We start from the raw sequence: 144,179 nt of genomic DNA, 5'->3' as shown, positions 1-144,179 counted from the left end.
AAAACTCATTCCAGGAAACGACTAATGAAAACAATGCAGATGCCCTCAACAAGGGAAAGCATAGGACTTGAAAATGACATGTATTAAGCAATTTGACAGAAAAGTTGATGGAAATCAATATCTAGGTATACTATCATGATTTTTTTTTCTTTACTTTATTTCTCAGAGAAATTTAATCCTCATTAGGGGGAAAAACAAAAACAAAAACAAAAACAAAAAAAAAAAAAAAAAAACAAAAACAAACCTCGGTTCCAGCTATGATTCTACCAATGAGTGGATGTCAGCTATGATTGTACCATTGAGTGGATGTGCAGCACAAGTAGTAACACCTTTAGATAACGGAATGAATTTGTTAAGCACTCTTTGATTCTCGTCCTCAAAAATGCTCTGAGTTTCATCACTGAAGAAACAAAGAGAACAATCAACATGGAAAAAAAATCCAAGTTAACAACAACACTGTTCAAAGATATTTTCTTTTACACAAACACACAGATGCCCAAAATAAATAAATAAATAAACTGTACCCTCATAGCAAATTAAATTTCTCAAGTAACTCAAATATTCAGAAACAATAAGTTGTACTATCTTCCACAACTAAAAGAAAACTGATCACTTACAGCCAGCTATATGCTAACTTAGTATGCAGCTCCATCTTTCCTACTAATGAGTCACATGTGGGACAAGGATGCAAATGGCAGGCCCCATCATGAAAGTCACCTAAAGCAAAAATCAGTTGATCCACTCACCAAGTGGGTCACGCCATAAAAACAGATGGATAAGCGATGTTCTGACTCAACATACAGGTGTGGCCCATCTAATGAGTGGATCGTCCTAATTTTCAAAACGTGATCTTCATGGTGGGATCAATTGCTTGTATAACTTCATAACTGTAGATAACTAGGTTTGGATATTGGTAACTTGAATTGTCACAATTGTTTTTCAGTGTATTTCTCATTAATTATTTACAGAGGTATTATATATATTTATAGAGAGATTTGTTACACTATTCTTAGCTATACAGATTACGCTATACATATTTTCAAGACTAGAATCATGGTTGATGGTTTATGGCTTATTCATAAAATCTCTTTAATTTGATTTATTCCTATAATCTCGTAATTGACAACTCATGTCAACACTCCCCCTCAAGTGGAAGCATTCAAATCTTCAATGAACAACTTGTCTAGTGAGTTGTAAAACTCTTTGCTTGATATGGTCTTTGTAAGAATATCCACCAGTTGATCTTCGGACTTTACAAATGGAAACCAAATTATTTTAGCTTCGAGATTTTCTTTAATAAAATGTCTGTCAATCTCCATGTGTTTAGTGTGACCATGCTGGATAGGATTGTGAGCAATAGTGATTATTTTACCGACCTGCCATTGGGAGTTGTGTCCGAGCAATGAAACCAAGCTCCATTCCTTAGTAGAATATAAACGGAATCAGGGATGACCATCCACTTCATCTTACCATACCCGGCAGGGGTTCTCCGAGAGTAGTGGCTTGGAGTCTTGCCTCGTGCAAGGTCGTACCTCGGGGGACCTCGCCAAGAGATACTTCGAGTAGTAGCTCGGAAATGGATGAGACCGTGAAAGGGCTCGACATCTGATAGAAGTGTAGATACTTTATTTTCTGATGGCCGAGCTCGAGAAGTAGACTCTTTCCCCAGCAGTGGATTACTGCTTTCTGGCCGTTGAGGAACTCCTTAGTTGTGATTGGCGTTGACAAATCACACGACGAGCACATATGTCCGAGCTGACCTCTCTTCCTTAGCTAACCCATTTTTACCCATGGCAAACCATACCATGGGAAACAATAGTGATTGAATGCTCACTATTAAAAACTTTTTAGGACCCACCTTAATGCCTACCATAATGTTTATTTGTCATCCAACCTATGATAAGGTCACACTGATCTACATGAAAAGAAAAGGAAAAAAAAAAATCAGCTTAATCCAAAACTTTTGTAGCCCATGAGAAGATTTTAATGGTCATTTGCCACTATTTTATATAAGTGTGGTCCACCTGATATTTGGATCATGCATCAAAGGAGCAGAAAACAAATACACAGCGTGGATATAGACAATAACTATCTCAAGTGGCCCCATGATAAGGGCCGCACCATGTTGGGTGAAGCCGCCGCCGCCCCGAATCCGCTCCTTGTATTCATTGTACACGTGCATCCCATCTAATGAGCTGGCCTTCTAGATTCTGGGACCAGTTTCATTGTCACCTGGCACGAAACTCGCACGTGTGCCACAATGGCACGCATGCTGCGAGTTTTCTCTCACGCTCGCTCTTCCTTCCACGAATCGTTAATCTGCCTCTCTCGAAATGTTTCAAACTTTAAAAAGCCAGACGAAAGCCTCTGCCTCGCTCCCAAAAAACCCAAAACAGATGGCTTGAGCGAAAAAAGATCCTTTTTTTTTGTTTTCTTCTTCTTCTTCTTCTTCTTCTTGCGTTTCAACAAAAAAAAAAAAAAAGGCCCTGGAATGCCAGAAAGCGTCTCTTCTCATCTTCATATCTGAAATTTCAGGAAAAGAAAAGGAAGAGAATGTACGTCCCTATAATCGGTGAGTGTTGAATCTTTCAGTTCCTCCTTCCCTTTCCACAACCACCACCACCATTACCATTACCACCATAATCACCACCACCACCACCACCATCATCATCATGACTATAATGTTGGGTGGGATGTGGATGGAAGATCCATTACAGGGAGATTTCCCAGAGTGATAGAGGAATATCTGCAGCATGGCATCACCAAATGCGTCTCCTTCAATCGCCGTGGCACTCTCCTCGCCGGTATCATTTCTCTTTTTGCATCATCATCGTCATCTTCGTCTTCGCTATTGTTGTTGCTGTAGTTGTTGATGTTTCTGTAGAGGTAGACTACAATGTGTGCCTGCCCCAGATCACTAAATTGTGGAAGCTCTTCAACTGTATGTGTGGATTACATGCACATGTGAATCAGGACCATCCAAATTGTGCACCACAATGTAAATGGATCTTGTGGCAAATGTTGCACTTATTGGACAATCTTGACCCTCTGATTTCTCCTGTTGAGTTTGGATTGCTGACGACTTCCTTCCTAAAATGTCCATTTGATGGTCAGTGATCAGGTGGTTGGGGATATTCGGTCATTGGAGGTTTCAAGCTATGCTCCATTGGTTATGGACCATGGTTTGGACAGTTTGGATTGGGCTACTTGTATGTGTATAGTGCGTGTGTTGCCACAAATTCTCATTGTAGTCTATCTGGGTTGTAATTTGAAGATGAGATCATTAGGATTTATATAATAATCTGGCAGAGTATGGTGGATCATACTAATGGAAACATTAACTACAAAACTACACACACATGTATGCACTAAACGCAGAAACTCCAAATTGTGGACCACACTAAGGATAGTGCTTCTTGAGAAGCACATTTATCAGATGATCCTAGCCATTTCATCAGTGTGTTCAAGTAGATGATTGGAGAGGAAATGGTTGATGGTCCAATTCAAGAAGAAAATGTGCACTGTTCAAGACAAGATTGTCTAGTCAATGTGACTTTTGGGATCTGTCCCATCCATATTAGGACCCATGATTTGGATTGTGAATATTGATTTACATGTATTCAGTGTGGATGAGTGCATGAGTGTGATCAACCATACTCTGCAGAGTACCAGATAATTTCTCTTAGAAGAAAATATAGACGATATGGGGATTGAAATGGCTGGACATTTTTGGTTAGACCTATTTCTTTAAGGACCAATGCAAACCAGGATTAAAAAGAAAGAAGAGCTAGTTGCAGATAAGAAGATCAATGTACCAGATTTGCCGTAGAAGTTTACCACTCAAACCATTGACAACCACATGTAGGACCTCCTGAAAAGAAAAGAAAAAGAAAGATAATCTCCCTTTCCTTCTATTGCTACCATTTGAAGAAGAGCTTCTTTGGCAACTCTATTCTCGTTTTTAAAAAATCATCAATAGGTGTTCCATGCATGTCAAAGCCATATTTATAGAGAACCATATATAGGTCCTTTCACAACTCAAGTACTTGCTAAAATCGTAGCAGAATCTGGAATTCTAAAAAAGATTGAGTAACAACTAGAGAAAGAGTCCAAAAATTACCAAATTGCTAAAATAGATCCTATAAAATAGGAAATAGCGCAACTATACGTAAAATACCATGTGTAAGACTCCATTATGTATACATAAGCGTATGTCCCAAGAGCCATGTGGTTGGTGTACTTTATGCTAAAAAACCACGCGGGATGCATGGTCACGTGTGGATAGATGGGCACATTTTGGGTTCAGCTCAAATGTATGATTGGACTTTGACTCTATCAAGGACTATCACTTTGGTGTTCAGAACTTTGTAATAAGAATTAGATTTAGGATTCTTGTGAGTAGAAGCATTATTCAGTGTAAAAGCAACTGATATCATCAATTGGCATTGTAGCAGGTACTAATAGTGGTTCTCAACTAATACAAACTGTACCTAGGATTGATGACTTCACAAAATTGTATACACCATTCGGTAGATTAACAACTACTCGAAGGATGAGAGTGGGAAACGAATAGAGGAGGATTATCTAGTTTGAAAATTCTCTACACCGTTGTTGATAAAATATATATCAAGAAATTTTTCGGTGACTGCAAAGATGACCTCTAAATGGAATCTGTGAGTTCTGTTCTCTTTTTACCATTAAAAAAAAAAATAATTATAATAATAAAAGATAGCTGTCAAATATTTGATCTTTATTTGTACGGTGAATCCAGAGGTTTGAAAAGTGTGATACTCTCATTGTGCTCTCATTCATTTTGGGTGTGTTTGGATGCACTATTTAATTAAATTGCAATTATTAATTTCACAAAGTTGAATTAACCAAATCTCTTTCTGAAAAAAAAAAAAAAAGAAAAGAAAAGAAAAGAAAAAGAAAAAGAAAAAAGGGGAAAAAGTTAATGTTCCTTCAGTAGCATTCATATTGAGGGCTCCAAGTTGCTATTATGGTACTCGAAAGGAACATAATTGCAATTCGAGAGCTACTTCCATTATGAATATACTCACATTGTGCTCTCATTTATTTTGGGTGTGTTCGGATGCACTATTTAATTAAATTGAAATTATTAATTTCACAAAGTTGAATTAACGAAATCTCTCTCCATAAAATAAAATTTTTTTTTTTTAAAAAAAAAAAAAACCTAGAGAGAAGAAAGTAAAAAGACAAAAAAGTTGAATTAACCAAAATGTTCCTTCAATAGCATTCATATTGATGGCTTGGGCTCCAAGTTACTATTATGATTCTTGAAAACTGCAATTTGAGAGCTACTTCCATTATGAATACTAGGAAAAGCCGTTGAATTTTGCCATTTCTTCTTGTTTGAACAGAACATTTGCAATTCAATCTAGACAAAGCCTGAGTGTTTGCAATTCCAGGAAGATCCTACAATACCCGTGGTTGAAGAAGACAGGATACATAATATTGAAACCTGTGCCATTTTATGTTGGACATTTTTTGGATCATTCAAAAATTATTGATTTGCTCGTTTCATGTTCCCGAAAATTTGAGGTTTTTGTAGAAAATCAATTGTGTTCATATTGCAGTCTTCAGTGAGTTGATGACTATACACTCTGATCTGAATATATCAAACACAAGCCATTCTGGATGGTTGTTTTACTATAATATTAATTGAAATACTAGTAAAAGAGCTTCTGTTAAAAATAACAAAAAAAAGTAGAAAAAAGAGCAAAGTAGAAAAACCCTGAAATGGGAGAGCGGGGGACACTTATACCCATATCCTAATGGCTGTGTATGTCTATCAAGAGACAACTAGCCAAAGTTGACCATCTGATCCATTATGATATTTGACTTTTTTTGGGAAACTAGTATGCAAAATATTGTAGAGGGCAGAGGAAAGAAATATGATAAGTCCAATTGAGTCGCTACGAGGAGGATAGAAGGAAAGATGTCTGAATGGACCACATTAAAGGAGTAACTTGGGTTCGAGGACTACGTTGAGCTTTCTCTCTAAGTTTATTGTTCTGGAAGCTGGTCGGAGACTAGTATATTGGCAATTCGGTATACTAATTCTCTCATTTCAACTTAAAATGATTTGAATGACGTGCCAATATAATGATGTTGGCATCAAGGTTCATGACCGCAAAATGGGTGAATGCATGATGCCTTTTTGAGTGCTTTATAATTCATGATATGGTTTGTATTCCAATATTTTAAACTTGTTTCACCCCATACATCTCTACAAATATGCCCATTGTGGATGGGGCATGCACCCAAAATTTGCCAGATGGAAACATTCTAACTTGTCATACTGTGGTCTATGAATAAGTGGTTAATATGTACACCACAAGAAAGTGGGCCATTGCCGGCACTTTTTTTTGCCGATGATCAACGCGAACTGCCAGCAAATGTAAGAATCATTAATTACGGAACTCTTTGCAGCGCTAGTTAAAAGCAGCCGCTAGCAAAAGGTGCGGAAAAAGCTTTTTTTAAAAACAGAACCCTCGTTCTTATATTCTCTCTCCTCTGTTTCCCTCTCTCGCCCTCCACCCCCGTTCCCTCTCTCTCTCTCTCTCTCTCTCTCTCTCTCTCTCTCTCTCTCTCTCACTCCCAGCGCCATGTTCCCCTATTCCCTTTCCCTCTCTCTCCCTACAACTTGGAGCAGATCTACTTTGGATTTCCTTTTGCCTTTCCCACTTCACTAGTTTTTAGGGAGCTCTCTTCTTTTGCGATTTTCCAGTGCATAAACGAGGATTTCAAAAATCTCTAATCTCTCTTCTTCTGCAATTTTTCGGTGCGTAAACGGGGATTTCAAATCCCTTTTATTGTCTTTTCCAAACCCTATACAGGAGTTTGACGATTCCTGTTTGCGATCAAGGGCGACTGCCTTGAGCATGAACTCCTCACCATCGTCAAAGGTGATATTTCTCCAACAGGTGGTTCAGGCTCTCATTGCCATCTACTTTTTCGCCGATTGGAATGGCAGATCAGTGTCATCATTTGGCGAAAGGGGGGTTTTTGAAACCCTAGCATTCTAGGAAGCGTGGAAGCAGCGTACGCTCGATCGAGCAGGGGTGGAAGTCGAGGCTGGGAGCAACCATAGAAGATGGTGGTCGAAGGTCTGGATCGAGGATTTGAGTAAGCCACGTCATAGGATGACGGATTTAATGCTGCCTGAGGTGCATGGGTCATTGATTTCTGAGGGTTGGTGGATTTAATGGAGGATCAAAGATGAAAGCCAGCGAAGAAGAAGGCCCTGTGATTTTGCCATCTGCGACGGTGGTGGACTGACAATCGGAGCAGAGCTCTGCTCTTTGTTATTGTAGGTGCGGGTGAAGGCACTGTACTTGCACCAACTCAGGAAGACTTGTTGAGTTGACTCGATGCGGTCCATTTGCTAGCTGTGACAACAGTAAGTCCTTTGATTGTGATTCTTGCCTTTCCTATTATCTAAACATGCTTGTTCTGTTTATCTCGTTGCTGAAAATAAATCAATTCCTCCATTTGCACTGATCCATTCTTATGTGTGGGGAGGGTCTGCTGCCGGATTTTTCTCTATTCAGTTAGATGTTTATTTCATTTATCAATGGTTTTACTAAGTTTATATGGAAATATTTGATGAGCAGCATAAATGAAGTCCCATAAAGAATGGAGATATGTGATTCTCAAAATTCTTATTACTGATGGATGCAAAACTGAATATGTACTGCAACAGTGCCACTGGCACTCTCCTGAACTGAATATGTACTGCAACAGTGCCACTGGCACTTTCCTCAGAGGACACCATCAATGGGAAGAGGTATGGTGCTACCTATATCTAGAAGGAAATAGATAATATCTTCATTTCTGGATGTCCTGATTTCGTAGCATAATTAGGACTTATTTTTGTGTCTTGGGTGAAAAACTGCCAACATTGAGGTCTCTCGCAAGGTTATTATTGAAGGCCATTTGAGAAACAGTATGGCTTCAGTGAATTCTAGCTGTGGGTATGTAACACATGCGTACAATGAGTTTTGGAGTATTGCCTCTAGGCTAAACTTTTTTTTTTTTTTGCCCATGTTGGATGAGAAACAAATATTATTGCCATGGTATGTATGGCTGTGGGCATAGCTGAGCTCCTTCTATTGGGAACTCATTCCCTTTTATCTATATCTGTTGACTGTTGTGTTTGACACCTTAACAGACAAGCAAGTGGAGGCCTTTGGCTCTGTCTGGAAATGGATCGCTAACCTCCCAGAAATTCCTTTAGCCTACAGGAAAAAGGAAACGAAAACTATCGAGAAGCGGAATTGTACAATACTCAGACAGATTCAACATCCACACATCCACAGTGCTGAACAAGGCATAATTGCAGTTTGGGGGCTACTTCCTCATACAAATACTAATGGAGGTTGTTGCAATTTGATTACCTCACTATTGAAATCCAATTTAGTTGTGTGTACAACCACATCTTAGGTTCTTGAATGTTCTTTCATTAAATAGTTATTATTTGAAGATGCTGGTTGGCTTCTCCTTCTATTTGCACTTGTTTTTATGATAAATAGATGGCATGAATTTCAACTTTGACATACAATGTTCATCTACTGCAGAAGCTCAACCTGGTCAACAGTGTGCTATTTACTGGTGGATGGGCTAAAACTGGTTTATACTATGAGACTGTGCAGGAGATTTTCAAGGTGTTTAACTGTTTTTGTGATTTACTATGAGAAAAAAAGTGCCTTTTGTGAATTATGATTATTGGGAGCTACACATGACACACATGGACTATGGAAATCAATCCAGATTGTCCTAGTCATGGGCCCTTTTAAGATGGAGCATAGCAAAAGAAACCACACTAATTGGATTACTAGACCATCTGTTTTTCTTTTTCTCCATGAATTTCAGTTCCTCCTAAATCTAGGGTCCTAGACTAATGTCCCAAGGAATTCCTGGAAAAAATCAGCAGGTACACCCAAAGTTTTCATTAGTTTAATGTGTGATTACTCATTATATCTGTTTGTCATTGTCTGTGACATTCTTCTTTTGGTCTTAAATAATTTAGCAAGATTAGGAATTTGGCCTGAGTTTCTTATTACTTCTGCTAGTCAACGGAGGGTTTTTGCTGTTCAAGTCTTCGAGTTGCATAGATTGATAAATATGTTTGGATGGCATGCTTGCTTCTACTGTAAAGCCTTCTTCCTTCAAGCCCATACCTGCTGTCTTTTCTTTTTCTGCGTTAACTTTTCTTCCTAGCTTCATTTTAGAACTCATTTAACTTTTCTTCCTAGGTTCATATTTACGATTCACGGTCTTTCATTGGTGGAAAAGTGGGCTCATTTGTAGATAAGGGTGAGAATCACATCGAGATGGGACTTCATGTCTTCTTCGGTTGCTACAGAAACCTTTTTCACCTGATGAAAAAGGTGAAATCCCCATCCTTTGTCATAAGACTCATAATCTCTAGACGCAGAAATGTGAACCATCTCCAGTGAGTTGAGGCATATCTTCATCACTCAGTTTTGATTTATGAAAGCTGGGGCAGATTATTCCTCGAAGGAATGACTGTTTGTGATATTAGAATTGATGTATGGTCAATAGTCCCAAACCAAATTGTACTTAACCGAAAAATTTCTACGGTGAGATGGATAGTATAATTAGGAGTTAGTTCTATCCGTTTGATCCCCTTTCTATTGTTTTGTGCATTGATTTGCTTTGGATTTGCTCACAACTCTATTTGGATTTTTTTGCTTAGGATTGGATCCTGAGATATTGATGGGTTAGTTGACATTGGAGTGATTATTTCAATGCAATTTGTAGCTAGGTTCTACTTGGCTTGTTGATTTTGTGGAATAAGTTCTTTTCATCTGACAGAAATTTGACATATTTGTGATGTGGAGACCTCAATTATCTAGTTTTAGAGAATCAGCTGATTGCCAACCTAAAGGCTTTAGCCTCAATTTTTAACATTTTTAGCCACGGTTTTGAACTGAGGCTAAAGGCCTTTTTCTTTGTAGTGGGTACAGGAGATTTTCTGAGTTTCTGTCCAGTTCCACCTCTTTCATAAAATGAAAATCAAACCCATCGATGATGATTGTAAGGTTATGCTGTCTAGTTAATTTGCTGCCAAAAGATAAAAAGAGATGTAGTCATGTGACCAAAACGGTTCCATGGAGTATGATATCTAATGCAAACTCACTGGAATATTGGACCTTTGCTCCAAAGGTTTGTTTTTATATGGCATAAATGGGATGGAAAAGTTCATCTATGATGTGTGTGTCTTCTTCTCATGATGTTCCAAGTAAAGTTAAACAAACAAATTGGACAGTCTAAAGTGATGAACTAACCGCAGACATGTTTGGTTTCAAACTCCATAAATGGATTGAATCAGTTACTATTCCTGAATCTCGGAAAAGATCCTGGGTTTCAAACAGGAGGCGTACACCATGCTAATGTGCTTTAGAACTTATTCTTCTGAAGTTGGTCTATTTCCCTTTTTCGGTCCATTTCCCTTACTCATTTGGATGAGTAGGCTCCTTTGGCATTCGTTTCCTTGCATCTTTGGTGCACAATGATCAGATCACACTGAATTTTATCAATAGATTGAAGAAAAAATTACATAAAAGAGGGGGACATCAACCTGAGCTCCACAAAAGGAAACCCAAGTAAACATCAATATCTAATATTTGGTAATCCATGAATTCATGTAATCTAAATACACAATGAAAAGAAGTTACATCACTTTTCAGGACGCCCCTCAATTACCAGCGGCCTTAGCAGAATAATCAACAAATGGTCATTGGTAAGTAATGATGTGTTTTCTATGTAGAAATGTTGTTGATGGTTGCCAGCAGTACTGTGAACTTAGACTGGTCTTTCCGTTGACTGTAGCTTTTCATGGTTGGTGTTGTTTTGGCATTTAAAGGTGCTGATTCTGATTTAGTTCTTGTGCTGACCATCCTTCCATCTTGGACAGAGAAGAAACTCAGAGCTTGTTCAGGTACAAGAATTATGTCTATGCTGCCCATATTCTTTTTAATCTTTCTAATTTTTGTTGGATCTTTGGCCATTTTTTATTTCAGTATGCTGCAAATTCATTTCCTGATTACCACAATTATTTTGACACCTGCTGATTGTAGGATGTGCATTTCCAATATATTAACTGTAAGTTGCAGCTATCTTTGTTATCTACTTAAAATTTTCAGTAAAATGATTCTTATTCAATGTATAGAATGTGATATTTCAAACAAAAAACAATTGAGGATCCATATTGTTGAGACGGCGTTTGATGGAAGCAAAGTTGGAATTGAGCCATTCGCTGTTGAGGTCTCACCGAGCGGCGACCTTCTGGTGTTGGACCCTGCTAACAGTAACATGTACAGGATATCACCGCCGCTGTCACGATGTACGTTGTTGTTTCCTTCATCGACTGGTTTTTGTTATAATCTTAGATTGATTTGTCTGCTTCTGATAAAACCCAGATGTAATTTTCTGAAATTTGTGGTCTGGATTGGTTTTTTGTTGGGTTTCTGCAAAACCCAAGTGTCTGATTTTCTGCAAATTGCTGTTGGGAGCTGATATTTGCAAGCATTGTTTATGATACATGAGCGCCATTTCCTTTTTGGTTTCCTACATTCGGGTGCGTTTGGTTTCCTACTCTTCTGCCTCCATTATGGTTACTTACAGTGTTCTCATTATGACATGTGGCGGATTTTGTCAGTGACTGTGAGAGTTCAAATCACTTCAGCCTTTTGATGCCACTTGTGCTAGGAGTAGACCATACAGAAGATTTGTTTTTATTTATTTATATTCAAGACCATTTTCAATTTATTGTAATAAATATTATATATATTTTTTTATTGTGTAGTAATATAAATTTTGTTTAATATTCAGTTTTATTTGTATTGCATCATTTTTATGTTTCAAATATTTAAAAAATACAGGTTTTGATTGAATTATATATAATAAAAAAAATTGCTGGCATACTAGGGCCTTTCAAATCCATACAAAGGCTCTTACCGGCGCTTGCATAGAAATCTTACAGCGCTTTTCTGTGAGAAAAAGCTCCTCATTGATCAAGTGAGTTTATTTCTTATACTGCATATTTTGAGGTTATCATAAAATCAATTTCATTCAGCCAACGTCTGTTGCTTGTTGGAATTGGCTAATTGTTTTCATTTTCATTGAGAAGGAAGGTTGTCAAACTTTTGACTTCTGGAGGGAACATGCTGGAGTTGTGTCATGAGCTACGCTTACCCTTTGTTAATTGGGTTATAACAAACCAGGTATATCTCTTGAATTTTTATTCGAGAAACTCAAATCTTTTGAATTGCTGATATTAAGGTTGTCAAAATGGTGTGTTAGACACTCTTCTTGTGCACTTCCCTTTACTAATTTGCACAATAGTTTTTTCTTTGTTAGACACTCTTGTTAACATTTGCTTATTTTCTTAATATGTTAACATTTAAACCAGTGGAACTCTATATTCACATATATTGCTTTGGTATTTGGGTGCAAGTGAAGTTGTGGAGAAGTTTGCCCTTTTATCTTTCTACTGTTTTAATGTTCTGCAATGATGATTTTGCATTCTTATATACCTAGTTCTTCATTTTTGTTCGCCTTTTTCTGCAATGTCATTTGTTGGTCTTTGCGGCAATGTGGAACTAATTTGTGCATGTGGTAGCTTCTTCTTTTTTTTATTTTTTATTTTTTATTTTTTATTTAAGTGATGCTATGGGGTAACTAAATTCTCATCAAAGAAGGTATTTGGTTTCTTTTTCGCAGGAAGACTTTGACAGGGAACAGAAATTTGGGGGTGAAGCAACCAGTAGTATGGTGCCTGATAGTGTAAACATCCACCTCTAACACTCATGGTTTCTTTCTTCTGCAAGATATTCTAATTGACAAAAATAGATGCATGAACATGGATCTATCTGATGTATAATGTTTTCTATCAGAGTTTTGGTCACTTGATGGATGCTTGGTTTCATGTTGTTATTCCTAATATGCTACCTAACTTGACATGCCTAATTAATGCAGAATTTCCAACATGTCTGTGCTAGATTATGGATGTTGTATCTATCAGGGAATGCTCAAAATAAAATGCTAGATTATGGTTTTTTTTTTCCCTTTTTAACTCATTTTTCTTTTCTTGTTTTGTTGGTGGCTGTGTTTCAGGATTCAAGCATTTGAAATGATGGCAATTGCTATGGTACGGAACAACCTCATATGTTTATACTAATATGGAATGGTTTATTGGGTTTTGTTTATGTTGATTAAATAATAATATTCTGATTTTTAGTAGCAAAGATCAAAGTGTGAAAGAACTCTCAAGATAGAGAGCTAACATTTCTGAATTTTGCAAGAAGGAGATCATCACTACAAGAAATCGGCCCTTAGCCGACTGATGGGCCAACCCTTTGCCGGCGGCCAGTTTTATGATTAAGGGCCTATTTGGATATCGTCAAATAAGTTACTTTTTCTATTTACAGCAGTAGATAAGTAACTTATTTCAGATAAGTAAGTTTTGTTTATGATCAGTTATAAGTAACTTTTTTACTTACAAGTACTTAATCAATTCATTTATGTGGATCCATCATGATGTATTTGTTTCATCCATGCTGTCCATCCATTTTTTCAAATCATTTTAGTTATATCCTGATTTGTTTGACCATTCACTAGCATTTTTCTGTTCCAATAACTTGGGTAATTAATTTCTTAGCTTAATTGGTTGCTGATATTTTGTCCAATCAAACGACTATCCTGTTTTTTGGTTGGTAGGTGGGTCTGTGAGGCAAGTTACTGTGCTCAATTTTCTCGTACTTTTTCTTGGCAGATTTCTAAATAAGCTTTGATTTAGGCTCAATTGTCGAAAGAAGAAAATTGTACATGATGAGTAACGCCAGGGTTGTTCGTTAGTTGTTATTGGCCCCTCTTTGGGATCTGCTCTTAAGATGACGTGGCCCAAAAATCAATCATGACCAATCATCAGGCGGTTGCCAATCCGACATGTGGCCTTCATGGTGATGCTGGTTTTTTGAATTGGCCACTTGGATTCTGATTCACCCTAAGTAGAGTAGCAGACCTCCTTAAGTAGTAAACCTAGATGATGGTGATGCTGGTTCTAATTGAAAATAAGTTGGTCCATTTGTTCCACTTAAACATCTTTCTTTGGTAGTCCAGCAGACTATGAAACTGAACCTTGTCCGGGTCAAACGATTTGAGCTTGTTTTAGTTGTTTCCATTTAAGCAGGAGCAAGTTTGATTGGATCTTGCTTGCAGCCAGACCAATGCATAATATTTCTCAATTGGTTTTGATTGAATTATTGTTTGGTTTTATCTGAATTTTGCTGGATCTGAATTGGCATCAACCAATTCTTATTTTACCTTTGATTTGTTGTAGGAAAAATCAATGAACTGGAATTATCAAATAATAATGCTGAGAGTTCGACGGATTTTTGTTCCGTAGACTCGGACTGGTCTTCTCCTGATAAGAGATCCATTTCATCAACCAATGGGTATAAGGTGAACTCTCAAGGAAGCTCAACAAGAACTCCAAATTCTGAGTTGTCTACAAAGTGGAGGCATACCCGCAATTTCTTACCTGCTGCAAGCCAGTTAACACCCTACAAGGTGGAGAATCTCTTACAGCCTGTTTGAAGGCAAGTAGAGTGAACCTCAATGGCAGCTACACAACTCACCAAAGATCGACAGAAGAAACCAGTCCCTTGGAAACAATGGCAATCATTGGCAACAAGGAGATCATTGACATTAACCAAGGTATGTTAGCTGCTTAGACTGGTGTAAAAAAATAATTAAAAAAAAAAAACTAGGATACATGTGGGTCACCTTTTCTTTTCTTTCTTTTTTTTTTTTTTTTTTAACGTTTTGATAAGAAACCTATAGCTACGGATTGTCGATGTACATAATCCCTATAGCTACGAATTTAATTCGTAGCAAATGTTAAAAGAACTATGATACCAATGGCTACGGTTGTACTGTGGGCTAGTCCAATTTAGCTACAGATATTATCCGTAGCTTTTGACAAATTTTCTGGTAGTGTAACAAAAAAACTGACAATTTAGCGGCGGCCAGCACAACCGTCAATAAAGGTCCTGACCGCCGGTAAGCCTTTACCGACCAAGGCTTTACCGGCTGTTAGCAGACCGCGGGCAAAGGATTTTCCAGCGGTTTTATGGGTCTTTACTGGCGGTTTTAACCGCCGGTAAAGTCTAGTTTTCTTGTAGTGGTAATAGAGTAGTACTCATTTAATGAGAAAGGAGCAAATATTGAGGATTAGGAACTTCCAATCTGGAATATCTTTGGAGAATCCTCCATCCATGGCAGGACTTGTCCAATATGTATTCTTGATCACAAAACAATTAAAACTGGTAAGAAACATCTTTGTGGTAAACATTGATGGAAAAATATAACCTACAAGCTGGATATAGACATTACCATAAAAAAAAAAAGTTGTTAGGAATATGCAATTCTGTAGATAAGCACAGGGAAATTGCTGCCGGCACTCGATCAAAAATTCTATATACAAATTTACCCTTCGTGTATTAAAACAAAGTTTCCATAAACCAGTACATTATAACATTCAAATAAACTAAAGAAAGGTAAGTCCACTTCATCATTTCAACCATTCGAGACCCTTGGTATCGTTTGCCTTCTTCATTTCTGCATGCTCAGGAGTTAGGCTTCTATGCGGGTCTATATATACTGTAAGAGGATCAACGTCGTGAGCATGGTCGGTATGGGGTGTTGTGTAGGAAGAGGTGAGATATGTCAATGGGTGAACATTGTGTTTCGGCCACCCATCACCAGCCTCCTCTACGGGGAGGGGGTTGGGTCACGAATGATGACACCTCAACAACGACAATAGGAGTAGTATATACCTCATCTCATCCACGTTCGCAGGTTGGCCACCCACCTTGCTCGTGTTCGCGGGCTTGCCACCCGCCTTGTCCATTTCCGTGGCCTGCCCACCCGCCTCATCCATGTCCATGGGCTGGCCACCTAACTCATCCATGTTCGCGAGCTGGCCACCTCCCTCATCCATATCTCCAGGCTGGGCCCCCGCATCATCCATAGGACACAAAAGATCCCCGACCTCACCTTGAGTTGCTCGGCTATCAACCTATATATTTATCACATGTTGGAGATGCAATATCATAATGCGGTGTCACACAACAAACCAAACGCAATTTCACACTACCTTAATAGCCTGAAACTCCTCCCTCAAGACATTCATCTCTTCGCGTAATGTTGCATTCTCTCCCCTTAGCAGCTTCATCTATTCCCTTAACTGCTTCACTTCTTCACGCATCTTATTCTCTTCCCTCAACTCCTTAACATCTAGTGTGATGTTCCCGACACTATTGGAAACCTTCTTTAGTGTGAAGTTGGTACTACCAATGTGACTAAATACTTTATTCGCTAATTCCTCAACCGAAGCTCTGTACTCTACTTCTAAATCCCCTGTTCCACTTTCTCTTTCCATTCTTCTATTTTATGCTTCACCAACTCCTCCATCTCTTTCTTCCTCATTTCCTTCTACTCCACCTCCTTCCCCATCTCTTTCTTTGACATGTCCTTCGTAATCACCTCCTTCTTCCATGCTTCCTTCCCCAACTCCACATTCTTCTTCTCCATATCTTTCCCATCTACATGCTTCTTCCCCACCTCTTTCCCCAAATCCTCCCTCTCACCCTTTTGCTCAGCCTTCTCCTTCATTAAGTAATATTTTCTTTCATCAGTCTCTTCCTCATCTTTAGTGGGTGTGAGCTCCCTGGTCATCTTCATGTGCAAATGCAAGTAAATTTTTTTAGGTGAAACTGTAATGTCTCGGAAAAATCCGTACAAAGACCCGAGTACCACCTCAGGCAGAAATCACCCAAGACCAAATCCTTTAGAAATTAGGCTAGTATTAGCAAGTGCTAAACTAGAGTACTTATAAAATTAGCACTAATCACTTTAAATATGACCTGCAAGACCTAAAACGTGCAAAATCATTGACGCTATATTACCCTGAAATCTAGAATCCACCTCTAATCCCGGTTGCTCTCGGGAGCACCTTGAAACTCCGTATCGGATCTAGATCGCACGTCGAAAGTCTGATTATCCCGAAACCATATGGCTATGACCGCATTACTGGACTTGACAACTCCCTCGGAAATCAAGTCCTAATAGTGTCCAGAAACGCACAACTTGAACCCAGAGTGAAGTGTGTGAGAAACATGAATATATTTAGAAATAAAATCCGAATTTAAGTAAACTAAGTTGTGTTGCTTATGGGCCAAATATAAGGATTCAAACCCAAATACACCCTCGGATCAGGAGAAATGTCTCACACATGTCGGTGTACTTGTGGCCCTGATCGAGTGCCGGTGACCGTTAAACTGAAACTGGTCCGCCACGGCTGATCTGTAAACCCGATCAGAATGAAAACTCAACCTGACCTAAATCCAATGTCAGGGAGCTAAAGTCCGACTGCACGCAGAAAGGGGGACTCCAGAAGTGCTTCGTTGGACCGGAACAGTCCGTATTTGGATATAACCTAAGTATACCATGGCCCTGGGGCCATTCCCATCAGTTCTGGGCCTATATAAGGGCCTTAAACTCTCTCTCTCTCATATTCCATACGAATTCTAAAACCCTAAGAAAGAGAGTAGAGGAAAAGGAAAGGAAAGAGAGAGAAAGTGAGAGAGTGAGTTGAAGATTCCTCCTGGGATTCGATCCCATTGCTCCTCGGGTTTAACTACCGCTTCTACATCGCTATTCCGGCGATTTCGACTCCGTACTTGGGTAAGAAAACCTAACCCTAACTAGTTTTAGAGTTTTCGACTAGTGTAATAGATAAATTAGCTAACTTATTCCCTGTTATAGGTTATTATGGTGCCATAGACAAAGACTTAGCTTTTAAACTGAGTTCGTTACAAGTCTACCGGCGAAAGGTGTGGACTATAAACGTATAGGTTATGGTTTTCAAGGCTTTCAATGTCGCTTAATAGTTTATTATTGATGTGGGTGCTATTTCACATGCCAAATGCGATATTTGTTTCGCGTTTCAGATATATATGAACTATATTGAGTTTAGTGTATTCCATGTATTTATAGAAAGGATCATATACGTATGGAATTTGAAAGTGTGTTTGTCATAATTAATTGTTGTGTGTTTATACTAGTTATATGTGTAACAACTCCTTGGCGAAAGGATTTGGCCCAGTATATGTTATGGCCAACATACGTTGTGTATATTAGAAAGGTGGTCTAAGTGTTCGTAAAAATGTCTCAATGAGGAAGTACTTGGCATTAGGTACTTTATATGAGTGTTGAGATAAGATTCTCAACTATCTAGACTATGTGTATGATTTCCTCCATGCAACTTATATTATATTGTCTGTTTTACTTATGAAATGTGCATGTGTGAAATCCTATGTATGTTGTACTTCGTAACATGCTTAAATGGTTGTAGGATTGGAATTGTGTATTTATTACTGCTTGACTATTTCATACGAATACTTGTTGGAATTGGATATGTTTGAAACTACGATATAGTCCAGGCAATCGGTAACAGGCCCTGATTTGGTGGTTGAGGTTATTTTCGCCCCACAGGACGTGTTCAATGAGTCCGAGCCGTACTTCAATTGTCGATAGTGGTTAAGACACACGGAGTGCTCGTGCACTTCATGTCGGTCAATTTGATGTGCGCTCGTACCAGTCAAGCTCGTCAAGTAACCCGATTGACCCGATGTATGTTCACTATGTATGGACGCTACTGCTTGAATCTAAGGTACTAAACTCACCAGTGAAAACCCCTTTAACTTTGGTACCTCGATCCGCTAAGACTTATGAGCCGGGCATGGTGGTATGGGACACTGTGGTCGAGCTATCGGCTTACGCTAGGGTGATGAGCCTCCCCGTAGTGTCAAGTGAGCAACAAGAGTATAAACTAAGCCTACACTGATAAGGTGATGAGCTCTTTGTAGTGACCTAGAACCGTATCATCGTATGAGATTTACGAAGACTGACGACCCTAGAATGGATCATCGTTTGGGAACTAATATAAGGGAGGTACCTTAGCTTCCCAATCCTACTCTATGAAAAGGACTAATAAGAATTTAGTAATCACGTTCATGCACCGCATTGCATGTGCCATTTGGCGTTGAGTAAAGAGCACGAGGAAGTGACTGACATGCGTGACCGTTAGATGAAGATCGCAGAAGGAGTACAGGCGAGGGCATGCATCATTTATGTAAACCATTCTTGCAATAATCAGAGTACTTAGGGATGTTTGATTGTGTTGTTTTATCATTACTGTTTGACTGAATTGATAACATGTTAACCTTTGCTTTATTATTCCACTGAGTCGATCACTCACTCCCACGTTACGGGACGGTGTTTTAAACACCAACCAGACTCTGTCTTAGTTGTAGATGGAGACCCGACTGATGAGGTAGAGACGGGCTTCGAAGACGAGGAAGATGCTTTCTCGTATATGCAGTATTTAGGCGGGTTCATATAAACCGTTCTGATCGATGGGGCTTCAGGGTTATACTTGTAGTGGCCTCTCATATTTTTGACATTTTGTATTTTGAAACAATATTTGTAATATTTCACCTGAGAGATGTTTATACTCTGGAGACATGCGACAACTTACATGTTTTATATCCATCTATTACAGTCTTTCGCTTGCATAATTTAACTATCTCTGGGGTATGATACGCTGTTTTGGTATAATCCTACTCATGTTTAATGCACTAATACGAACAACATTTAATCATCATTTTCTATGTTGCATAAGTGATGCATTCGAACTCGGGAATCGAGTTTGTGCTCGACCCCCAATTTTCAAGACGTTACAAGTTGGTATCAGAGCACGATTTGGATTAAACTGGACCTGGGTTATGGTCACATGATGTACGCTGACACAAATTCAACGTAGGAGGGTGCGAGAAAACATAGAAACAAACTTAGGATTTCCCATTTCGCCAAACGGCAAAATTGACCGAAACGGACTATAGGAATCAGACTCGTAGGCTTTCCTGACGGCGTGAAATGATCCCAACACCATTCTAAACCATCAATTGACTAGTTTAGATGAAACTTTCATAGGTCCCGCACTAAACAAATTGAAATTATGTGAATATACGCGAGTGGGAACCCGAAATGACTCAAAACAGAGTCGGGGCCAAATCGGCGCAATTCGAGGGGATCCACAGTGGACCCTGTACACCATCAGCACCCCGGGAGGGGGGTGACCACCACCGCACCACGGCGGCACCGCGCCAGGTCCACAGGACTGCGACGGCGCCACGCCTACCACGGTGGACCGCGGTCGGGTTCGGCCGGGCCACTGCGGGCCGGCGTCGGGCCGACCCCTAGACACGTGTGGGGCCCACCAAATCACGTAGGGACCCCCTTTTCCTGCCCATTTACCCCCCCTCTTCCCTCACACACCCTTCCAAGCTCTCCTTTTCTCTCCAAAGACTCCATTTCTTCTCTCAAACCCCACTCCATTCACTCATTTTCTCCTATTCCTTCAAGGCTTACACCCCTCCACCGTTTTTATCAAACCCCATCTTCTATCCCTCTCATTTCCTACGATTTGAGGGCACAAAACCTATTTTTCGTGGCTTAACATCTCCCAACTCAACAATCCGCCTTAATCCCACACTTTACTCCACTCCAATGGCCCTTTTCGAACTTGTGGTAGCCATCTTCTCCATTTTCACCTTTCTTTCTCTCATGGGAAGGAAGCGGGCTCCTACGGATGAAGCCAGGCCTAGTCGTCCAACCCGTCCAAGGAGGAGAGCGGGTGCAGAAGCAAGCACAAGCGCCTCCCGTGAGTAGAGGTCGAAGCGGGACCTAGATCCCCAAATCCCAATCGAGAGAGCGCTACCAATAGGCTTCAATTACGGTCGGTTTGGTGGCCTAAGGGTTGTACTTGAAGCTCACATAGATGAGAGGTTGTTTAGGCTACACCCGATTATGGACCGCTTGGTGGACGTTGAGTGGGGTCCCATGTTTGAAGGTAAGTCTCACGCATGTGAGAATACGGTTCGTGCTTTCTACGCCCATATCTGAGACCTAACACTGGAGCCTCTCCAGTTCACTATTTCTGTAGGGAGGTGGGAGCACACAATCAATGTGGATCTGGTAGCCCGAATTATGGGGATTCCACGTGGTGAGGTACACGCCAATGAGAATTTTTTAAGAGTGTGTGAGAAAGAGATCGTCGGACGTGATACCTTTATGGCCGACTGGCTCCCTGGACGTGAGGCAATTGCCTCCCATCGACAAGATTGACAGATGACTTTCGTTTGCTTCACCACATTTTCACGTACAATGTGTATCCATGGTGGGGCAATCGCACTGAATGCACTTGTTTGATGATAAACTTCTTGTACAGGGTTGGACACGGGGATAAGTTGTGCCTGCCCACGTTCGCCCTACTCCAGATAATTCAGACCGTACTCTCTGTCAAGAATAATGTCTCACTCCCGTTCGGCCGGCTGGTATGTAAGATTGCTCGAGAGGTCGGCTATAGACTTAACATGGATGCTATTGCGCCGATCCGGTTCATAAACGATGCTACGCTTAACAACATGGGGATCGGCCCTTGATAACGTCAAGCCTAACTCGACGAGTATGGGGGAAGAGTCCGATAGTGAGGGGGAAGAAAGTATTGATCTAGAGGAAGAAAGTGAGGGAGGAAGTGGTGAAGAGATAGAGGAGGAACAGGAAGAAGAAGAGGAGGCTCAGGACATGGAGGAGAGCTCCCCTCCTACGGCACTGGGGCATGACACTGATTGGGCTACTAGGGAAGCCTGCTTAGCTCGACTTGAGGAGGGTCAGGCTGCCCTGCGACAGGAGATTATCAATGTCCGGGCCCTCGTGAAGCACAAGTTTAAGAAGGTGACCCGCACCTTGAAAACTATCATGTGTTGCCTGCAGGATAAGGGCGCCCCTCCTCCGTCGCCAGACTCGGATGTCTAGTCACCCATGTTGTCGCCCTGTAGTTTATTTTGTTACTGTTTTAGAATGTTTGCGTTTTAATGTTGATGGGCCTAGTAGTATAGTAGGTAGGGAGTGCGTTTGTGTTTGGTAGTTTGTTCTACCATTTACAACCTTGCTTGTAATAGCTCATATGCGTTTCCTGTCATGATTCATGTAATGTGTATTTCATGTATTGTGACAATTTTGGTAAATGAAATGCATGAAGTTTCTTTAAACTGTGTATAAATGCTGTGTGGTTAAGTTTGTGGGCATGCTGAATCTGACCTATGTTGCACCCTATGTTGTATATAGGGAATGCCACCTAAGGCCACACGGAGTACGGCACGGCTCACTCTTGACGATTCATCTGATGGGGCACCTTCTAAGACCCGTGTCCTAATCCGTACCATTTCATTAGCTTTCGCGGTCCTTTCGGTCAAATTCCGGCAACCTTCGCACCGTATTCGGTGTTTGCGCACGATCCTAAGCCAGGTCCCGCGCACCGACGTCGGCTCGATCCGAAACTTATGTCTTGGCGATCGCGTCGTCGCCGCGGTTCCAACGCCGTGACTTGCGCACCGAACCGATACCCAGGTAAGAAGATGCCGATCAGCGTTTATTCCGAAGAAACACCGCGCGTTGCGGATTTCGAGGGAATCTCTACACAATTAGTCCCACTAATTAACCATAAATGCAACCATACCTCAAAGTACTTCACCCATTCCCTCTTTTTCCAAAAGTCTACCATCTTTCCACCTCACCATTCCTCTTTTTCTCATTTTCAACCTCAACCATCCCTCTTCTCCACCAATTTCAAACTAAACCATACCCCTCATCACTTCTTTCTTACAACCATCACTCCACCCATCCCTCCACCCATTATTTCTATCTCTCCCTCTCATTCTCTAGCAAATTTTCCAAATCCCATGAGAAATTTCACTCATCCAACACTCCCTCTCAACTTCAAGTGTGGCCCACCCTCTCATCTCCAATCTCAACCATTCATCCTTCATCAATCTCCATTAAAAGTGAAGGTAAGGAGCTAAGGAGTCCAAGGGAGCTAGGAGAAGGAAGATAAGGTGGGTGATTTTCCATTTTTTTAAATTTTAGGGCCCACTTGTTGGTGGGACCCATTTGGATGTATGTGATCTAATCAAGAGGGCCCATAGTGGCGGGGTTCCTCTATCTCACCGTATATCTCCCTTTATCTCTCTCTTTCTCTCTTTGTAATGGTGTGGATCCCACCAATATGTGTTACATCTTCCCCGTCCATCTACATCAGACGGTGTGGCCCACTCTATTATAGGTGATGATCCGCACCATCCACTGTTTGGATGGGCCCAATACATCTTTATATATATATATATATATATATATATATATATATATACACACACACATATATGTTATATTTTATATAATACATGTATATAATATATAATATAATATGTATTTATATACATATATAATATAAGGTATATATCATATATATATATATATATATATATATATATATATATATATATATATTTATTTATATTGGTGGGCCACGTCCACGTGGGGCCCACCACAATGAAGTGATTGTGAAGTCATCCAGCGTCCAGGGACGCTGGACGTTGCAACAATGTGCTTTTAAAAAAAAAAAAAAAAAAGAAGAAAGGAGTGGTGGGCCACTCATGCAGGCCCCACCTTGATGTATATGTAAGATCCGAGCCGTCCATGTTGTTCCTCAACTCATTTTAGGCGTTGAGCCGAAAAAAATGAAGTTGATCCCATTTTCTGGCGGACCGTACCATAGGAAACAGTGTCCCTACCTTTGATTTGCTCCCTGATGCTCCTGTACATCTGGAAAAGCTCAATATTGGACTCTATGGGTTGGTATCAAGCCACAGAGACCAATGGATGGAGTGGATCGTACTGAAACGGGCCCCACCTAGGAAAAACCGCAAAAAAAACTGTTTTTTCAAAAAAAAAAAAAAACAAGAAATGAAGCTGCTGCTGCTGCTACCGTCAGCGCTGGCCGCGGCTGACGGACGGACGGTCGGGACCCCACATTGGTTCCTTTCGACCATCAGCACCGTGCATTTGACGGGTCCCCTCAGTCTACACGTCCACCCCGAAAATCAGCCTTATACAGAACTCAGGGGGCCACACCATCTAAAATCATATGAAGACATGTCTAAACATATAAAAGCACTTGGTGGGGCCTACGTGAAATTTGGATGCGTGAAACTTGGCCTGAACCCTCGGTCAAGTGGGACACACATAATGGACGTGGATTGTGAATCACATCTCGGTGGGCCCCAAAACAAAAAAAAATAAAAATAAAAAATAAAAAATTTAAAATTTAAAGCGTAACTTATTAAAATGTCCATCAAGTGGATGCCGAGGCGAGACCCACGGCTCCATCCGTGGGCCCCACCATGATGTATATTTTGTATCCACGCCGCCCATTTGGTGGGCCACTATTTGACATGGACCCCCCTCAAAAATCAGGCCAATCCAGCGCTCGGACGGCCCACATCACAAGAAACAGTGTGAATTGAACTCTACCATTAAAACCCCTTTAGGTTATAGAAGTTTTGGATCCAGCTGAAAATTGTTGTTCCCCTCCTCCACTGGCCCGTGTGACCTTATGAATAAGTTGGATTTCAAATGAACATTTCAGTGGGCCTTACCCAAGGTTCAAGTGACCTTATGAATAGGTTGGATTTCAAATAAATATTATGGTGGGCCCTAGGTCCATGTGATGGAGCCATATTGATGTATTTCTGGCCGTTGGGGAGGCCCACCTTGATATATATATATAAGGCCCATGAGGTTAGGCCCATTCGACGTATTGGTGGCCCGTTGTCGAGGCCCACTCTGATATATATAAGGGCCATGTTACGAGACCCATTGTGATGTTTTCAAAGGCTCATGGAGTATGACCCATTGCAATGTACATAAGGCCCACTAATGCGGCCCACTTGATTTATATAAGGCCCATATGAGATGGCCCATTTGATGTATCTGAGAACTATGGGTCGAGGCCCAATGAGATGTATATTAGTCCATTGCAATGTGTGATTTCCTATGGTTGTGTAATGGTACTTTATGGCGGGCTATGCCTTGGGAACAATGTTGGTTTGACGTCCACATTGTAAGGACAATGTTGGTTAAATGTCCGCATTGTCACACTCCTTAAGGCCACTGATAGGTCCATACTTATACTCTGCATCTTGCATCGCATGGCCGTGTTATGGCCGATAGCATTCATATCTTGCACCGCATAGCCTTGGTACGGCTGATTGCATTCATGTGCTCATCATCATGATTCCGCATCACTCTGACCTTACATTTTGAGCACGTCTATATTGCGCACACACTTACACCACCCTCTAAGCTTTCTATAAGCTTATGCACGATTGATGCGTGCAGGTGACGCCAGGACGCAGTCGCAGCCATAGTCTGGCCATAGTTGGAGCGTGCAGCCGAGCTTCTGGAGTTTTGTTTCTTTTGTTGCATTGTATTTCCCCTTTCTGCCGCATTGTACTCAAAAGTTTTTTATCATAGTGGATTTTGTGGTGGTGTTCTTGTGGTTATTGTTTGTGGGTTATGCTTTTGTTATGCTCATTATGAATCAGACTGATGACTTGAAATCCTCCTTGTAGTATTCCAGGATCGAAACCTGGTGAATGGGTGCCGGGATCCGAAAATGGGGTTCTACGGAGGCTGTCAGCGCCGGATTCGGCGATCGGGAATTTTGTGAGCCCGGTTTCCGAGTTCGGGGCGTGACACACCTCCCCTAAGCGATAGCCATACGGACCCCAGTTCGAGCCCATCTCCTCTTCGACGCCATCTGTACCTCAGTCGGCTCCCCCTATTGATAGGTTAGAGCAGATGATGTATGATGCAGCAGCAGCAGGTACGGCAGCAGCAGTTTTTGACCACCATGGCGGGAATTTTTACCCAGAGCATGGGTGTGGCTCCGCCTGCTCCATTTATGCCCCTGCTGGGAATGCAGGTGCCAGCGGCCACTTTGAGCAATTCCATCGCTTACGGCCCCCTACCTTTGCGGGTACTCACAGACCTGAGGAGGCCGACTATTGGCTTGACTGCATCTCTAAAATGCTAAAGCCGCTACACTACATAAAGCCTGAGAAGGTGGAGTTGGTCACCTTCATGTTCGAGAAGGAGGCCAGCTTAAGGTGGGATAGTGTCCTCCGTACTATTGTGGTCGGACATATATGGACGTGGGCAGCCTTTGAGACCCGCTTCTACTAGAAATATTATCCCATCACCTATCGCCACGAGAATGAGAGTGAGTTCCTTCGCCTCCGACAGGGAGGGATGACACTGGCAGAGTATGAGAACGGATTTACGGAGTTGGGCAAGTACGCCCCGTTGATTCTGGTAGATGAGCCGATGCGTATGCGGCATTTTTCTAAGGGCATGCGACCAGATATTCGCTCGAAGATGTGCTGCACTAGCATACCTAGCTATGCTGACCTAGTGAGCATGTCCATGAGAGCTAAGCAGGACGGGGACAAGTAATCCCGTATGCGAACACCGATGGCTCCTAGGCCGCAACCAGAGATTTCAAGCAGACCATTCCTCGGGAAGAGGCCGCGGGCAGACTCACCGCAGGGGTTGATGGCTTCACCTGCCCTAGTGAGGCAACCTGATGTGTGGTGTGCCTACTGCAAGAGGCCAGGCCACACGGAGGTGAACTGCTTCACCAGGATAAGGGATAGCGGCTTCTCACCGCCCCAGACGATCAACCGCCAGCTTCCCCAGGTTATATCAGCACCACTTCTACACTCGGCACCAGCTCATCCATCATTCCGGCCACTTGTACCTTGATTTAAGCTGCCTCAACGACCTATGGCTCCTTAGTCCAACCGATATCAGCAGGCACGCATCCATGCACTTATAGCGGAAGCGCCTGATTCTACAGCTACTGTACCTTTGGACTTCGAGCTCACCGCCCACATTGAAGGTACCCCTATATTTCTATTGGTGGATACAGGATCCACTATATCCGTGATGTCATGTTCTACAGTCCAGCGCTTAGGGCTAAAGACGACTCCGATGGTTGGGGTGCGAGTTATCGCAGCACCAGGGACTTTTACAGATGTCACAAAAATGTGTAAGGGTTGCTTGATAGATCTAGGGAGCAGGACGATATGCATTAACCTTATTGTCACTACGATATACCATTTCGACGTCATCCTTGGTATGGATTGGCTAACTGAAGTGAGGGCCGAGATTGACTGCGAGACCCGACTAGTGACAGCTCACGGGCTTGAGGGCACGCCCTTTACGTTTCCCGTGTAGGTCAGTTGCCCTTTTCGAGTTCTTTGTTATGCTTCCTTACTGAAGAATGTTGAAAGCCCGGCACTTAAAAACACACTAGTGGTTCGAGAGTTTGAGGACTTGTTCAGTAAGATACTTGGACTACCTCCTCGGCGCGAGATCGACTTACTATCGACCTTGTGTCCAGTGCGACACCAATATCTCTTCCGACTTATCGCATGGCTCCATGTGAGATGGAAGAACGAAGGAAACAGATCGATAATTTGTTAGATGCTGGCTTCATACGGCCGAGTGTGTCTCCTTAGGGAGCACCCGTGTTATTTGTGAAGAAGAATGACGGTTCACTGCAATTGTGTATTGATTATCGCAGGTTGAACCAAGTTACGGTGAAGAACAATATCCCTTGCCCAAGATAGATGATCTATTTGATCAGTTGAAAGGGGCGCAGTATTTTTCGAAGATCGATCTACAGTTAGGGTATCATCAGTCGCGCGTCAGGGATGAGGACATGCAGAAGACGGCTTTCAGGACCAATTTTGGGCACTATGAGTTTTTTGTGATGTCGTTCGGCCTTACAAACGCTCCGGCTGTGTTCACGGACTTGATGAACAGGGTATTTCGGCCGTTTCTTTACCGATTCGTCATTGTATTTATGGATGACATCCTAATATACTCCAAGAGTCGGGAAGATCACGAGGAGCACCTGCGGGCAATCTTCGATACGCTCAGGAAGAACCAGTTGTTTACACAGTATAAGAAGTACGACTTCTGGAAAGAAGAAGTCAAGTTCGTGGGACATGTGGTGTCCAAGGAAGGGATAGCTATGGACCTTGCCAAGGTAGCCGTAGTTCAAGACTGGGAGCAGCTCGGTTCGGTTATTGAGGTGAGGAGTTTTCTTGGTCTGGCAAGTTACTATCGACGATTCATTCGGGACTTGTCGAAGATAGCCAGACCTTTGTCTCAGTTGACATGGAAAGATCTGAAGTTTGCCTAGAATGAAAAGATAGAAGCAGCTTTTTAGGAGCTGAAGGATAGGTTGACGTCCGCCCCTGTGCTAGTATTGCCAGAGCAAGGGGTTAGATATACTATATACACCGATCCGTCTCACGTTGGTCTAGGTTGTGTCCTTATGCAGAAGGACAAGGTAATGGCATATGCCTCGAGACAGTTGAGGAAACACGAGGAGAATTACCTGACGCACGACCTGGAGTTAGCAGCTGTCATCTTCACACTAAAGCTCTAGAGACATTACTTCTACGGTGAGGAGTTTGAGCTCTTTTGCGACCACAAGAGCCTTAGGTACATATTCACATAGAGATATTTGAATATGAGGCAGCAACGGTGGATGGAGACCCTGAAGGACTTCAAGTTCGAAGTCTCTTACCATCCTGACAAGGCTAACCTTGTGGCAGACACGTTGAGCCGCAAGAAGGTATTAGCATTTGCGGCTTCGCTAATGATAGCAGCATGGGACATGGTAGAGTTTGTGCAAGACTTTGAGCAGAAACTCACGGTGGAGGAGCCATATGAGGGCATCGCACATATTCGGGTACGGTCCCTCATTGATGACAGGATTATCGTGGCTCAGGCAGACTATGAGCTATTGGCGAAAATGAGAGAACATGCTAACAGCGATGAGGACGCCAAATAGAGAGTTGGTACGAATGGAGGCTTACGTTACCGTGGCCGCCTATGCGTCCCGAACCTCCCTGACTTGAGGAAGGAAGTTCTTGAGGCTGCTCACAATTCAAGGATGGCAATGCATCCAAGCAGTACGAAGATGTATTGCGACGTAAAAAGGTCGTACTGGTGAGACAACATGAAGGCCCACATAGCAGATTATGTATCACGTTGCCTCACGTGCCAGCAGGTCAAGGCAGAACATCGCCGACCCCCTAGTTTGCTTCAACCCATACCCATAGCTGAATGGAAGTGGGACTTCATCTCTATGGATTTCATCTTGGGCCTACCGAAGACGAGGAAGGGTTATGACTCTATTTGGGTGATCATGGACCGGTTGACGAAATCAACCCATTTCCTCCCGATTAAAGTCTCAAACTCCACAGATGAGTTGGCTAAGCTATATATCAAGGAGATCATACGTCTGCATGGGGTTCCTTTGGAGATCGTATCAGACCAGGACACGCGATTTACATCATTTTCTGGACTCGCATCCAGGAAGCGATGGGTGTAAAGTTGAAGTTCAGTACCGCGTTCCACCCACAGACTGACGGGCAGACAGAACAGGTAAACCAAGTGTTGAAGGATATGCTGCGAGCTTGTGTACTTGATTTTAAGGACAGTTGGGATGACCGTCTTCCTTATGCAGAGTTCACTTACAATAACAGTTTTCAAGCGAGCATTGGCATGGCTCCCTATGAGGCCTCGTATGGGCGCTTATGTAGAGCACCGCATTGCTGGGCAGAGGTTGGCGAGAAGAGTTTGATTGGCCCAGAGTTAGTACAGGCGACCTCAGAGAAGATAGACATTATCAGGCATTGACTTCTAGCAGCATAGAGCAGACAGAAGAGCTACACCGATATGAGACGGCGACCGCTAGAGTTCGAGGTCGAAGACCATGTATTCCTCAGAGTTTTCCCTATGAAGGGAATCCTTCAGTTTGGCAAAAAGGGAAAGCTTACGCCGAGATTCATTGGCCCATTCCAGATACTTGATCGAGTGGGTGTGGTGGCGTACCACCTTACATTGCCCACACCACTTGCGGGTGTGCATAACGTGTTTCATGTATCTATGCTAAATAAATACGTTCCCAATCCTTCCCACATTATCAAATGGGAGCAGGTGCAGTTGAGCGAGGACGCTACATATATATTGCGATCGACACGTATCCTATATAAGAAGGAGCAGGTATTGCGTAACAAAGTTATTCCACTTGTAAAAGTATTGTGGACACATCACACGGAAGAAGAGGCTACTTGGGAGACAGAAGTCAAGGTTTGAAAGAATTACCCTCAGATTCTCGAGGAGTACGAAAAGGTACTAATTTCGAGGGTGAAATTTTTCTTTAAGAGGGGTAGATTGTAACGTCTCAAAAAAATCCGTACAAAGACCCGAGTACCACCTCTGGCAGAAATCACTCAAGGCCAAATCCTTTAGAAATTAGGCTAGTATTAGCAAGTGCTAAACTAGAGTACTTGTGAAATTAGCACTAATTACTTTAAATATGACCTGCAAGACCTAAAACGTGCAGAATCATTGATGCTACATTACCCTGAAATCTAGAATTCACCTCTAATCCCGGTTGCTCTCGGGAGCACCTTGAAACTTCATATCGGATCTGAACCGCACGTCGAAAGTCCGATCACCCCGAAACCATACGGCTATCACCGCATTACTGGACTTGACAACCCCCTCGGAAATCAAGTACTAATAATGTCAAGAAACATACAACTTGAACCCGGAGCGAAGTGTGTGAGAAACGTGAATATATTTAGAAATAAAATTTAAATTTAAATAAACTAAGTCATGTCGCTTACGGGCTAAATATAAGGATTCAGACCGTTAAATTCAGACTCAAATACACCCTTAGATCAGGAGAAATGTTCCACACATGTCGGTATACTTGTGGCCCTGATCGAGTGCAGGTGACCGTTAAACTGAAACTGGTCCGCCACGGCTGATCTGTAAACCCGATCGGAATGAAAACTTAGCCTGACCTAGATCCAATGTCAGGGAGCTTAAGTCCAACTGCACGCAGAAAGGGGGACTCCAGAAGTGCTCCGTTGGACCGGAACAATCCGTATTTGGATATAACCTAAGTATATCATGGCCCTGGGGCCATTCCCATCAGTTCTGGGCCTATATAAGGGCCTTAAACTCTCTCTCTCATATTTCATACTTATTCTAAAACCCTAAGAAAGAGAGTAGAAGAAAAGGAAAGGAAAGAGAGTGAAAGTGAGAGAGTGAGTTGGAGATTCCTCTTGGGATTCGATCACATTGCTCCTCGGGTTTAACTACCGCTTCTACATCGCTATTCCGGCGATTTCGACTCCGTACTTGGGTAAGAAAACATAACCCTAACTTATTTTAGGATTTTTGACTTGTGTAATAAATAAATTAGCTAACCCATTCCCTTTTATAGGTTATTGTGGTGCCGTAGACAAAGACTTAGCTTTTAAACTGAGTTCGTTACGAGTCTACCGGCAAAAGGTGCAGACTATAAACGTATAGGTTATGGTTTTCAAGGCTTTCAATGTCGGTTAATGGTTTATTACCGATGTGGGTGCTATTTCACATGGCAAATGCAATGTTTGTTTCGCGTTTCAGATATATATATATATGAACTATATTGAGTTTAGTGTATTCCATGTATTTGTAAAAAGAATCATATACGTATGAAATTTGAAAGTGTGTTTACCATGATTAATTGTCGTGTGTTTATGCTAGTTATATGTGTAACAACTCCTTGGCGAAAGGATTTGGCCCAGTATATGTTATGGCTAACATACGTTGTGTATGTTAAAAAGGTGGTCTAAGTGTTTGTAAAAATATATGAATGAGGAAGTACTTGGCATCAGGTACTTTATATAAGTGTTGAGATAAGATTCTCATCTACCTAGACTATGTGTATGATTTCTTCCATGCAACTTATATTATATTGTCTGTTTTACTTATGAAATGCGCATATGTGAAATCCTATGTATGTTGTACTTCATATCATGCTTAAATGGTTGTAGGATTATAATTGTGTATTTATTACTGTTTGACTATTTCATACGAATACTTGTTGGAATTGGATATGTTTGGGACTACGATATAGTCCAGGCAATCGGTAACAGGCCCTGATTTGGTGGCTGAGGTTGTTTTCACCCCACAGGACGTGTTCGATGAGTCCGAACCGTACTTCAGTTGTCGACAGTGGTTAGGCCACACAGAGTGCTCGTGCAATTCATGTCGGTCAATTCGATGTGCGCTCGTACTAATTAAGCTCATCAAGCAACCCGATTGACCCGATGTATGTTCACCATGTATGGACGCTACTGCTTGAATCTAAGGTACCCAACTCACCAGTGAAAACTCCTTTAACTTTGGTACCTCGATCCACTAAGACTTATGAGCCGGGCATGGTGGTATGGGACACCGTGGTTGAGCTGTCGGCCTACGCTGGGGTGATGAGCCTCCCCGTAGTGTCCAGTGAGCAACATAGCTTCGTGAGCCAAATACGGTGATATGAGGCACTGTATTCGAGCTGTCGGCCTAGACTAATAAGATGACGAGCCCTTTGTAGTGACCTCGAGCGTACCCTAAGACTGCGTAGAAGCGACAAGCCTTTCCGTAGCAACAAGAGTATAAACTAAGCCTACACTGATAAGGTGATGAGCCCTTTGTAGCGACCTAGAATCGTATCATCGTATGAGATTTACTAGGACTGACGACTCTAGAATAGATCATCGTTTGGGAACTGATATAAGGGAGGTACCTTAGCTTCCCAATCCTGCTCTATGAAAAGGACTAATAAGAACTTGGTAATCACGTTCATGCACCGCACTGCATTGCTGTTTGGCGTTGAGTAGAGAGCACAAGGAAGTGACTGACATGCGCGACCGTTAGATGAAGATCGCAGAGGGAGTGCAGGCGAGGGCATGCATCATTTATACATACCATTCTTGCATTAATCAGAGTACTTAGAGATTTTTGATTGTATTATTTTATCATTACTGCTTGACTGAATTGATAACATGTTAACCTTTGCTTTATTGTTCCACTGAGTTGATCACTCACTCCCACGTTACGAGACGATGTTTTAAACACCAACCAGACTCTGTCTTAGTTGCAGATGGAGACCTGACTGATGAGGCAGAGACGGGCTTCGAAGACGAGGAAGATGCTTTCTCGTATATGCAGTATTCAGGCGGGTTCATATATACCATTCTGATCGACGGAGCTTCAGGGTTATACTTGTAGTAGCCTCTCATATTTTTGACATTTTGTATTTTGAAACAATATTTGTAATATTTCACCTAGGAGATGTTTATACTCTGGAGACGTGCCACAACTTACATATTTTATATCCATCTATTACAATCTTCCGCTTGTGTAATTTAACTGTCTCTGGGGTATGATACGTTATTTTGGTATAATCTCACTCATGTTTAGTGCACTAATACGGACAACATTTAATCATCATTTTCTATGTTGCATAAGTGATGTATTAGAACTCGGGAATCAAGTTTATGCTCGACCCCTGATTTTCACGGCGTTATAAGAACCATAACCATAATGCACCTCAGTCAAACAACAAGATCCAAGGTGACTTATTGACACGTTATTAAATACCTTCGATACTATTTTGCACATTGTTACTCTGTACGGTACCTAGTTAAGGAATCTTGGAATTTGAAGGTGAGCTTTTCTCACGGCCCAACCACTACTATTGGATAGCTTGAGGAATCGCTTGTATGCCCATATTTGTTGCACCAATGAAAGATGCATTACATATTAGTTAGGACATGTAAGGAATATTATAACAGAAATAAAGCCTCTCAATGAATTAATGCAATAATAAATTACCTGTAATGCATATGCATAATCACATAAGTTGTAGGTGTTAGTGCACTCATTTTTGCACCCTAGTTTGTTAATCAAGTGAGTCGTTGTGTCCGTAGTCAGTTGAGCCTTTGGAAAGTGAAGACCGAAGGCACAAGCGAAGTAGAAGCATCATGGAGCATTAACAGGTAAAAGAGATGCCTTGGTGACCCTAACCCTTGATCTATAACCTCTAGATGATCTTGTCTTAATTAGGAATATTAATTTAATCACCCCTTAGCTTTAGGAGACCAAGAAAAACATAATAAAGAAGGCTAGAAGACGTGCGAATCTGTTGTATAGAAAATAGCCCAAAACAGCAAATTCCAGGCCATGTTCGATCGAGTTGCCGTCGAACAGTCTTCGATGGCATCGAGCTGCCATTGAAGTCTTTGATGACATCGAAGATCTAGCCAATGTAATCGATCGAGAGTCAAGGATGTCCAGTAACCAAACTAGATTTTCAATTGGAAATCTCGATGGCATTGATGACACTTCGATGACATTGAAACTTATGTTTCGATGACATTAAAGACCCCTCAATGGCATCGATTTGAGATCCAGATTGTCCAGCAAGGTTTTTGGATTTTCATTTAATTCTCTCGATGGCATTGAAGCCACTTCGATGGCATCGAAGCCACTTCGATGGTATCGAAGTATGACTTTTTATGTAATCGAAGATAATATCGATGCGATCGAAATGGGTCCAGAATTGTCCAACAAGCAAACATGATTTTTAGTTGGAAATCTCGATGGCATCGGGGAGCCTTTCGATGGAATCGAAGGAATACTCAATCGCATTGAAGACCTTTCGATGGTATCAATAGAGCCATTTTCTCTCTGTTTTTTTACTATTGGAGCTCGAATTTTTTATAAAGGGTATTCGACTCTTGAGCTTTTCAAAGGAGTTTTTGGAGCAACTAGAGGCAGTGTTCGAAATATCGGTATCACATTCTTGGGATACGGATATGTATCGGTTATCGCATAGGATATATCAATTGTATCATGTAATGTATTGTTGTTGTTGGAAACATAAGGAAATGTTGGGAAATTGGTTGAATTTTTCAATGAAACTTCGGTGATTGTTAAAAAAGATATCAATACACACTTATAAATCAAAACATTATAAAAAACAAGTACACATAATAGGTTTTCTTTGTATGGGGTCCTAATCTTTGCGTTGTCTAACTGAATTGATGCAAGTATATTTAATATCTATTCATATAATTTATAAATATAAGAAGACATGTGGAAACACAAGCAATATATTCAAAAGAAAAAGAAGAATCACTAGATTAGGTTACATGCATGTTTGATTTGATGTTTGGACACAAAGATTGCAAACGATTTGGGAGAAATTGGATTTTTTTTTTAAATTTTCGCAACTTGGCCCATCTCCTCCAAATCTTGAAATTAAAGCTCCCAATCCATGATTTTTCATGTTTTATATGAAAAATCATGGATTTATAATAATTTGATACTAATTTAACATGATTTATAGAAAATAAAATGATCGAAATTAGAAAATGTTAACTACATTGAGCATGTGGGATATATCACACTACTTGTGCGTTTCGTGTCGCACTGGTGGGATACAATATATATTGTGGGATATATCAGCCAATATTGTTGATATTTAAAACACTAACTAGAGGTAGGGTGATTTCATATGCATATCCCCCATTCGTAGCCTCTACTCGATTGAGTTTCAAGCATTTCCCTCAAGATTTCAACTCTAATGAGGATTCCAACCTCACCATTGGAGATGTGCTTGAACTCTTCCATTTCCTAGAGATTGGACTTAAGCATCTTGGTATATCATTGTCCAAGTCTTCTAAGAGACCCATCTAGTTGAATTTCCTATGTTAAACTCCCCATTAGTTGTAGAAGATTCAACCCACTCCCATCACCTTGGTCACTTCAATGAAGAACAACATGGAAGGTGATTGACCTTGCAGCTGGAGCCGTGGCGAAGCATCAACAACATGATCAGGGGAGCATCGGGGAGCTGATCGAAGCACGAAAGAGCGGAGATTAAGTGACCTAAGACGGTGCGACAAGCGGGGCTCAATTAGACAAGTGAGTTGTCAATTTTTAGAGTCCAAAGGTTGCAATCCTTCCTTGTGTAGGTTGGAGTGCTAGAGTTTCCTTAACCAAACTCGATTTAGGTTCTTATGTAAGACCTTGGCCTGTGTGGCCTAAACCATTAGGTTCTTGTGTAAGACCTTAGCTTATGTGGCCTAAACACTCAGGTTCTTGTGTAGGACCTTGGCCTGTGTGGTCTAAATTGTTGGGTGCTTGTGTAGGATCCTTGCTCTTATGTAGGGCATAAACTCTTGGGTGCTTGTGTAGGACCCTTGTTCTTGTGTAGGGCATAAACTTTAGAGTCCTTGTGTGTGGCTGTAAAAGTTTGAGGTAAACCTGATTTAAAACCTCCGATAGTGAAATCCGGTACACTCTAGGAGAGAGTGCGTCCGTTGAGAGTGGAGTAGGCACGTAGCCGAATCACTATACATTACTGTGTTTAGGATTGTCATTTTAGTAATTTTTTAATTGTGCTTATGTGTTTAAATGCTTAATTGAATGCATGATTAGATGATTGTTTAGGATTGATAGGTATCATATCCCACACACACATGTACACTATCCTATAGGCTAGTTGGTTTATTTGCATTTCCTTTGTAGTCTATGTGATTAGACCCTCTATTAGCTTGAAAGCCTTTAGAGTTACATTGTCTTACTTAGTTTAATTTTTAATTAGTTTAAGTTAGGTAATAAGTTGTTTTTAAATAGACATATTTTTAAATAGGCCCTAATCACCACTCTAGGACTTAGACATCATTTTTATAACTCCGTCAAGCTTCCGCACTTAGACGTATTGCAGCCCTATTACCTCAATATCAGTAGGTGTTAGTGTACTAACTCTTAATTGCACAATTAACCCCTTCTTTCAAATAGCAATACCCTATAGAGCCCCAATGGTGCCTATTAAACTCATCTAAGTTATTGACTAACTATATATACTGATCTACACGACCATTCTTACTAGAAGATAGTACTATCAAAATCTCGACGCACATCAATAGTGTCAGCTTTGTCACATGGAGTGATTGAAAAACTGCTTTCAAATGGTCCTTCCTCACACATGCCTTCCGCAAATCTCTCCCTAATTCCCCTTCCTTTCCGACCCACTTCAGGCTCTTTCGGGATATAGCGCCCATACTTCAAACCTATAATCAAGTCAAGGTCCATCTCCATGAAGGTCATAATGGTGCCCTATACATCAAAAGTTAGGTCACCAATATGCCTCTGCATAAGATAGTGGAGTACTTAACCATGGGCTCGCCATAACGAGACATCAAAATCCATCAACTGTCCAAAACATGACTTCCTAAACATCTCTCTTCGAGTAGAACACTTGCCAAAATCATCTTTAAGCTACTTTATAAATTGAATGGGGCTCTTGCATGATACTGCTGCATTTTCATCATCCAAGCAGGTAGTCATTGATGATTCCGGAGCTGTAATGCATTACAGACAAGGTATTAACATTTAAAATAAAAATAAATAAAAAAACAAAAAAACAAAACAAAACAAAACAAAAACAAAAACTAATAGCAAAGGAAAGTAAAAGTAATTAAAACACTAAGGGTCGAAGTCGTCATGTGTTAAGGGTCGAGGTTATCATCTGTTAAGGGTTGAGGTCACCATGTGTTAAGAGTCAAGGTTGTGATGTGTTAAAGGTCGAGGTCGTCATGTGTTAAGGGTTGAGGCCGTCATGTGTTAATGGTCGTGATTGTTAGGTGTTAAGGGTCAAGATTATCATGTGTTACGGGTCGAGGTTGTTTTACAAGTGTTTTACCAAGCCAATACATCAAAAGCTACCTTTGATCTCCTTCATTGTCTTTAACATGACAACCCCGGTTTGAGGTCACCATGTATTAAGGGTCGAGGTTGTGATATGTTAAGGGTTAAGGCCGTCATGTGTTAATGGTCGTGGTTGTTATGTGTTAAAGGTCAAGATTATCATGTGTTACGGGTCGAGGTTGTTTTACAAGTGTTTAACCAAGCCAATACATCAAAAACTACCTTTAATCTCCTTCATTGTCTTTAACATGACAACCCCGGCTGCCTCTTATCATATCAATCCCCTATAGATGTCCCTTCTCCCAACAACAACAACAAAAAAAAATGTATCCATTTAGCCTTCCCTTCTACCCACAACTAAACTGGATTGTAAAAAATTTTTAAAAAAAAAAAAAAAAAAAAACATGAAAAACATTAAAAAAAACTATTAAAATATCTTTGCCTTACTAGTGGCCTTCATATTTAGGAAGTGTGATCGTGTAGGAGTGTGAAACCGTCGTTTATTCGTGTCGAAGCGAAACGGAGGGTCGTACACTGGAGAATTAGATGCTGGTGACTGGAGTTTTCGAAATATCGGTACTGCATTATGTATCTTACCCTTGGGATGTTGATATGTATTAGTTATTGCACGAGTCATATCGTTTGTATTGGGTAATTTATCGCACTTTTTGGGAAACAGGGGAAACATTGGATAATTGATTAAATTTTTCAATGAAACATCAAGGATCGTTAAAAATGACCTTAATACACACTTGTAAATCATAACATCTAAATAAAAAAGTGCACATAATAGGTTTCCTTTGTATAGGTTCCTAAGTTATGCGTTGTTTGACTGAACTAATGCAAGTACATTCAAATTAAATTCATAACATTTATAAATGTAAGAAGACGTATGAAAACACAACCAATGTATTCAAAACCAAAAGAGGATTATGTTTTTTTTTTTTTTAAGGCAAGATACTATATCTAAAATAAATTTTGAAAACATTAAATTTGAAACCCCATTAATTTTTTTTTCCGAAAATTGAAAAAAAAAAAAAAAAAAAAAAAAACCCCAATAAATCAGCCAATCAACCCTCATAAATGTTTGGTATCATGTTTGAAGTGCAACATTGCAAGTAATTAAGAAGAAATTGAGAAAATTTCGAATTTCCCCCAAAATTTTCAAATTAGGCCATGTGCACTCAAAATTTGAAATTAGAGCATATGTATTATCGTTTCATCAAACACTCCTATATACCTTAAAATTAGTCTCATTTGGCAACTGATTGAAGTTTTTTAACAAAAATTAATATTTTAATATTTTTATTAATTTTTAATTAAAAAATAAAATTTATTTTCTAAAATTTCAAAAAAAGCCTCATACATGCTTGATTTCATGTTTGGAGTCCAACATTGCAACCAATTTTGGACAAATTGGGAAATTTTTGATTTTTTTTCCAATTTTCCCACATCGGGCCACCTGAACTTGAATTTTGAAATTAGAGTACATGTAATGATCATATCATCAAATACTCGTAAATACTTTGAAATTAGTCTCACTTGACAGCTGGTTGGAAGGAAATTTTGAAAAAAAAAACATTTTTAAATAATTTTTATTAATTTTCATTAAAAAAATAAATTTTATTTTTCAAATTTTAAAAAAAAAAAAGTTAACATATCAATAGATCAGGCCTCATACATGCTTTATTTCATGGTTGGAGTGTAACCTTACAAGCAATTTGGGAGAAAATGGGGAAATTTCGAATTTTCAAATTGGGCCATTTACACTCAAATCTCGAAATCGAAGGTTGAAAACCTTGATTTTTTATTTTTTTTTTGCCTTTATATGCAAAAGAGGAAGATTCAAGGATTTTTTTTTTTCCAAATGATTTCACAACCATTTTATATGATTTAAACAAAAACAAAATGATTAAAGTGAAAAATTACTCACCGAATGAGAAACGGCCCAAAATGCAAGAAAATTTTGATTTTGATTTCAAGTGTGGGGTTTTCTCCCAAATTCAAGCAAATGATGGACCGAAAACCATCCATTAAGAGGTTAAACGAGAGAAATCTAAAGAAAGAGGGGAAAAAAAAAAAAATCGGTTTTTAGAGTTTTTGGTAAGAGTGACGTGCGTTTCCTGTGAGGTATCGACAGTATCTGTCGATATTCACAGATATCGTCGATACATTGTAAAAGGTTTTAGAAAAAAAAAATGTCGATATCGTGTGATATATCACGATACTGCCTATACTTTGCGATATCTTGCGATACCGAGGAAACTAGGTTTTTTTTTTTTGTTTGTTTTGGCTATTACCCACCGATTTCGTATCACTGACATGCAATATTGACAATATTGGCCAATATTATTGATCTTGCGAACACTGTGCGACTGTACGCTGGAAAATAAAGTCGGTCGGAGAGTAACGGTGGGTTCGATGGTGGAAGGTTCGAAAGGAAGAAGAAAACCTGTTAAAAAAAAAAAAAAAATTTAAAATTTAAAAAGAAAAAATAAAAAATGGGGTCCTCAAACCGACTTGGCCCCTAGTTACAGGGTCTTCGGGCATCGTCTATGGGGCCCACCATCAGGTATCTGTCAAATCCACTCCATCCATTGGAGTTATAATTTCATAAAAGGTTATGGGCCGAATAATGAGTCACATCCATAGATAAGGGGGACTGCACCATGAGGAAACAGTTGGGAGTGAAGTAGTGAACGGCTTATCAATTTTATGATAGTGGACTATGAGATCAAACCATGCTGAAATTTGTGCTTTCCCGTTGAGATGGTGGGCTATGAAGAGAGTGAACGGATTGGATCTCCCTTCCAGTGGGCCCAATCACCAAATGTTGGGCCACGTCATGCATCATGATTGAGGCCCTGAAGGTGGTCCCGCATTCAACCGTTGTACGGGCGCAAGACTCGATGAAGGGCATTTTTGTCCTTTGCAATTTCAAAAAACTGCCAGGAGGCTAAAAAAACAGAAATGGAAATGGAGGCTAAACACGTGCAACGGCCACACCTCAGGGCCATTTTTGTAAAAATACATATAATAATACATGAGTCATACAATTCTGCACTGACTATCGTGGGATTAAATTTATGTGCCATGCTATGGAACTATGGGAGAAAATGATTGAGCAAAGTCTTAAGCCACGGGGTGAATGTATCAGAAAATTAGTTTAGTTTCATGCCTAAGATCTATACTGAAGCTGTTTACTACTTGGACAATTGATAGAGAAACGTAGGGAGAACCGGAGAGGAGGAAGGATTTCCTAATAATGGCACAGATCTGGCATATGGCACGTGCCATGTCTGTATGTGTGCTGTGAGGAAGGAGAGTGCTTCAAACAAGGATCCAGCAATAAGTAGTAACTAATACGTCTCCACAAATCTATGAATGTACAAAAATATCCCTGCCACTTTACAAAAAGTTCCATTAAAACAAAGTTATCAAGCAAAGTTTGTTAAATGATATTGTTGTATTAGGGCTTGTTTGGGTGACTCCCTATTCAACAGCATTGAATGGCATTTTCTGCAGGAGTGTGCATTTTTAAAGTGTTTGGTTGACGCCTTTATGGAAACTATGTTTTTAGAAATAGTGTTTTCGACTTTTTCTCCATTCGTGCGGAACAAGGTGTGAGGCTGTTTTTCCCCTTTCTAAAGCTACCGATTTTGGATAAGCATTTGATACCGTAGGAGAGTACAACGGTTGTTACGCTTGCATTTAAAGTAGTGCACATAGGGGTCTTGCCCAAAGCATAAATATAGGTGGAGGTTTGATCACCACACACATGCACCTCTCAACTGCACGCATGCAGTGCCAATGTGGAACCTGTAGGATGTCTGACACATGCGTAAGGTGAGCCCCGCCAGGAAGGTCACCTGACAATCAGGTCAGTCCACTCATCAGGTGGGCCGCCTTGATATGAAAGCACGTAGTCTTATTCAGAAAAACTTGTCTGAAAAAAAAAAAAAAAAAAAAGTAAAAAACATTCACTATCATCTGAACAGCATTTTCAGATGAGATGAGTTTTCTGGAACACCTAATCAAAATCGTATGATCGAAATTTTGAATTGCATTGTATACAAGCTGATATAGATCGTGGCCGCAAGTGCAAAAATGCAACAATTGTATGATTTTCATATCAAATCGTATGATAATTGCAGACTGCATAAATGGGCCCAAATTTTCACAAAAATCAACGTGTTTTTATTTTTATTTTTTTTCATTTCTTCTTCTTCTTCTTCTTCTTCTTCTTCTATTGCTTACGTTTTTTTTTTTTTTTTTTTTTTTTTGGCTTTTAAAGGCCCTCTTCTATTAAAAAACACATGAGACCGAGAGAGAATTTGGGGATTTTGATATTCAGAAATCCAAAACAAAGAAATAATTTCTTTTTCATTGATCAACAGAATCTGAATCGAATGTCCCTTTTCCACGTGATTTGGCACTTATGAAAGGTAAAAAAGAACATAAGTTATTTAGGCCATGTTTGAATACTAGGGATCCCATGCCAAACAAAGGAAAAGGAAAAGGGCTTTCTTTTGATGTGCCAATTTTTGTTGTTTGGACAGAGAAGGAAAGGATGGATTCCACTAAGAAATCATCACGCTTTAGCATGATGTGAATTCTTGGCACAAGAAACTAGGTGTCTGTCGTGAGAGGAATATGATATATCCACTTGCAATTTGCGCAAGAATTCTAAAATTGGAATCCTTGTTTCAATAGTTCTCATGGAAATCATTATTAGATTATTATTATTCTTTTTCTTTCTTTTCCTTGGATTTGACATATCCAAAGATGCCCAGTAAATTTCTTGAAAGAAAAAAAGAAAATGAAAGTCAAGAATCTCTTAACACTATCAAGATATGTATTGCTTTTGTTGTTGCCTATTGATGGGAAATGGATGATTGATGAGTTTTTAATTTCTTCTGTTTTATTTATATCCTTCAGATTTTTTTTCCTGCAATTATTAAAGAAAATTATAGAAATCGTAAGATTTATGACACGATTTGTGATACCATATGATTCAACTGCTATTATGATTGCGATACAATAACAATTTCAACCCCTATTATGATTGTGATACGAAAACAATTTTGACAAATATTGTTCAGAAAACGGAAACTGCATTTCTACAGTGGAGTTTTCAGTAACCAAGTTCCAGGTTTTTGCCCAAACAAGTCCTTAGTGTCATAAATAAAGGGTTTATGTTTAAATTTAAAATGCATTTCTTAGTTCTTGATTTTAAGATGTATGAAATTAATATTATGTATTCCAAATTCCTTTCTCTTTGTTTTTCTCTCATACTTTAAAGTTTTTGTGATTCATCTGTTTTTTGTCACAGTTCATCCCACTAAGATCTTCATCAGAAGAAGATTTTTGTTGTTGATCTGTTTTAGTGTTCTGTATTTACTCCCAATCATTGCAATTCACTGATTGATCCTGGTTTGGTTATTTTGGTCAGCTGGGTGCCATGATGGGAGCTGTGTTATCTGGGATTTTGAGACCAGGGGTATTGCTAAGGTGCTCCGCTACAAAGATTGTGCGGCATCCATAACGAGCATCTGTTGGTCCAAGTATGGCCACCACGTTCTTGTTTCTGCCAGTGACAAGTCCTTAACACTATGGAATGTAGTCAGTGGGGGGAAGATTGCACGTGCTACTCTGCAACAAACCACGCTACATGCCCGCCTCCATCCTGGTTCAGACAATCGATTCACCTGTTTGGCCTGTCCACTCTCATCGGCACCTATCCTCGTTGACTTGAACACTGGAGATACAACCATATTGCCAGTTTCAGTGTCAAATGCAGGCCCCATCACAGTCCCTCAGCCACGCAACAAACTCACATATGCTTCTCCACTTTCCACTCCTACTGTGGCATGTTTTAACAAGTATGGGGATTTAATATATGTAGGGAACTCCAAAGGGGACATACTTATAATTGATTTCAAGAGCATTCATGTGCATGCAATAGTTTCCATCTGTGGTTGTCCTGTCATCAAGAACATCGCTTTCAGTAGGGACGGACGCTACCTACTTACAAATTCAAATGATCGGACTATTTGGGTCTATGAGAATTGTCTACCTCAGAAAGATGGACCTGGGACTCTTGATCAACTGACTAGTAGTGTGGATGAGCAGCCGCATGGCATCGAGAAACTGAAAGCAGTTGGGACTAAGTGCTTGGTGCTCTTTCAGGAATTTCAAGATTCCGTCAATCAGATCTATTGGAAAGCGCCATGTTTTGGTGGTGATGGTGAGTGGGTGGTTGGTGCTTCTACTAGGAAAGGAGACCACAAGATATACATATGGGACAGAGCTGGACATCTTTTAAAGATGCTAGAAGGTCCAAAAGAAGCCTTGACAGATGTGGTGTGGCATCCTGTCTGCCCGATTGTTGTCTCCGTTTCCTTTATTGGCATAGTCTATATATGGGCTAAAGATTATACAGAGAACTGGAGTGCATTCACTCCTGATTTTAAAGAACTTGAGGAAAATGAAGAATATGTAGAGAAAGAAGATGAATTCGATTTGATGCCCGAAACCGAGAAGGTTAAAAAGAAAGCTTCCATTAGTTATCATTTCTCCTTGAGTAATGCTATTTTCAGCCACACATCTACAGACATCAATCCAAGTTCACCATGTGTTCTAACGTGGCATGTGTGGGAGATCCAAGCTGTTAATCAGTCGGGTCACATGGTGCTTGTATCCTAGCCTAAAAATGATTTTGGTCTACTGACCTGGTGGGCAACAGATGCACATTGCACATGTACATTGAATGCAGACACTCAGTTATCCTTTTCCTGTACAAGCATTACCCACCTTATGAGTAGACTGGCGAGGTTTGGGGCCAAGATTTCACCCACATATATTGCACAAAGCCTAAAGTTGTACTCGTTCCCGATCCCCACTATAATGGTGAAATCTTGGCCCCATTATAGTTTCTTCTGAGGAATGGTAGGATATACAACTTTAGGCTTTGTGCAATATATGTGGGTTTTCAATTCTGTGGTGCCAGTGCTTCAACTATGCAGATCATTGTTCAGTCATGTCCCATAGTCTATTTATTGGGTGTTGTTCGTGGATGATACCAGAAGGTTACTATTGTTGTCATCAACGTCGTCGTGGAAACCTTATCCCAACTAATTGGGGTCCCCTACATTTCCCCATTCCACTATTAAGGACCATATCCTCAGTTAAGCCATAGACACTCAAAATCTTTTCTTACTACTTCCACCCACATCCTTTTGGGCCTTCTCCTTCCTATTTTATAGGGTTTAAATCAACTCACTCCTAACTGGTGTGATTTAATTTCTCCTTTCCCTCCTCTTATTGCCTATTAGGGTTACTCCTAAGTTACCTCAAATGTGTTCATTTTTAATTCTATCCTTTCTTATTTGGCCACACATCCACCTCAACATTCTCATTTCAACTACACTCATTTTATGTGCATGTTGTTCACTGGCTGTTCAACAATCTCTCCCATAAAGCATTGCTAGTCTTATAGATATCCTATAAAACCTTCGCTTTAGTTTGATTGGTATGCAAGGTCACATAATACTCTAGAGGTGCATCTCCGCTTCATTCATCCAACTTTGATTCTATGAGTAACATCCTTCTCAATCTCTCTGTTCTCACTTCTCATGGATTGTGGACCCAACATAATGGACTGTCATTTCGGGGTACCTTGCCTTGGCCATCAATATTAACTAATTCCTCATTTTTTACTTCCATTGTTATCGGTGTTCCAATTATCTGTGATATTATTGATAATATCGCCAATAATATATTGCCAGGTCACCCATACCCAAACCCCAAGCAAATAGAAAATTTCTAAATATCGTGACATTTGGCAATATTGATATGACTGATATTTTCACTCGAGCCTAGTATAGGTTTTGAGTTGGGTTTAGGGCAAATAAGAGCATTTAAATGGTCGGGCCCACCAAATGGATGGATTAGATTATATAGATGTGCCACTTTGTGCATGTGTATAAGCAGAGACTCTTGTATGCATGTAGCTAAGGAAACCTCACTCTGCCGGTGGAATAATCAAATACATATTTATATATAATAGCACTATTAAAATTAACTGGATCAAATCTGGACCCAATCAGATTTTAACCTGGTCCGAGTTGATGGACCCAGCCTGGATCTGGCTAGGCTTGATTTTTAACCCTACTGGAAAAGGTGAGACCTAAACCCAACCCAATATCTTAACAGGTCCAAGACAAGGGAGCTGTACCCATTAAAATTGGGTCAGGTCCATTTTGTACCTATGGCTCCGGGTACTGACAGCCCTAAATTCATGTTCAAGCCCCAGTCAATTGCTCTTTGATGTATAACCAATAAAAAAATTAAAAATTAAAAAAATTGCATTGACGGGGCTTTTGTTTCTTTGAGGTGCTCAACATGAAGTCCTCTATATACTTGATCCAACCCAACCCAGCCATGTGAATATTCCCTATCAGACCAAACCCGACCTGAATTTCCTTGAACTGACCCAAATTCAAATCTGGTTAGCATTTTCCATTTCAAACCCAACCCGAGGACCTTGACAACCTGATCCAACCCAACTTGAACTCCTGTCCGAGTTGCATGGTGGGCCTGGTCATGACCCACAAATATCACCTGTCATAAGATCCTAATCTTTCAATCGTTCTTAATTGCAATCCTCGATGGATGGTTACAACTGCTCTGCCAGTGCAACCTTTTAGCAGGTGGACCATCCGCTGAAATTTGCCAGTAACACATGAGACTGCTTTTAGATCCTGCTCCATACTGTCATCATGGGCCCAACGATCACCACACCCTGTGGGTCTGGTTAGGGTCCACACAAGCCCAACCAGTTACTAAAAGGGCCAGACACAAGTACAGAATTATTATTCAAACCGAGCCTGACCAGTTTTCTTAGACGGGCCATTTAACTATTCGAGCTGAACCCGCAACCCATATACCTAGTTAGCCCAAATATCCTAGATCAAGTCGAAGACTAGAGATTGGACCGGGTCAAGCATGTCATGGCCTGTCACCGCAGCCAGCCCGAAATTGATCAAATCCCTATTTCCAACATGACCTAATCCATTGTTGACCAATTGGATCACACATGTACAGAGAAACGGGCGCACCCCCAGTGGTGGTGTGTTGATGTGTTCGGTGCTGTGGGGCCTAATGTGATGTATGTGTCCATTTTTCCAGCTCATTTTAAGGCATGAATCCAAAAATAAAGCAGATCCGAAGCTCAAGTGGACCACACCACAATAAAAATTAAAAATTAAAAATTAAAAAAAATGGGGTTAATGACACCTACGGTTAAAATCTTTCTAGGCCCATTATTTGATGATAAGGTCACTCAAACTCAAGACATTAATGAAGGGAAAACATAAATATCAGCCTGATGTAAAACTTTGGATCTACTTCATTTTTCGGTTCATGCCCTAAAATGAGGGGGGCAAAATGGATGGACAGTGGATATAAAAGATACACACATCTGGGACCTTACTCTTGCTCCGGTCCCACTACTCGTGTTAAAAAAAAAAAAAAAAAGAAAACAAAGTTAAAAACAAAAAACAAAAAAGAAAAAAGATATACATCTTTCCAGGACCCACAGTGCCCACCGCTTCGACGCACCACCGCTGGCAACACTACCTGAGACAGTGTTCCAAAGAAACAAGCATTAAAATAAAAAATAAAAAAGTGACAGCAGTATGCACGCATGACCGAGGAATAGAAAGGGATGGAGTGTACACAGCTGGAGCTTCATATACCCTATTCAACCATGACATGATACCCATGAAAATGCATTAGGTACATTGCATTACTTGTCTTAGGTAAGATTCAGGAAAATTTCCTTACACAAACTGATATTTTGCACTTTTTATTATTAGTTGTACATCTAAGTGGCCATACATGCCTTCAACGCTTTTTAGTATAACTCCAAGGTCACAATGACTTCAGCACAAACTCAGACCGAAAATCAACTGGGGTCACAATTACTTCAGCACAAAATCAGACGGAAAATCAATTGGATCGTACATGCCTAAATTCAAGCACGTAGGTGAGACCCTGGCCTCACTCAAGACGGTGCGGCCCTTGCCATGGCCCTCACCTTGATGTGTGTATTCCATTCCACCGCATCCATCTGTTTTTCTAGATCATTTGAAGCATATTCAATTATCAGGTGGACCATAAGAAGTTTTTAATGGGAGGGTGTTCAATCACCATTGTTTCCAGAGTATGGTCCACCTGAGATTTGGATTTCTTTATGTTTTTGGATATGTGGATGTTGGATCCTAAGCAGATCATGCTCATGGGCTAACTGATGTTTAAATTTGATAGAAAAAAGTTATATTTGACTGGAGTCATCATTAGTCAATTTATTCGATTCTACAGTCACCTAGAGACCCTATAAAAATGTTAGGAGAGGGAATGTAAGAATTTCTTGTCCAAAAAATGACTTATTGTAAGACCCTGTCCATTCCGTACCATTTTCTATACCTATATGCAAGATGATCGGTACCCTTGGCGAGACCTGAACTAACCGTGCATAGTACACACTCGACTAATCGGAACCTCAAGGCCTCGAAACCTATTTCATATCGACCACCCCATCGCCACGATCGTGGAGGTACCACCCGTGCATTTATACGACACTCCGTTAGTGAGATACGCCGCGAAAAATTGTTAATGTATCATGTACGCATGGCGCTATATACTTCATTCTACACATGTGCACAAGACATACCATGCACACATGCACCATGCCACACATGGGTGAGAGAATCTCTACCCATGTGTGTGATGTCACACACCCATACCCCCCTCTCTCATGTATGCCCAAAGTCAATTCTTCTCCATACCATATCCTATGCATGACCTCATCACGCCATGCCATCCCATGCCCCTTTAATCCACCATTAATTCCTAATTATGCACAAATTCTCATAATCCTAGCCTAAGCTAATCATAATCACATTAACTTAACCTAATCAAATTTTTATCCATTTCTCTACAAATACCCCTCCATCGCTAAACAATTTCACCATTTTCCCTAGCATAAAGAGAGAGAGAGAGAGAGAGAGAGAGAGAGAGAGAAGTGATCTTGGTGGGCCATAAATCTCATCCCTTCCATCCATCTCAACCATCTATCTTCACCATTAAGGTGAGTACACCCCCTTTCACTTAGTCTTTTAGTCTTTTATGGTATAGATGATGATGATCATGATGATAATATGTTGTTGTTGTTGATGATGTTGATGATGTGGGACATGTTGATCGTAGCCCCACCATGACGTTTAGTATTCATCCAACGTCCATAACTTTCGAAGACCTAGATGAAGGGAATACATGAATGTCAATTTGTCAAGGGGGCATAAATCCACTGTGATGTTTTTATATCTAAATCGTCCCACTTTCCTGGCCCATTGGGAAGACATTTCACACACTCCCATGCACACACGTACACACAACACCCTACATGCCAAAATAATAATAATAATAATATAGAGGAAGACGCTGTTGCCAGCATCCTATATGCATGAAACATAAGGGAGGGGCTGTGGGACCACAACAACACCCCCCTTATGTGTTTGATCCACACCGTCCATTCAATTTTCTAGCTCATTTTAGGCCTTAAGCCGAAAATGAAGCCAATCTAAATCTCTAGTGAGCCACACCATCAAAAATCATTTTTTAACAATGATATTTACTATCAAATCTGTTAGGGCCTACTGTGATGTTTCTGTACGTCCAAAAATACTGAATATTGGGCTTGTTGGATCTATCACAGGCCATAGAATGCAACAGATGGACTGGATTATCTTGATGTGAGCCCCACCTATGAAAAACCACAAGAAAATAAAAATAAAGTAAAAATAAATAAATAACAGCATGCTCTACTGTTGTTGTCAAAGTCCAGAGGACGTTGTAGCAAGTAGTGTCCTGCTGCTTGTGTTTGCCAGGACGGTGAGTCCCACCACAAGCCCCACCATGATGTATGTTGAACATCTACACCGTGCATTTGATGGGTCTCCTCTTAAAAATGGGATATGCCAAAAATCAGTCGTACATAAAACTCAGGTGGCCCACACCATCTAAAAGCATGCGAAGACATGCCTAAAACATATGAAAGCACTCACTGGGGTCCGCCTGAAATTTGGATGCATCTGAAACTTGGTCTAACCCCTTAACCAAGTGGGACACACATAATGGATGGGCTAGATTCATGAACCACATCTTTGTGGACCCAACAAATAATTATGAATGTTTCAATGGAGGGTAACCCTCTCAACTTTTATGTGTGGTGTGGCACACACAAGCCACAGATTGACTTGATTTTAAGCCAAAAGGCTCGCCTGATGTCTGCATCAGATCTGCACCGTATATTGTCTTTAATAGACAATTTTAGTACATGAGACCAAAAATAAATCTGATCCAAATTTTAAGTAGGCCACACCACACGAATAGTAGAAATTGAACATTTACCATTAAAGACTCCCTGTGAGTCTACCATGATGTATCTGATTTATTGAGTTTGTACATCATCCTTGACCAGCCCATTGCATGGTCTGGTTTCAAAAATCAGGCTGATCCAAAGTCCACCTAGACCGTACCACCTGAAACAGTAAGGAATGAACTCTTATCACTAAAATTTTCCTAGGGCCGACATTAATACCATCCATCGACTCTACCGGATTGTTGGAGCGGATCCTAACCTAAGGTGGGTCACACACAACTCAACCTCATGGGAAATCCCCACGAGCTCCACCACATAAAAACCCATTGTAAATTCCATTGATGTGTTCACAATGGTATTAGAGTAGTGGGCCCAAAAATGTTAAGGCTCATTTTGAGTAAATGCCATGTGGGCCCATCAGTGGTAGCCTTGTTTGGGCCAACCATTGGGCCTCTTTGGCAAGAGTTTGTGATCTCCATGTGTTGAATGTATGCTATCTTGAATCATATAAGATTGTGTTGTGTGTACAGTCGGACCAAAATTGTGTGGGATTGGGTTGCTACCCTAGATTACCTAATTATATAATGAGTGCACAGCCCTTCACCACTTGTCACTTTGGTTAGAGTGCAGCCCTAAGTAGTAGGATCATATGACACGTGTTTAAACTCTTAAACATGTTCAATTATAACAAATATGTAGACTCTAGTGGTGTGAGGGTGTGATATACATGTTTGGCCCATTAATCATATGGGTATTTGATGTATGTATGGCCACCTAATCATAGGCAATGGTGGAGTATATGTAATCATCTAACTGTATGAATGTGAAATGCACCTAAGGCCAACCAACTACATGAATTCAGGTGGCATTGTTGGCCAACCAATGATACTACCACGTGCTTATGGGCATAGCCATGGTCACCTAAACCATGAACAATCGGGTTGTACATGCAGATTTTCTTAGTCATGAGAATTATGATATAGGTTGGATTATACAACTTGATAATAGAGTGGTCCTCAACTCAGTATTATGTGACACGAATATGGTCCCTACATTCAACTCATTGGTAAAGCAGAAGTAAGGACCATTAAACTATATGTGATGTGATTATATGTGGCCCTTTGTTCATTCATCATGTGACACTAAACCCAGATTATTAGCCATGTGAAGTGTGGGGCAGTTGTCACCTAAGACTTAGTTTAATGTAGTGTAACCTCGTATTCGTATGTAGGATTGTGATTTTTCAACTATTCTTGGATGTTTTGGAAATGTGGACACTAAACCATGATAGTGATCACATATAAACTAAAACCATGCGAAATTGCGGAACTGTACACTTGACCATGTGAAAGTTTAATAAAGTGGTTGCCCCATTATGTGAGCTATGATGTAATGAAAGTTCGTAAACATCAAACCTTAAGTCCTTTATTATGACAAGTAGAGTGACATTTGTGTGGCCTCTCAACCATATGGACTTCTGATAACGGAGTGGCCATAAGACCATGTGGGTACATAAGAATTGTGTGGTTACTCAGACTTGTGAACTATGCTGATGGTGTAACCTCTTGGGCATGTGAACTTAGGGCGTGTGTCAAGTTGATTGTTGGACCCATCTTATTAATAATATTGGGCTTAATTTGTGGACTCTACTAATATGTTCACAATGACATTAGAGTGGTGGGCCTATTAGCCTTAAAGCCCACCTTGAGTGGACGCCTTGTGGACCCATTAGCGGTAAACCTATTGGGCCCATAGGTTACTTCCTCTTGCTGAGAACGTAAGACTCCATGAGAAGTGCATATTGGGCCTACATTTAGACTTCTTAATAATTGCATGAGACTCCTTGTGATGTATGTATGCCAAGTCCCATTTGAGCCTTATGAACGAGCTATGATTGAGCCATCGAATGAACCGTTTGTGGTAATCAAATGGACCACCCATTAAGCTAGAGGATTAGGATGTAGTAACCCACTAAACGGCCCATTCAAGTATGGTAATGAACTGGGCCTTAGTCCACTTGAGACGATAGCTAGACTTGTTGAGACGTTGGATTGAAAACGAATTAAGAATGTGGTGATGACATGTATGTAGTGATTATGTGATGTGATACATGTAGCTTGATGCAATGATTATGTGTAATAATGCTAGCTTATGTTCAACTGCTTGGGTCTTTATATGTGGATTTGATACATGTTATGGTATGTGCGTATTCCTTGCACATGTTTGATATACAGTCTGTTGTAGTGACATTATATGAGATTTTGGCCATGCGATTGGTGTCGAATGATGGATTGATCCTAATTGTGCTATTATGTGGTTAGTGCATACTTGTGACGTGGAAGATGTGGACACTCGTACAGCCCCATGATCATGGGGGAGAGTGCACACTAGAATACTATTTTGCCATGTTGGTACTGTGATCATTTTGATTGGTCAGATGATATTTGTGCATATTGCATCTGCACACACGCATACATGTACATGCATCATGGATGAGGAGTGCATGGTGTGCATAGTTTGATCATGCAGAGATCATATGCATGTGGTAGAGGATGTTGGTGCGGGATGCACATGATGGAGTATATTGTAGAGGATGTTGGTGCAGGATGCACATGATGGAGTATGTGTGGATGTTATCTGGTCCAAGAGACCACGGACTTGGTGCCTGGGTTGAAGTCCCTAAGCGAATATATCGGGCACAGTCCCTAGGTAAAATTTCCTAAACCTCGAGTGGTACCCTCGAGCCTCATCGTCGAGACCGGGTGGATGCCATGGGTCACTTGGTGCCGAAGACCATTGTAGGCCTGACTCCTGTCGACACGGTCGGGTGAGAAAAGGTTCGGCCACGCCTAGCTGAAGAGTTGGAGCGAATGTGGTTGGGTTTGACCAGCCCCCAAAATGGGTCCGCTACGAGTGTACCGGGTGGGTGGGCATGGCTATAAGCCCCCCACTGACAAGGTGGGTATGCAAGGCCTCTATTCAACAAGTTTCGAACTTGTTCTGGATACTAGACCCCGATGATTCCCAATGATGTTAACTGTATTATGGTGTGGACTTTTAGAGGAGGATTTGAATGCCTGCATACATCCAGCATACATTTGCATATCATCACTTGCATTGCATCATGCCCTCTTGGCTTTATGTAGCATTATTTGGTCACTTTGCTTCAACTCGTGTACTCCAATATTTCGATTGTTACTACATGCTTGTACACTACGCACACATGAGTATACTCACTAGGCTTTTTTCCTAAGCCTCCTATTTCCCCTTTTTTTGGGGCAGGAGTAGCTTAGAGGGCATAGTTTTCTCGATGTGTTGTATCTATTTTGTGATTTGGCAATATTGACGTTGTGTACCTTTTGAAAAAGCATTGTACTTGTAACTATCAGGATTGATAATGGAGGCTGTTGCTTTGTATTGTGATTACAGATCGTCATGCTCAGGTATTATTATTTTTTAAAAAAAATTTAATCAAAAATCTTCCTAGTAGTGCACCGAACTCGAGACTTGGTGTATGAAAGTCAAGTGTTAGATTCGAGGCATTACGGAAGCTGTCCGTTCCCTGATTTGGGGCATGACATTCATTGATCTGTGGCTGAAGATTCTGAGTAAGGGACCACGATTACAAAGAGAGAATGGGTTAGGCACCCATTATACCTGTACAAATATACAGTATCTACTTCACAAGATCTTATGAATTATTCAGGATTAAGATTAGTCCTTATGCGCTAATGATGCAATGATGTGTGTAATATCTTATAAAATACAACACTTGTGACAAGCTATAGTTTTGGCTGGATAAATCCACATTAACCTAACCACTTGCTGAAGCGATTAACCGATTAGTCCAAATTTCTAATGGGCAGGATTCGACTATGTCGGCAAACCGCAGTGCGTACATTTGAACAAATGGGGTGCCGAATGTGATTATGCGATGTTTTATATATATATATATATATATATATATATATATATATATATATATATATATATATAGATAATTGTATATAATGTTATGTGTGTGTGATGCAGTGTTGGATGCAATGCCTATGGCAAGGTGTTGCCTCGATTGGATAAATCTGCTTTGACTCTTCCACTCAATGAAGGGTAAAATAATCGATCATACACTTGTAAATGATTATATGAGTAATGTTATGTAATAAAATGCAGATGTCAGAGATGAGTGAGGGGTTGAGAAGGCAGTGGGTCTTGTACAGTACTAATTTATGAAATACATGAGGCTAATTGAAAGTTTGATGGAAGGATAGACGGGAGTGTCGTAAGGGTTGGGTTGAGCTGGTAGGATTAGGGTCTTGGTGGCTCAGGGGGCTGGAGGTTTGGCTGGACTAGGCTAACTTGGACTAAATTCCTTCCTATCACTCTCACTTCTCCTTGGTTGAGGGGTGGAAAGGTTGAGACGGCCCAAGGGAGTCTCTTAGGATTCTATGCCTTCTAAATCCCTCTCCATGATGCTTGAAATGTGAATGGGAGGGGGCTATTTATAGCCCCAAGCTTGGTTTTCTAGTAATTCTGAATAAGCCCAAGGTTGAGAAGGTTTTGGATGGCCCAGATTTGAGATAGCCACATGGCATAATCTCAAGGTTTGGATTGGATGGCGTGGATCACAATTTTGGTGCGAGAGAGGAGCACCTTAGTCTTTTCACATTGCCACACACTTGGAGCTTGCAAAAGAAGAATTTCACCTACGTTGGGGGTCTCCTGCCAGGTAGGAAACTTGCCATGTGGTCGGCGGCGCACTGGACGTCATTAAAGCCATAGGTGGCTCCCTGCTAGGGTTGTACACAAACCGAGTTAGCTCACTGGACTCGACTAGAAAAAGATCGATTCGACTTGGTTTGAAACTAAGTTTGAGACGAGTCGAGCTAATTTTTTAAGCTTGAAAAAATTTCGAGCAGAGTTCGAGCTTGCCCGAGCTCGACTCTAATCGAACCCAACTCGGATTGAACCAGTTCGGTGACTCGGTTACTTTGATATTGATGTTTCTCACCAAGTGTTTGATGAAATGACTCAACGAAGTGTGGTTGTGGCAAGGAAGGTATGTATATGAAACAAATAGCCTTTTTTTCTTGATTTTTATGTTTCTTAGAAGGTATTTGATGAAATACTTGTAAAACCACTGATTTTTTTTACACACAGTGAGATTTTGAAGGTGCAATCCATGTGTTTGTGAAAATGTTGCACAGGCGAACTCAGCTCGAACTGGCTCGAGCTGTTGACCGAACTGAGCTAAGTTGTCCAGTCAAGCTCGAGGACTGAGCCGAGCAGAGTTCGAGCTGGGGTTAGCAAGTGGCCGAGCCGAGTCGAGCTGTGCCCAACTCGACTCAGTTCGACTCGTGTACACCTCTACTCCATGCTTTGGCACGCGAGCTTCTCCAAATGTGTGAGAGCTCCTGTTCTTTGAGTGTCTTACCATTGCCTCCCCGAATTTTTCGTGGGCTTTGGAGTTTGGGCTTAGCCCTGTTACACCCTTGGCCTTGACTGGATGGGTGGATTGGTTGAGTTGACTCAGTGAGTCAGGCGCTGGGATTTCTAGGGTTTAAGCTCCTAGGGCTTAGGTTTCTAGCATTAGGGCTTGGTTTAGATATTAGTTTAAGTTCATAGTTTACTATTTGGTTTAGGTTTTTGGGTTTAGTTTAGGGTTGTTAGGTTTTGGGGTTTGGTTTCATCCAACTTGATTTTCTTATCAACTTGATTTGCTTGTTAGTAGATTGTCTGGAATTAATAACTTGCACATATTATGAGGGTTTTGGAAAAGCATTGTGATTGTCCCTATACTTTTTATGGAATTACATGCCTTTAACTTGCTATTAGTATTGGCATCAGAATGTATCTAGAAAGTAGTGCCTCTGAGCATTTCGCGGCCTTACCGGGATCTTCCTACTGAATGGATCTTGAATGTTCGTTACTTCCTTGATCACCCCACAAGTACTTGTTTCACTTGATCGTTAAAGTGGTTAGCTACCCTACACTTTTTGTAGCCTTACGGGAACTCACTACATCAACTTAGACTTGATTAGGTTTCGCAAGCTTATAGGATTAGGTATGTATGGGTGATCTTTTTCATTCAATCTCTTGGTTTCAACACTTAAGTTACAATTCATCTTTCCCCATCGTTCAGATGGTTTCTTCTGACTAGGCTTTGGCCTATCTTGTATTCTTACATTAACACCTAGTATGATCATTCTGTCAATAGAGTTCAGACCGACTGTACTTCGAGTGCATGCGGATCTGATGGTTCTGGGGGGAACCGTGAGTCCTCGGATCTTATTTGATTTTGCGATGACCCCTACCAAGAGGTATGGAAAACCTCTTAAAGCCTCAGAAGCTTGGTGTTCTTTTTGAAAAATACATTTTTATAGGTTTTAAATGTCGACCCACTCTAGTGAGTGATACTTCGTGTGGGGGTTTTATTGTAAATGGATTTTGTAAGAAAGGTCCCACTTGCCTAATTATCACCACTGGGGATGTTTTTGAGATTTTCGGTAAGCCAGTTTTATTGGAAATATTTTTAAAAATTTTGGATTGAAGATCCAGACCATTAATTGACAGTCGCAATTATGGATGGCTTTTTGTAACACCCCGAATTTTCGCTATTTTGAAATTTCCAAAAATCCTTAAAATTTATTTTTTATAACTAGCCATGTCATCACTTACTGACCCTCGACACTCAAGATGGGCTTATACGTGGCTGGTACCGATAAAGAACTGTACAAATAGGATTGATCAACCGTAGAAGACCAACAAATCCACCCGATCACTTAAACATCGAGCTTAGCCTCGGGATTTGTTCACGTAGGGTCCAATTCTAGCCGACCTATCACTGACTAATTGAGATGACCGTAACTAAATAAAGACATGCCAAAAGTTGTGACAACTAAGGGTCAGATCTTAATTAACAAACCAAACTGAGTCAGTATTCTTTTAGCCAAAGAACCGACGGTTTAGAGTGATTATAATCAAATCTTCATTTTCACTAGTTGCGAATAGGTCACACTATGAACTTAGCTAATTTAAACCCTAATAAATGCGCACAATAAATCTCTTGATACCTAATTCATTCTAAAAATACCCTGATTTCCTAAACAAGCTCTAGACTGCTCGTTAGTTGGCCATTAGTTCCAAAACTATAGGACTATGTCCATCCTACTGGGCTTGACAACCATCGTGGAAATCAAGCCTAGATAGTGTCCAGAAACGTACAACTTGAGCCAAGAGTGAAGTGTGTAAGAAATGCGAATATCTTTAGAAAATGAAATGAAACTTAAGTGAATTAGGTCGTTCACTCTTATGCGAAATTGAGGATTTCAGACCGTCAGTTTCTGACCAAACTTCACCCATGGGAAAAGGAAATTTTTCTGCACATATCCGTATAACTGTGGCCCCGATTGAGTAGTATGACCGTTAATCTGACGTAGGTTCTCCACGGTCGATCGGCTTATCCGATCGCACCGAAATCATGTCCTAGCATAGATCCATTGTCATAAAGCATGCCCTACGATGTAGGTGAGTAGTAACCTCCCTATGAGCCCTGTTTGTCAAAAACAGCTGCCCAAAGGGTACCTATATATATAGTGGCCCTGGGGCCATTTACATCACTTCTGGGCTTATAAATAGCCCTTATATCACCCCACCTCTCTCATATACGAATTTCTTCAAAACCCTAAGGGAGAGAGAGAGAGAGAGAGAGAGAGAGAGAGAGAAAAGAAGAGAAAAGAGGAAAGAGAGAAGTGAGATCTTGGGAGATTGTTGCAGGAATCCTCTCCCACGACTCCACGCACCGAATCTCTGTCCCGTTACGCTACACAACCTATTTCGGCTACGATTTTGGGTAAGAAAACCTAACCCTAATGTCGTTGTAGAGATCTGGGTTGATTATTCGTCAAACTAGCTAACCTATTATGCCATTTAGGTGCCCGACGTTCTATTTTCAGCAACGTAGAGTTTGGACCGAGTCCGAATCGTATATTCCGACGAAAGGTGCGGACTATAAACACTTAGGTTATGGTTATCAATGCTCTCAATGTCAGCTAATGATTTATGTCTGACTTGATTGCTGCCATATTGTCTTAGATACACCGATTTCTATATGAAATATACACATGAATTGTGATGAGTAAAAGATGTATTCCATGTGTTTGTTGAAATGTTTGAATGAGTATTTGAATATGATTTGTGCTTGCCATGATTACTGATCTATGATTAACCATTGTCATATGCATGTTGATCTCTCTGTATAAGAAATTGCTAAAATATATGTTGTAACTAACCTAGTCTATGTATTTGGTAAAGTGTAGTCTAAGTGTTTAATGAATTGTCTGAATGAGAAATTGTTGACGATTTGAATTTATTATGAATATTAAGATAGAATTCTTTATTGCCTTATATATATGTATAGTTTCTTTCATGCAATTATATTTGCCCCTACGTAATTTATGGATAAAAATGCAAGTGTTTGGTACCATGATCGATGTATTTGATGAAATGCTTAAATGAGGAATTTACTTGGATTGTTTGTTAAATGCTGAATTGATTATCACATGTGTTTATTTGCTACATCTAAGCAAGATTGGGGCTACAACGTAGCCCAGGTAATCGGTAACAGTCCCTATTCGGGTGGCTGAATTAGTCTCGCCACATTGGGTAGACTCGACGAATCTGGGTCGCACGACGATTGTCAACAGTGGTTAGGCCATAAGGGGTACTTATGCGCCCCATGTCGATTAAGTCAGCATATGCCCGTACCAATCGAACTTTCCTCACAAACCGATTGGCCTATTGTATGTTTACCATGTATGAATACAATTGCTTGAATCTAAGGTACCCCTCTCCAATGTAAAGGCCCACTTCAATCATGGTACCACGATCTGCTAAGACTCATGAGCCAAATATGGTGGTATCGGATACCGTATTCGAGCTGTCGACTTACACTGAGGTGACGAGCCTCCCCGTAGTGACCAGTGAGCAACTAAGACTCGTGAGCCGGGCATGGTGGTATGGGATATCGTGTTCGTGCTGTCGGCCTACGCTAAGGTGACAAGCCTCCCCGTAGTGACCACGAGTATAAACTTTTGAACTTGCCTATCGACTGCTTTTCATTAGGAGTGATGCCCTACAACTTACCTATCATATGTGCTTAACTAGGACTGACGACCTTAGATGGATCCTTCGGTTCGGGTAAATGATATAAAAGGAGGTACCCTAGCTTCCCAAACCTGTTGTATGAATAAGCTTAATTAAGTACTTGGCTAACACGACCATGCATCGCATTGCATTAGTTAGGATGTGCTTTAAAGGCGATGAAGTTACACCGTTTTGAGAGATGCTGTTATATGCAAAATAGGTTGTCGGAGTCGCTTGTGAGGGAGCTTTGATGTGAGGGCATATATCATTACTTGCACTCCATTCCTGCATTAACAAAAGTAATTAGGAAGTTATTGTTATGTTGCTTTATCATTATTACTTAATTAACTTGATAACATGTTAACTTTTGCCTTATAGTACCAATGAGTTGGCCACTCATGCCCACTCTGGGACGGTGTTTTAAAACACCAAACAGACTCTGGTTTAGATACAGGTGCTGATGAAGTCTATGCGACGGAGCAGGACTTTATGGATGAGGAGGAGGAATTCTCCTACTTTCAATTATCGGGCGGGTCGATGTAGACCTCGTGCTGATACACAGGGAATACTAGGATATTTGGCTTATTTGGACACATCTACTTTTCCGCATTTTGTTTATTTTGAAACAATACATGTATATATTTAGGCCGGTTACATACTCATACTCTGGAGGTTGTGAAACACTTACATGCTTAAATATATATGTTTCAGACTTCCGCTTGCTTAATTTAATTATATCCGGAGTATGATATGCTGTTTTAATATAATCCAACTCATGTTTAACTCATTAATATGGGTAAAATCTGAACATCATTATCCATATTACATAAGTGATGTGCTGGATCTCAGGAGTGGAGCTTTGCTCGACCCTCGAAATTCAGGGCGTTACACTTTTATTAGACATATTTTTAAAAACTTTGGATCAAAGATCTAAGCCGTTGGATTGCAAATCGATAGTCACGATTTGTGGTTGGCTTTTATTAGAAATATTTTTGAAAATTTTAGATCGAAGATCCAGACCATTGGATCACAAATCGACAATCACGATTACGACCGGCTTTTATTAGAAATATTTTTAAAATTTTTGGATTAAAGATTAAGACTATTGGATCACAAATCAATGGTCGTAATTACTGTTGGCTTTTATTGGAAATATTTTTGAAAATTTTGGATTGAAGATCTAGACAGTTGGATCGTGAATTGATGATCGTGATTACTGTTAGCCATTATTGAAATTATTTTTGAAAATTTTGGATTGAAGATCTTGATCGTTGGATTGAAAATCGACGGTTGTAATTATGATTGGCTTTATTGAAAATATTTTTGAAATTTTTGTATTGAAGATTCAGTTTGTTGGATCATGAATCGAAGATCGTGATTATGGCTGCTTTTGATTGGAAATATTTTTGTATTGAAGATCTGAATTATTAGATCATGAATTAATGGCCGCCATTACGACTAACTTTTATTGAAAATACTTTTGAAAATTTTGTTTTGAAGATCCAAGCCATTGGATCTCGACTTGATAGTCATAATTATGGCCGACTTTTATATAAAAAATTGTTTTTAAAAATGTTGGATTGAAGATCTAGGTTGATGGATTGCGAATCCACAATTGCGATTATAACTGACTTTTATTGAAGATATTTTTTAAAATTTTGGATTGAAGATCTAAATTTTTGAATTGTGAATCGACCGTCACAATTACCAGTAGTTTTTACTGGAAGTATTTTTGGAAATTTTCGTTGAAGATCTAGACCGTTGGATCGTGAATCAACATTGCGATTATGATTAGCTTTTATTAAAAAAAATACTTTTTTGGAAATTTAAATTTTTTTAGATTTTCTCTCATCCATCATTCTTTTTTCAAAATATCTTCGATTTCTCCTCAGCTTCTCCCGGAATCTTCTTATTTTGAATTTCCCTCTATTTTCCATCATTTACTCTCACTTTTTTAATTCGATCACCTCAATTCTCCAGCCGTGCAAGAACCTACGCCAAAACCCTTCCCAATGCTCTCCTTTCTTTGGAAGGAATAGATGAGGCAAGTCCCATGGAAGCGGATTGGCTGGTGTACCACGCACCTAGCTGTTGTAGGTACTGTCGCGTGAAGACGAGCACTGACGCTCCTCCAGCTCCGAGTTGTACTAACGGTTCAAAATAGATCAAAGTTACATGGGCTCCACAGTGATGTATTTATTATATCTACACCGTTCATCTATTTTTAGAGATCATTTTAGAGCATTATCCAAAAATTGAATCATATCCAAAGATCATTTGTAACACACCACAAATAGCAGCGGAGATAATGATTTTCACTATTAAACAATTCACAGGGCCATCATAACGTTTATTTTCCATCCAATCTATTCATAAGGTCACAAAGACTTGAATTAAAAGGAAAAACAATATTGATCCAAAACTTCTGTGACCCCAACAAGGGTTTCAATGGTAAATGTTCAGTCCCCCACTGCTTTTTGCAGTGTGGTCCACTTGATAGTTAGATGTCTTATTTTTAGTCTCAAGCCTTAAGACAAGCTCGCCAAATAGATGGACGGTTTGGATATATCACATATCTCATGATCAGACCCAACAGCAGCTACATAGCTGGTGTGAGGTACACCAGCCAATCCGCTTCCAAGTCCCATCATCCTATAAGTTTCCAGCGACAGGGAGGATGTTGCCGGCTCCTCCTTTGTTCACTGGGTTTTTCTAGCATGCACTCCGTAGGATGTAGCCTCCATTCCTATATAGTGCCACCCTCCATCCGTCCAGTTACATCTTCAAGCTCCCCTTCCTTTCTTCTCCTCTTCTCTTTCCCAAGTTGTTTTTCTTCCTCCCAACACTTCCTTGGCATTCCTGGCCTACTAGCGCGTTTGGACAACAAGGAGGAGGCCATGCTAGGATTTGATTCAAGGTGAGTGATCCCTTCCTCATTTTCTTTCCCTTTCCTGCTTCATTTTCCTTTCTTTTTTACGCTTTCTTTTGTCTTCAAGGTTTTCCATTCAACAAGAGGAGTGATTTTCTGGTGGGGCTTTTTGATTTTAGTGGGGGCTACTGAGCTTGAAGCATTCATACTCTAGAGCTCTCTCGGATTTACAGGGTGGCCGCACAAGAGTTTCGGCATTCCTTTCCATTTCTTTCCTTTTTTTTCTTCCATGTAGCCTTCCCATGTATGTTAGAATTTTGCATGGGAAATTCATCATTTCAGCTATGTATCAAATGGACCCAAAGTAAAGATCCAAGCCTTATGTGCATTTGAATAGCCCAGAACTCTATTTTAGCTCTCATATTCTCTTTACACCTCTTCTCTTCCTTTTATTTTTCCTTGTGTCGGTTTCTTTGGTTTTTAGTGACAACAAAAGGGACTAGGTCCACAGCAGATTTTTACATATTCAGGACGGGGCTAGACTTTCCCAAGGGCCGCTTTGGATATTCAATGGAGAGGATTCCCTACCTATCCTCCGTACACTCAAATGGGCTTCCACAACTTTTTGGGCTCATAATGGTCTCAATGCATTTGGCTAGGCCTCTTTATCATTTTGATTTCAAGTGGATCCCCAAGTTCATGATTTAAACCCATGTGGACGCTATGGTGAGGACATTGGTCCTCTATTATTATTATTATTATTATTATTATTATTATTATCAAGCCTGTTTCTTCTTTTGAGCCTTCATGCATATGTGGAAGAGGGGACTTTAGACATCCTTGCCTTGCATTTCACCTTATGGGCCTTACTTGTCTAGATAGGCCCACTTGAATTCTTAGGAATGAATGTGGTTGTTTTGGCCTTAAAAATCAAGCTATACTTACTCGTAGATGCTCGAGTGGGCTCTTGACTCTTTCTCAGGCCAATCATTGATGTGAGCGAAGTAACCGAGCCCTCTTTAGATTCAAGCAAGCTTCGTGCTTCTTTGTGAACCCATATTCTATGTAGTGGACTTGATTACAACATTCATTTCGGGAGGTGTTTGGTGCATGAACTTAAGGGCATGTTTGGCTGGGCGCATTAGAATGGAGTAGATGGGATGGAATACGATTTAAGGTAATCGATGGACTGTGAGTGGTTGTCCATTGATTCTATTGGATTGCAATGGTCGAGGATGGGGAAGGAGGTGTGTTTGGATGGGTCATGGGATTGAGTAATGCTCTCGTGATAAATGATGGTACTGTTTGGAAAATGCACTATTTATTGGTACTCCCATGCGGACGGCAATAGCTCGCTTTGAAAGGAATCGATCCAGATGAAAGATGGAAAGATAAGCAATCTGGAAACTGAAACCGAAGAATGCTCTCATCTAATTAGAAAAAGAAAGAAAAAAAATAGAGTCTAAAAAAACAAAGAAAAATAGAAAAAAAAAAAAAGAAAAAAGAAAAAGAAAACCCACTTTCAGAGTGCATTTGAGACAGTTCTTAGGGAAAAATCATAAGAAGATCCAGAACTTTCACTAAAAAAAACTCTGTTCTTTGGAAACCAAGATCTCTATGTACTCATCCTCTGTCTCTAAAAGACCCAAATCTTCAATGGATAGAAATCTCTCATTTTCTTCATCATCATCATCATCATCATCATCAAAACAAGCTTCTTCCTGGTATAGAAGGCTGAAGAGTGATGCAAAGGCGTGGCGCGCTTGTGACGAGAAGAAGAAAACTGTCCAAACCATGAAATCCGCTAGGTAATCCACATTTGCTTTAAGCCCCACGTAAAACATACAATTCTATGGGCCCCAGCATGTTGTGTATGTAAAATCCACTCCGTCTATCAGGTTTTATCATGGATTTTAGGCTACATAGTCACATATCAGATGAACCCAACACTCAGATAAGCCACACGACATGGAACAATGGGAATAATATGCCAACTGTAGATTTGTGTGTGGGGCCATCATGGTGTATATCGTTCATTGAACCCGTTAATCAGGTGTAAATCACCGGAATAAAAAAAATATAAAATTCAGCCTCATATAAAACTTAGACGGGTCACAACGTGTGAGCTTAGTAGTTTTATATTGTTCCCTTTTTTATGGCCTATATTTGCTCCTTTCAGCTTATCTTCTGTGTTTATGGTCAAAATAATGATTCTCGCCTGATGGACAGAGTGGATTTAACATATACACATGGTGGACCCCACAGATCTTGGATCTTTTAACCAATGACCTATCCCGAATCCCACACAGTCTTGAGGGATGAGTGATATTTGCACCTGGGATTTGCCAAATCCCCTAGGCAGCCGGTTGAGTTTACGAAGCGGGCTACAGCTGAAGTATCATCGCCTTCCTAAACACACTGCTGGATGGAATACACCATCATAACCCACTTAATACTATACAATTCCATCCACCCCTCTGGCCAAACACGCCCTAAGTGGGATTATGTGGGATGGAATTGCAATGAAGGCAATAATCATGGACATAAGGGATTGTTGGTAGATTAGAGAGTAACATACTAAATTTCGTTTCCTTGTTTAGGATGTATTGTCTTGCACTATGATCCAGGGTTATCAAGGATACACGTTTGGATGTTATTGAGAGTTTTTGGAAGCAAATTGCATGGTTTGTTGCACACCATCGACTTCCATGGGATGTTTATGTCACCAACTTCTATGGCCCCACCATGATGTATGTGTTATATCTACATCGTCCATTCATTTGGTGAGATCAATTTAGATCATGAGCAAAAAATGAGGCAGATCCAAAGCTCAAGTGGACCACACCACAAAAATCAGTGGGAATAATGATTCATAACGTTGAAACCTTAATAGGGCCCACCATGATGTTTATTTGTCATCTAACCTATCCATGAGGTCATGTAGACCTGGATGAAGGAAAAAAAAATATATCAGATTGGTCCAACCCTTATGTGGGCCTTAAGACATTTTCAATGGTAAACGTTTGATCCCCACTGCCTTTTGTGGTGTGTTCCACTTGAGCATCAGATCTCTCTTTTTTGGGTCCATGTGTTAAAATGATCTCGTAAAATGGATAGATAGTGTGGATTTAACACATTCATTATGGTGGCACACTACCTAGTACATCCACAAAAATTTCTCCCAGTATGTCTGTCACTGGATGTAGATGTGTATGTTGCAAATACAAAATGGATATGCCATATCTTAAATCATCAATGCATAGGCACAATTTCCAAAGCTTTAATTTGTCATTGATTGACTACTCTAACTAAACACAATTGTAGGATTAAAATGTTGGATTAGAAAGTCTATCCCATGTAATCTGTTCTGATAGAGTACACCAAAAAAAATTGTCATTCCGAAATGACCCATCGTAAAAAAAAGTAACGATTCAGAACCGTTGTGGGTACCGTTTCAAATTTTAGGAACGGTTTGAAACCGTTCTAGTGCCAACGGTCACATCTTTGGCAACGGATCGCCCTGGGGGCTGATAAATATCACTCCAACACCTGTTCCTTAAGATCTAGAGGCACCGTTAAAGTACATTTGCTGCAAATTAGGCGGTTATATCATCATTACTTGTTCATCCGGGAAATCATCACTGATTGTTTCACTGTCCGCTACGGGGTGAGCTTCTAAGAAGTCTGCCACTACCTGTCCTTTTACTGTTTTCGTTGGTTCATAGGTAATCGTGTATTCTGAAAGCAACAACATCCATTTAGCCAATCTTTCTAATAACATCGGCCTCGTCATTAAGAATTTTATAAGATCTGCTCGTGAAATTAGGATTATATCATGAGAAAGACAGTAATGCCTTAACTTCTGCACTGCGAATATTAGCGTTAAGCACACTTTCTCAATGGGTGAATAATTACATTACGCGCCTATCAGAGTCCGGCTCAAGTAATAGAGTGCAATTTCTTTTCCTTGCTCATTCACTTGTGCTAACAGAACTCCCAGAGAATTCTCAACCGTAGAGATATTTAGAATGAGAGGTTTGCATTTCCCAGGAGCTGCTAATACCGGGTGCTACTTCAGTAACTCTTTGATAGAGTCAAATACATTCTGGCATGACTAATCCTATACGAATTCTATTTCTTTCTTCATTAGATGTGTGAATGGCTAACATCTCCCGGCCAGATTGGAGATAAAGTGACGGATGTATGCTAACTTTCCTTGTAAGCTTTCAATTCTTTCAATGTTTTCGGCGGTGGCATCTCCTGGATAGTTCTAATCTTCCTTGGGTCGGTTTCAATTCCTCTGTGTCTGATGACAAAACCAAGAAATTTTTCTGATGAAACACTGAAGGCGCATTTAGCCGGATTCATCTTTAGTTGTTTCTTTCTAAGTCAATGAAAGACCGAAGTCAAACGGTCACGGTGTTCTTCATGATTGTTTGATCTAACTACCAAGTCATTGACATAGAACTTCACGTGCTTGTGCATCATATCTTGAAATATACTTTGCATCGCTATCTGATACGTTGCACCGACATTCTTAAGGCCAAATGGCATGAATTTATAGTAGTAGATTCCCAAAGAAGTCCCGAATGCTGTAGATTCCTCCTCTTGAGCCATCCGTATTTGATTATATCCAGCATACCCGTCCATGAAAGACATGACAGCGTATTTCGTCGTACTGTCGATTAGCAATTTCGTTATTGGCAACGGGAAATCGTCTTTTAGACATACTTCATTCAAGTCTCTGAAATCGACGCATACCCTGATTTGTCTACTTTTCTTTTTAACTGGGACAATGTTTGATATCCATTTAGGATATTTAACCTCTCTGATGAAACCGACCTTGATTAGCTTATTCACTTCTTCCTCTATTAGTGGTATTAAATCTGGATGGAATCGCCTCTGAGCCTTCTTGATTGGCCTCTTATCCTTGGAGATATTTAGTCGATGCATTGCTATTGATAGTTCCAGACCCGACATTTCTGCATATGTCCAAGCGAACGCATCTTTGTTTTCTCTTAGGAGTTTGTTGTATTGATCGGCTTCTTATTCAGGAAGACTGGCATTTATGAACGTATTTCACAACTCTTCTTCCGTACCCAAATTTATTTTTCGTAAATTGTCAATTATCAATTACCTCCCATTTTTTTTAATGTTTTAGAGCTGTTTCAGGATGCTTGATATTTCAAAATCTATTTCTTCATTGACTGTTGAATCTGCCGCAATCATATTTACTTGTGCTCAAGAAGGCACTACTCCCAATCCGCGAAATTTTTCTCGTTTTTCTTCATTCACTTTAATTGGAATTTGAATACATTTTCCATTATTTAGTCCAGTCGGTTCTTCACAATCGAAGCCCATTTTCTTCATGATCTTTATGCTGATGGGACTATATCTCTTCAGATCCTCAGATGTTAACCTTTCGCGGCTCATTTTATTATTAGTCTTTTCTTTTGCTTTTGCTTCTGATGGTGTGTAAAACTCGATAGGCTCGGGATTTTTTAAGTTGGATTTAACATGAAAACTTTTCAGCATAGTCGAGAATGGTTTGTTCCTTTCGACATACAGTAACGACATTGTATAGATTATTTATAGAATTTCTAATTGTTCAGGCGATAACAGTGTTAATGGAGGCTATCTTGGTTGTCTCAAGTGTTTTGGAAGAAAATAAAATTTCTTTTTCATTTTCACTTTCCCAGACAATTATATTTTTGCGACTTTGTTTTCTATTATTTCCATCTGGCTACCTTTCGCGGTCTTATTCTTATCATTTTTAACTTTATCTTCTGTTGTGAATCCATTATAGTAGCTTACATCAAAGAAGGATTCTGCTTCTGTATATGGTCTTGCATCAGCCATTACCTTGTACTGGATTCCATCTTTGCAGTGTTTAAAGCATTGGTGTTGGGTGGATGGTATAATGCCATACTAATGCATCTACAACCTACCTAAAAGTAGATTATATGTTATTACCGTATTGATAACATGATAAACGACATTCGTTGTTAACTCTCCTACTTCCGGCATCAGTGTGATTTTTCCCAGTGCGCATTGTCCGTCTTGATTAAAGCCCTATATCATCATTCCACTAGGGCGTAAATGGGAGTAGCGATATCCGAGTTGATTCAACACTATTAATGGCAACAGATTTACTGCAAATCTATTATCCAGCATTATCTGCTTAACTTGCTTATTGCGAATATGGCCCACAATCATTAATGGTCAATTATGTTCTCTGGAGCAGGTCAGATCATTTTCAGAGAAAGAAACAATGGACATGCAACTATTCTGTGTTTCTGGTTCTGTATTTTCCATTTCAACAAGTAATGCATTTCTGATATCATTATCAGATAGGGCTTGAATTAAGGTCTGCCAAAAGCCCTCTAATAATCGTAATATATCATACACACTATATCATACCCTTCAAATGGCTCACCACATCATAAGTTACTTTTTTCAGCCTTACTCTTTTTTTTTTCTTTTCTATTATCATTGTGATGTGTCCCCGACACTTCTCCCTGTATCATTTCAAATCTTTGTTTCTGTAAAGGGCTTGTCATTCTTTTACCTGACCCTAATGTAATCCCTGCCGCTTTATGCGCATCGCCCGGAGATCTGATAGTACCTACATTGTAGTTTTTTTCTTTTTGACTTTTGTCTTCTCGTAAGTAATTTGTTGAGCAGACAATATGTTTATTGTTGCTTTTCTGCTTCTTTCTTTCTCTTTTCCTATTATGATTTCACCTTTCTTTATCATCTTTTGTATCATGCATTTTAGTATGAAATAATTTTTTGTGGGATGCCCCAACAGACGATGATAATGGCAAAAGTTCCTTTCTTTTGTTTTCCCTGCCTCTTCAGGATGCTTGGACGGGGGCAATTCTATTGTTCCAGTGCTCAATAGTTGATTCATCATGGGGATGACATCCTCCTTTTTAAATGCAAACCCTTCATGAGAATCAAGGGGTCTAGGCCTTTTATCACCGACCCTCCCTCTGTAGCGGCTTGATTCTTCTCTCTTTTATGTTCTCCTTCTATCGCAAGGAATGTCGTTCTTCTTTTCTTGATCAACAACATTCGCCATCAGTTTGTTATGCCCCCTTATGCCTGTCTCGGTCTAGAATGTTGGCATTTTTATTGTTATCAATTCTAATGCATGGGCTTTTGTGGCTAAATCATGGAAGGTTCTTATGTCGGCACTTGTAATCCAAACGCAATTCCCGTCTTCATAAAATTTAAGTACATCTTTACTTGCTCCTTCTCTTCGCGTAACTACCTGCATGAAGCCCCCAAAGTCTTTCACTTATTAATGAATTTTTCTACAGGTTCATTTTCTCTCTACCTTATAGAAGTCAGTTCTGTAATACTGACATCACGATCTGATGAGAAGAAATTTGACATAAATATGTCTTGCATATGCTCCCAGGTTCGTATTGATTCTGATGCCAGATTAGAATACTACCAGAATGTTTTACTTGTCAAAGAAGAGCCAAACAATCACAAGCAGTATTATGAAACAATAGAGAAATTACCCATTTTTGTGATAAAGTGCATGAGATGCTCTTCCGAAGATCCATCTTCATTGAACTTCTAAAAGTCTGGATGCTTGAAGTTGGCTGGGAATGGTACATCTTCCACTTCCCTTGGATATGGTGTCCTATAATGGAATCTTCCAATATGTTCACATTCTCTCTCAGTTCTGACAACCTCTGTAATCACCTGTCGCACTTCCTCTTATGTTATTGCTCTCACCATCGAAGCGGATCCATGTGATCCTGCTCTAGGTGGTTATGAGCCCTCAGGTTGTTGTTCGTGGCCATTCATAACGACCATCATGGGAGGAGCCACGACTTGGGCCACGTTGTGAGCAAGAGTGGCTAAGGCCTCTCGTAGACTTGACACTCTTCCATTAGAGTCCTTTAATCCTGTTCCATCTCGATCATACCCTCGTCAACAGTTGGTAGTGGGTTCTGACTTGTTCCTGCCATATATGCGGTGGCTTCTCCACTTCCTGACAAAGCTGTAGTTGGAGTGGAGTGGGAATTTTTCGGTGTGAGAGGGCTTGATGAGAGAGGAGTCTCACTGGGCTCTTTTATACTTCTACAAGATTCAGTTGATTGTGACATGGCTTGTAGAGGCTTCACTTGCGGAGATGCAAAAACTGATGTATTTTCTATAGGTGACTTGCCCTTTTCCTTCCTCGTCCATCGGTAGAGGTGGGCATCAAGTCGAGTCGGACCAGATTTGGTTCAACTCGACTTGATCTGATTTTTCCAAGAACCTAACCCGAACTTGATCCGATCCGGGATCAAGTCCAATAGGGCTGACTCGATCCAATCTGAATATTTACTGGCCTGACCCGAACTGAGTCTGATTCGATCAGGGAAACTGAGTCGAATTGAGTTGAGTCTATGTGGTCGATTCAGACTAAGCTGAATCAAGCTGAGCTAGAGACTCTCGTGTTAGGAAGGAAATAGGGAGAGAGAGGGAGAGAAAGTAGGAGAGAAAGATGAAGAGGAGGGAAATCATGAAAGAAAGAGGGAGAGAAAGGAGGAGAGCCAGGGCTAGACACTGTAACTAAGCCAGCGAGGTCCCGACCTCGGCTCGACCACGAACGAGCCAGGGTAAAATACATAGAGAAATAAAAATAAAATAAATGGAACCTACCTGATGAATGGAGGAAGATGAACGGTGAAGATGGGTTGTTGGGCTGCTAAGTGACCTAGATTCGAATTGAGATGGGTGTGGTGCCACTCGGGTAGGGACGGGTTAGGGTTCGCTCAGGTAGAAAAGAGGGGTAGAAGTTTAAAAAAAATATTAAAAAGATACTTTATACTACCTGACCAGATCGGATACGATCTGATTGGATTTCGAGTTGGATCGGATTGGCTACTGACCCGAACTTGACTTGTTTTGTGGTCGGATCTGAGTGGGTCTACTTGATCCAACCCGACCCTGGCTTTCGGTTCGAGTCAGATCAGATCCAACCGGTTCGATTGAGTCAGGTCGGATCCTGCCTACCTTTATCCATCAAACATTTACAGCGGGTAATCCCGGGAAGTCTTGCGAGGATGTTAGGAACAAGGGGACTTTCTTGGGTACAATGCTAGTGGAGCAAGCACAGGGTTTCTTCTAGCCGCATTTCTTGTCACTGGTCCTCTAATCTCTCGTGGTGGAGTTATTCTGACAGCTGCGGTAGTTCGGGTTCTTGATCTTTTACGGGACACAACAATCCATTCATTATTGTTTTCTTGTGCCAACGGCGAAATGGTTATGACTCTAGCAATGGCTTGGGGCTTATCATTTTTTGTTGATGTGGGCTGATTGTTTTGGCTCAGAAATTGATTACCAGCATATTCCACCACAATTCCAGTCGATGTGAAGTAGAAAATCGTCTTGTTTGTAATGGTTGCCATTGATTGCAGTTTAAATGTATGTGTCATTACTGAAGTGTTCAATATTTATCTAATCCGCTCTCATTCGAATTGGATGGGTTAGTGTACAACACCAGCAACTTTTTTTTTTTTAGTACACCCCACTGTCAGTTGACACTTCACTCTTACCCACCCCTACTAGGGATCGATACCAAGACCTCAAGTGTTGAAACGAGGTATCTTTCACTCAGTCTACCACTTAGCTATGGATCAGGGTAGCTGGTGTGTTGACATCACTAAGTTATGTGGGTCCCATCATAAGGTATGAGTAATATCCAAACCGTCCATCCACTTGGTAAGTTAGTTACAAGGCTTAAGCTGAAAAATAAGACAGATCTAAAAATCACGTGGACCACACTATAAAAGCAATGGAGGAATGAACGCCTACCATTGAAATCCTTTTGGGATCATAGAAATTTTGGATCAATATGATATTTGTTTTTTTCTCTCCATTTAAGTCTGTGTGACCTTATGAACCGAATGGATGGAAAGTAAACAATACAGTGGGCCTTATGAATGTTTTAAAGGTGAGAATCATTGTCCCATTGCTATTTGTAGTGTGGTCCACTTGAACCTTAAAAATTACTCATTTTTGGAATCAAGATCTAAAATGATCTCACCAAATGGATGAATGGTGTTGATATGATAAATACATTATTTCATGGCCATTAAACTTTGATCTCTTTGAACCGTTTGTAAACTGGATCTTGAGGATCAGCAGTGCCCGAGGAAGAAACGGAATGGCTACTCTCCTGCCACCAGCGAATGGCTAGTGGTCGGTGCTATGTGAACCCCAACATGATGTATGTGTCTCATCCATCCTGTCTATCCATTCTTCAGATAATGTTATAGTATGAACCCAAAATTGAGGTAGATCAAAATCTCAAGTGGGCCACACAGTGTTGATTGAATTGTCACCATTAAAAACTTCTTGGGGCTACAAAAGTTTTGTATCAATCTGATATTTGTTTTTTCCTTTGATCCCAGTCTTTATGAGCTAATATAAAGGCTGGATGTCAAATAGACATTACAGTGGGCCCTAGGAGGTTTTTAATGGTAGACATTCAATCACTACTGTTTTCCCATGGCGTAGTTCACTTGAGATTTTTTTCTGACTAATTTTTTAAATGAGTTATTAAAATGATGTTTGAAAATAGATGAACGGTGTGGATGAAATACATAGATTATGGTGGGCCCACATAGCATCTACTAGTGGCAACGTCACTAGCCAAAATGAGTCCGCTCGAGGAGCCAATCCTGCGCGGATTGCATCCTACCCCGCCGGTCTCCAGCTGCGAATGGGCAGGAGCTTTGAGTGACCACCCTGATGTATGCGTCTTGTCCACACCGTCTATCATTTTTTTAAATCATGATATAAGCCTAAAAAGAGCATATCTAGGATAGATGTAGACTACACGATGGGAATTAAACTCTTACCTTTGAAAACACAATGAATTTAGCTAATATTTGTGTTCTCTCTTCATCCAGTACATGTAACTTCATGAATAGGTTGCATGGAAAATAAACGTCACGGTGGGCCCTAGAAAAGTTTCAATGGTGAGAATCATTATCACTGCTGATTCCCGTGGTGTGGTCCACTTGAGCCTTGGATAAAAATGGATGGCCGGTGCGGATAAAACCCATACATCATGGTAGCCACTGAAAGCTTCTGCCCGTTCGCAGCTGCGGGGTAGGACGTAATCCTCCGTGTTCATTCCCTCAGTTCGCGGAAAATGGTTAGGCTACTCCCCATTAGCCAATGGCTAGGGTTCGGTGCCATGTGGATCCTAAAATAATTTACTTGTCTCATCCATGCCATACATCATTATTTTTCCTAATAATTTTATGGTATGAACTTTATGGTATGAACACAAAATTAAGGTAGATCAAAATCCAAGTGGGCCACACGGTGTTAATTGAAGTCTCACCATTAATAACTTCGTGGGGATACAAAAGTTTTGGATCAAGCTTATATATGGTTTTTTGCCATCATCCAGGTATGTATGACCTATTTTAAAGGTTGGATGTCAAATGAACGTTACATTGGGTTTTAGGAGATTTTTAATGGTAGACGTTCAATCACTACTGTTTTCTCATGGTGTGGTCCACCTAAGATTTTTCTCTGCCTCATTTATTAAATGGTACGTTAAAATTATGTGTAAAAATGGATGGACGGTGTGGATAAAACACAGATAACGGCGGGCCCACATTGCCCCGACCACTAACCGCCTGGCTAGTGGCAGCGTCACTAGCCAAACCGCGTCCCCAATTCGCGCTCTCTCCGTATCTGCTCGACCCTCCTCTCTCGAGTACTCGTTTACTGCCTGCTCCCTCTCTCTCGACCCTTCTCTCTGGTTTGCTGCCCCCCCCTCTGTCTCTCCATCTGCCCACGCATAATCTCCCTCTCCCTCCTGCCTAGGGCTTTGGTAAACCCCTTACCTAGGGTTTTCTCATTCTAGCTCGGTCGTTGCAGGGGAGTCTCCACAAGATCTCAGTTTGTTTGAGGTAAGTCCTTCCCCTCAAAACCCTAAACATTATCTCGATCGATTTTGTTATTGCTTTCATTTGTTGTTTTCCCCTATTGAATATAGAGTGAGATGGCAACTGACCACGAGATAGTCTGGGTCTTCAAGAACTAAACCCAGGCCTGGCAAGCCCAGAAGCTGATTAGCCTGGGAACGGGTACTATAGGCTCCAACTCATTGCCAACCCTAGCTTTCAGTTTGTAGAAATGGGGCCTATGGTCCATTATCCAAACCATTGATATTTCCCGGCTGCAGTGTGGATGGCCGATGGACACAAAAATACCCCAAATAGAAAAATCCTAACCCTTCAATAGGTGTCCCAGAAAAAAAGATGGTTGAGAAAGAAAATCCGGCACTATTCACATCCAACAGGTAAAAACCCAAAAATTCTACATCTAGGATATTTCAATCTAGATGATGTTCAGTACATGGGCATTTGAGTGACTGACGCAAGTATTTAAAACTTGGTTTGTTCATGTTTTGATTTTCTAAATATTGTTATTGTGTGATTGTGGAAAGGGAATTGCTAACTGTATTCAAGGAGAAATCCAGTGAAAGTTTGTTTGCTTTTATGATTCTTATTCTTGCTTCCTCATTTATGAATAGTGTGAAAGATATAATCTGCTTATCAGGTGCAAGCCACTATATGGGTCACCATGTGCAAAATTCAGGACAGTCCACAGATCTGATGGCCCACATATGTACATTAAATGCTTATTGTCCATTTCTTTTGCATGTGTTTGCCTGCCAGATTTGTGACTGACCCGATTCTTGGACCCAAGGCATGAGTTTCAGGTGAGGTTAGCTACAACCACATGTGTGGGGCCTTGCCAACAATATGCGCCAAAATAGCATGTATGAGGCAAGAACTTTACATCAAGTGGACCATTGTGTGCAAAACAAATGGATGTCTAAAAAAAAATTTAAATAATAATAATAAAAACTGTATTACCCATCCATTTCTTTTGGATATTGTCTCCAACTTGAAAAGTAGAACTGCCTAAATTTTGCGTAAGAAGATCCAATCAATCTGGCACATCTAATAGAATTGTGGAAAGCTGGGACCTCACATGCATCATTCATATTAACATGTGCAGCTACTTGTGGACGGGCATGGCTCCAACACGTGGGCTTACCAAACATCTGTTTTAAGTTTGCTTAATAAGGTATTGATTTGTTTGGTCTTGTATGATATTTGCCTTGATAGCATGTGTAACTCTTAGCTACAGTAGTATAATTTTTGTTGTCAATAGGTAACACCTCAAGGAGCCAACACGTTTGGTAACCCTGTTTTTTGGTATGGCCATGATGTATGTGTTGTATGCACACCGTCCATCCATTTGGAGATATTATTTTAGGGCATGAGACAAAGAATGAGGGAGATCCAAATCTCAAGTGGACCCTACCACAGAAAATAGTGGGGACAATGATGCCGACAGTTGAAATCTTCCTAGGGCCCACCATTATGTTTATTTGAGATCCAACTTGTTTATAAGTAAATATATACATTGAATAAGGTAAAATACAAATATCAGCTTGATCGAAAACTTCTTTGGTCCAAAGAAGTTTTTAATGGTAGGTGTTCAATCCCCATTGTTTTCTGTTTTGTGGTCCATTTGTGCTTTGGATCTACCTCATTCTTTGGCTCATGTCCTAAAATGATCTCTCTAAATGGATGGACGGTGTGGATACAACACATACATCATGGTGGGGTCCACAAAACATGGTGATTTACCAACGACCTAGCTGGTGTGGGTACGTGTCGTGCGAAGACGGGAATGCGAACTACCCTGCCCGGACTATAATTCGACCTAGCAGAGCTCTGTAGGGGCCACCGTGATGTAAAGGTCTTATCCACATCGTCCATCCCAATTTATAGATCATTTTAGGGTATGAAACCAAAAATGAGGCAGAAGCAAGGCTTGAGTGAGCCACAAACTGATGATTGAATGACCACCATTAAAAACTTCTTGAGAGTTGCAGAAATTTCAGATCAAGCTGATATTTGTGTTTTCATGTCATCCGAGTCTAAATGACCTTATGAATAGGTTGGATGGTAAAAAGACATCACAGTGGCCCCTAGAAAGGTTTCAATGGTGGGTGTCATTATCACCGTTGCTTTCGTTGTTGTGGTCCACTAGATCTCTGGACCTGCTTCATTTTTGGATCACGCGGTAAAATGATCTGAGAATAAGGGATGAACGGTGTGGATTAAAAAAAACCTTACATCATGTTGGACCCCATAGATCTCTGCCCGGATGGATTATGGTGCGGGCGGGGGCAGGACACAACCCGCTTCTGCGAAGAGGAGCGTTGATGCTCCTCGAGCTCAAGTTGTACGCACGGTTCAAAGGAGATCAAAGTTACATGGCCCCATAATGATTTGTGTAGTATATCCACACCGTTCATCCATTTGGCGAGAGCATTTTAGATCTTGATCCCAAAAATGAGTCATATCCAAAGCTCAAGTGTACCACACCACAAATAGCAGTGATTCTCACCGTTAAAACATTTGTAGGGCCCACCATAACATTTATTTTCCATCCAATCTATTCATATGGTTACACAGACCTGGATGAAGAGGAAAAATAAATATCATATTGATTTGAAATTTCCGTGACCCCCAAAAGGGTTTCAATGGTAGACGTTCATTCCTCCATTGCTTTTTTTCAGTGTGGTCCACTTGATTTTTGGATATGTCTTATTTTTCGGCTCAAGCCTTACCATGAGCTTGTCAAGTGGACAAACGGTTTGGATATAACTCATACCTCATGATGGGACCCACAAAGCTAGGTAACGTCAACATAGGTAGGCGGTGTGTGGTATACGGAAGCGGATTCCGTACTGTGTAAACTTTGTGGGACCCACTGTGATTTATGTATTTTATCCGCTCCCTTCATCCATTTTAATAGATAGTTTTAGATATTTAGCCCAAAAATGAAGCACATCCAATGTTCAAGTGAACCACACCACGAGAAGCAGTATTAATTGAACGTCTACCACTGAAAAATTCTTGGGGTGCACAGAAGTTTTGTATCAAGCTGATACTTGTTTTTTCCCTTCATCCATGTCTTTGTGATCTTATGAACAGGTTGGATGACAAATAAATATCACTGTGGGCCCTAGGAAGGTTACAACGGTGGAAATCATTATTCCCACCCTTTCCTATCGTATGGTACACGTGAGCTTTGGATATGCTTCAATTTCGGGCTCAACCCTTCAAATGAGCTGGAAAAATGGATGGACGACATGGATAAGCCACATACAGTTAAGATGGCCCAACAAAGTTTACTTAGTACCAATTGTGGTACATGCTACACCATCGAACACTGGTACACACTACACCAGCCAATACACTTCCGTTAAAAAGGGTGTGCGGAAAGTCTTTCACACGAAGTTCGTGCACTAAGATGGTTGGTGGGGTCCACCTTGATGTTTGTGACTAATCCACCCTATCCATCTGTTTTCCAATATTATTTTAGGACATGCGTAAAAAAATGAGGTGAATCCAAAAATTGAGTTAGCCATACGAGAGGGAAAACTAGGGAAAGAGTTTTCTGCCGTTGAAACCTTCGTGGGCTCCACCTTGATGTTTATATGCCATGCAACCCTTTTAAAAGGTCATTCCCAGTGGGACAAGTGAAAACATGAAACCTTTAAGCCTGATACGAAACTTGTGGCCTTCAAAATATTTCAATGATGGTGACTAAATCCCCACTATTTCCTCTAGTGCGGCCCACTTGAGCTTTGGATCCCCCCCATTTTCTGTCGCATGTCCTAAAATGATCTCGCAAAACAGATGGAAGGAGTGGATTTCTCACCAACATCAAGGTGGACCCCACCTATCATCCTAGCGCCGGACGTTAAATACGGGCGCAAAAGGGTCGAAGCCCATTTTGGGAAGCAACCGAGCAACGAGTGGGTTTCAGGATTTCGAAACCCTATATCCCAACAAACCCCTAATTTGCACCAAAATCTTAGATTCTCTTTCGATTTTGGCAAGCTTCTGATTTGAATGGCCCATAGGAAAGCTTCGGATTCCGATTTTCGATGCTTGAGAATGAGATTCACTTACCTACAAACGGCGCGACGCCCTTATTCGAATGGCCCACCAAGATCGTAGTTGGTATCGGAGCCATTGTGCATCATGCATGGAGGATCGAATCAAACAAATTAGGGATTTCGGATTCCGCATCCAATTGAACATAATCGGACCCGGTTAGGATGGGAACTTGATGCGTTTGAGTTGGAATTGTAACTGGTTGCAAAATATACTCACATTAGTAGATTGTTTACGTAAAACAATTCATGAATAAAAAAGGTATTTCCACCTGTGTTGCGTGAGAGGCTTCAATGTGTTCAAAAAACAAGATAATCCAGGCTTAACCTAATCCATTCCTCGGTTGAAAGAAGACTAGAATGATAGTTGATGATTGCCTCACACAATTATGTTTTCTAGCAAAAAAGAGAAAAAGAAAAAAACAATATCAAATACCCTTATAGGTAAGGAAATCAGGTAGTTTGGACCCCAAACCTTTGAAAGGAATTTGGAGAGTGCAATTGCATATGCGATTTGATAACATTGGTAGTGCTTCATTTGGAACCATCAAATCCGACCACAACGAATGGAGATCGAAGACGACAGAGACGACAACAGCCCATCCGATGACGGAGATCGAAGACGATCGACTCAAGGACAAGAGGGCGGACGACGAAATGGTGAGGACGTAAGCGGGGAGAAGACAACGGGTTCAATCCAAGCAAAACATTCGGAACCATTAGGAGCTTGGACGGAGGTAAATCGAAGAAAAAGGAACCCCTTATCCATAGCAAGGAAAGACAGGAAGGTTTCTTCTTACCCAACCCTTTTCGTTAAAGGGTACCCGACGGGATGGCTACCGATAAACATCGCTAGGGTTTTCGGGAGGGCCGGAGCAGTTATGGATGTGGTAATGCCGAGAGACGTGGGTTCCGATTAGTATAGGGGCTTTGTGCTCGTTAGGATGAGCTCCGAAGAAGAACCGTTTAGAGCGGTGTTTATGCTCCATGGCCACTGCTTTGGGGGAGTCCCTCTTATGGTGCAGAGAGCGCGGTTTGGGTCAGATAGGACTGATTCGAGAAATGATCGACATCATCCAAAAAACAAAAAGACGCCGAAACAAGTTACAGTAAATCAGCATAGTCGCCTCCACACAGCCATTGGACCCTCATATAAAGAAGCCCTAATGGACCCAGAAGCTTCATCTAGGTCGTTGCAGACAAACGACCAGTCGCAGAAGTCGGAAAAGGTAGAGGCCAGAAAGAAAGACTTGGACCCCAAGCAGTTGAAGGAATCATACTCGCTGCAAATCAGTAAAGAGCGTATGGAGCAATCAAAACATGAACTGCGGGACTCTGTGGTGACTATAACGAAAGAAGGAGCAACAATCCCTCAAGTCAAGGAATGGATCGACGACGTTAGTAGAATTCAAGTCTCTCACTACTCAATTAAACCGATATGATATAACGAGCTATGGGTCAAGCTCAGTCCTGGTCTGAATTCGGATATCCTCGTCATGGTAGGGGCTTTGCACAAAGAAGGGCCAGTTTTAACAGTCCAAAGTTGGGAGGAATTCTCTATGTTTGTTTTCAAGGAGATTTGGATCCTCATACGGGGGATTCCTCTCGAACTTTGGTATGATGAGTTCTTCATCGTAGCAGCGAAACTTCTAGGTTCGCTGGTTGAACTGGATCCCAAAACCAAGCTTGGAGTGGAGATGGCGGTTGCCAAGTTCCGGGTGCGCAGGAAGAAGGGAGATCATCTACCGACCCAGATTCAGGTCATGATAGAGGATAGGGAGATCTCTCTCCTTATATAGGAGGAGGATAAGCACTCTCCATTACCAAGATGGGGGGATCTATGGCGTTCCAAAGAGATAACTCTCCCTTCGGTAGCGACAGAGGTGGTCGGAGTGGAGCGCGAGAGAGCACCGATTCAGTACTCCCGGAGAGCACTGGATACTGTTGCAGTTAATGCTTCCGTCAGAGATTGGTCTCTCCGTCAGACGCGTGGCGTAGAACCGTCTGCTCTTTGCCTTCCCGAGGACGGCTTAGAGATCGGAGGATCCTTCACCTCCCGTCAGAGCACGGAGATTGTGCCAAGTGCCAGAATTGACACGACTTCCTTTCACGTTACTGACCGTATCGTCAGCGATGTAGAGATGCATGGCAAGACTAGGATGGAAGGCGTGAGACTTGATATTAGTATATTTAATGCCGGACCCGATATACGATCTGATTATGAGTCTTCTTCGGACAGGCATTTATCGGGTCACAGCAAGAACCTCTCGGGTCTCAACGGTTCCGGGTCCAGTCCGCGATTATCGGATCCGGGCTATTTAAATCTTAATATTATACCCGACTCGATTACGAGAGCAGATAGAAGGTTAGTGTATCACCCTTTTGACCTGTCTGAAGCTTGTGTTATTATTTCAATGCCCACAGCTAAGGTTGTTTTAGTAGTCGAACCTTCTTAGTTGAGGCAAATCCACTCCTTGAGCCAATCTCGCTCGAGGAAGATGTTTCAGGGAACCGAAAGTGTTGAGATCGACCAAGGATCTTTTCAATTAGATAATCCACCATCTCTGATGACAACACAATCCTCTCCCTCTTCATCCATATGTGACTGGTCGGATCAAGGCCTTCTCGCGCTGTTTCAGGAACATCCAGACCTTGAGGTCTTAGAAGCGTAACCGCTACAATCACGTGTGGGAGTTGAACCGGTTTCAGCAGAAGGTGTTTCCCTTTCAATGGTGGATGATGCGGAAAGATTACACCTTCTGGATAAGATTCACAACAAGAAATGGATTAGAGACGCGATGGGACATGTGGGTAGGTCTCTCGGTCTATCTTTTGGAGATTGTCTAGAGGATTTTATAGCCCTTTTTCAATGTGTCGAGTCCAGTGGAAGGCCCCTCTCAGATTAGAAATCGCCTAGAGGATGCCGATCGACTCCAGGAAGTAGCAGGGAGCTGCAGCGTCTGGCTGTTGGACAGAGGAATGCAGAGGTATTTTCTAAAAGGGTTTCAGTGCAGGGCTCTTGGGGAAGTTCCGTTTCCAAATGAAGCTGATTTCAGGGAATGTGAGGGGTGTGGGGTCCAAATAGAAAAGAAGATTCATCAAAGATACCTGTGACAGATATAATCTAGATGTTGTGTGTCTTCAGGAAACAAAGTGTAAGAGCTTCGACGACAGGCTAATGGGCGCACTATGGAAAGCTGTTAACGCCAAATGGGTTGCGCTAGACTCCCCAGGTAGTGCAGGTGGACGCCAAATGGGTTGCGCTAGACTCCCCAGGTAGTGCAGGTGGAATTCTGATAGCTTGGAAGTCATCAAATTGGCTGCTCTTAAACAGTTGGTCAGGTTGTTTTTCGCTGTCGGTCGTTCTTCAGTAGGTTTCTTCTGGTTTTACTCGTCTCTTTTCTTCTGTTTATGGGCCTTTTCTTGATGCGGACAAAAGGGTTTTCTGGGAGGAACTTTCTATCTCTAAACAAAAATTTTCAGGTGCTTGTTGCATTGTAGGGGACTTCAACATCATCAGATTCGCAAATGAAAAGTCCCATGGGCATTCGGTTTCTCCAGCTATGGCGTCATTCTCGCGCTGGATTGACGATCAAGAGTTAGTGGATTTGCCACTTCTCGGGGCCAGATTTACTTGGTCTAACGGAAGAGTGATTCCCACAATGTGCAGGCTCGACAGGTTCTTAGTCTTCCCTGAATGGTTAGATCGTTTCCCCCTAACCTCCCAATCAGTCCTTCCTAGGACCACATCAGATCATAGTCCTATCTCCTTAGAGGAGCAGAATTGGGGTTCCAAGCCATTTCGGTTTAACAGTTCCTGGTTTAAAGTTGAAGGGTTCTATCAGAAAGTGGCTGATTGGTGGGCAAGTTTCCGGGTCGAAGGGTTCGTGGGATTCAGGCTTTCTTCTAAGCTGAAGTTGTTGAAGGCAACCCTAAAGGAGTGGCACAGGAGTGATATGCGTAATAGGGAGTAGGAAACAAAATCTCTGTTATCTGAGCTGAAGATTATAGATGCCCAGGCTGAAGTCCAGCCGCTGTCCTCTAAATCTCAGGTTAGAAGAGTTCAGCTAGTTCAGTCCATTGCTAGTAGGGCTCTTGAAAAAGAGATTTCTTGGAAGCAGAAGTCTCGGCTCACTTGGATCAAAGAAGGTGATAGGAATACGCATTTTTTCCATACCATTGCAAGCATGCAAGCCAGGAATAACAAAATTAGTAGTATTTTGGTGAACGCGGTTCACATAGAAAATAAAGAAGAGATAGCTGAAGAGATGGTATCCTTTTATAGCTCTCTGCTGAGGGGAGGAGTGGCGTAGGCCTTCGTTGGAAGGCATTCAGTTTGACAGAATCTCAGCTGGGGAGGCAGAAATGTTAGAAGCCCCTTTTTCCAGCGAAGAAATCAAGCAAGCTGTTGATTCCCTTGGTGCTGATAAGGCCCCAGGCCCAGACGGCTTCCCGATTTCTTTCTTCCAACATTTTTGGGAGGTGATCCATTCTGATGTTATCGAATTCTTAAACGAGTTTCACCAAAGGATCAGGATCTCTAAGGGCTTAGGGGCTACTTTTATAGCCCTAATTTTGAAAATGCCTGGAGCTGCATCCCCTAAAGACTTCAGGCCGATCAGTCTGTTGGGAGTGCCCAACAAGATTTTGGCAAAAGTGTTGGCGAACCGGCTTAGGAAGGTTATAGGGAAGCTAATTTCAGAGAATCAGTGCGCTTTCATCTCAGGAAGACAGATTGTTGACGCGGCCCTTAGCGCTAACGGGTGCCTCGATTCTAGCTTCAGATCGGGATCCAAGCATATCATGTGCAAACTGGACATTGAAAAGGCTTACGATCATGTTAATTGGGTTTTCTTATTGTATTTGCTAGATCGTATGGGATTTGGGGAAAGGTGGAGAGCCTGGATGGGAGAATGTATCGGGTCGGCTAATTTCTCTATCCTTCTCAATGGCTCCCCTAAGGGATTTTGCAGAAGCTCAAGAGGTTTGAGGCAGGGCGATCCTCTATCCCCCTTCTTATTCCTTATAGTTGGGGAGGCTTTGTCTAGGATTCTTCTTAAAGGGCAAGCGGTAGGCTTATTGAGCGGAATCAGAATCAAAGGTATGTCAGTGCCAATTTCTCATATTCAGTATGCAGATGATTCCTTAATCTTTTCTCAATCCTCGATAGATAAGGTGGAAAATCTTCGAACCACAATCCGATGTTTTCAGGCTGTCTCTGGATTGAAGGTGAATTTGGCGAAATCGAAAATTATTGGGATAAATATGGAAAGGGGGGAGGTTGAAGCTCTGGCTCAAGTATTCGAATGTGCGGCTGCATCTTTGCTATCATCCTTTGTGGGCCTCCCTTTAAGCGTAGGAAGGCCTTTGAAAAGTTTATGGGAGAAAGTCATCCTCAGATTTCAGGTATTCCTGGCGCGATGGAAGTGCCGGTACCTTTCTTTAGGCGGCCACCTCACCTTAATCAAAGCGACCCTCTCTAATCTCCCAATTTATTTCATGTCCCTCCTCAAGTGTCCGGCTTCGTTGTTGGCTACTATCGATAAATTGAGACGGGATTTCCTATGGCACGGTAAAGAGGAAAGGAAGAAGTTTCATCTTCTAAAATGGGCGGAGGTTTGTTTACATACGTCTGACGGGGGAGCTGGGGTTAAAGAGCTAAAAGCAATGAACAAAGTGTTACTCGGTAAGTGGATTTGGAGACTTGGGGCTGAGGAAGGGAGTCTTTGGAACTCTATCATTAAGAGTAAATACGGGAGATCTCCTGGTGGATGGTGGTCTAAGGAGTCCTCGTCCCATAGGGTTTCTCTTATCTGGAGAGATATAATGAAGATGGAGGAGGTCCTATCCGGTATCGGTTTCGTCCTTGGCAATGGAGCAAAAATTCGTTTTTGGGACGATATTTGGGTTGGGGATCTGCCGCTTAGAATAAGATTCCCGAAAATGTATCGTATCGCCTCTTCTAAAGACTCTTTTGTGGCAGATCACTTCGTGATTGAAGACGGTAAAGTTATTTGGAAAGTGACATGCAGAAGGGATCTCCAAGACTGGGAGATATCAGATTATGATGATCTATTGGAATGCATCTACGCGGCTATTCCTTCTCCATCTTCAGAAGATAGCATTTTCTGGAAACTGGAAAAATCCTTGTCTTTCTTAGTTTGATCTCTTTACAACTGTTTGCACCGCCAGCAGTCCGAGTCCCTCGCTCACTGCTCTTTCATTTGGAAATACGCTGCTCCCCCAAAAATCCTCGCTTTCGGCTGGTTGGTTGGCAAAAAGAGAATTTTAACAGCGGATAATCTGAGGAGGAAAGGGATAGTCATTCCCAATATATGCTTATGTTGTATGCGGGCAAAAGAGACAATCGATCATTTGCTCCTGCACTTCCCATTCATCCAGTCCATATGGGCTGATTTTCTGTTACGGTTTGATATGAGCTGGTGCGTCCTGAGTGAGGTTCAGCTGTCCATTTAGGCGTGGCATGGGGTTCGTCTAGGGAAGGTGAAAACAATGATTTGGAGGATGGTAATTCTAGCAGTTTGGTGGTCGGTTTGGGGAGAAAGAAACAATAGAGTTTTTAGGAATTCCTCTAATATTGTTGGGGAGGTTGTGTCTAAGGCTTAGCGTTTGTTAATCAAGTGGGCTTGCAACGTCGAGGGCCTTAATGCTTGTGTTTTTTTTTTTTTTCTTTTTAGGAGTGTAATTGCCGTTTGCCTTCTCAGCAGACTTCTTTTGGTTTTTCTTTTCCTTTTAATATAATCGTCATCTTTTAAAAAAATAAAAAGTAAAAAAAAAAAATTCATGAATCGAATTGAATATCAGGCAAAATTTATCAAGTCAATTAATTGGGGCGTTTAATTGAACGTCTCAGGATGAAGGGGGCCCAACCATCAAATCCCGGCGAGAATCATCACCCCCATGGGAGGTAATCATAACATGCAAGTGACTCTCCAGAACATAAAGCTAAGTGATACCAATTATGTAAATCCGAGACACTTAACACCTGCGGGTAGGATGAGTCGTTCAACTTTACATCACCAGCATCATTTACTCCATCCCATTCATGCCCCTGCCAAAAGGTAATCATCTGTGTTTTCATCAACGTCCGCATGAAACGTGAACGCAACTGCATGCAATCCATGAATTGAATCCCAATATCACAAGTCTAGACTCGTAAAATTTTCTTCGATTGAGGTCACTATGGTGGCTAACATAATCGAATCTAATATCATGGATACAGACTTAGGATTGTGATTTTAATCTTGCCCGCAACTGATTAAATATTAATCAGTCTGATTTGGCCCGCAAGGAGGTTGGCATTGATCGTTGGGAAAAATGCAGAACCTTAAAGAGACAGATAGGTAGGTTTCACCTCCTCATTCCAACGATCTATATCAACTCCTAAAAGATGGGTAATGGGTTTACAATTAAGTTGAATTAAGACTTTGTATGATCTGATCATCATCAATGAGTATTACAAGTCTAGTCTTTAAAACTCTTATGATGGACGATTGGCATGGAACGATTTAGATGGATGGTTAGATCCTTACATTAGTGTCCATAAGATGGATAGATCGGATCCAATACTTAAGATCCACATGATGAAAGGTCCATATTCCTTATTGTCCATCTAGTGAATGATTTAGATTATATGCTCATTTTAAGCTAAATGATGGCTCAAATCTAAGAAACGAGTCCCAAAATTGGCCCCAAAGGGAAGGCCCAAACACTAAATGGGCATTCAACATGCCCTCAAACGGGTCCCAAAATAAGGTCCATATTCCTTATTGTCCATCTAGTGAATGATCCAGATTGTACGCTTATTTTAAACTAAGACGACGGCTCTGATCTAAGAAACGGGTCCCAAAATTGGCCCCAAAGGGAAGGCCCAAACACTAAATGGGCATTCAACATGCCCTCAAATTGAGCTTAATTAAAATGGTATGGGCCTAGAATAGGAGTTTCATCTGGTCAACCACCAGGCATTAATTGGGCCCAAAATTAACTAGAGCGTGCCCATAAAATATCAAATGAATGTGAATTAAATTAGTCCCATAAGAAAGGCCTAACCTAGGCCTATTGCGAAATACATCAGGTCCTAATTGGTGCAACACTATGCCTGAATCGGGTTCACAAATTGATGTTTTAGATCAGAAAATTCAGGCCCTTTGATCTATCGACCTGGAGGTGTGGTCCACAAAGAATGGGCCAGTCGTGAACCATGAAACATGGCACACAAAACAGGCACAACCCTTGCACTAGCGTAAGTGCCATGCACTTGGTGGACACTATAGAAGTAAACTAAGGCCAATCAGAGAGCTAGTTACATGAAATGGGCCCAAAATGAGAGTCAGGCCCACCCTAACTGAAGCAAGAGGAAGAAGTGGGCTTGGACTCGGGTCTGAACTAGCCTGATTTGATATAAGGTTGGCTGGCCTCCTTTCTCTCAAAAACAATGGGCTTGAGAAAACCCTAACTCTAGCAGCAATAGCCGCCGTCACTGTCCTCTCTCCCGAAAGGCCTGCGAATGCCAGAATCAGTGGCTACAATTGAAGATTCCAACCACCTGGATGAACAATTGGCGGTCGGAAAACGATTGCGAAGAAGGCCACATTCTTCTATCTGTATGTAGCCCACAAGTAGAGCGACGAATTTGGAGGAGTCCAGAATCCTGACATTGCTGTGGAGGACTATGAATTGCTGAAACTAGTTAAAGATGGCGACAGCGCCGTTGTTGCCCATTAATGGCTTCCATGATCAAACAGTTATGGGTGATGGAGTTAAGATTTTCAAATAGGGTTTGAAGGCACAAGTCCTCTCCCAACAATGAGTCAACTCAAGTTATTTATTTATTTTTATTATTATTATTATTTTTTATTATTATTTACACATGCACACACACCCCACACACTCACGCTAGTGGAATTTCACCACCTATGGGTACTCGAACCCTTGACCGGGTGTTGAAACTCAAGGTATCATCACCATTGTCCTCTTTGCTCTCTTCTAATTTTTGGATTGGAATCCCTGATTTTCCAAATTGAAATCCCAAATTTCTAGATTGGAATCCTTGATATCTGGACTTACGGATTGAAAGCCCTAATTTATGGATTTGGGAATCGAAATCCCCAATCCTCGAATTGATTCCAAATCCCTAATTACTGTATTTGGGAATCAAAATCCCAATTGCCTGATTCGGGAAATATAAATCCCCAATCTCTGATTTGGGAATCGAAATCCGAAATCCCTAATTTCTTTGATTTGGGGATTGGAATTCGAAATCCCTAATTTCCCTGATTCAGGGATCGGAATCCGAAATCCCTAATTTGCTTGATTCGATCCTCCATACCTGATGCACTATGAAGCTTCTAATATGAGCCAAACCCTTTTTAGGTACCAAATCCACCCTCTTGAAAGTTTTTTACTCATTTTTTCTTCAATTTTATCGAATATTTACGATGTTTGAGTCTCTCGTATGGAGGATCGTGACTGGGTAGGTGTTGTACAACGTTACCGGCGAAACAATCGCGATAAAAGTTATAATATCGCGCGATTTTTAGTGATATTGTGCGATATGTAGAAATATCGGCCGATATTTAGCAATATATCGATCGATACCAACTATTCCTTGATTTTTTCCCCTAAGTATCTTTCGGATGGTTTCGTATTGCTAAACTATGATACCGATAATATCGGCCGATAGTATCGATATTGCGAACACTGCTCATGATAAATAATTGATATCATGGGGGCAAACCTTCCGAACTACCAACAAAGGCCTTTGCAAAAACATCGCCCACCCGTGGGCTAAACCAACATTCCCATGAAAACCACCAAATGGAACCATAAAAGGCTTTTGTAGCGAATTAGACGACCTAAATTGTAAATGATAGAAGCTAGTAAAGGAAGATACCTCCAGAACATTGGCCTTAAGTGGTCCAAAACTGCTTGCTATGCCATATTTGGCTGTGAAGTTGTTCCTCGGTGAGCTTCTAGGGAATGTTGTGGACTTCTGAGACTCAATGAGTAAATTGGGTTGTTGTTCTAGGGTGGGACTTTTAAGTGCATCTACAATGTTGCTGGAGTCTGGTCGTTGAAGGATCTACAAATGAACTACTTGATGCTATAAAGCAAGCAAGAATTGTTGCCAAGGAATGCAACCGAAACAACCGAAATCTTCAGAAAACATCATGAATATTGTTTAGTATACATAGACGATGTTCTCGTAGCTAGTAAAATTGAAGAAGATCATATATAAACTCTATAGTACTGTTGTTATTGTATTAGTTTATATATATATATATAAATTTATAATAGCAGTACTATAGAGTTTTGCGGTATAGAGAAAGAGACGGTATTTATAGAGTATCAGTCCTAAGGATCAAGCTTCTAACCTTATAATATCCTTTGCATTATAAATTAACAGGGTCCACTGCAGCTTCCGCATTTTCATAGCATAATTCTTCTTGCTTTAATGGTCTTTCAAGATCGTGGATCTATGGTCTCATCTTCTCTTCCATATCTTTGAGTTTTCTGCTAATAATCGCCCTCTTTGCCATCTGCGTGGGCTTAAGGCAAAACTCATGGTAGATCACTATGGCCATATTCCTTAGGAGCTGTTCGTAATTGATCTAGAAGACTGCTTAGATTTAGATAGAGTTTTGCTAAAGAAATGCAAGAGAACAGGAGTAAAGATCATTCATCTCATTACTATGCAAATCTGGATATTACAAGATTAAGAAGCTATCACCTTTGGACTGGAAGGTGATTAGCCGACCATTACCTCAAGATTTCTTAGGTGAGAGGGAACTTCCTCGGGTTGAGAATCCTCTGCCTTTACAATACTAAGGACTCTTCTTATATAGAGTCCGGACTCCAAAAACTCAAAACTATATTACAATACAAGATAAGATCGCATCTTGCTGAGTTGGATGACAAGAAGGTGGTCGTGTCCTTTTGTGATGGAGTCAGTCGTTGCCTTTTGTTGTTTTGCGATCATTTGCTTGCTTTAATGATGCTCCTGCTGAAACGTGGCTCTCTTTATTGCAGCTGTAGAAAGTTGTAGCTGTAGCTGTCATGTGATGAATTGGTTGTCTGGCTTAGAGATTTTGCAAGATTTTCGTCGGCAGCTTGCAGTGCCTATTTTTTTTTTACACGTGGCACCATTTGATTAGAGCTTGGTGTAGCTCATGTCGGGCACTTTGTCCTCTTCTTCAACAGCTTCTTCTTGCTGATGGGGCGAGACTTCTTCTAGGAGATGAATATGTATGCTTTTGTCGTCTTGTGCTGGGAAGAGGTCAGGAAGGACTAACTTGAGTCTCTGTTCAGTTCATTACTCCAAAAGGATTAGAATTCCTGCGTCGAGCAGGGAGGCTTGCGGGTGAAGCTCAATAATGGCTTCTTTGTTCTTTTCCAGCGTTCCGTTGTATGTCTCGGATGCTTGGATAAGATATTCATCTGTGTGGTACAATGTGTACCATCGATCGCTATCATCTAGCAGGATCTGGATTATCTCGCCGATGAGTAATGCTCTATGCTTTACTAGATCGAGGGGTTCGATTGTAATTTTACTGCCTACTTCTAACTGTGCTTGGTGGTCTTCATCTGATAAGCGGATTAAATAAAATCCTTTACAATATTTTTCAGGTCTAATGACCCAAAGATGAATAAAAAAAAAGGGAAAATTTCTTTCATGCTTCGATGGATGATTTTCCTGAATTCTTCAGGAAGATATGGGACTTCTTCTATGGACTTGCTGACTTTGATAAGGCCGATTAATCCATGTCTTGTCATTAGTTCGGCCTGATCAACGTTCCTGGCTTCTTCGTAGATATATCCAACGGGAAGATAAAGGAGCATTCATTGGATGAGTAGAATGCTTTGAAACTGTCCTTGGCATAGGATGGTGGCGAGTGCTATAGTTTTCGCCTTTTCTTAGATTAGTTCATCTTCATAGATTGATGTATTTCCATGAGGGATGCTGATGGTTACTGAGAACCATTGTTCGTAATATTGATAATATTGGTATCGGCAGTCTGCGATATGAAACTCCCCAGAAATACAAGAAAATATTGAAAAATTGCCAAACTTCCATTTATCGTGCGATATATCACGAAATATCATGAAATATCACCGATATATCGCACGATAATGGCTGATATTGCAGATTTTTGCGTAGGATTTTAGCCGTGCAACATCCGACGACATCTCATCTGCATCCCATCCAGAAATTCCAAAAATATAATATATATATATATATCCATATCTATATATATATATATAGAGAGAGAGAGAGAGAGAGAGAGAGAGAGAGAGAGAGAGAGAGAGAGAGAGAGAGAGAGAGAGAGAGAGAGAGAGATCTTACCTGTTCAATTTGCCTAAGAGTAGCTTTCGAAAGAAATCAAACTTCCGTCGAGGAACAAGGGGATTTAGGCTAGAATTTGCCAAAAAAGGAATTTTGGGAGAGAAATCTGTTGAAATTCGGAGAAATCAGAATATTTGGGCGAAATCCTCTTCAAAATCCCGAGAAATCATTGCCGGGATCCGGAGAAATCATGGATTTGGGAGAGATTTTAGGGTTCTGGAAAGCCGGAACCCTTTCTACGTCGAAAAAAAGGGTGTCTGAGGCCTTTTTACAAGAATTTGGGTTGGCTGGTGTACCACACACCATTAAGCTGACTGGTGTGTTGACATCACCAAGTTTTGTGGGTCCCATCATAAGGTATGCATTATATCCAAACCGTTCGTCCATTTGGCGAGCTCATCATAAGGCTTGAGCTGAAAAATAAGACAGATCCAAAGATTAAGTGGACCACACGGCAACCAACAGTGGGAGATTAAACGTCTACCATTGAAACCCTTTTGAGGTCACAGAAGTTTTGGATCAATATGATATTTGTTTTTCCTCTTCATCCAGGTCTGTGTGACCTCATGAACAAATTGAATGGAAAATAAAAGTTGTGGTGGGCCCTACGAATGTTTTAATGGTGAGAATCACTGTCCCCATTGTTATTTGTGGTGTGGTCCACTTGAGCCTTGGATATGACTCATTTTTGGGCTCATGATCTAAAATGATCTCTCCAAATGGTTGATCTGTGTTGATATAATAAATACATTATTGTGGGGCCCATATAACTTTGAACCGTTCATACAACTCGAGCTCCAGGAGTGTCAGCGCTTGTCTTGCTAGTGTGGTGGGAAGCTGATTGCATAGTATAACGTACTGAGTAAACTCTGTGGGGCCCACCGTAATTCATGTATTTTATCCACTCCGTCCATCTATTTTACCAGATAATTTTATGGTTTTAGCCCAAAAAATTAAGCATATCCAAAGCTCAAGCGGATCACACCACAGAAAGCGGTGTGAATTGAATGTCTACCGTTGAAAAATTAAGCATATCCAAAGCTCGACCTTCTCTACTATGAGATCATCTCTGCTTGGATTAGTTGTTATGCCATCATTGGCTGCTACGACTTCGACCTCAAAGGCACAACTGATATGGCCAGCTACAAGAGCTTGGCAGCTATGGTTTGCAAGTTCTCTTTCGAGAGTCAAGTTGCTTAGCTCAGATATGTCGAAGAGGGTTTTGCTTAGAAAAAGATTTTCTCCTTGGCCTCTCCCAGGCCTTGATTGTCTTCCTCTTCCTCTGAATCCAAAACTACGTTCCATATCTGCATGCAACATATTAGCAAAATTTGATGTATTGGCAAGATTAGCAAAGATTGGTTCCCTAGATATAATATCAGGGATGATATTATCTTTTCCTTTCCTATGATTGACCACATAAGTGAATCTTGCTAGGTATTCGTACCAATGGATGAGTATTTGAAAAGCTATTCCTCTTAGCTTACTGTCTTTGAAATGCACTACGTAAGTAGAGTCTGTGATGACTATGAAAGGCTTTGGTAAGAGAAAGATTTCATATATTTGTAATCCCCTGATTACAGCTTAGACCTCCTTTTCATGCGTAGTGTAGTTCTTTTCTGCTGTATTAAAAGAGCCAGATCTATAACCGCAGAGGTTCCTTTCTCCAGTTAGATAATGTAGGGCATAGCAAACTATTCTCTACTGCTCATTTGATGCGTTTGCTTCTACTATCAAATAGTCTTGGGCATTAGGTAGGTCTAACGGTGGGATTTGTTTGATTTGATCTTTAATTTTGATGATGACTTTTTCATCATATTTAGTCCATTGGAATGGATTAGTAACTTCAGTTTTCTGAAGTTGGTTGGTTAGTCCTTTCGTTAGTGCTGCAATATTTCTTAGAAAATTTCTAGCGCAATTTAGGATCCCTAGAAAGGATTGGAGCTGTTTTCGATTTTCGATTTTATTAAGGAATTTTAAAAGCTTTTTGGTTAGATGTTCTTGAAGTTTGATTTTCCCGGATTCAATATAAATCCTAGGAAGTCAATACTATTCTGCATAAGCTTCATTTTGGGTTCGGATATGATTAATCCGTGGTCGCTAAATTCCTTGATAATAATTCTAAGGTGATTGATATGATCCTTTTCAGTTTTACTAGCTACAAGAACATTGTCTATATATACTAGATAATATTCATGATGTTTTTTGAAGATTTCATCCATTCACCTTTGAAAGACTTGTGGGGCGTTCTTATATCCAAATGACACTACTAACCATTCATATTTCCCTAGGGGAACGCTAAGCGCTGTCCACTTAATGGATTCTTCTTCCATCTTGATTTGCCAAAATCCTTATTTGCAATCGAACCTACTAAACTAGGTTCTATCTTCAATGAGCTGGATAAAATTGCCTGTCTGGGATTTTATATGAATAATCTTCGCAATTTCTATTAAGTTATCTATGGTCGATTACCATTCTTCGTTCTCCTCTCAGGATATCTGCATGGTTTTCTACAAAAAATGCGGGTGAGTTGTGAAGGCTTGATAATGCTCTTATAAGGTTAAGATCGAGAAGCTTAGATATCTGGGTTTGAAATTCAGTTGCACAACCTTTCCCTCCAAATGCAGTTCTTGCTTCAAATTGCACTTCGTACTCAGGCTTCCGCTCTCACTTCCTAGTTCTTTAGACTCGCTTACAATTTGAAATGGATGCTTCTTATCTCTTGCACCTGAATATATTTGCAGAAGTTGCTTCATGCTTTGTGCAACTACAGTTCAGTTTGGCTATCAACATGGCTGCTATTAGGTTTATTCCTACTATTGTCAACAAATACTCTTGACAATTTCATCAAATGGATTTTTAGAATGGTTTTCTACATGGGCACATGAGGAAGTTTTTATGGAACAACCATTATGCCCATGACAAAAGGGACAAGTTTGTTTGCCAATTCGAATGTGCCATTCATGAGTTCAAGCAAGATCTTTGTACGTAGTTTGAGTGTTTTCATGGAGCTCTCCCAAACCAAAACTTTTCCATTCCAAGAGTGCTGTAGACAACTCTATACTTGTCAAATGTACCTTTCATGGCATTGCATCCTTGTGAAGTTCTATATTGATTGACCAAGTGACCTGTCCCATATTGGGCCTATCCTACTCATGAATAGGTGTATGGAGGAACCATTATGGAGGAGTTAGATATATGCAGTGGCAGTAGTATGGAACAGGAGCCTCTTGAGGTGAAGAGAAGTTACACTATGATTTGTTCTTCAAATATAGACAGGGAGGGCATTATCATGGAGATGGATTAATGATGGGTTTAAGCCGACATGCAATTTCGACGTGGCATTGACTACCTAGTCCCATTGGAGTGGTGGGCATAGGTGTAACCCAAATCCATTTGTGGGGTATAATTGAATTTATGTAGATTGTAATCTAATTTGTGTGAATTTTGTGGTTCGATGTGTTTATTGACTAATTTGTGTGATTTTGGGTTTAAAGTTGTTAACCTAAGTTGTGAATATGGGTTCAAATGGGTTCACTTATTTGATATTTCCAATTTTTTTTTTTCCTTATTTTACTTTATTTTTCATGATTTTTTATTTTCATTTTTTAACTAATTCTCCAAGGCCCTGTTTGGTAGACTCCTAAAAATGAGTTAATCTCATTTTAGCTAGCAGCAGTTACGTATTAGAGATCAAGATTGCTAATATGTAATAACCATTAAATAAAATGAGCTCAACTAGTTTTTATGCATCTACCAAACAAGCCTAATACTTTTTGGCATTGTTCTGAAACTCACCCAGTTTCAGCAAGTTGCATCGGTTTCGGCCTTGGACCCGATGAGTCAAGGATCAAAACCAATACCTTGAATCATGTGCTTCACACTATCAAGACTATGCATCTTCATGGAGCAAATCTAGTATTGTAGTTAGACACTGATAATACTCTCATTAAACAATTCAAAAGCATGGATAAAGCTTATTGGGTGAAGTTCCTTTAATTCAAAAGCATTTCTAACTTTTGGAAAGATAAAGATAAAAAAGCATTAAAACCATCCGCCAGTAAATGGAAGGAAGGGCATCTTCTAGGTGCAAATCCAACTAGTGTGTAAGACCCGTAACCCTGTGAGACCTTCCATACGCTTAGACTTTGGCACCGGCAAGTTCCTGACGGACCAGATCGACGAGTTTTGATCGTGACCCTATTTTAGTACCGCAACACCTCGAGACTTGTACTCTAGCGACCGTGTGGGCGCTACGATTCTAACACTATGCGACACGCCCCATTGTGGTTCTTAGATTAGAAGTTGTAGTTTTGGCACAATCCGAGGTGGGTTGCGTAACGCACGCGGCCCCCACTTGCACAAATCCCAAGGTTGTCCAATCAATTAATCCATTAATCCATCAATCAAGCCATCCATCACTCATGTCTCTCTCTCTCTCTCCTCACCACTCAAACAAGCCCATGCCCTTACCCATGCTTAGCCATCATTCTTTCCTTATTTTCTCCCCATTTTACCCCTCCTTATTTCCTCCCTATTCCAAAAGTTCTACCACAGAATCCCCTAACTCCCTCTCAGTCGTACCATTTTTTCTAGCAAGAGTAGAGAGAGATTAAGAGAAAGAAAAAGATTAGAGAGAATTAGGTAGATTTTAAGAGAGAGAGAAAAGAAAGAGATTAGGAGATGGTTTAAATGAAAAGAGAGAGCTTGAGAGAGAATTATGAGGGATCAAGAGGCTAAGAGAAAGAGAAGAGATATTAGATGAGATTAAGGGTGGAGAGGAGCTTGGTGGACTGTTCGATTGCCAATGTGAGCCGATCCAACTGTTCATCCTTCGAAGTGACTGCAAGGGAGGATTAAAACCCTCCCTTTCTTTGTGATTTATTTGTTTTTGGTCCACCCACAAGGGTGGGACCCACCTTGATCATGTATGGAGTGTATGGTGGACCCCATAATGGCGGGGGCCCACCCCGATGGCCGGATCTCCTTCCCTTCTTCTTTCCATTCCCTTTCCCCTTTTTTTTTCCTTTGATGGTGGTGGGGCCCACAAGTGGGCCACACTGTTGGAGAGCATGCCCTATATTCTATCATAGCGTGGATCACCTTGTGTGGCCCACCGTGATATTTGTTTCTATCTAACCTATTGATTAGATCTGAATAAAGGAAAAATGTAAGGATTAACTTGATCCAAACTCCTTGGACCCACCCTGAGATGGCCCAACAGTAGATCGATGGAGTAGATTGTCATATGGTGAACCCACTTGTATACAAAAAAAAAGGGGAGCAAAGAAGTCAACCAAAAATGGTCACCGACGTCTGAACGTTGACTGTCTAGCAGCAACCAAAGGCGGAAGCCTTTTTGGGCGTGTCAAGGGCCCAAATTCGTGGGGCCCATCATGATGTATATGTTTCATCCATTTCGCCCATCTACTTTGCCATATCATTTTAGGCATTGGGCCCAAAAATGAAGCCTATTCACATCTCAAGTGGGCCACACCTTAAGGTGCAAGGGACTGGGAAGCCCCAGCATCGCTGATGTTTCTTGCATTGGTAGTTGGGGGTGGGTTACCACTCGTGGGGAACCCACCCTGATGTATTTATTAGATCCACACCTCCCATCTAATTTCCCAGGTCATTTTAACCGCCGAGACCAAAACACAGGATGATCCGACATTAGATGGACCACACCAGAGGTGACGGTGGGTTGGGAGCACCCCCTCACGTCAGCCATGCAGATGTGGGGTGGGGGCGTCCCAGTCATGGACCCCACCTTGATGTATATGTTTAATCCATGCCGTCCACCTGTTTCTCCAGATCATTTTAGTCCATGGGCCGAAATATGATGTAGATCCGAGTCTCGATTGGACCATGCCAAGGGAAACAATGTCCGGCTGTTGAAACCTTCTGAGGCCTGCTGTGGAGCCCTTGTTCGTCCAAACCAGCCCAAATTAGGTCCATTGGACCCCGCTCGATCTGGCAAAGGCGGTGAACATAGTAGATCACACTCATGGGGCCTGCCTTGATTGGGCATCACAAAAAAAATATAATAATAATAATAATAATAATAATAATAGTAATAATAATAATAACAAAATAAATAACAATAGCCAGCCACAGCAACAACGCTGCTGCCAACTTCCATGTGGGCGGACGCCTAGCCAGGGGTGTGGCTTGGGGCCCGCTTGTGGGACTCCCATGATGTATGTGACTTATCCACTCCGTTCATCTGTTTTTCCAGATAATGTTAGGCCATGGGCCTAAAAATCAGATGGATCCAAATCTCATGTGGATTGCACTGAAAGGAAAAGTGGTAGGGAGTGTTGCCCATTTTGGCAGTACTTGGGCCCCACTCGTGGGACCCACCACGATGTTTATGTGCCATCCGTTCCGTTCATCTGTTTGGCTAGATCATTTTAGGCCAAGAGCCCAAATATCAGACTGATGTAGATCTTAGGTGGGCCACACCACATGGAATTGTGGGGGTAAAAACCTCTTGGACTTGGGATTCTTGGGTTTCTGGAATCCTTTGGTTATGTTTGGTACCCGGCATTCAAAATCCCAATAATCTTAAGTTTGATGCAACATGCATTTGCAAGTGTTTGAAATTAACTTTAAAATCCTTAATTATTGTGCGTATGTAATGTTGACACTAGTTATATTAAATCCATTGAAGCATATACCTTGCTTGAAATGATGAAATCCCAAGACTTAGATGGCCATAAGCATAGGAACACATCCTAGTGACTAACCAACGATTTATAACTGTTGATTACATTGGCAATGTTTAAATGGTGCAAATCATCCTATTGATGCCGGTATTAATTTGATCGTTTTGGGATATCAATAGTGGGCCAGGTGCCTAATAGATTGATAGCTTAGTGGCACGCATGTTGCACATGTGGGTGTCCATCCAGGTCATTCCCAGTGAACCCCTCCTTGGTGTATGTATCTTACCCATGCCTTACATCTAGTTATTAAATTTGTATGTGCAGACCACGTGAGGAGCCGATGTGATGGGGACATCATGCGCACACGCGCACGCACACCACCCCCCCTACACATGTATGTACGCAGGAGGGCCCCACCATCGATCTGGCTCGATGATGACGTCCAGGGAGGGCCTCCTAGCTAGAAGACGAAGTTTTGGTTCAAAAGGGTGAGCCCAATAGTCAAGAAAAGCCCATCATAAGATCTCATGATCGTGGCCCACTCGTCGGATTGATTTCATATTTTAGGTTTTGTTTATTGTTATTATTTAGAACATCGTGAACGCTTTAGATTTCTTTGTTTGGTTTTTATTTTAGTTTACTTCATCGCCAAGTAATAGGTTGCGCACATGGTGCGAGTTTTTGGGGTATAGGGTTTTCCTTATAAATAGGCACTCCTTTTAGTTCTTTTCATTCATTCAAGTTTAATAAAAAATCCTACAGTATTTTTTTGCTCTCTTCATGAGTTGTGGAAGAATTTAAAAGTAGGTGCGAAGCCCTCCTTTCTTCGAAGGGCTAACTACCATGGTGCGAAGCCACATCTATCCCTATCCGCCCCTACCTCTTCCATCTATCTCTCATCTTTTATCATCATTATTGCTTTGAATTTCTCAGCTTTTGTAGCTATTCATCCCCATACAGCCAGTTTCCAAAATCTGGACCCGTAGGAGGGCTGAAACTTCGGCGGAGCACTACAACTCGACTTTATGTCGGATTGTCGTCAAACTTGGAGGGATTGGAGGTCTCCCCTGGCCGACCAAGGCTTAGGTGTCACTTTGGGGAGGCGGGCTTCCATCACACATGTGGCAAGCCCACCCGCGCATGTGCGTCAGGCCTACGTCACCATCTACACGCAGGAGCTTCCTCCGAGTTAGGTTTTCCTCTTTTCATTCATATTTTCTAAACCTTAGCCTTAGTTTGCATTAGCCCTAATTTATTTGCCCCCTTTTTTTTTTTTCACCACAGGGTTCCTTGAATTGAAATTGGGGAATCCCTTGGATTAGGGACTGAGTTTTATGCATGTGTGGTTGATTTCTATTTCCTTTTGACATCGTTTGGTTTATAATTTTTATTGGTCCAGTCCTAGCCTGTGTCGGCCTGGACCTGCATAGATTTCCCTTTTTAATTGATGATTTGGATTGTCATGTGGGATGTGGAATTTGTGTAACTGTTTCTGAATTGGTATGATCTAAGCCTGAATTCTTGCATCTCATACTTAAATTTCATGTCCTGCATCAAATTTGGTATCAGAGCTTAGGGTTCTTATAGGGGAATACATTACATGTTTAGGGTTAGTTTGTTTGAGTCCAACATGCATTAAGTTTATTATATGTGGCTTTTAGGAGTTCATAGTTCCTGATATTAGTTGCTGATATTTCTGTTAGCAGGAAGTTAGCAATTTACGTTGCTGTAACTTTCTGTTATTCCTTTATTTTGACAACTACATTGTTGGATTTTAGTAGCACTGTGTAGTTTCCCTCATATAGAGTCTCATAAGATCATTTAGGCCCATATAGTCGTTGTAGAAAGTCCTCAGGTGGAGTTGCAAGTTGTACGCCCACACGTATGGGTCATGGTTTTGGCTAGCACCCTACACTAAACATGGAACAACGGCTAGAGTCACTAAACAAGCTGTCCCAGCAGATCGAGTCTTGGGGTAAGCGCTTGGAACAAGACATAGATCAACGCCTTGACCAAATAGAGGCCGCCCTCAGGATAAACCCCACCATTAGGGAAGATGGTTAATCTCAGGCAGGTGGCCAGGAGGATAAACTAATGAATGGAGGTGGCTAAGGAATCAGTTATGGGCGTGCACCCATACCCCCACCCCATGAGGGACATTAAGACCATTATTTTGAGGGGTACAACATCTGCGGTCTCGTGGCTAGAGAGAGTGCACCAGAGGCTAGTGTAGAGTTACCTACTGAGGCCATTTCGATAGTGGATGAGTTTCATGATGTCTTTCCTGATGATCTACTGGATGAGTTTCCCCCTAGGAGGGATATAGAGCACACCAGAACATGGGACACCGTAATACCTACAACCGAGTTTGCGTTTAATAGTTCTGTCGATAGGTGCACAGGTCTAAATCCTTATGAAGTCGTTACTGGTTATAAACATGAGAAACCTATTGATCTTGTCCCTATGTCACTTTCCCATAGGCCGTCAGATCTTGCAGTCTTTTGTGCATCACATTCATTCATTGCATTAAGAAATTAGGCAGAAGATCACTACTAGTAATGAACATTACAAATTTTCTGCAGACCAGCATAAATGTTTTATGGAATTCAATGTAAGGGACTCTGTGATGGTCCGCATCAGGCCCGAGTGGTATCTTCCGGGGGCCGTTCGTAAGTTACACGCGCGTAGCGCTGGACCTATTAAAATTATAAAACGAAACGGTCTCAATGTGTATGTGGCAAATCTTCCACCCTCAATGGAAATTAGTTCCACATTCAATGTGGAGGATCTAGTTACATTTCAAAGGGCCATTGATGCATTGTCCAGCCTTTCGCCTAACCATCCTGATTCATCAAACCTTTCCCTTGATCCATGGCCCCCTCCTGACCCATTTTCCCAGCCTCTACCTCCCATACCTATCCGTCTCAACCCATTTTCCCAGCTATTACGTCCCATACCTACCCCTCCCGACCCATTTTTCCAACTTCTACCTCCCATACCTACCCATCTCGACCCATTTTTCCAGCCTTTACCTCCTATATCTACCTGTCCTGACCCATCTTTCCAGCTACTACGTCCCATATCTACCCTTCTCGACTCATTTTCTTAGCCTGTACCTCACATACCTCCCTTCTCACACCTAGAGAGGAAATAGAGGATATTCTGGACTATCAGATAATATCCACGTCGGATGGCGGGTTTCAGAAGTACCTGGTTAAATGGAAGTCATGCCCAGCTTCAGACAGCACGTGACTCACTAAGGAGGAGCTTCAGAGACTTGATCCTGACATCCTGGATCGGTTCAAGAGTTTTATTTTGCCAGTGGCGAAATCTTCGCAGCCGGGAAAAATTGATGGGGACATCATGCGCACATGCGCACGCATACCAACCCCCTATGCACGTACGTATGTAGGAGGGCCCCACCATCGATCTGGCTTGATGACGACGTCCAGGGAGGGCCTCCTAGCTAGAAGACGAAGTTTTGGTTTAAAAGGGTGGGCCCGATAGTCAAGAAAAGCCCATTATGGGATCTCATGATCGTGACCCACTCGTCGGATTCATTTCATATTTTAGTTTTTGCTTATTGTTATTATTTAGAACATCGTGAACGCTTTAGATTTCTTTGTTTGGTTTTTATTTTAGTTTACTTCATTGCCAAGTAATAGGTTGCGCACATGGTGCGAGTTTTTGGGGTATAGGGTTTTCCTTATAAATAGGCACCCCTTTTAGTTCTTTTCATTCATTCAAGTTTAATAAAAATTCCTGTTTTATTTTTCTGCTCTCTTCGTGAGTTGTGGAAGAATTCAAAAGTGGGTGCGAAGCCTTCCTTTCTTCGAATGGCTAACTACCATGGTGTGAAGCTACATCTATCCCCATCCGCCCTTACCCTCTTCCATCCATATCTCTCATCTTCTATCATCATTATTGCTTTGAATTTCTCAGCTTTTGCAGCTATTCATCCCCCTACAGCCAGTTTCCAAAATCTGGACCCTTAAGAGGGCTGAAACTTCGGCGGAGCACTACGCCTCGACCTTACGTTGGATCGTCGTCAAACTTGGAGGGATTGGAGGTCTTCCCTGGCCGATCAAAGCCTAGGTGTCACTTTAGAGAGGCGGGCTTCCATCATACGTGCGGCAAGCCCCACCTGTGCACGTGCGTTCGCCCCGGGTCACCATTTGCATGTAGGAGCTTTCTCCGAGTCAGGTTTTCCTCTGTTTTTCTTCTTTTCATTCATATTTCCTAAACCTTAGCCTTAGTTTGCATTAACCCTAATTTATTTGCACATTTTTTCACCCTAGGGTTCCTTGAATTGAAATTGGGGAATCCCTTGGATTAGGGACTGATTTTTATGCATGTGTGGTTGATTTCTATTTCCCTTTGACATCGTTTGGTTTATAATTTTTATTGGTTCAGTCCTAGCCTGTGTCAGCTGGACCAGCATAGATTCCCCTTTTTAATTGAATGATTTGGATTGTCATGTGGGATGTAGAACTTGTGTAACTGTTTCTGAATTGGTATGATCTAAGCCTGAATTCTTGCATCTCATACTTAAATTTCATGTCCTGCATCACGATGTTAGTCTAACGTGGGCCACGCCACATAGACTTTTATATTTCTAGTGGAGCCTGCCTTTCGGCTCACACTTTCTGTATATGACGTGCCAATTAAGGTTGATTATCTCATGATATGTCTGATGACATGTTGGTGTATTTAGGCTAATAGGACACTGGTAACATGTCTAGTATAATGGATATCATGCCCATTTATATGCCCGTACGCATCATTTGTATGCCTGTTATAGATGACGATTGATTATAATATACGCCTTTCGGCTTAAGATACTTAGGGGAACCCATATGAGATAGGGTTGCCCTACATGATCACGTGGTATGCGCAGGTTTGGTGCATGACTTGGACAGTATGACTCATGCATTCTGTATGTCACGATCACTTTTACACCCTATCGACATCGTGGTTGTGGCCTCCATAGGCTTATCGTGGATGACCGGATTGGATACTGGAAATATCTGTTCTAGCTTTAGGGCGCTATGAATGTCCTTGGGTGAAAGTCTCTAAACCCATGTGGTACCAGTAAGATGCTTCAACGTCGAAACCGAGTGTATAACATGAGTGCCTGAGTGCCAAATACCAGTAGGTCGTGTCTCCCACTGTGTCGTGGTCGGTTGAAAAGGGGTGTGACTTTATCTGCCCGATGGTAGGGGATTTAAGTTAGGTTGAGTCTGACCAGCTCGTAAATGGGTCCACTATCGACGAGTCGTTGGGCATTGGCATACCACTGACGAGGTGGATAGTGAGGTCTTTTCCACTCACTTGGTCGTGTGCGCAATGGGGTGGCAACCAATGTTGGAGTGTATTAGACCCGATGATGTTTCCAGTGACAAACTATACTGATATGTTGACTAGTTGAGGATTGACATGTTTGCATTGTATCCCTAGCGTATGATATTCGGCCACGTAGGCCTTGCATTGCATAGCCTTGGTATGGCTAACAACATTCGTGGACTAGGCAGCTTAGCCCTCCATCATCTTTCGCATACTCTGATATCTGTATTATTGTCATATGCATTACGTATGCACACATGTACTCTACTGAGCTTCGTAGGAAGCTTTTGTGCGTTTGTTTACACTGCAGGTGATGATAGGGCATATCAGTAGCATTGAGCCCAGAGCATGAGCCTATTCTTTTGAGTTTTGATCAGTGTTCGAAATATCGGTATCGCAATATGTATCGCACCCTTGGGATACAGATACGTATTGGTTATCGCACAGGATATATCGTTTGTATCGCATAATTTATCACACTTTTTGGGAAACATGGGGAAACATCGGGAAAATCGTTGAATTTTTCAATGAAACTTCAGAGATTGTTAAAAAAGACCTTAATACACACTTTTAAATCATAACATCTCAAAAAAAAAAAAAGGTGCACATAATAAATACCCTTTGTATAGGGTCTTAAGTTATGCGATGTTTAACTGAAATGATGCAACTATATTTAAATTGAATGCACGACATTTATAAATGTATCAAAGACATGTATGAAAACACAATCAATTCATTGAAAAGCAAAAAAAGAAGTAAAAATTGAAAAATATACACATCAATGATGTGGACTAGTTGTGGCGTAGACCCACATAGAGTCGCGCGGTGGCTCGTAATCATCGTCTCCATCTCGACGGGGCTGGGAATAGCACTGCTGCTCCACAAATCAACAATACTGTGCTGGTATTTGTGTTTTCTCTTCATTCAAGTGTGTGTGATGTAATCAACAGGTTGTATGCCAAATAAATATTATAGTAACCCGTGGAGAGTTTTTAATGGTGGGCATTCAATGACCATTGTTTTCTTGTGGTGTGGTCCACTCGATATTTGTATCTCCCTTATTTTTAGGCTCATCCTCTATGATGATATGGAAAAATAGATGGACGGCTAAAACACAGCGTGCGGGGCCCATAGAGCAGTATCAGTAGCCACCTTGCTACTGACGTTGTCAGTACGCAATTCTCGTTGAATCATTCCACTGAGGTGGGTGAGACCCCTGATTGTGGGGGCACTGTGATGTATGTGGCTACATCCATACCGTCCATACCTATTGGAAGCTCATTTTAGGCAATGATTCAAAATATGAAGTAGATCCAAATCCTAGGTGGACCATAATACATGAAACAGTGGTAATCGACCATTAAAAACTGTGGGCCGCAAAAGTTTTTGATTGATCTTTTATTTTTCTGTTCTCTTCATCCAGATCTTTGTGACCTTATCAACAGGTTAAATGACAAATAAACATTCCGGTGGCCCCTGTAAAGTTTTTAATGGTAGGGATTCAATCACTAATGTTTCCTGTAGTATGGCCCACGAAAGATTTGGATTTGCTTTGTCTTTTGGATCACAGCTTAAAATGATCTTTCAAAACTGTTGGACGGTGTAGAGTTAAGACACATCACTGTGAGCCCTACAATCAAAGTCCCATCCACCTTGGTGGATCCACGCCCACAGCCGTAACTGGTGCATTTGCCGCCAAAGCCTTTTGCATGAAGTTCCTCATTGGGAATGTAGGTGGGGCCCAGTGTGATGTTTTTGAGAAATCCACTCCTTCCATTCGTTTTGTGAGTTCATTTCAGGACATGATGCCAAAAATGAGCCAATTCCAATACTCAAGTGGGCCAAAAACGTTAGGATTGAACATCCATAGTTGAAATATTTTTGAGGCCATAGAAGTTTTGAATAATGCTAATATTTGTGTTTTCAATTCATCCCAATATGCACTGTATGGATGGCGTGTAAACATCAATGTCGACCCTAGGGAGGTTTCAACAGTAGGAATTTCCCTAACCACATTTTCCTTTAGTATGGACCACTTGAGTCTTGGATCCTACTCACTTTTGGTCTAATATAGTAAAATGATCTCATAAAATGGATGGACGGTATGGATTTCTCACAAACATCAAGTTGGGCCCCACATAGGTTTCTAGTGCGGAAATTCCTGCGAAAGGCTTTCGCATCAAATCTGTGTCTGGTGCAACCTTGCGTCCTGCATCAAATCTGCGTTCGGTGTAACTCGTGTTCTGAGTAAACTCTATGGGGTCCACTGTGATTTATATATTTTATCCACTCCTTCCATCCATTTTACAATATAATTTTAGGGCTTAAGGCCAAAAATAAAGCATATCCAATGCTCAAATGGACCACACCACGGAAAACAGTGTGAATTGAACGTCCAACATTGAAAAATTCCTGAGGGCCGCAAAATTTTTGGATCAAGCTTATATTTGTGTTTTCCCTTCATCCATGTTATTATGGTCTTATGAACAGTTGGATGACAAATAAACATCATTGTGGGCCCTACAAAGGTTTCAACGGTGGAAATAATTATTCCCACTGTTTCCTATGATATGGTCCATTTGAGGTTTTGATATGCTTCAGTTTTGGGCTCAACCCTTTAAACGAGCTAGAAAAACGGATGAACGGCGTGGATAAACCAGATACATTCACGATGGGCCCAAAAGCCCTGTTAAAGAGTATCGGATCTTCCATTTAAAAAGACTGAACGGAGTGGATAAACCACTTACATGCTAACTCCCTGTTAAAGAGGGATCGGATTTCTCTCTCACAAAGATTGACTGAAGCCATTTTCGAAGAAAGGGTTCTAGTACTTCCGGAACCCCAAAATCCCTGAAATTTCACCATTTCCGACAGCATTTTCAAAGAAAGAGGGTTCCAGTCCTTCCGGAGCCCCAAATCTCGTGGATTTCTCGTCGAAAAGTGCGTTGCCAGTTGAATCTTTATCCATTTGAAGAAAGAGAAAAAGGAAATTGCACTTACATGTACCGCTGTCGATTGACAGTTACCGAAACCCCCTCTCAAATCGATTCAAATATTTTCATTAATTTTTTTTTTTTTGATTTTTCAGTAGTTATGGTACCCCGGCATCTCTGGCATTTTTATTGTTGAAATGTGTCATAAAATCTGCATATAATGCATGATATTCTGACAATATCAATGAAAATCGTGCGATATATTGCACAATACAAAGAATCATTTTTTTGTTTACAAAAATAAAAAAATAAAAAAATAAAAATTTCCTAGTGCTTTTTGGGGGTTTCGTATCGCTTGCATATGATAATGATATTATCGGTCGATAGTGTCGATATTACGAACACTAGTTTTGATTACATCTTGTATCTCCCTTCCAGCATTGTACTCAAAGATTATATTAGTGGATATGTGGTAATGGTGTTGTTTTGTGACTTGGGTATACTTGTGGTTATGCTCCTTTACAAAAAAAAAAAAGTTCACCCCGAAAATCCTCTTTGTAGGATCCCAGGATTGGAACCTGTTGTATGGGAGTTGGAGAGCCAAGAGCCGAGAGCCGAGAATGGGGTACTACGGAGGCTGTCGGTACCGGATTTGGCGGCCAGGAATTTTTTGAGCCCAGTTCCCGAGTTGGAGGCGTGACAGTGTATTACCCAAAAGTCTTTTAAAATCTACTAAGAAGCTATTGGAATCTAAAGCCTTACTTCAAATGCGAACATTGAACTAATCTTGAACTATCCAATTTTTAGATTTCACTAGACCTCATCTGGTTTCTTTTCTTCTTTTTTTTATCTTTTATCTTTTTTTTTTTTTTTTGGCATAAAAAAGGCTAGATATAGATTATCATAAGCATTAGTGCACAGACCCAGATGAGTTGCAATACCACTAGGAGGGTCATCCCTCCATCCATTCATACCTTTAAAAAAAATAATAATAAATAAAAAATAAAAAAATCCCTCTATTCATGAGGAAGATCATCAGTAAATGAAGTGAAAAGATTTGCTGCTATATTCACCTCCCTATAGACATGCGTGGCCATCCATGATATGATCTGCCTCAGGAGTTGTTTCTGCTTCCGAATCAGCACCAATGTTCTCTAGTTTGGGTTCACCTAATTGTGTAAGAATTTGACTGATAAATTGCTGGATCTTAAGGGACATCGCTAGTTTGAGGCAAGAAGTAAGCGCGTAGTTCGCCTCACGGACAGAAGCATCCAAAGAGTCTGACTGAAGAAGGCACACACAGTGTCCAACTGAATTACATTTTAGACCAGCAATGCCTTCCATGGTCCTTATGATCAGAAGTACCATCAAGGATGGGTCCTTAATCATGCCTCGGTGGTAGACTCACAAGAGTTTCAACATGAGGTCATGGGTTTGAGTACCCATTGTGGTGAAATCCCACTGTGGTGTGAGTGTGTGGAGTGCGAGTACGTGTGTTAAAAAAAAAGTACCATCAAAGACGAGCTTCAAGCCAAGTTTCAAAAAGTCCAACTTCATAGGGATAGGGTGATGCACCTTCAATTACAAATTAGACTGCTGCCATTGATTAAGATGGGCAAGTTCCCAGAACAAGAAGACCAGTTTTGCCATCATTGAGTTACAAAACTGAATATTATCCATGACGGTTTTTTTAATAATGAACTCAGATGAAGACAATTTGTTCTCAAAGATACACCTATTTCCCTCTTTCCAAATATTCCAAATGGAGTAGAGAAATAATGCCTTCCAAATGGATTGGGTATATGACCCTTACCAATGGGAAAATGTCTACCAAATAAATGCCATCTGGATGTCAAGCAGGATGCTAATGAAAACCATGAAATCCATCTTCCATTGAGTGCATAGTACCAAGGCAAATGGGCAAGTTGTACATAAAGTGGTAGTGAGATTTGGGTTCAGTTTGGCAGAGGAAGATAAAATCAACCGGAATATGCTTGTGGTAGAGGATACCCTCGGTAAGAGTTCTCTGATGAAAGGGGAGCCACGCAAAGAGTTTGATTTTGGGTATGGCTGGATGATGTTGTATAAGTTCCAATATATTGCGATCGCCTTGAGGATGATGTTGGGTATTTATTAAGAAATGGTAACCAGGCTTCACAGAAAAGTCACTGGAAGCTGATGGGGCCCAAATACATTGATCTTGTTGTGACTTTTGGGTAATCAGGGTTTGGATGATTATTTGGTTCGATGGGTAGCCCCGAATCAGATTGATGATTTTGCAGTTCCATCATTGGCCGTCGGGATTGAGAAGTAGCGAGATTGTGGCAGAATCTAGGGGTTTCAAATTTAGATTAAAGGGTTGAGATATAAGAGGACCCTGACGACACTAGGTATTAGACCAAATTTTTATGGAAGCTCCATGTGAATGAGCCAAAAGGAGCTCCCCTGGAGAAACATTCTCGTATCTAGTATACTTTTTCCACACAGAAAAGGCATTGGATGATAGAGTCACTTGGAGAAAGCAACTATCCTTTATATATTTATGTTGACAGGGTTGTACCACAATGAGTCACCATGCCTGGCTTCCTAAAATCCATGACTTTCCAATCATGACTCATCATCTGTTTTGAAGTTTGTTGTTCCATATTTGACATGGGGATTTGTTGAATGTTAGGGCACTGGTGAAGAGTGCTGGATCATTCACTAGACTCCTCTTCATTCATTCTTCTAACCCTGGACCACAATATTCGAATTGAAAATGCATAATTCCCCTAAAACTGCCCTCTGCGGCTAGCACCAACAAGGCCCTGATTAGATGCTTCTACACGGATTCAAGAGAAACTTCTACTCTTCTGGGAGAGGCAAAAAAGAAGTGGCAAACCTACAGAAGACTCAGGGTCTTTGGCATCAGTCCAAGCAAATTTCTCCCTCCTAGAGGTTGGTCTATTAATTCATGAAACAAAATTCAAGGCTCCTTCCATGCTTAATATGATCGTCATCTTATAAACCTTCCTCCTAGAGGCTGGTCTTTTAATTCATGTTACAAAATTCCTCTTTCCATGCTTAACATGATTATCATCTCATGAACCTTCTCATCTAGCCATCTCACTATATTAAAGTCATATAACCAGAGCTACTAGATTTTTTTGTCAATCAACTAATGCTCCTGCTATAGTGCCTTCTCTATCAATTTCACCTCATGGATCATCCATCCCATAATGCAACATGTAATTTACATGGTCGAAGGATAAAGATAAGATGGACGATCATTGATGTACACATACTATCTCGTCATCAAGGAGGTTTAACCGATGAATTCCCCAGCTTGGAATTATTCCCCACTACGAAAATTCGAGTCCGACATGAATTAATAGGTCACTCATTCTAAGTGCTCCCATGTCTAGATTGCTAATTATAATTGATATGAAACACAATAAAAAAACCTTGACAATGGTGGAGATAGGTGCATCAATGGATGGTACAATTAGGCTTCTAAAATGGTAACAATGTATTGGAAGATCTAGTAGGAACTATCTAAATAAGGCGAGTTGTTGGCTTTAGGATTTGGGTGGATCTGTTTAGATCTTTATCATTAGAATTGGTAAGATTTTATGTAGGTATAATATTTCAGTGGATTTCAAGGCAATAGTCAATCAATCAAATAATATCCCTCCTAAAATGGGTTTCTATCCTTGCTAAAGTGGCTTTCAGGGATAAACCCGTTTTTATTGGCAAAGCCCATTTTTATCGGAAGAGGACTCCATGATATGGCTCATTGAAAAAAAATTTATATTCTTAGCGCAATCCGTTCATATCTTGCTAGAGGGGTTATCTTCAAACCCCATTCATGTGTAGACTTATTTTTGTTGGCATTGTGGAACCCTCCTAAAGTCACCGCTTTTGCCTAGTTGGTTGGATGGAGTAAGGTCCTTAACTATCGACAATTTGCATAAAAGAGGAATGACTCTTAATAATGTGTTCCCTACAGTGTTGTCAAAATCCTACAATTTATGATTTACGATATATGATTTTATTCGAATCTTAAGAAAAACTATTTGAATCCCAACCTTGAATCCCTTTTTATATGAATCCTATGATTCTCTAATTTGAATCCTACAATTTACATTTCAAATCATGATTTACGATTCAAATTATACTTGTTCTCTTCTATTTTAAGATTCACTTGACTTTCATTTTTTGTTTTTAAATTGGCGAGGGCTTTAAGAATTGTTTAGAAAAGGTAAAATATTTTTATTTGTTCTTTGTTAGAGATTAAATGATATATATTCTCTTCAACGTTAAATCATGTAGCTTTTTTTTTTTGGTGATTTCTTACTTCTTAACTGATCGAAACACCAAATTGATGTATGACTTAACTATGATATTTTTATGGATGTTTATGATCATGCTGACTTATATGTATTATGGAATGATGTTTAGAAATCAAAGTATCTTTTTTCTTCAATCTACAGTATCAAAGGCTGCTTTTCCACTGTGATTCTACATTCAAGAAAGGTAAAAAGAACATAAAAAGGACCCTTGTATGTGTTTTTAAGGAAAATTTCGTGGAAGACAAAAAAAAAGGAATACGAATTCTTTAACACTAAAAGCTCTAAAAGCATGAACTGATAGAGCATGGTGAATTAATCCCTTTATCTCATAGCACAGGCCCCAAATCCATGGGTTAGGTTCTCGTGCGAGCCCTCCTCATGGCCCCCAAATCCATGGGTTCCGCAGGCCGCCCACCCCAAGTGTGCCCTTGTATCCCACAGGGCACCCCAAGCCTCGAATCCATGGGTTTTGCTAGCCGGTTCCGCGGGCCGCCCACCTCGAGTGTGCCCTTGTATCCCATATGCCACCTCACTCAAGCCTGGTGTGAAAATGCCCTCGCATTAATCACCCCAGGTGAGGAGTCTCGAACACGAGACCTCCCGCTCTAATACCAATTTGATGCAGGACAATTAACCACTTGCTCTAAAAGCTCGAACTGATAGAGTGTGGAAAATTAATCCCTTTATCTCATGGCCCAGGCCCCAAATCCACAGGTTAGGTTTTCAGCCGAGCCTTCCTTGTGGGTGGGTTCCGCCCCCTCGTGGGCCCCAAATTCATGGGTTCCGCCTCACATGGCCCCCAAATCCATGGGTTCCGTGGGTCGCCCACTTCCAGTGTGCCCCTGCATCCCACAGGCCACCCCACTCGAACCCGGTGTGAAAATGCCCACGCACTAATTTTATGGTATTACTTGGTGCACATTGATGGCAAAAGGAAGATAGATGAGTTTAAGAAAAAAAAAAAATCTAATTTATTATGTTTTTCATATATTTTTTTTTCAAAGTTTTAAGAAAATTGTAAAAAATCTTATGATTTACGATATGATTTGAGATCTGATACAATTCAACCCCTACTATGATTTACGATACGATAACGATTTTGACAACATTGGTTCCCTATGCTTGTGCAACAAGGAGATGGTCGACCATCTTTTTATTCATTGCCCTTATGCAAGGTAGTGTGAGATAATTTCCTTGGCAGTTTAAGGGTGAAGTGGGTGAACCCCATATCTATGTAAAGCTTCGTGCAGACATGAAGTGAAGGAGGCGTCGGCAAAAATGGGCAAGGATATTGGAAGATGGCCCTTTTGGCTGATATTTGGGAATTGTGGGGTGAACGATATAATTGCTGTGTTCAGAACACATTTATGGAAGTTTTGAAGGTCATCTCGAAAACTAGGAAGCCAAGGATAGATTTTAGAGATTGAGGATCTTTTTTCTTTTGATGTTGCCAGCCTGAACTTAACGTCTTGTTAGGTTGTAGTTTGATTTGTATTTTTATTGCTTTTAGCCATTTGCAATAAAATGTCTCTATTAATGCTTTAAAAAAAAATCAAATACTAGCCCTCTCTCCTTCCCTCCAAGAAATTTCCCCCATGCCTAAGCTATCCGTAAATATATCTATATTTGTTTTTATAATTTGGGTTCTTATAATATGGTATCAAGGCATCACCAAAGAGGTTTAGGCAGCAAGAGGTAGTCAACTGATTGGAAGCCGCTTCAAGGGACACAAGAATACTTCGACTACCATCATCTTTCAAGAGAAAAAATGTCGACTACCATCAGACTAAGTTGTTAGTTCTCAAGGAGAGTTGTGAGTAGAAAAAAAAAAATCAGGTTCTTGAGGAATTCAAGGCAATTCAGATTTTCAATCTCAAGCATGAGCAGAAGTTTCATTGTCCCCATAGGATTGAGCTTAGGAGGAAATCAACAATCAGGTGTGGAAACATTTTGAATGCCTCTTCAAATCAAATTGTTGATCTAGGCGCAACGGTCTACTCTAGATATGCATGATTAGAGCTTCTGCACGTCCATCGCTGATGATTTGTCAATGTGGATCAATCATGCCGATTTTTTTTTTTTTGAAAAAAAATCCAATCAAACTCCAAAAAGTCGGTGTATATCTAGCATCCTTCATCTTGAAAAGTATGTCATTCAGTGGTACCAATGACTCAAAAAGAGTCATGGGATGCACTTTTGGAGTGAGTTCTTAGGCCTTGTTAGCTCAGTTAAACAACTAAAGTATGTGAGACTATCGAATGAAGCTGGTGAAACCAACCTCTGTGGCAAGGGGCTCTTTGAATCCTTTATATTTTATTTATTTTTATTTTGTTTTTCCATTGTCTTTATTAGCATCATCCAGGATGTGAGTTAAAACAAAACATGCAAATGTTTCAACCTACTGCTAATTCTGAGGTCATCGATTTGGCATAATTGTAGGAAGAGGAGCTCCTTGCATTTATTACATCGGATTAAGTTGGTTGCAAAGACAAGCCAGTTGAGGAGCACATCACATCACAGGATTGTGACCATCAACATCATCCATGCTACCAATCAACAAGTTGACTCCAAGCTATTAAAAAATTGTTACGTAACGGCCGTTACAGAACAAATGGCCGTAATGGCCTCTCTACAGCCGTAACGACAAAGGTGTTCCGTATCCGTTATGATATGCCCATAAAGGCCGATACGTATAGGTAACGACCATGACCGTTACACGATACGAGGGTGAAAAGGGGTAGTTAGTTTTTTGAGACCGTATCAGCCATTATGGTGGCCGTAAAGGCCGTTACGGGGCATGACGATCGTTACTCCCGTAATGGTTGAAAAACGATCACTTTTTTTTTTTTCTATTTAAATTCAAATTTCTCCTCTTTTTCACTTTTCTCATTCCAAAAACTCTCCTATATCATTTTGCAATAGATTTCGACCACTCTTATTATAGCTTTTAAGATTAAAATTGTGGATTTAAGTGATTTGAGTGAATAGAATCTCCGAGGCCCCCTTTTTTTTTTCAAAAAATTGAAAAAGCAGTATTTACGCCTTTTTCTGATTTCTAGTTCTAATGCTTGATTGTGATGCGTAAACATTCGAGACATAATCATATTAAACAATTCACTAGACAGCCCAATATAACACTCTCACCAAAGAGTGGCCCGTTACACTACCATAAACATGTTCAGAACAAAAAATGAATACATATTTGAAATATTTACATTATTCTTGATTTTCTAGATATTTTTTCAGAATTTTTCGGCCAAAGAAAATTTTCAACTGTTACAGGCTTCGTAACGGTCGTTACGCCCTAGTATCGGCCGTTATGGCCAATACCCGTATCGGTAATGGTGGTGACCATTACGGCTGCCGTTACCGATACAGAATACCTTGGTAATGACCCATAATGGCCTTAGTTACAGAGCCGATACAAGGTTTTTTTCTTTAAAAAAAGAGGTCATAATGGCCGTTACAACTTGTATTGTAACGGTAACAACGGTGGTGGTCGTTACAACCAGTGTTCGTAATATCGATACTATCGGTCAATATCGGCTGATATTATCGTTATTGTTGGCCAGCGATATGAAACTCCGTGGAATTCGCTCATAAATGAAAAAAAAAGGGAATTATTTGTATCGTGCGATATATCGCACGATATCACAAAATATTGTGCAATATTGCCGATATCGACGATATATCGCAATGTATCGTAAAATTTCCAATGATTTTATATACAATATCGTTGATGTCTGTTGATATCGACGAAATCTTCTGTAGCCACCTACCACAAAATCTTTCTGTAGTGGAGAGATTCTTTGAAAAAACCAGATTCTTGCCGAGGTTTTGAGGATTTTGGAAGGGATGTGGAAAATTAATGGAATTCCAGCGAGATTTTTTGGGCTTTTGAACCTATTCGAAATCCCAACACCTTTCGGAGCCTGCGGAGAAGAAAATGAGTCGAGAGGGTTTTGTCGACTCTCTCCTTATCTAAGGAGTGAATTCGGTGCGTCTACAGTGTATTTAGGACGGTGCAACCCTTACGGTGGGGCCCTCCCAAGATGTCCCGTATCGGTATCGGTTGGTGTAATGGTGACCTCCAAAACCGATACGGATACAGGGGCGTAACGGCGATACCAGGGTGTAACGGCGCAAATTTTTTTTTTTTTGCCAAAAAAAATGAAAAAATATGGATTAAATCCGGAATATTCTAAGCATTCCAAATATGCATTCATTTATAAATTGGAACATGTTTATGGTGGTGTAACGGTCCACTCTTTGGTGAGAAGTTGCATCGGACTGTCTGATGAATTTATGAACCAGATAACCTGAATTTGACTACAAAATTCATATATTTAATTTTCTAACTATCTACTATCAATGATAGATATATTAGAATGAATATAATATGAAAATATCTTACATTAGGTGTTTGCAATTATTTTTGAGGAATTTCTCGAACATGCCTGTGCACGTGATTGTGATTCCTGTTTATAACCTGTCATCCTCAAGTCAAGAATATTTTAAAAAAATAAAATTAGTAGTGTCTGATATACTCCTCTGCAACTTGATTAAGGATTACTTGATTGGTTGTCAGGGGAGCTATTTTAAATACAAGTTCGGCAATGTGAAGTGTGTGCATGATTGCATGGCTTCTTGCAATAATATTGTTGTGAGCTGTCTGCTGCAAATACTTACCTTAATACAAAAATATACTCACAATCACAAGTCACCACCAAAATGAAAATCTGCTTTTTTGTGGTTGCTCGACCTCCACATCATCATCATCGTCACCATTAGGCTGAGGCTGTCCAATAGGTGTAGGTGCTGCATATCTATAATATCCAGTGTCAGAAGAAAATACTAGATCAACGAAACCGGAGGATGACTGATCCTGACTACGCAATGACTCTGACCCCGAATAAGGATATCCACCAGTGCCCATCGAATAGTCATACTGGTGCCCATACTCAGGCTGTTGAGAATCTTGAGATTGAGAGTGCGTCTGCTGTGATGAGTAACTTGGATTTGGATCTGGATATCTATAATCATATGGATATTGATTGGGAGGGCTACTCCAACATGAATGTGATGAAACAGGCTCAGTATAACCATCATAATCCAATTGACCATAAGAATATCCATCATAATAACCAAGACCATGAGCTTACTGATGTTCTGGACCTCCCGGACCCGGTGCACCACTAGATGTACCCACCTCCTACTGGCTGATCGTGACTCGGTACACTCATAAGTCTGACCTTGTGTACCACCTCGTCGATGTTCATCGACATCGTGATCTGTAGACGGCTGTATAGGGCGCTGAGCAACACCAGAAGTGCCAAAACCAAGGGCGGGGGGTCGTCATCATCATCCGACACGGTCACGCTACCACTACTCGTACTCTTTTGTTGATCTTGAGCCGTATTTGTACGTGGCATAAACGCTGCCCCTCTTTCTGGGTCTAATACATCTGCACGACTCCCTTGTTGCGCTATGCGTATTTCTGGGTCATCAATTTCCGATTATTCACTATCTTCTTCAATTTGCTTTTCCCTTGTTTTCAACCAAGGTAGAAGTGGGTCATCCTCATCAAAAATATTGTCCAAGTTTATTGGACAGTAGTCTCCGTCATCAGCAGCTGTAATGCTCCTATGATGTCGTCGCATTCTTAGTTTTATATTGTAGTGCATGAAGACAAGTCTATATAATGTTCTAGTCTACAATCTATTCCTATTCTTTGAATGAATGAGCGCAAAACAACTCCAATTCCTTTCGCAGCTAGAGGAAGATGTTGTCTGGCTCAAAACTTTTACTGCAATTTTTTGGAGAGCCTTCGTACTCTATCCGAAATTAATCCACCATTCGGCCGGTTGCAACCTAGATACTGCATGCTGTGCAAGAGCATCTCTAAAGCTACCAAGGCGATTTCCAAATGTATCTAATTCATTCAACGCCTTTATTTGCAGATCTAAGTCAGGCTCTAATCTCTTTATTACATTTTTTTGCCCAACACGAACTTCATTATCTGCAACAAATGATTGGGCATATTTATACCTAGGATTTAGGTAGTAACCTGCTACATGAAGATCGTGATGGAGTTGTTTTGTCCATCTCTTGTCGATCATCTTCCAATAAGTCTCCCAACTTCTACAATCACGTTGAATTGCAAACTTTGTCTTATCCATGGCATCATATAGGAAGCCTATGGTAAGTGCTTCATCGGTTTCAACAAGACGGAGTACCCTCATTAGTGGCTCCATCACCTTTAGGATCGCCTTGACCTTCTTCCAATATTTGTTGTCCCGTATGGTGTTTGCAACTTCGACCGGTGTCCTTGATGTTTTCTTCCCATGTTTTGTGTTGAGCCATTCTCGGGAAGCGAACATCTCACTCAACTCTCCCCTATGCTGGAATAAACTCTCTAATGCTATAAAGTTTATTGCAAATCTAGTCACCGCAGGCCTCAATAACTCTCGTCCTTTCGTGAACTTTCTCATTATTGCAAATACTTGATTATGGTTATAAATAAACATCGTCACTTCCCTTGCCCTTTCGACTATTTCCTTAACATTCTTCTTCTTCCCAATATCTTTCAATATAAGATCAATACAATGGGCAGCACATGGTGACCAAAAAAGATGTTTTCTCTTATACATCAACATGTCCTGTAAGCTTATATGTTGCTTCATTATCTATCACAATCTGCACTATATTCTCCTCTCCAATCTCGTCCACAACTTTATTCATTAGTCCATTAATATAAGTAGAATTTTTTGTTGCCTCCGAGGCATCAATTGACTAGTGGTATATAGTTCCTAAGTGGCAGTACACCATGAAGTTGATCATGCTGTGTCTGGTTGGGCCAGTCCAACCATCACACATGATCGTACATCCTCTGACTTGCCATACAGGTTTAAAGGTAGCCACGTATGCTTTCACATCCGCATACTTTGCATTTGTCCATTTCCCCCTAATCTTCTTAGCCGTGGAAGCTTTTATTCCTTCACCTGCTTTTGTTGTTGCATCAATTACCACTTGCCAATATGGAGAATTGGCTGCGTTAGGAGGTATGTTGGCATGTATAAATAACTTTGCTGCTGCTCTACCTAATTTCTCAACGGAAGTTCTACTCCACATTTGTTTTATATTCTTTTGTTTAGTTGATTCTTTCCTAAACAAGATTAGATCAATAGAGGGTCTCCTAGGCTCATTTACTTCTTCATCCAAACGTATAGGGGCATCACGTGAAGATGTCTGTCGTCGGCTTCCAAACATACGTCGTAACCCACCAAACCTTACCCCCCCCCCCCAATATCACGCACTGACCCATGCATGTCAAACAAGCGGCGGCGTTCTTCCTCTTCATGAGCTAGACGCAAGCTCTCTTAGCTATAGTAAATTCTCGATTTAAATCTTCGTTAGAATTAATAATATCTTCATCACGAACGCCCATATATTTAGAACCAAACACCTCCTGTCGAGCTGCATCAAAAATATCATCTTTCTTCTTTTGTACAACAACACGTTTACCCTTCGACTCATCCAGACTAGCTTGCATTAAAAGCATTATCTCTTTCGGTACTCTACTACATGGCGCAACTTGACCCTTTCGATGTGCCAAATGTTGTTTGAGATGGATAATTCCACCAGTCACTAGTCTATCATAATACTTGCACTTCATTTGGTGCCTAGTACCACCAACCCTATCACAATGTTGCCATCCAATATCTTCACTTGTTGTTGGCCAGACTCAGACATTTCTTTAGGTTTAGGTAGATACTAGATAATTAGATATGAGTACGAGTATATGACCTATGTTAACAAAGATGATTTTATGTTCTAACTAAACCCTAAGAAGCTCTAAGGCAAAACCTGTCCAATATAAGCAAATAAAAACATAAAGTCACTAATTCGAAAATAGAAAAAAATTACAAAATGACACCACAAATTTGTAAAATGCACATTAACATGTTCTACTATAATTAATACATCAAATTCTATGATTAAATCAGTAAACTATTCATTAAAAAATGATTTTTCGAATTTAAAAAAAAAAGGCCAAAATTAATGCGTAAATAGAAAAAAATATAAAAAAATATAAAATGGCACTCCAAATCTGTAAAATGCACATTAACATGTTCTACTATGATTAACACATCACATGACATGATTAAAACAGCAAAACAATCATTAAAAAATTATTTTTCGAATTAAAAAAAAGGGTCATAATTAATGCGTAAATAGAAAAAACATATAAAAAACTTATAAAATGGCACCCCAAATCTGTAAAATGCACATTAATATGTTCTATTATAATTAACACATCATATGACATGATTAAAACAACAAAACAACAATTAAAAATTGATTTTTCGAATTTAAAAAAAAGGCCAAAATTCATGTGTAAATAGAAAAAAAATATAAAATGGCACCCCAAATCTGTAAAATGCACATTAACATGTTCTACTATGATTAACACATCATATGGCATGATTAAAACAGCAATACAAACATTACAAATTGATTTTTTGAATTTTTAAAAAAAGGGTCAAAATTCATGCGTAAATAGAAAAAAATATAAAAAAAATATTAAATGGCACCCCAAATCTGTAAAATGCACTGTAACATGTTCTAATATGATTAACACATCATATGGCATGATTAAAACAACAAAACCGTTAAAAATTGATTTTTCGAATTTTAAAAAAAGGGTCAAAATTCATTCGTAAATAGAAAAAATATTAAAAAAATATTAAATGGTACCCCAAATCTGTAAAATGCACATTAACATGTTCTATTATGATTAACACATCATATGACATGATTAAAACAACAAAACATATTAAAAAAAGTATAAATACCTATTTTTGACGAATTTCTGAAAAATGGCCCACCGAGCTTTGATTCAATAAAATCCATAATATAATGTGTTTTTTTCTCAAATACCCAACCAAAGTTGTTCGAAATTAGTAGTAGGAGAGAAACAGTTTGGAAGCAAGAAGTTTCAAAAAAACAGCAAAAATAGAGCTTAAAATGAAAAAAAAAAGTTACTGTTTTTTTACCGTTATGGGCTAGCCGTTACGGGTTAGTAACGGCCATTACACCCGTAACGGCCGATACGGGCACAAAAAACGATAACGGCCGATACGATCCTGAAATGCGTATCGGCCCTTACCGTTACCGTTACGTATCGGCCGATACAACCGATACGTAACCGTTTTGGCACACCCTAGGCCCTCCTTGATGTATATATTGTATATCCATTCCGTCCATACATTTTACATATCCATTTAGGTCATGAGACAGAATGAGGCAGATCCAAAGCTCAAGTTGACCTCATCACAAAAAACAGTGGGGATTGAACACTTACCATAACAAAACTTCTCGAGGGCCACAGAAGTTTTCAATCATGCTGATATTTGTGTTTTGCCTCAGTCCATCTCCCTGGACTTATGAATAGGTTGGATTACAAATAAACATCATGATGGGCCCTAGGAATGTTAAAAGTTTCAATGGTGGGCATCACTTTAACTGTTGTTTCATGTGGCGGGGTCCACTTGAGCATTGAATCGGCCTCATTCTTTGGCCGATGCCCTAAAATAATTTCTCCAAACGGATGGATGGTGTGGATACAACACATACATCATGGTGGTGCCCACAGCCAGGGTCCCACTCACATCGCTCATCCGTTGTGCAATGCGGATTGAGAGTGGATTAGTTGTTACCCCTGGAATAGCTTAGTGAGTGTTACCCTAACCATGTGGGGCTCATCTTGATGTTATACACACACACACACACACACACACACACACACACACGCCAGCCATCAATTTTTCCATCTCATTTTAGGATGAGATCCTAAATCATTAGAAAATTCAAATCTCAGGTGGACCATAGCAATAAAAACAGTGATGAATGACCATTAAAATCTTTTTATTGGCCATAAAAGTTTTGGATGAATATGATATTTCAATTTTCCATTCATCCAGATCTTTTTGACATTGTCAACAGGTTGGATTTGCAAATAAACATTACAAAAACCTTATGATGGGCCCTTTGGATTTTTTAATGGTGAGGCACTCAATCACTACTATTTCTTGTGGTATGGTCCATGTGAGATTTCGATCTGCATAATTTTTGGTATCCCATCCTAAATGGGCTGGAAAAACGAATGGTCAGCGTTGATATACAACACATCATCAAGGTGGGCCCTTCTTTAGGGGTAACACCCACTAAGCTATTACCCGGGAAAAACCTAATTTGCGCACCTGTTTTGGGGACGCTGATTGCGTATTGCTATGTAGGCCCCACGTGATATGTGTGTGTGTGTGTGTGTGTGTGTGTGTGTGTGTGTGTGTGTGTTATCCAAGCCGTCCATCTATTTTTCCAGATTAATATAGAGCATGGGCTAAAAAATGAGGGAGATCCAAATCTCGAGTGGACCACATCACAAGAAAACAGTGGTGATTGAATGCTCACCATTAAAAACTTCCTAGAGCTCTCGGTGATATTTATTTGTCATCCAACCTGTTGATAGGTCATGCACACCTGGATGAATAGAAACACAAATATAAGCTTAATCCAAAACTTGTGGCCCTAATAAGTTTTTAACAGTGAGTGTTCAATCGCCACTCTTTCCCATGGTGTGGTCCATATGAGATTTGGATCTGCCTCATTTTTAGGCTCATGCATAAAATAATTTGGAAAAATGGATGGATGGCGTGGATAGGACACGTACATCATGGTGGGGCGCACAGAACATTGTTAGTGGTCACCTCACTAGGCAATACAGGGAATTGACGTCCTCGTTTTGGTGGATCCCTAACTGTGGGGCCCATTGTAATGCATGTGCCTTACATCCACACAGTCCATCCATTTTTAAAGCTCATTTTCGAGCCTGATCCCAAAAATGAAGTAGGTCCAGGTCTTAAGTGGACCACAACACTGTTAACAGTAGTGATTGAATCCCCACCGTTAGAACTCCATAGGGTCCACTGGAATTTTTTTTTGCCATCCAACTTGTTGGTAAGTTCACAAAGACCTGGATGAAGAGATCACATAAATATCAGGTTGATCCAAAGCTTTTGTGGCCCATGAAAAGTTTGTAATGGTTGATTACAACTGTTTCTTGTATTATGGTCCACTTGAAAAAAAATTAAAATATTGATTTCTTTTTATATCTTTTGCTTTTGAATACATTGGTTGTGTTTTTATTACATGTCTTGATACATTTATAAATGTTATGAATCATATTTGAATATGGTTGCCTTAGTTTAATCAGACAGCATATAGCTTCGGATCTTATACAAAGGAAACCTATTATATGCACTTCTTTTTTGAGATTTTATGATTTAAAAGGGTGTATTAAGTTCTTTTTTAATAATCATTTAAGTTTCATTGAAAAATTCAACTATTTTTCCAATGTTTCCCAAAAAGTACGATAAATTACGCGATACAAATGATATATGCCGTGCGATAACCGATACATATCTCTATCCCAAGGTTGCGATACAATGCGCGATACCGATATTTCGAACATTGGTTACAACCACCATTACTGTTATTGTATACCTTGGTAAACTCCAATGGAAAAGGAAGGCCCGTTATGACAAGAGACTTCATACAACGGGAACAAGAAATTCCATCTGGGGCATAAGTATGAGGTCCAAGAGCAATTCCTTATGGAGGGCAACTGCTTGGATGAACAAGTGAAGGACTTGGTAACCTTGAAAACCGGGTTTCTTATGGGTGAAGGAAAAATAGGTGCATGCAATATGTATGCATGGTAGAACTATGATTCTAAATAAAGTGCGTAAGGGTAAGTTGGGAGATTTAGTAGGGATGTTATTTAACTAAGAAGAATTTTTGGCCTGAGAGATTGTGGGAAACCATTTACATATTAGGAAGATTATTAGGCCTTGGGTGGATCTATTTAGATTTCATTAGGCTTTAGGAAGATTTCACATGAGAGATTGGAAATATATTGATTGCAAGGCAATATGGATCATTCTCTCTCATTAAGAAAAACAACAACTCCGGTTAGGGGTTGTTTGGATGCTTGTAAATGAGGCAAGTTGTAAATCATTTACAACTTGCATTTGGATGGCCCTTTTTGCCTGTAAATCATTTATAGGTTGTAAGTGATTTACAACTTTTTGCCCCTTATCATTTACAGGCAAAAACATAGGATTTCATTTACAGGCAAATCATCTACAACCTGTCAGCCTCCAACGGTTCTTTTTTATTTTTTATTTTAAATGCATTGTGTTAGTTCACTGTTTTATGCATCAATTACGTGAGTCCATATGTCATGTAATTGGTTGAGCCCTCGGAAGCTGAAGACCGGAGACACAAGTGACGTTGGAACATCAAGGAGCAAAAGAATGAATGGATGAAGTAACTTGGTGACCCTAATCCTTTACCCAAAACAACCTACCTCTAGATGATCTTAAACCTAACTAATAAAACCTTTAATGATCATCCCTTAAGCCATAGGAACCTAAATTGACCACCCTTATATTGGCTTTAGAGGTCCTAAGTTGCGAAAGTAACTGCACAAATTCAGCAACCTTCAGTCCCACCAAAATTGGCCACAACAGGACAACAATCTTAGCCTTGAAATTCATGTTAATTCAGCTACAGCCGAACAAACCTTCGGTTGGACTCGGTTCACTGAATCATGACTTCGGTTCGATCGAAAGTGACTGAATATGGTCAACAAGCCGACTTGAAAATAATAAAAAAAAAACAGTATAATTCGGCTCTAGCCGAATGAACGTTCTGCTGGATTCGGTGTGACCGAAGTCAGGTTTGGTTTGACCGAAGGAACAAAAAATTATCTAGCAACATTTGTGGTTTTTCCACAGGATAATTCGGTGCGACCGAAGACAACTTAGGTCGGACTGAAGACTAGTCGTTATAGATCCGTTGGAGCTTTTTTCTTATAAATCTAGCAACCGGATCTTTGTGGAGACAATGAATTTTGGCATTTTAAAGACCCTAGTGCATCCCAAGCTCTACCAAACATCTTAGGCTCTATCCCAATGAGATCTACGTTCTCTTCTTAGTGATTCTTCACTCCAATGAGCATTTAAAGCTCCTCTACAAGAAGATCATGAATCATGATTTCAAGTTTTTTCTAGAGTTTACACACCATTTTTATTGGCAAATCCTTGTGTCATTCAACTTCTAGAGTTTCCATCTAGATGAATTCCCTAGGCATTACAACTTACTATTAGTTGTAGGTGATTCTACCCAACTTCCTATCACCTTGGTCACCTCAAAGGAGCACCACATGCAAGGTGGTTGATGTTGGAGTTAAAGCCTTGGCAAAGCATCGACATCATGATCGAGGGAGTAAAATGGGAGTTGGAGGCACGGGATAGCATCGATCAAGCAACCCTAGACAAGACATCAACGGGGCTCAATCCGACAAGTTAGGTTGTCATTTGTAGAATACATGTACATTCTTTTTTTTTGCGTAGGATTGAGTGTAAGAGTTTAATTGCCAAACTCGATTAGGTTATTGTGTATGACCTAAATTAAGTCCTTGCGTAGGCCCCCCAACACAGGTGTATATGCGTAGGTTCTTGGGTAGGACCGAGGTTTGTGGCTAGCCTATAGAAAACCATGTAAGTTTCTGAGGGTGCCGATCCTTGTATAAGATCAATGTATTCGTATCGGTAATGGTGGCCATAACGGTCACCACCATTAGCGATACGGGTATTGGCTGTAACAGCCGATACAGGGGTGTAACGACCGTTGCGAACGGCCGTTGTGACACACGTAACGGTTGAAGATTTTCTTTTGCCTGAAAATTTTTGAAAAGTATATAGAAAATTCATAATAATGTAAGTATTCCAAATATGTATTCATTTTTTGTTTCGAACATGTTTATGGTAGTGTAACGGTCCACTCTTTGGTGAGAGTATTGTATTGAGCTATCTAGTGAATTTGTGAACATGATTATGTCTCTAATGTTTACACATCACAATCAAGCATTAAAATTAGAAATAAGAAAAAAAGAATAAATACTACATTTTCAAATTTTTTTTTTTTATAAAAAAAAATGGCCCTTGAAACTTCTATTCGCTCAAATCACTTAAATCTATAGTTTTAATCTTAAAAACTATAGTAAGAGTGGTCAAAATCTATTGTAAAATGATCTAAAGAGTTTTCGGAATGAGAAAAGTGAAAAAAAAAATGAGGAGAAAAATGGATTTAAATAGAAAAAGAAGTGGTACTTTTTCAACCGTTACGGGGTAACGGTCGTTGTGCCCTGTAACGGCCTTTACGGCCACCGCAACGATTGATATGGTCCTAAAAAAACAATTGTCCTATTTCACCCCCATATCGCATAACGGTCATGGTCGTTACCTATACGTATCGGCCTTTACGGGCATATCATAATGGATACAGAACACCTTGTATACGATTGTAAAGGTTAAAGGTGAACCTTTGATAGTGAAAATCCAGTACACTCATGGGTTGAGTGCGTCTGTCGGGAGTGGAGTAGGGAAACCGATCCACTATACACATTGTGTGTCGTAAAGGCCGTTACAGGGCCGTAAAGGCTGTTACATAAAGGTAATGGTGGCAACCTTTACACGTTACGGGGTCGTAACGGCCGTAACAGCTGTTATGGAAAAAAATGACCTGTAATTGCCGTTTATAGCACGTTACATCCCTTATAAATGCCATAATAGCCCTGTCATGGTCTATTATAGGACATATACAGGTTTTTCATACTTTTTAATCAACATTACGAGGCAGATATAGGTTTTTCGGGGTTTTTTCAATAAATAAAAAAATAAAAAAGAGAGACCATAACGGCTGTTACGGGGCCGTAACAGCCGTTATGCCCCGTATCGTAAAGGTGACGGTGGAGGCCATTACGGAACACCTTGACTATACATGCTTGTGTTTGGAATTGTATTTAAGCACTCATTTAATTATGCTTATGCGATTGAATGATTAATTATATGTATGCATGATTAGATGAATGCTAGGAGTTAATAGTATAACACATCCCATACACTCATGTACACTATAATATGTATGGACTAGTTGCTTAATTGGCATATCGTTTGTGGTCTACGTGATTGGACTCTCTATTGGCTTGGAAGCCTTAAGAGTTAAATGCCTTGCTTAGCTTAATTTCCATATTTAACTTAAGAAGGCATTTGAGATTAAAAGATGAAAATTTTAATTGGTCCTAATCTCCCCCTCTAAGACATAGCCTTCATTTCATAGCTCCGTCAAGCTTCCACACATAGCCCATGGGCCCTCCACGTGCAATTTTACATTGCGATAAAGGAGAGACACCTTCCTCTCTCCTTTGTCTTTGAGAACTCCAATGGCTCTCTCTCCCCCCCCCCAAACGACAACAAATCTTGCTATGGCTCGCTTAATGCTTTGAATTCATGGGCCCACTTCTATGGTTTACCTAATGCTAGGTTTTTTGTGAGAATCAACCCAAAGCTTTAGTGAAATGGGCTTAACTCAATGTTCCACTTTAAAATCCACTCTTATATGCCATTTGAATGCTTTTTAAGGAATTACTTCTCTAAACTAACTCAGGTGTGAATACCCGATTATAGGATATAAACCATTTTTAGGCTATTCAAACACTGTAAATGATTTACCTATAAATCATTTACAACTTAAAGCCAAACAAACTAACTGTAAATCATGTACAACCTGTAAGCATCCAAACGACCACTTAATGTGCATAGAGAAAGAAATTCGATTTGAGATGACAACAAATACGCTCATAGGGAATTGTTAAATGGTACAACTATAAGTGGAGGCAATTCTTAAGGTGTATCTTGGCTACTAGGAATCTAGTTCCAACTCGTCGAAAATGGATTCCATCGATTAGAGGTTGAATTTTTGTTGAGATCCTGGAAAATGGTGGCAAATGAATTCCCATAGGAATCCAATTCCCAAAATTTGCTCCTTTTATGATTCTCACCTTTAAGATGGGTTGCAAAATTTTGGAAAATGGATTCCCATCCTGATGCAATCTTGCCACATCCCACACGTGCACGCTCACACGCGTGTACGAGAAAAGGACCACCTTCCTTTTTTAGCCTATCACCTAATGCAAGACAATTAACCACTTGCTCTAAAAGCTCAAATTGAAATAGCATGGCGAAATAATCCATTTATCTCACAGCCCAGGCCCCAAATCCATGAGTTAGGTCCTCAGCCGAACCCTCCTTGTGGGCCCCAAATCCATGGGTTCTGCCCTACACGAGTTACCCGCCTCACATGGGCCCCAAATTCATGGGTTTCGTGGGCTGCCCACCCCGAGTGTGCCCCTGCATCCCACAGGCCACCCCACTCGAGCCCGATGTGAAAATGCCCCCGCATTAATCACCTCCGATGAGGAGTCTTGAACACGAGACCTCCTGTCCTGATACTAATTTAATGCAGGATAATTAGCCGCTTGCTCTGAACTGATAGAAGCTGGCGAATTAATCCCTTTATCTCATAACCCAGGTCCCAAATCCATGGGTTAGGTCCTTGATCGAACCCTTCTCGTGGGCTCCAAATCCATGGGTCCTGCCCTCTCTTGGGCCCCAAATTCATGAGTTCCTCCTCACATAAGCCACCCGCCTCACACAGGCCCCAGATCCATGGGTTTTGCGAGTTGCCCACCCCGAGTGTGCCCTCGCATCCCATAGGCCACCCCACTTGAGCCCAGTATGAAAATGCCCCTTCATTATCACCATTTCCCATTTCTTTCATATCTCTAGATTAGGAAATCTGCTCTTTCTTTCAGATCTTTATTTTAGGTAGGGAATAATTTTAAATATTTTCTTATCTAAGTATCTTCTTATTTTAGGCATTTTCTTAATTAGAATGCTTTGTTATTTAGGTGATTTCCTATTTTCACAAATTTTTGGATTCCATATCCTTTATTACAGATCATAAGGATGATTATAAATAAGACATGACCTATGGAATAAGACAAGCTGATTAATATTCTCTTTAAAAAAAAAAAAAAAAGAAAAGAAAAGAGAGAAGCAAAAAAAATAAAATTCTCACATGCTTTGCCAAAGTTTGTTGTCTTATACGCTACACTAGAAAAGGGATGATTTACAATCCTGAGATGGCCACACAACCTCAAGATGAAACTGTCACAACCTTGCAACAAATGGTCAATTTGATCACAAAATGGGTGGATGACCTAGAGGTTGGTTCCACAGCCAGAATGAATGTTTGAAAGGACGTATTATTGTTCTCGAAAACGCAAATAAGGGAATCAATCTAGACCGCCAAACATTTATGGATGACCTTGATGGAGAAGTGGAGTCCGGAAATGTTAAGGCATCCTGGTCGTAATGGTAATTTCCAAGAAGAAGAATATAAGCCTGGCTACGGGGACCAACAACATCGCTATGTGCAACTAAGAGCTAGAGGGATGAACAACCTCTGACGGGATCATCCAATTTATCCTAAGGAGGAAGGAATATTTGTACTTTGGATCCTGCCAATCGTGTTAAGATTGATATTCAAGATTACGATGGTAATTTGGATCCCAAAATGTTCAATGACTGGCTAAAGTTAATGGAGCGATATTTTCATTGGTACGAAATGGAAGTTGTCAAGTTGTGTTTTAGACAGGGAATAATTTTAAATATTTTCTTATATAAGTATCTTCCTATTTTAGGCATTTTCTTAATTAGAATGCTTTGTTATTTAGGTGTTTTCCTATTTTCGCATATTTTTAGATTCCTTATCCTTTATTATAGATTGTAAGGATGATTATAAATAGGACATGGCTTATGGAATACGACAGGCTGACTAATATTCTCTTTATGAAATTCTTTTTTCCCTCTACGGTGGTTGTTGGAGGGAGAGTGGTCTGTAGTTCTAAACTAGAGGACTGTTGAGCTTGCTCACAGTCTTGCATTAGTGATCTCTAGCATTCGACTAGAGGATTGTTGGGTCTTTTCCCACAATCTCTTTCTTTCTTATTGATTTTTTTTGTTTTTCCTTTTGGATTTGCATTTTTTTTTAAAGGATAAAGAGGCTTTTCCTCTCCTCTCTTTTTCATCACATCTCTTTCAAACACCGAAACTGGATTCTTAAGAATAGCTTTCCCAATACTCAAACACCATAGAAAAAATCTCGTTCCCTGAGAATATGTTCCCCAGAACCAAAGTACAACCCCCTTACTAGCGAGAAGTAGAGGGTTTGGCCAAACACGGAAATGGGATGGAACCGTCCATTTCTAACTGGTTGTTCTACGCTGACTACAAATCATTACGTTCCGTTCCGTTGCATATATTAAAGAAAGAGAGCTATGCGGGAAGGGAAACGAGAAAGGAAATAGTAGAAGATCTGTACCTTGGCAAATGCAGAGGAGATGAGAAAACCCTAGAAATACTTGCATGGTTGGATGGCGATCGACACAGGTAGTGAAATGAGTTGGTGTGTCGGAGGAAATGGATCTTCAAATGCTAATCCTCTTTCTTTTGGTTGGGGTTGTTGTTGCAGCAGTATATTTACGCACCTCGTAAAGAATAACAACGACAATGTGCGAGAGAGGGCGAGATGGGGAGAGAGGGAACGAGTGATAACTGGGCCCGACTGTAACACGCTAGCAGATTCAGTTGTGTGCCACACCACCGACCTCAGCGGTGTGTTGACGTCACTAATTTTTAGCCCCATCGTGATGTATTTATTGTATCCACATCCACCATACATTTTTTATTTTTTATTTTTTTAAAATGTCATTTTATGGTATGCATCCAAAGCTGAAGTGTACCATACCATGAAAAGTAGCGGGGACAATGATTTCCACTATTTAAACAATCCTAGGGGGTGGAGCCCATGGAATTTGGTGATTTCAACACCATCGCGGTCGGCTATGTGTGGCACACTAGGCAAGTATACTTTTATCATACCGAGTAAACTCCGTTGGGCCCATAGTGAATGTACATGGTTTATCCATGCTATCCATCCTTTTTCCAATTCAATTTAAGGGCCGAGCCCAAAATTCCCCTAAATTGAAGCATATCCAAAGCTCAAGTGGACCATACCACAAGAAACAATGGGAATAATGATTTCCACCATTGAAACTTTGCTAGGGCCCATAGTGATGTTTATTCGTAATCCAACTGTTCAAAAGATTACACTGACATGGATAAGGGGAAAGGACAAATATCAGCTTGATCAAAACTTTTGTGGCCCCCAAGAATTGTTCAATGCATATTGTTTCCTATAGTGTGGTCCACTTGAGCTTTGTATATGCTTCATTTTTGGGTTACATTCCTAGAATTATTTGGTACAATGGACGGAGGGAGTGGATAAAATATATAAATCACGGTCGACCCCATAGAGTTTACTATTCAGTATCCAATCCGCTTCCTTTCAACTGCGGTGTGGCCCTTACCGTGGGGCCCACCTTGTTGCCTGTATTTTGTATCCACCTCGTCCATTTGTTTTTCATATCATTTTAGGGCATTATCTTGTAGACACCCGATCTCAGGCTAACAAGTTGATCAAGTTGGTTGGAACCAAACTCAAAATCCTAACCCTAACTCTAAGCCAAACCCTAAACCATGAACCTAAGCCAAGATCCAAACCAAGCCCTAATCCTAGAAACTTAGGCCAAGATCCAAATTGACATTGACAAACAACGATCCCAACGTCTTTCTTTAGACCTGGCCAGTGGAAACAGTCCTCAACTAGGGCTGTCGTTTTATCGATACCAAAGCGACCACCTAGGCCACCTGAATGAAGCTCTCATATAACTAGCTCTTCCAAGGAACTCTTTGGAAAACACAACCTCATATTGAAGAAAAAGTACCCATCGTGCAAGGTATACCTTAGGTACTAGGTGCCTGCACTAGAAATGAGTGCTGAAAATACCTTCCCAAAATCATCGTCTATGGCATAGTCCTGTTTAAGTTCTTCAAACCCAACAACGGAAAATGATAAGGTAGGCAATAGGTGTGACTTTCGGCCAAGGTGTTTTGTATCCATTACGATAGGCCCGTAAAGGCTGATACGTATGGGTAACGGCTATGACCGTTATGCAATACGGCGGTGAAACGAGGCAGTTGGTTTTTTGGGACCGTATCGGCCATTACGATGGTCGTAAAGGCCATTATTGGGCATAATGACCGTTACCCCCGTAAACATTACATACATATAATCATGTTCACAAATTCACCAGACAGCCCAATACAATACTCTCACCAAAGAGTGGACTGTTACACTACCATGAACATATTCAAAACAAAAAATAAATATATATTCGAAATATTTACATTATTCTTGATTTTCTAAATATTTTTTTTTTCAGAATTTTTCGACCAAAAGAAAATTTTCAACCGTTAAGGTGGTCGTAACCAATGTTTTAAATATTGTTATCACATAATGTATCGCACCCTTGGGATATAGATACATATTGGTTACCGCATGTGATATATCGGTTGTATCGTGTAATGTATTGCTATTGTTGGGAAACATTGGGAAATTGGTCGAACTTTTCAATGAAACTTTAGGGATTGTTGAAAAAGCCATCAATACACTTAAAAATCAAAACATTATTAAAAAAAAGTTCACATAATAGGGGCTTCCTTTGTATGGGGTCCTAATATATGTGTTGTCCAACTAAACTGATGCAAGTATATTCAAAGTCTATTTATATAACTTACAAACGTAAGAAGGCATGTATGGAAACACAAGCAATACATTCAAAAGCAAAAGAAGAATCACTAGATCAAGTTACATACATGTTTGATTTTGTGTTTGGATACAAAGAGTGCAATTGATTTGCGAGAAATTGAGAAATTTTGATTTTTCCTAATTTTCTGCAACTTGGCCCATCTCCCTAAATCTCGAAAATCAAAGCTCCAAATCCATGATTTTTCATGGAAAACATGAATAATAATAGATTTATAACCATTTGACACTGATTTAACATGATCTACAACAAAAAAATGCATCAAAAATCAGAAATATTCACCATATCGAATAGGTGGGATATATTGGCACTACCTACGCATTTCGTATCGCACAGGTGGGATACAAGATATATCGTGGGATATGTCGGCTAATATTGTCGATATTTAAAACACCGGTTGTAACAGTCGTTACGCCCCCAGTATCGGCCGTTACAGCCGATACCCATATCGGTAATGGTGGTGACCGTTATGACTACCGTTATCGATACGTAATACCTTCCTTTTGGCTAAGGGCGTCCATTACCTTATTTTCAATATCGGCGTGATGTTTTAGGTTGAATGTGAACTCTTGAAGATAAGCACCCCCTTAGCATGCCTAGCACTCAAGTTCTTCTGAGAATTCAAGTAACGTAATGCCTTGTGATCAAAATAGAGCGCAAACTCTCATGGGTGATGCCAAAGTTGATCGAAGGCCTCTTGCTCACTTGGCATGGGGTTGGGTGGGGAAAATATGGAGGAAAGACTGGAGATGGGCGTTATTGATGGGTCTTAGGGGGGGAGAATATGGAGGAAAGACTGGAGATGGGTGTTATTGATGGGTCTGTTGGGGGGGGGGAGTGTGGAAGCCGTATTTTTCGTAACTGTAGCAGGGTAGCTGTGGATGTTGTCAGGTGGACTAAGCTAGATGTTGTGGTTTGGGTCTTGGAGTCCCAAGTCACGGGAGATTGTTCTCTCTCTTTTTCTCTTCAGCCTCTCAGGCTTGTTTTGTAATTCTTTTGGCCCCTTGGCCTTTGATCAATAGAATCGTAACCCTTCAAAAAAAAAATAAAAATTCATCCTTGCTCATGTTACTTGTGAGGCTTCTCTTATGTTGCTTCATTTTATCTTAGTGTTTTCCATTTACAATGTGCCTTAGAGAACATGCCATCGTTAGGTGCCGGCTTTTCTTCACTTCTTATTGCATCGTGTAGATCTTTCTTGCAGGTTGAACCCCATCAGATCATCGCCATGGTAGATACCGAACAATTTCCTACAGGCACTGAATTGATTGGCTCTACGATAGAGCAGCTTGGCAAGGCATTTGCTGACCTTGAATCACTAAGGAAAGGTTCTTCTGATCACAAGGTTCAATGGAAGGAAATTGAAGAGTATTTTTCTGATCTTGAGAGAACATTGAAGAAGAGATGTGATGAGTTAGCAGAGAAGGAGAGGGTATTTGAAGAGGAGGAATCAGAGACTCGAGCATTGCTTGTGCAGAGAGAGGCAGAAGTAGCTGCTAAAGAACAAGCTTCGTTGGACCGGCTGCAGGAGCTAAAGGATGCTGCCGTTGCTGCTATTTCAGAGGCACGTGAGAAATACAAGATGGAATTTCCCGAGCCTGCCATCATCCAAACCAACAAAGCAGCCAAGGTAAGCAGCTCGTCCAACGGTGATCCCATTGCACCTGTCTCTGTCCCAGAGGAGAAATCCCCTGATAAATCGGGAGGACATGCCGACATCGTGGCTGCTGAAGTTAAGCCCCGTCCTGAGCTGACGCATGAGCTGATGCAATTTTGCGAGCAGATGGACATAAAAGGGATTCTGAAATTCATTTCAGATAACCGGAGAGATCTCGCGGCCATACGTGAGGAAATTCCCATTGCATGGAAAAGTGCAACCAAACCAGCCCGTCTGGTTCTGGATGCATTAGAGGGCTTTTACCCTCCTGATCAAACCAACCATCAAGAAAACAAGAAGGATGCAGCCCTTCAGGGCCTGCGAAGATCCTGTGTTATGTTGATGGAATCTGTGGCCCCATTGTTGGTGGGTTCCGACTCTGAGCCAAGTGCTGATCACCCTCTGAGCTCTGAAACTAAGCAGCAAGCCAAGGCAATTGCTGATGAGTGGAAAACGAAATTGATGAGTGCGGATGTTGATTCTGCCAATGGGAATTCATTGGAAGCCCAGGCATTCCTCCAGCTCCTTGCTACCTTTAGCATTGCTTCAGAGTTTGATGAAGATGTACTTTGCAAGCTTGTCCTTGATGTTGCTCATCTCAGGCAGACACCTGACCTCTGCCGTTCTCTTGGGCTAACTCACAAAATGCCAGGTTGGTATTCTGTTAACTGATCATGGAGGATCTGGCAACCCTCGATACTGTGTCCTAGTTGGTTGTGACTGGTTGTTCCATTCAACGAGATAGCAGGATAGCACTTTAATTGAGAAAAATAGAGAGAAACTGGATTCCACAGAAGATGGCTGCTTGAAAATTCCATCTTGTTTGGTTGGTAATGCTGTTTGATTGTGTGGATGTTCCATTCTTGCAGGTGTAGTTGAAGAATTGGTGAACAGTGGGAAACAGATCGATGCCATCCATTTTGTGCAAGCCTTCCAACTCACTGAAACCTTTCCCCCTGTACCTCTATTGAAGACATACTTGAAAGACCTGAGGAGAAATTCCAATAGGACAGGTGGGAATTCAGGAGCCACCGTTATGCAGGTGCATATTGGACTACAAATTGAGGTTGTGTTTGGATCAATATTTTAAAACCCGAAGCAGATGCTAACCCATTTTTGTAAGCAGTCTAGTCCAAACTGGTTTGATCACCACTGGGAAAACTTATGGCATCATCACCATGTCATCATTGTCATGGTGTCAAAATCAAATTTTAATTAAATATATTGAGAAAAACAGAAATAAAAAAAAGGGTGACAGTTCTGGTCCAATCTGACTGGGTCGAATGGTTCAATGGTTGGAGTGGAAATGTATGACCAGGGTGGTCCCAATCCAAAAACCAGTCCTATATTTACCCAGCCTAGAAAGGCCAGCAGTTGCAGTCCTAATCATTGGTTTGGGCTGCCTGGTCTATTCTGATTTTTAAAACATTGGTTTGGATGTTTGATTCAACGTAGTTGCAATTCATTCAATTGGTTATACTGCCAATTTCCAAAGTGTGGATTCACCAATTCATAACGACAACCAAACCCCAAAATGCAATTCTGTAATTTTTCAAGATCCAAGTTTCAAATGATATTAATTGCAATTTGGAGGTTAGACCCATCTGAATGAAGTAGGGCTCCAGCCCAATATGGTCATTTACTTGTTATTGATTTGAATTATTGCAATGCAATCAAATTGAACATCCAAATGCAAACAATTAACACAAACCCGCCTGTAATTATTTTGGCTGTATTTCATTAATGCCTTTTCCTGCATTCATGAATATAGAATGATGCAAATGCACAGGAGCTTGCTGCACTTAGAGCAGTCATTAGGTGTATTGAAGAGTACAAGCTCGAATCGGAGTACCCACTTGATCCCCTTCAGAGACGCGTGTCTCAGCTGGAGAAAGCAAAATCCGACAAGAAGAGGATGGGGGATGGAGCAAAGCCTCCGCCTAAGAGGCCTTGGCCAAATGGAGGATTCGTCCCCCGGATGCCCTTTGTCTCTGCAGACAGACAGCCTCAGACTTACGGCAACATGGGAGGGTATCGCGGAGGTACAGCAAGGTACCAATATACTGCCAACTCAGCCACGTATGACTATGAGGTGGCGGGTCAGGGTGTCTATGGTCACCAGCAATCAAATGCCCCACGACCAAATTATCACCCACATGAGAGTGTCCCTGTTACCTCATTTGGTGGTGCTTTGTCAAACTATGGGTCCCATACAGGGAGTGGGTTGCAGCCTTCCCACCAACCATACATGTAATGTGAATTACGAAGGATTTTACGGGAGTCTTTTACCATTCACAGGTTGAGGTTAGAGGAAATGTGGTGAGGGTTTGTTTAAGACAGGTACAGGCTTCTTTCCTTTTCAAAGCTGTAGGTTTTCCATATTTCTTCCTTGCTGTAGACTTTTTTGGCAACTTGTATACGTTAGCAGATGCAGCAGTTCTAGTGTTCTTCGAAAAGGCTGGCTGGCTCTCATCTTTGTTAAAGTTACTTTGGTAAGCATCGTTACAGAGGTAACTTATGTGCTAAAAGCTACCTAAATAAGTTTTTTTTTTTTTTTGTTAGAGCTTTACAACTCGTCTAATTCACTCTGCTCTGAAGGCCCATGTTAAAGGAGGCTCTCTCACCGTCCATATCAAAGGAGCCCCACACGTTGGAATGTCCACATTGAAGGTGGGGCTTATGTGATGGATGGTCCACATTAAAGGTAGGCCCCACATGATGGATGACCACATCAAAGGTCGGTCTATAGTGATGAATAGCCCACATTCAAAGCTGGCTGGTATGATGGACAACCCACTTCAAATGTGGGGCCTACACAATGGACAATCTACATCAATGGTGGGCTTCACATGATGGGCAATGGACATTGAAGCTATGGTCTGCATGATGGATGGCCCATATTGAGGTGGCTCCTGTGATGGACGGTCCACGTCAATGGTTGGCCCCTTATTATGGATGACCCACATCCAAGGTGAGCCCCGCATGATGGGCTACCCACGTTGAAGGTGGGGTCCACATGATAGATAGTTCACATCAAAGTTTGGCCTTAATGATGAGCGGCCTATATCCAGGGTGGGCCCTGCATAATGGACATCCCACATTGGAGGTGAGGTCCACATGATGAACAGTGCACGTCACAAGTGGGCTACACTTAATGGGCGGTGGATATTGGAGGTGGGCCTGGCATGATGAATGATAACATGGATGGTGGGCTCCACATGATGGATGGCCAACATCAAAGGTGGGCCCTACATAATAAATGGTGCATGTTAAAGGTCAAACCCTAATGATGAATGACCACATCTAAGGTAGGCCGCTCATGATGGATGATGGATGTGAGGGGAACAAAAGAACTTGAGAGATAATCACTTATGTTGCAAACCAAACATGTTTTTTCACTCTTTGGCTGATAAGAATGTTATTTATCAAACATACTTATATGCTGAATAGTAGAAATCAAGACGAGCTACTTTTGGCATAAGTAACTTATTTTAAGTAACTAACTATCCAAACAGCCCCTTAAATAAGTCAAAAAGTAAATTATTTGGTGGTATCCAAATAGGCTCCTAGGGGGTGTTTGGATCACAAGTTACTTAAGCTACTTATGCCTCTAGTAGAGTTTCTAATTATTAAGAAAAGTATGTTTGGTAAACAACATACTTTCAACTTCTTTCTTTCATCCCTCTTGATTCTCTCTTCAACAACTTATAAAAAGTTGAAAAACTAAAAAAATTAGTGGAAGTGATTAAGTTTAAGTAAAAAAGTTACTTATAACTAATCATAAACCAAACTTATCTGAAATAATTATTTATCCACGGCTGTAAATAGAAAAAGTAACTTATTTAGTGCTATTAAAAAGGGCCCTTGGTGTCTCAATGGAACTGTATCCTAGGATTCAGAAACATTTGCGGATTCAAAAATGGAGGAAAAAATTGCGGAACATTATTTTGTATTGTTGGATTCATAGTATGTTGTTTAAGTTGGGGTTAAGGGGCAAAGCCTGCAAAAGATAATTCTCCCACTGCTTCATCTCAATGGCGACTTAGGCTGCCTTTATGGAAGTGAATTGCAATAATATGTTAAATAAAGAGGAAATCAATCATTATGGCAACTCCATTATCAAACGAAGGGATCAAGTTCGAAATTATTGTTGTGTTATTTTCAAGTTGGAGTTGCAAGGAGTGCAGCTGCATTTGGATGATTTATCATAAATACTTTGTAATATCATGTGTTTTCTGTCTGTATGTATTGTTTTTGTATTTTGTCACCTCCTTTGGGGCCTGCTTGGATTCGTTGAAATATAGATAGAGGAAATTTCATTCCAATGAAAATGGCATTTTTGTGGTTTTTGTAATAATTTTTTAAAATACTATCCTTCTTTTCTCATTTCCTGAAAAAAAATTCTTTTTTGTTTCTTGCCCAAAAATGTTATTTTCAAGAAATTGAGAAAATGGGAGGAAATAATCTTGTTTAAAGTATCACACCTTATGGTCACATGTGCTACCACCCATCTTTCGTGTGCAATCATCCGTCATCAAGTGCCTCACAGCATGTGCTCATCTATCTCAAAGTGCCAAACATTTACCATTGTACAGCATGTGCCCATCTATCTCCCTTTGTACGATATAGTGGGATTCGGATCCCTGGCGTATCGTGCCGATCTTCCGAGATCTTCGATGGAGATCGTGGACAAATCCATGTTGCAATCATCTCCTGGATCTTTGACTAGGATCTCGGGTAGTAAGATTGGTAAGACCTGGACAGTTGGTTCTAGGTCGGAATTTGAAAGGACGAGCTATAGATGTCCTAGAGGGGGGGTGAATAGGACTATATAAAATATTTCGATATAATGCGGAATAATAAAACAAATACTCTTAAATGCTTAGAGTATTGAAATCTTGATTTCAAATAGTTCGTAGGAAAACCTTCACTTAAAAGATTTAGGCAGGATAACCTTATTTCACGACGTCTTTGAGATCAAAATATCAAACTTAACAAGAGACAATCAATCATAAGGAAAGTGTATAAAGCGTTTAAACAATCACCACAATGCACTAGGATATATAGTGGTTCGGTGCTAAACCCCACACCTACTTCACTCCCAAAATTACTACCCTCGTAATTTTGGCTTTCACTATTTCAAGGTTTTTACAGGGTTATCTTAACAACCTGATACAGTTCTTGTGATTTTCACGAACTATCGCAACAAAACCCATTCTGTGATTTTCATGAGATCACCGCAAAACAATCCACTGAGATTTCTAGGCTATCTAAAAAAAACCTAAACTGAAATGAAAGTAAAACAGTACTTATCTTCGATTGGCGAGTTGAAGGCGTATCTGTAGCTTGATTGCAGTAATCTTCTTTCTTGGGATATAGATGAAGCCGTGTATGTGTTCAACCTAAACAAGAATGTAGGGGTCTAATATATTTTCAATGAAATGAATAATACCCTAATGTTGCACATTCGATTTTCTATTTCTTGAATATGGATTACTCTATTAAAACAATTTAAACTAACTTGATAGAGAGAGAGAGAGAGAGAGAGAGAGAGAGAGAGAGAGAGAGAGAGAGAATTACCTAAATCAAATATAAAAATTATCGCACAAATAGCTTAAGGAGGCTTGGACTTTCACTATTTTCTAGACAATATAGATTTGTATTTTTCATGTATTGAAAGAGTAAGAGAAAGCCTCTATTTATAGCCAAAGTCATAGGGAATTCGGCTGGCCCAATATTAAGTTCCGCTAGCCGAATTCCTCGATTACGCTCCAACGGATCTTCGAATTTCGCGGGATAAGATTTTTCAAAAATTCAGCTGGCCCAAGCCAAAATTCTGTTGGCCGAACCCTCAGTTCGGCTAGTCGAATCTCAAAGAAATCCGAGATCTTTATATTTCTGGATTCTTGACCAAACATGTTTCGGGCTGGTTGAGTGGACAGGTTGGGCTGGCTGAACTTGCCACAGAAATACTTTGTTTAGCTGTAAACTTGCTCGAATAATGTTGGGTTGGCCGAAGGTAGTTAGGCTGGCCTAACCAAAGGTCGGACTAGCCTAACACTAGTATATTTAACTTAAAATCATATGATATCGTGATGTTATGTGAAATACACCTAACCTAGGGTTAATCTAAGGTAATACCACCTGATGGTTGACACATATAAAGTGTTCTGATTCTGAGACTTCTTTGAAATGTTGATCGAGTCTTTACAAGTCCTCCATGAGTTGTCGAAGTGTATCTTCATGAGTACTTGTGTTCCTTTCAAAACTACAAAATTTGACAATCTAAACTGTACTTAAGTATAAGCAGTTACAATCTCTCCCTTTATCAATTTCGTGACAAAAACACAATCATGCATAACATACATATAACTCATAACGTATTATGACATCTCACAAACTCATCATCTCAGGTTCAAAAGAACATCTTGCACACCACCAATGAAGTCACATCTTGAAGATCTTAATGCTCCCCCTCAGAACAAGCATACATAACTCCCCTTGAGCACTCAGTCACATAAAGTATATTTATATACAATCCAATACTTTATTAAATGTCAAAAATATATAACACTAGAATTCATGCATGTGAGTGTAGGTGCTCAAATATTCATTCATGTGAGTTGTGCTCATAACGATATCATAGTTGTGCTCATATCTATATCTTTTCTTCCCCTTTTAGTCAGAAGTTGACAAATGACGACAAATAAATGAAGTATTTAACAAGAAGATCAAGGATAATAGCATATAGCATAAGGATAGTGTAAGTGCTATATTCTATAAAGCACACCTTTGTTTGTCAAATTCCGTTTAGAAAAAACAACTTATGAAGTGGTCCGTCTAATGTGGATCAAGATGGAAAGTTCAAGTCTCAAGTCAAGCAAGTTCAACTGTGGTTCAAGACCTTACTGAAGTACAAGTCTTGAAGTAGATTAAGATGGAAAGTTCAAGCTTTACTATGTTCAAGTTCTACTACACTTCAAGTAGAAGATCAAGCTCCATCTTCAACTACATGTTCTGTTGAAGAATCAAGCAGAAGAACAAGTTTTAAACTTCAATGTTCAGTCTTTTCAGGTATAACAAACCCTAGAAAGACCTTATACTTAGGTACTCTCAAAAAACAAACTTATATGGATTTTTATAATTTTGTTAGGCTTAAGTTCAACTAGTCTAAGCATAGGTTCGACTAGTCTAAGTTGTAGCTCGACCAGTCTAAGAAAATCTTCGACCAGTCCAAGTTTAAAATCTAAAAAATGGATTTTTCTGTTGCTTCCTCGACTAGTCGAGCAGACTACTCGACCAGTCGAAGAGGGACCTTCGACCAGTTGAGGGTTGCTCAACTCGAAGTCCAGCAACTAAAATCTGGCACCCTCGACCAGTCGAAGTCCATGCTGGCCCTCAACCAGTCGAGCCGGCCCTTCAACCAATCTAAGAACGGTTTTATCGCGCTTAAAATTTAAAAATTTGTTAAATCTTAGATGAGTCGAAGGAAACCTTAGATGAGTCAAAGCAACATCTTTTCAGCCTATAAATATAGGCATTCTCTCAATCTGAAATTACCAATCCAAGCTAGAAAAAGCTTTCATCAAGAGAGAGAGAGAGAAGTCCCCATTATCCTCAAGCTATTGCATGGTATTTTTAATATTTTTTAAATAGCCTTTTATTTTAATTCCTAGATCTCCTTTTTATGAATCTTTCTCTTTAAAGAGAGTAATTACTCTTCTTTGAGATCTTGAGGAATTCAAATAAGTAGCCTTTTGTTTGAATCAATTTAAAATCTGTAACCCTTGTTTATGTGACTGGACATTGAACATTCTACTTCAAGAGAAGCGGTTCTACAGGCTACATCAAGAGATACATCTTCAAGGTGAAGATAAGTATATTTCTATCTTCAGTATTTTGGTTTTATAGAGATAGCCAGAAAATCTCTTTTGGTTGGTTTGTCTAAGATAGCTAGAAAATCTCAGTGTGGGGTTTCTGTTTGTGATAGCCCTTTAAAATCACAACTCTATTAGGTTTTAAGGTGACTCTGTGAAAAGCTTGTTTATAGTGAAAGCCAATATCACGTGGATTGTGATTATTGGGAGTGGAGTAGGTGAGGCTATTTGAGAACAGTTGTTGCACACACTGAACTACTATAACTCTTGGTGTTTGTAGTGAATGTTTACTTTTTGCATATGTAGAGAATGGTTGTAATTTTATTTATGCAAATGTGGTGAATGCTTGTAATAGATAGCTCTATTGTTTCTTGCTTGGTTTGAGATTTGATCCTTACGATTATTCATGAAATAAGGTTGTCCTGCCTAAACTTTGTTTTGGGTGTAGGTTGTCTTACGAACTAAGTTTGAATCAATTTTTCAATACTAGTGAGAGTATATTTCTTAATTTATTTATTATTTTAGCAAGTTTATTTTTATTTGGCATAGTACTATTCACCCCCCTCTAGGACTGCTAAGCTCGCCCTTTTCAAGTGGTATCAGAGCTAAGTTGCTCATTTTTATTTGGATTAATTTCCTTGAGTTAAAAGATCTAGAGCTTTTATTATGTCAAATTTCGATGGCTTGTCTATTACCAGGCTACCACTTTTTGATGGCTCTAACTATGCACACTGGAAAGCAAAAATGAGGATTTTTAAACAATCCTTAGATGAAAGAGTGTGGCAAGCCACTGTAACCAAATGGAAGCCTTCTATGTCAGAAATACTAGGCAGTGATGGAACTAAATTTTTGAGAGAAACTGCATTCTTTTTATGGACTGTAGCTCAGAAAAGTGAAAGCAGTGCAAATGCTAAGACCTTAAATGCCATAACTTGCGCTCTATCACCTGATGAATTCAAGAGAATTATTTTATGTGATACAATCAAACTAGCCTGAGATATTCTTGAAATGACACATGAAAGAACTTATATAGTCAATAAATCAAAAGTTCAAATCCTCACTACAAAATTTAAGGAAATTCGTATGGAAGAAAATGAAACTTTCATGGACTTCTATACAAAACTAAATGATATAGTAAATTTCACGTGGGGTCTAGGAGATGGAATCCCAGAAAGCAAGGTCTGTGAAAAAATATTGCGATCTCTTCCTAAGAGATTCAATTATAAAATTTAGGAATTAAGAGATACTGATTATATGAAGGTTGAGGAGTTAGTTGGTTTACTCCAAACGTTTGAGTTAAATTTTAAAGCTCCAAAAGGTAAGTCCATAACTCTTAAATCATCTAAATTTGTCTTAAAAGAAAATTGTGTTAATTCTGATGTTGAAGATAATGAAGATGATATGGCTTTACTTGCTAAGAAGTTTTATAGAATTTTCAAAAACAAGAAAAGATCATATTTTCAAAAACCATCTGACAAAAGAAAAGGAAAATCTAAATCTTGGAAATATATAAAGGACAATCAATGTTTCAACTGCCATGAATACGGGCACTTGGTAAATAAATGTCTTAAAAGGGATAAGTAAAAAAGAAAGGGCATGTTGGCTACTTGGGATGAATCATCCAGCTCTAAAAGTTCTTCTGAGTCTGATGAATCAGAACAAGAAAAATCAAATGATGTAAAAGCCCTAATGACTATAGCTAGACTCACCTCCTCAGATAGATGTAACTTTTCTGATTATGAAAATCGCAGGAGTGATCTTGAAAATGAGAATGAAGATGACCTTCAAGACGCCTACAATGCCTTATATAGGGAAAGTTGCAAAATTGTTGTCAAACTAAAAATTCAAAGAGAAAAATATCTTAAATTAAAGGAAGAACTTGAGAATAATGTTTTAGAAAAATCTCATCTTTCAAATTGTTTTGAAAAAACAAAACTAGATTTAAATGTCGAAACCTCTGAGTTTGAAAAACTCAGAATAGAAAATGAGAACCTAAAACTCGAAGTTTCTTCTCTTTTGAGTTCTAAGGATACTTGGAGATATGCCCACAGAGACCCAAAGCTGGAAAACTATTAACATCTTCCAGAAAATGTGGCGACAAAGTAGGTCTGGGCTATTTCAAAGATAGTTCTCTAAAAAAATAAAAATGCATCTCCTATATTTGTAAAAGGAGAAACATCAAACTTAAAAGGTAAGAATTTGAGAAACTATGGTCAAAACGATTTAAAAAATCCAAGATCTTTTCAAGTTTCTAAGATTGATTCTAATGCTATCAGCTATAGAAATCAAAGATATAACAAACATCCTTTAACTGAAAAATAGTGGACTTACTCAAAGAGCTTATAAAATCCAACTCAAATGGAATCAGAGTTAATAGAAAGGGGAGAAATTTCAACTCCCTGAAACAGAGAAAAACTAATGGAACTCCTAAACCTAGAATTATAATGAAATGGGTTCCAAAGGTTGCATGTCTTATTGCCCACATAGTCTTCAAAGCCACTAGCCATTCAAAATGGTACTTGCATAGTGGATGTTCAAGACATATGATAGGTAACAAAGAAATATTCACCAACTTCAAGGAAGTAAACAATGGATCAGTAACTTTCGGTGATGGAAGTAACTGTAGAGTCATGGGCCAATGTACTGTTCAACTCTCTAATCTTCCTCCATTTGAGAATGTTTTGTATGTTGAAGGTCTTAAATATAACCTCCTAAGTATTTCTTAAATTTGCGATAACAAACACAGTGTAAAATTTACAAATCACGGATGTGAGATTTCAAATGAGAAGGGATGTGTGATTTTAAATGGTCGTAGGATTTCTGAGAATTGCTACATTATTAATAACTTATGCTCTTTTAACTTTTCATATTACATGGTCCAAACAGACGAAATAGAACTATGACATAAATGTCTTGGATATGTTAACTTTAGAAATCTTTATAGATTGAGTAAAAGAGATATATTCGTGGCTTACCCAAATTGAAAAAGAAAGAAAAGATTTGTGGTGCATGTCAGATTGACAAGCAAACTAGGAGTAGTCACAAGAAAGTGAACTCCTTAGCCACAACCAAACCTCTTGAACTACTCCATATGGATTTGATTCCATGCTACATTATAAATTATGTGTATGTTAGAAAATCAAAAGATAAAACAACCTATGACTTATGGTTCAATAAGAAGTCAACAGTCAAATAATTTTGAATTTTTGGAAGGTAAATGTTTCATTTTACGTGACCAGGAAAATTTGGAGAAGTTCGAAGCTAAGAGTGATGAGGGAATATTCTTGGGTTATGCTTTAAATAGTTGAGCATATCATATTCTTAACAAAAGAATGAGAGTGATTCAGGAATTTATTAATATTGTAATTGACGATCAGCTGATCACACCCTCACCAAGTCAAGATGATGATGAAGTCAACATTATCGATAAACCTGACTCTTCATCTAAATCAGATGATACTGAATTAAGGTCAGTCAAAGACCATCCGACTGATCAGATATTAGGTAACCTTCGTACTGGTGTTTAGACAAGAAAACAGTTAGAGAATATCTGTAACTACGTCTGCTTCACTTCTCAAATTAAACCGGCTAATGTAAAAGAAGCACTTGCCGATGAAAATTGGATATTGGCCATGCAAGAAGAGTTAAATCAATTTGTCAGAAATGATGTTTGGTATTTGGTTCCTAGACCTTCTAATGAAGATATATTGATTGTACAGATCTACGTTGATGATATTATTTATAGATCTATAAGCACTAACTTGTCCATTGAGTTTGCAGATCTGATGAAATCCATGTTTGAAATGAGTATGGTTGGAGAATTAAATTACTTTCTTGTATTACAAGTAAAACAACAGGAAGATAGTATTTTCATATCTCAAACCAAATATGCTTTAAAATTGGTAAAGAAATTTGGATTTAAGAACGGTAAAAAGTTTGATACTCGTATGAGTACAACTCTCAAACTCTCTAAGGATGAAACAAGTAAAAGTATAGATTCACGTTTATATCGAAGCATGATTGGTAGTCTTCTATACTTAACTGCTAGTAGACCTGATATTACCTTTAGCATTGGAATCTATGCTAGATATCAATATGATCCTAAGGAATCACATCTAATCGCTGTTAAGC

General features: G+C 40.3%; 2 protein-coding genes, 2 long non-coding RNA genes and 1 pseudogene across 12 annotated transcripts; all 5 read left to right on the top strand.

The window, feature by feature from the left end:
- Positions 1-2,553: 2,553 nt before the first annotated feature.
- Positions 2,554-44,406, top strand: LOC131218095 (protein RBL-like; annotated as a pseudogene).
- On the top strand, positions 7,254-9,667 carry LOC131219057 (zeta-carotene desaturase, chloroplastic/chromoplastic-like). Of its 2 annotated transcripts, none has more exons than XR_009157981.1 (3): positions 7,254-7,423; positions 7,638-7,810; positions 9,279-9,667. XR_009157981.1 is itself a non-coding variant. In XM_058214032.1 (3 exons), exons 1-3 carry the CDS (start codon positions 8,396-8,398, stop codon positions 9,480-9,482), a joined length of 297 nt encoding a protein of 98 aa, XP_058070015.1. In that variant the 5' UTR covers positions 7,817-8,395; the 3' UTR covers positions 9,483-9,667. The 2 variants fall into 2 exon arrangements, 1 of the variants encoding a protein (XP_058070015.1); XM_058214032.1 differs by lacking the exons at positions 7,254-7,423; positions 7,638-7,810 and adding exons at positions 7,817-8,401; positions 8,601-8,687.
- Positions 11,261-11,901, top strand: LOC131219059 (uncharacterized). Its single transcript, XR_009157983.1, has 2 exons — positions 11,261-11,402; positions 11,708-11,901. It is a non-coding gene; the product is annotated as an uncharacterized LOC131219059 (long non-coding RNA).
- LOC131219058 (uncharacterized) lies at positions 12,063-13,037 on the top strand. The gene is made up of 2 exons (XR_009157982.1): positions 12,063-12,272; positions 12,772-13,037. It is a non-coding gene; the product is annotated as an uncharacterized LOC131219058 (long non-coding RNA).
- A 29,532-nt stretch (positions 44,407-73,938) lies between the features above and the next one.
- On the top strand, positions 73,939-134,627 carry LOC131219056 (FRIGIDA-like protein 3). Of its 8 annotated transcripts, none has more exons than XM_058214025.1 (5): positions 73,958-74,095; positions 106,047-106,187; positions 131,719-132,823; positions 133,041-133,237; positions 133,961-134,627. In XM_058214025.1, exons 2-5 carry the CDS (start codon positions 106,071-106,073, stop codon positions 134,423-134,425), a joined length of 1,884 nt encoding a protein of 627 aa, XP_058070008.1. In that variant the 5' UTR covers positions 73,958-74,095; positions 106,047-106,070; the 3' UTR covers positions 134,426-134,627. The 8 variants fall into 8 exon arrangements, with proteins under 8 accessions (XP_058070012.1, XP_058070013.1, XP_058070008.1 ...); XM_058214027.1 differs by having other exon boundaries at positions 73,959-74,095; positions 133,041-133,213; XM_058214026.1 differs by having other exon boundaries at positions 73,959-74,095; positions 133,041-133,213; positions 133,943-134,627.
- Positions 134,628-144,179: the final 9,552 nt, after the last annotated feature.

Source organism: Magnolia sinica, chromosome 11 (assembly GCF_029962835.1).
Source record: "Magnolia sinica isolate HGM2019 chromosome 11, MsV1, whole genome shotgun sequence".
NCBI lineage: Eukaryota > Viridiplantae > Streptophyta > Magnoliopsida > Magnoliales > Magnoliaceae > Magnolia > Magnolia sinica.
This window is presented reverse-complemented; position numbering and strand designations above follow the sequence as displayed.

Bases quoted from the DNA above. Each gene is read 5' to 3' on its own strand.
- LOC131219056 (XM_058214024.1), top strand. From the start codon at position 106,071: ATGGGAGTTGGAGAGCCAAGAGCCGAGAGCCGAGAATGGGGTACTACG. The intron at 106,188-131,718 runs GTGTATTACCCA...TCTTTCTTGCAG, and splicing joins CCCGAGTTGGAGGCGTGACA to GTTGAACCCCATCAGATCAT. The intron at 132,824-133,040 runs GTTGGTATTCTG...CCATTCTTGCAG, and splicing joins GCTAACTCACAAAATGCCAG to GTGTAGTTGAAGAATTGGTG.
- LOC131219057 (XM_058214032.1), top strand. The intron at 8,688-9,278 runs GTGTTTAACTGT...TTTTCTTCCTAG, and splicing joins CTGTGCAGGAGATTTTCAAG to GTTCATATTTACGATTCACG.